The following is a 144,179-nucleotide window of genomic DNA, read 5'->3' as shown; positions in this document are numbered from 1 at the left end:
GGCCAAGCCACAAACCAAGTTTGGGAACCCCTTCCCTACACCTACCTCCAAGTTCAATTGGAGTTAGACACTGCCCCACACTGGCCTGTTAGGAGTTAAGAGAGCCCTAGGGAGGCTGCACAAAAAGCAGCCAATAGGAAAGCAGCTGTGAGGAGCAGCCAATCAGGGCCAGGCAGGCCCATATAGGAAGAGCAGCCTGGAGAGGAAGCCTGGTACTGCCTGGAGCTGGATGAGGGAAGATCAGGCTCCTGACCAGGCAGAAGGGAACTAGCACCCTGGACAGAGAAGTGCTGCTAGCACTGACTGAGGGTGCAGCAGAAAGCTAAAGATGGCTCCTGGTTGGCTGCGGGGATTTGCAGGCTGAGGTACTGAGGCCAGGGCAAAGAGGTTGCTGGGGGCCATGGGGAAGTGGCCCAGGGAAATGAACTGAGGAGTCAGAGGGGATGGAGCAAGTGGCAGCCACCTACAGGGTCCCTGGGCTGGGACCTGGAATAGTGGGTGTGCCTGGGTCCCACCCCCTTCACCACTGAGGAAGTGGCCAGACAGTTGGCTGCAGTTGCCACTGAGGGAAGTAGCTGGATAGCGGACTGCAGTTCTCCCAGAAGAGGGGAGAACAGAGCAGGATACAGCCAGAGGGCAGTGTCATGAAGAGGAAGCCGTGGTCATGGGAGTGATGGGGGTCCTGGAGCGGGAGTGACGATAGCGAGATACCACCAGAGCTAATCCCTGGGACAGCCTGAAGGAGGCACCGCAGTGATGAGTGAATCCCGTCAGACACCTAAAATACCTCGGAGGATCTGGGCCACTGCATCTAGAGTTGAGTGTAGTTTGTCTGCAAGCATCTCTGGTTGATATACTACTATGCGAGGTGCCATGCAAGTGTCTCTCTCATCCCTGAGTTACTTCTGAGCCTGAACCTGCTTAGCCTAATGAGTCATCTGAGAGCCAGAGAGAGTGATGAGTCAGAGGCAATTACCTGCTAGTCTTGTTATAGGGCCCCACACCATTCAACCAGGGTTCAGCCAATCCACAGGTCAGGACCCACCCAGGGGATCCCAAGGCAGGTATGTAGGCTCCTAAGGACAGCAGTCTCTTCAGGCTGCTTAATGTCACAACCTGGCTGGGAGCACGGACGTTGGCTTGTTGTTCTGATCACATCCGTGCTTCTTCCCCAGCTGGCGCCATGCTCCTGCTCCAGCCTCAGCCAGGCACCTGGTGCTCTTGCCACCCAGATTAAGCCTGGTATTGATTTTATACCAGTTTCCCACCCAGTGTAATTCACTGAAATCAATGAAATTACTTCTGACCTGTGCTAATGTAATTGAGGTTGGAACCCGCTCCTTATTATTCCTTATTTGCGTTGCCCATGCAATGCCAGTCTTTTCTCTTGAGCAGAGATTTCCCAGATGTCAGATTATATGATAATTCATTATCTAGTTTAAAATCCATGAGAATCTAGATTAACAGTGGGATACCAACTTTTATTTTACTTGAGACCTAAACCACATTTGATCCCAGGTCTAGAATCTGAAATTAATGGTTTATGCATGAAGTAATTGCACCATCCAGACTTCAAAGCACTTATGCCATTAATGAGAATGAGACCGTGGGATTTTTCAAAAGGGCCTAGGGGCCTCAATGGGGGAGTTAAGACCCAGGGGGCTTTTGACAGTGACTAGCTACCTATCTGCATCATTAGGCATCTAAATGTCTTTGTAAATCTGGCCTTAAGTGACTTGGGAACAATTCCCATTGATTTTTCCATGGGATTAATGGTGCTAAATTACTTATTGGCTTTTGAAAATCCCATTTGTATTTCTTAGAGATGTTCTGAAAGAAATTCTGTTTAAATACATATGTCTAGAAATTGTCAAACTATTGAATTAATTTATAGATTTTTGCTAACAGTTATTGATTACTGTGTCACACTCCTTTTCCTCGACTGAGCAGACACTAGACATATGAGAGAGAATTCACAAGTGTGAGTGTGTACCTAATGGGCCAGATTCTGAGTTAGTGCAAATCAGCCTTGTGCCATTGACTTGGCTGAGTTAGGCCAACACTGAACTCCTTTGAAAATACCACCCTACCTACACAAACCCCATGTACGCAAATGAGTCAGTCTTCCAAACGCAGGGGAAATCCAACAAGTTCCAGGCACCGATATCTGAGTTGTCATGGAACCAAGCTGCTACCATCCATTTTTACCTGCAGCTCTTAAGTCTACTGGTCTCATGCACAGTGATTACTCCATGGGAAAAGACTACACATGAGAGCATCAGAGATTCATCTCAGGGACTTTGACCCCTCCTTAACAAAAGATGCAGAAAAATGAAGTGATAACATTCAGCATGAGCTAGCCTCTCTGCTGGTGCAAACAGGAGGTCCATGCAATGAAAGGCTCCTTCTACAGTTAGGATCCCAAAAACCTGTACAGAGGTGCTAGCTTTAGGATGGGGAGCTCACCTGTTACTCCATTGTCAAGCTGTCCTGCAGTGGCTCAAGAGCATGAGTACCACTTCAGGGCTGACTGTTAGGAAACAGGACACAACCCCCAAATTGGCTGTCAGTTCTGTACTTAGATCCTGGTGTCCTGCAGCAATATCAGATGTTCTTCCATCTCAGTCTTGCCAAGAACGCATTGCATGCAAGTAGCCTTCCCAGCCTTCTTACAGAAAAAGGGGCATTGCATATCTTCCACATTGGGCTGCTTTAACTTCAGTGGTGCTCATTTCACCTCCTCACTGATGATGCTTCTTCTGGTGATGGTCTCTTCCCTCAATGGAGCCTGTCCAGGTCAATGGCATATCTCCTAAGCCATAAGGTCTCCTTACGGACGTAAATAGGTACTTTTGCTGCATAAAGAAACCACATCCCATTTGCATCCTATGAAAAATGTTGGCAAGGGGGCCTTACGTTAGTGCTGTACATATGTATTTCTCCTTACAGCATTTTTTAAAAAAACATAACATAATTACTAACTACATGGTGAGCAAATGTTTCTGGTTTGTGGCTGGGCTCTCGACACATCCCATAGGCTTGCGGGGGCTGACTGAGATGTCAAAGGGCATGTTTGGAGTGGAGCTTGAAGGTATAATTTCCTGCTGTCGGAGACAGACCCATGCTAGCACTGATCAAGCTAGTGCACTAAAAATAGAAGGGTAGCAGCTGCAGTGGGAAGGACCAGCTGCCTCATGTACAATCTCATCCAAACCCCTAGATACCATCTCAGGGTGGTTAGTCCCTCCCACAGCTAGCGACCCTTCTATTTTTAGCAGACAGGCTCAGTTAGAGCTAGCGGGGGTATGTCTACTTGGTCTGGAATTTACACCTTGCAGCTCCACTGCACACACACCCATAAACTCTTTTGACTAGACTGTGACTGTAGGCACAGCCTTTGGCAAGGAGTGAGGAATAAGCTGCCCCACCTGAAGTGGCCCAAGGAGGCCCTCTGACCACAGACAACCCTACGAGTCCCTCCCCTGCTTTCCCCTTGCTCCCGTACTGGCCTAGAACAGGAAGTTACAATACCCCTGCAGAGCTCAGTTGCCAGGCACCGGGGAAGTGGAGACACAGTTCTGCCTGTTCCTCTCTCATCCACTTGCTCCAGAAGCAGAGTAAATGGGTGAATAGCCCTGCTTATCTCTCCATGCCCAGCCCATTCAGGCAGTACCTCTAGGAAGTCTAAAAGCTACAGCCCTATATCAGGGCAGTGATAAGAATTCAGGACTGTATACCCTGGAAGGCAGTAGCACCTGACACCATATGCACATTCCACATGGCGCATACCGCCAGCAGGGGCAGAGCTAGGGAAGGCAGCTGCTTAGGGATTGGCGGTGGGTGATTCCGTTTAGTTTCCTTGCTCCGGGCGGGAGTTTTGTTACAGAAGAAAACTTGGGACTGGAACCCCTGAAGGCCCCGTGCATCCCATGTGAAACAATTCCGAGGGTGCCCCTGCATGCTGGCTTGTCAGAGAAGTCCTTTTATTTTCAGAGATTCTCACATTTTAAGGCCAGAACAGAAGATTATGATCATCTGGTCTGACCTGCTGCATAACACAGGGCACAAAATTTCACCCAGATGAAGTAACTTGTCCAAGGCCATCAGCGGGTCAGCCAGAATAACACGTGGGTCTACATTCCAGTGCCATAATCACAACCCATCCTTCTGTCTCATCAGTGTTTATCCAGCCCTCGGCAAATCACTCACACCTTGCCAGCATCTGATTTTATTAGTCAGAACAAGCAATGTCACCTCTTGTGAAAACATTCCACTAACGCCACTCATGCCCTGGTCTGTATTTCCATTCCAAAGCCCCTAATACTCAATTCTCCCGCTCGATTCAATTCCCTTTTCAGCATCTCTTCCTTCCTCCCTCTGTTGGCACCTCATTCCTTTTGGACTCTGAGCTCAAGATCCAAGTAACTATGGTTACTTTTAATTTTATATAGAATAATTATACTCAGTTTAAAGCCAAAGGCAAGGATTCTTCAATTAATCTATTTTATGACATTCTCTTAGATATTGTATCTAAACCTGAACCAAAGCATCTCCTTGACCATACACTGGCACTGGTATGATAAAGGAAATCAGTAGCGATCATTAACTCGGAATTCTTTTCTGCAGTTTTTATTTTTCCCAAAGAACGAACATGTGATGCTTTCAGACCTATCGGAGTTGTACATGTGAACAGGTCTAGATTTCCCTGTGTCTCTGATAGACCTGATTGTGGATGAAAATTTTCATCCATAACACTTTCCAACAAAAACCAGACACTAAAACGTCTGTTTCACCAAATTGTTTGCATTGTGGGGAGGGAGAAATCAGAAAAAGTTGAACCATTTCATTTTGACATTTCTAAAATGAAATGTTTTGATTTTTCATTTCAAAATTGTCATACATTTTTTAAAAAGCCCCAAACTGAAATAAAATATTTAGTTTTCCGTTGAACAAGAACATTAGTTCAACAAGACTTTTTTTTAACCTTTCCATTTGCCAAAACTTTCAGAAAATTGCATACAAGGGTCAATCTCAGATCAGTTTTTGTCAGACTTGACAGTAAACTGAAAGACTGGTTATTCACACAACTCTGCTCTCCGGTGACTGGGTGAGTAGTTTCCTAACCTATGACGGCACGGTCTGGAGCTTTGTGGGTATATATCTTATGGGAGCTTTCTGTAGTCTGTACAACTCATTGTGTGGTATGATTGAGTGAATCTGATATGACGAGTATGAAAGCGTCTTCCCCGCCCCGCTCCCTTTATGGCCATCTATGCTACAACACATTTTTGTCCGAGTTCCTTTCCCTGGGCCGGCAGGAGGGTCCCATGACCTCTGGAAGGAGGGTCCCAATTAATGGGGTCTTTTCCCTCCACTACAGCCTGATGTTCTCCTTCCCTGAGACTTTTATCCTCCTCAACAGCACAGAGGTTGCCAGACTGGGACCGCTCTACCATGTCCCTGAAAGTCTCATCTATGTACCTCTCTGTCCCCACCTTAGCTCCTCCGGTTCAGCCCCTCTGATCTCCAGAGCCCGTGCTGTGTCTCTGGAGGACATGAGTTGCTTGCACCAAATGCACACATACGCCACCTGCCCCCAAGGCAGATAATCCTACATGCTGCATTCAGTGCAATAAACTGGATAGTCCTCACTCTGCTGCTGGACTTCTGCCTGCATTCTTGCAAGGTTTTGGTTTTTTTGTGAGGAGGGTTGTTGGCTTAAGTTTAGAGGATGCTTGTTAGGTGTATCTGCCTCTCATGTGCCCTTTCTAAACTCCCTCGCAAAACTCCCCCTGGGTTGCTAGCTCCTCTGGTCGCTTAGAAGCTGTCTTTTTAATCCCCTGTTCTCCCTGAGTTAGCCTGCCCCCTTGTCAAGGGCTCTTAAAGGGGTCAGGGACCAAAGCATGGCAGGCTAGAGCCTCGTTAGGAAGCTCTCAGCCTGGCCTAGAGGGCTGCTAGGCTCAGCACACAGCCCCCTGAAACAGACCAAAGGATCATCTTTAATCCAGCAAGTACAGGGCAAGCAAGCAATGAACAAACTAGCAGACAGACTCACCCCAAGGGTCATGTAGTCACTCCTCCTCTACCTGGAGAGTTCCCTCACAAAACTCCTCTGGTGGCTGCTCCTTTTCACTAGCTTGTGGGTGGAATGTTTAAACTTCTGGATACAGCCCTGTTTGTTAAAGGATCAGAGTTGGCTGTCTGCATCAGGCATGCCATTACCTGCTTTGGAGTTCGACAATTCAGAAGCACAGGACCTGGAATGATTATGGATCAGTGTTGTGACAGTTAAATCACAAGATGGGTTACAGGTGGCATGTTATACTGACTCAGACAAGAGAGCAGGAAGAACTTCTCCTTAAGCGTCTATCTAGAATGTGTAGAAAGAAAAATTGTGTTATCATGGGAGATTTCAATCTGGGGGGCATGTTTGAGGATCCTCATGTTGCCACTAGTAAAACATCCTTGGAAGATTATAGATGATAATTTTCTAACACAAAAAAGTATTACACCCAACTCAGAGTAATTCTAAATTTAGACCTCTTTCTGAAAAGATGAATTGATCACTGAACTAAGTTTTAGTAGCTGCCATGGTACAAGTGATTGGGATCTAATTACTTTCATTATGTGCAAACAGAATGCAGTTCAGATCAGAATGTGTGTGTGTGTGCGCATGCGCGCACACACCCCGACCAATTTTCAGTAATTGTTTTCAGCTATAAGCAAAATTAGTTAGTTGGGTAGAAAATTTTAAACAAAAAACATCTGAATAATTGGAAGTTCTTAAAGAAAACTTTATTAGATGCCCAGAAAAAACCCTCAATTCCATAATCATGAAAGAAGACTTCTTCATTTAAAAATACCATCCTGACCAAGAATGGAAATGAAAGCTGCAATTAAAAAAAGTAAAAGAACAATATAAAACAAATGGAAGAAGGGTAAGTTAACAGCAATGACCATACATTAGGAGTGAAGAGCTGTAGACAATTGATAAGATTAGCTGAAGGTCTCAATGAAAAATCTCCAGCCAGTAAGGTTAAGAACAGTGTAATGGAGTCGGCACCCATCTCTTGCGAGTGCCCCCTTTCTTTGGCCGATGTACATGCAATCACAGTTCTTTTCAGGGGCTGCACCCACTTCTCACAGGCAGCCCCCTTTGATTGCTTCGGTGTAAGCTTGCTTTTCATTTTAGTTCTTATCTCAGGGTGGCACCCACCTCTCACGAGCACCTGATGGTTCTCTTGGTGGGTCTTCAGCGACTCAGCCCTCCGGCCAAGCTACATAAGCAGTCTCCCCTTCCAGGGTATACTGTCCTGAATTCTTATCACTGCCCTGATATAGGGCTGTAACTTTTAGACTTCCTAGAGGCACTGCCTTCTTCAACCACCCAGCCGGGGCCCATCTCAGTACCCACAACTAGTGTCCTTTTCAGCAGCCCTCCCTGGGCTCAGTCTACAACCAGACCAGCAGGACCCATCTCGGTACCCTCATCTGGTCTGGCCAGGTTCTGTGCTTAGTCCCCCCCAGCCTCAGCCTACCCACGCTGACCTTTTCATGGTCCTGCTGCTATTCTATCCAGCCAGCCAGGCACCTGGTCTTTGGTAGCCTTCACTGGGCTTTGTTCAGCCTGGTAAGTTCTGTGCAGTGAGCTGTCCATGGTCCTGCTGTTCATCTAGCCAGCCAAGCACCCAGTCCTCCCTCATCAAGCTCCACACAGCAACTGAAGGCCCTGCTCTGCTGCTTGCCTTTTATCTAGCCCTTTATTAGGCACTCCAGCAGTCCCTCTGATTGGCTGCTCCTCTGCAACCACTCTAGGTTGCCTGGAGGACTCCTCACTGCTCTATTCTGGGGCAGAGAGATGCAGGGCCACAAGGCCTCCAGCAGGGCATCTCCGGACCTAGTCCACCCTGTCATAGACAGTAAAAAGGAATCCTTACAATGGGATAGGTCAATTAGGTCAACTAGATATGGATGGTATAATCTTCAATAAAGAGGCAGAAAACAAGTAAAAGGCAGAAGTGCTTAATAAATATTTGTGTTGTGTATTTACAAAGATACTGAATAAGGTAGTCTACCTTGGGATGTACTTTTTATTCCATCAGTAAGCAGAGAGGATGTTAAAACAGCAACTATTAAACATTTTTAAATCATCAGGACCAGGTAACTTGCACCCAGAGGTGGCTAAGTTGCTCTCTAAACCATTGGTGTGGCCTTTTTAGTAAACCTTGAAACAGTGGGGAAGTTCCAGATTACTGAGAAACAATCCAAAGTTCTGCCAATATTTGAAAACTGTGAACAGAATGGCCTCAGTCTGACATCAGTTCTGGGAAAACCCATAGAAAGGCTGATGGGGATCCAATTAATAAAGAAATAAAAGATGATAGCATAATTAATGCCAATTAACATGGTTTTATGGGAAATAAGTCTTGTCAAACAAACTTGATGTTGTACAATGAGATTATAATTTGTTTAATAAAGGTAACAGTGTTGATATAATGTACTCAGACTTCTGTAAAGCATGGCATTCTGACTACGAAACTAGTACTATCCAAAATCCATGTAACCTATAGTACATGGATTAAAAATTGATCTCACCAAGTAATTGTAAATGGGCAGTCATCAGCCCATGGCTTGTTTCTAGAGGGGTTCCAGAGAGAGTTGTTCTTGGCCCAGTACTAAATGTCTTTATTGATGATGTGGAAGGAAACAAAGTCATTGCTGGTAATGCTTTGAGATGACACAAAAATTGGTCAAATGGTAAATAATTACAAGGACAGGTCAATTATACAGAGCTTGGTAAGGTGGGCTCATCTGAACATGTATTTTCATGAAGTCATATGCTAGATCTCTACTTCTAGTGATAAAGAATATAGGTCATGCTTGTAAGATGGGGGACTGCATCCTGGAAAGTGCTCTGAAAAGGACTTAGGTGAAATAGTGGATAACCAAGTGACCACGCTCTTCCAAGGTCTTGCAGTGGCTAAGAGGGCTAATGTGAGCCTGGGATGTATAACCAGGAATAAGGCAGTAATATTGCCTCTGTATACAGCAGTTGCGGGAATACTGGCTCTGGTGTTCACACTTCCCAGAAGATGATGTAAAAATTTACTTTAGTGGGTTTTGTATCAGGCCTTAAAAAAGCAGCAGATAGACCTCCCAGAGAAACTACCAGAAGAAAGCTACTGCCTCTTTATTAAAGCAAGAAAAGGGTAATTCTATTTGTGAATCTAAGAATGTTTTCCTGTTGGTGCAGAAAGACCTTTCTTTGGGTGGTATATGATTTACTAGAGCAAATGTGCAATCAATAAATACCTGCCTGCTGATAAGTACTTGATTTCTCCTTTTGATATGAGCTTGCAATACACACCCTGACTCATACATTAAATATCTGTGACCCAAAAGAGGAATGTATTTATGACAACATTTTTTTGTCTTTCATGAACAGGGTCATTAAGTAACACTTATAACTACTAAATCTGGGTTGTGTGTGAAAATGATTTCAGTGAGCACAGAAAACCCCAGGTTTCTTTTCAATCTACTGATGTCTCTTGAAAGCAATTCCTAAGCCTCCATTTCAAAGCCTCTTTCAATCTCTGCAAATTGTTGGTAACAGCTAAATCGAGGCAAACAGATCATAATACTGTAACTCAACAATAAGCACTATCGCTGATTATTTAGAAGAAACTATCGCTTTTCAGAGCACTGCCACAGGAAGAAATCATCATATATACTGAAATATTTTAAAAAGAATTCAGCCTTTATCCATATGTCAATTGCATCTTGCAAGGTCAGTAGCTTTACTGTAATAGACACAGGCAAAAATAGCAAGAGCAACCTATATATGTAAACCATAATCCACCATTGTGATCAGAAGGCCAAGCTGATGGGTGAAATAAATGTTGTCCTCCCAAACATATCTTTAATTCAAGGTGATCTTTCACATGACATGTGCAATACTTAAAGATTAAATGATAATTCAGAGAATTCAAATCGAATAGTTGACTTCTTGCTCCCCTGGTTGTTCCTATTCTCTGGAATCACATTCCACAGTTCAGTCCTTACAAACTTCAAAAGAAACAATCCATTTATGTGCATTTAATGTCATATAAAACCTTATCAATTCTGATTATGAGAATGATTTTCAGATTTTGTGAAATTTCTGCCACACTAGTCAAACGATTTTTTATTAGAGAAGGTCAAAATTTTCAGACAAAACATTTTTCCTCAGAAAATGTTGATTTGACTAAAAATTCAACTATTTCATGGGAATGTATTGATTTTGTCTAAATGGTTGATGAAAAATCAAAAATGTTCATTCTGATAAAATGAAGCCTTTCAATCTTAGCTTAACACATTGTGTTGACCTTATCAAAACTCAAAAAAGGCCAAAATGGAATATTTTTACAATATTTCCTTGATTTTTCATCTGAATTCTGGATTAAAGAAAATTTCAAGATCTTGGATTTTCCCCCTGGACAGAATTTCCATTTTTCACCAGCTCTAATTTTTATTCAGTTGTTTGGATTTATATTAATACCTACAAAAAGATGTGTAGTAGGATCCTCGGTGGGTTGGGTTGCCTAATGGTTAGCATCCACTCAGTCATGGGATAGTGGTAAAGGAAGCCGAGCTGCCCACTCCACCAGGCTCCGACCCAGGGCCCCTATGAGGGTCAACAGTTTTGACCCCTGGAGGGAGAAGGGGTCGGACCCTGTGAGTTACCCTCCGTGGGTCACTCCCTCCATTTCTGATCCCAGAAAAGGAAAAAGGAAACCAAATCATCAGCCACAGCTGACTCAGCATACAGTCCTGGTACTTCAGGGAGGCACCCTTCACCCCTTTTGGCAGGAGCCTGCGGGGGAGATCTGTCCTCTCCAGCCTTCTCCCTTCTGAGCTGGGTTCCTCCCTTTTCAACCCTGTCTCCAGCTGGAGCATGCTCTGCAGGGATGGAGGGGCAGGGCTAGCTGGGCCCAGTACTGCCCTTTAACCCCTTCCATCCCAGTGTGGGGTTTGTATCACACAGTGGGTATCTAAAACTCCAATTAACTTGAACACAAATGAAAAATGCACTTAGTCAAGCAAAAAACAGCAGCTAACCCACTTCTATAAAACTAAGGGCTTGTCTCCATGGTAAGTTCCTGTGAATCTACAGTGCACCCGCTTGCCACACAGTAACGTCCCGTGTGGCCACCTGTAACAGGGTCCCCGCAGGGGCCACCTGGCTCCTGCCCCCACTGGGCTGAGAAAGTCACACAGAGACCTTGGTGCAGTGCTCATCTGGTGCTTTTATTTACAGGTTGTGTTCCCACCAACTTTCCACAATACATATAGTCCCCTTCTTACAGTGCACCAGCAGGGGAGAGGGGGCAAGCTATCTCTCTCCGCTTCCCCTCACTGCCTTTCCTCTAGTGCAGCTTTCCTCTTTCCAGCTTCTTCCCGCCAGCTTCCTTCCCTTGGGGCTCTTATCCAGCCCCAGCCTGATAAGGTAGCAGCTGTTCCACCTTCCCCAATCAGGGCCAGATGATCCACCCAGCTCCAATTCACCTCCCTTAATTGGAGCTGGAGTGACAGAGGGTTGGCTAAGCAGTTTTCTGCTTAGCACCCTGTCACATCACCGCTATGGCACAGTAACAGTCCCAGAATGCAGCTTGGTGACAAGCACTTGGAAGCAGTAATATGCTAAGCTGTGCCCTGTGGTGTCCCTGTGGGACATTACAGTGCACCAGCTTGCCGTGCACGAGTTTCAGCCCCCAGCTTTCAGTACTGTAAGTTGCCAAGTAGACGAGTCTCACACCCCGAGCGGACCACCTCTCCCCCACAAACCTCTTCCCTCCCTGGCACCCAAGATCAACATTGTCAAAGCTGCATCCATCTTTCGGCATCTAAATTCAAGTGGCCTGCTTTATAAAGGTGCTTAGCACATGCCAGTCCCGTTAACTGTTATGGCCTTTTTATTTAGATGCCTAAACATGGTTGCAGGAGCCTAATGTTATGCCCCCAAGATCAAAAATGTGAGTCTAAGCACTTAGGCTTTGCAGCATGCCCTGAAGATTCAGCAAATGGCCAAGCAAGGAAGGGAATTCCAAAGCTCAGAGTCCCTCCCAGGTCTACTCTACTGCCAGCCACCCCTTTTTTTAAACTGGGGGGGCACCAGCTCTAGGATCCCCACTGATCCTCACAGCAGTGGTGTGGCCCAAGGAGAGAGGTATTCTCTCAAGTAGGCAGGTCCTAGGTCATTTGGGCTGGGATGTCCCAAAGGAGCTAGGCACCCATCTCCCATTGAAAGTGAAGGCATTTGGGCAGCTACCTCTGGCAGGATCCTTTTCCAAGTAAACAAAAAGACACCTTAACTTCCACCCAGATAAGCAGCCAGTGCAGATCCCAGAGCACTGGGATTATGTGCCCCGGCCTAGATATGCTACTTTATAAGGGGGTTGCTGAATTCTGGAGCAACTTAAGTTTTCCATGCTGCCTTGAGTGGCCCTGCAACCCCGTGTGCAAGGTGCCAACGCTACTCACTCCAATTTGGCCCGGTGGCCCTTCTGTCATGATGGAAGGGTGGCTGGGCCAAATCTGAGCAACATTCCGACCCCATGCATCTGCTTGGCACCCCACCACCTTGGCAGTCCTTCCAGTGCCCATGGGCACCGGCCACCCTCAGCTCCCTGGGAGAAGCGAAGCTGGAACCCCCAGTACCGAGGCAGTGGGCAGACTGGCTCTGCTTCCTGGGGATGCAGAGGAAGGATGGGGTCTGAGCCTCCCAGCACTGCCTGGCCCCTGCTGGGGATACTGCCTTTCAGCCTGACCACCTCTCCAAGGTAAGAGCTTGGGGCTGGGTAGGGGGCAGCAGGCAGACGGTGTATGTGGAGCTGGGCCAAGGGCGGGGAGGAGAAAAGAATGCAAGGCTGGGTGCAGAGTCAGCAGAGCGGGAGTACGAAGGGGAAAATGTGTGGGACTGGGGGCAGTGCAGGGGAGGCCCGGGTCTGGGCTCCCTCAGGGAAATTCGGATTGCCCCCCTGCTTCAGAGCAGGGCGTGTCTCTCTGTGTTAGCACCATGCTGAGCAGAACAGAGCTCCGATCTCGGGCGAGGGCTCTGGCAGTACTGTAATCCAAACAAATCATTAATACTCACATGGCAGCAACGGGATCCCTGGGGTAACGCCACTGACTCCAGCCGTGTTCTTCCACCGATGAACTTGACCCCGGCTGTTCAGAACTCGGTGGTCAGGGAGTGCACCCGCATGGGCCCTCTGAAACCGTCAGACAGTTCTTAGGCCTTGATACTTCCCAGCACAATACGCTGCCCAAAATAAACCATCTGCCCTGGCCTGCTTCCCAGCATGTGGCAAGGCCGTGTGAAGTGCTTGTTACCCTATAAGTAGGAGCAGCTTTCCTAAAGGAAAAATGGCACTGGGCCATTGCCTCGTCTCCTCTGGTGTAAAGCAGCACAACCCCACAGCCAGCCATGCAGTCGTGCTGATCAACACTAGTCCCATTGTGTATTTTTATAGTCATTACCTCACAAGTAGTTTTCAATGCCACACTTGTTCAAAGGCTTTGCAAATGCTTCTTTTCAATCAACCATTGAGGGCTTTCGCCTACGGAGTGTCACTCATTTATAACACAGTTAAACTGTGGTTTATGTGCAACTCTTCTCTCCATTCCATTCAAATGCTAGCACCTGGCTATATTGACCGTCTCATGTAGGCCCAGACCAGCAGTCTATGGACGCAATTCTCATTGAAAACTGCCATACCAAAGCACTTGCCATCCCTGGCCTGAGGTCTTGCCTTCTTCTGAGGATGTCACTACTAGGGGCTATTATTGTTTTTAAATTTTTATGTATAGGGTTTGCAACATGCTCAAATGCCATTCACCTTTGACTCCCTCGGGGAACTGATGGACAGGATCCCCTGAGAGAACAACATGAGGGGGAAAAGGAGTCCAGGAGAGCTGGCTGAATTTTAAAGAATCTTTATTGAGGTTACAGGGACAAACCATCCAGATGTGTAGAAAGAATAGTAAATATGGCAGGCGACCAGCTTGACTTAACAGTGAAATCCTTGCTGATCTTAAACACAAAAAAGAAGCTTACAGGAAGTGGAAGATTGGACAAATGACCAGGGAAGAGTATAAAAATATTGCTCAGGCATGCAGGAGTGAAATCAGGAAGGCCAAAGCACACTTGGAGTTGCAGCTAACAAGAGATTTAAGAGTAACAAGAAGGGTTTCTTCAGGTATGTTAGCAACAAGAAGGAAGTCAAGGAAAGTGTGGGCCCCTTACTGAATGAGGGAGGCAACCTAATGACAGAGGATGTGGAAAAAGCTAATGTACTCAATGCTTTTTTTGCCTCTGTCTTCACAAACAAGGTCAGCTCCCAGACTGCTGCACTGGGCGGCACAGCATGGGGAGGAGGTGACCAGCCTTCGTGGAGAAAGAAGTGGTTTGGGACTATTTAGAAAAGCTGGATGAGCACAAGTCCATGGGGCCAGATGCGCTGCATCCGAGAGTGCTAAAGCAGTTGGCGGATGTGATTGCAAGCCATTGGCCACTATCTTTGAAAACTCATGGCGATAAGGGGAGGTCCCGGATGACTGGAAAAAGGCTAATGTAGTGCCCATCTTTAAAAAAGGGAAGAAGGAGGGTCCGGGGAACTACAGGCCAGTCAGCCTCACCTCAGTCCCTGGAAAAATCATGGAGCAGGTCCTCAAGGAATCGATTCTGAAGCACTTAGAGGAGAGGAAAGTGATCAAGAACAGTCAGCATGGATTCACCAAGGGCAAGTCATGCCTGACTAATCTAATTGACTTCTATGACGAGATAACTGGCTCTGTAGATGAGGGGAAAGCAGTGGACGTGTTATTCCTTGATTTTAGCAAAGCTTTTGACACCATCTCCCACAGCATTCTTGCCAGCAAGTTAAAGAAGTATGGGCTAGATAAGGTGGATAGAAAGCTGGCTAGATTGTCAGGTAGTGATCAATGGCTCCATGTCTAGTTGGCAGCCAGTATCAAGTGGAGTGCCCCAAGGGTCGGTCCTGGGGCCGGTTTTGTTCAATAACTTCATTAATGATCTGGAGGATGGTGTGGATTGCACCCTCAGCAAGTCTGCAGATGACACTGAACTGGTAAGAGAGGTAGATATGCTGGAGGGTAGGGATGGGATACAGAGGGCCCTAGACAAATTAGAGGATTGGGCCAAAAGAAATCTGATGAGGTTCAACAAGGACAAGTGCAGAGTCCTGCGCTTAGGACGGAAGAATCCCATTCATCGCTACAGACTAGGGACCAAATGGCTAGGCAGCAGTTCTGCAGAAAAGGACCTAGGGGTTACAGTGGACAAGAAGCTGGATATGAGTCAACAGTGTGCCCTTGTTGCCAAGAAGGCCAATGGCATTTTGGGATGTATAAGTAGGGGCATTGCCAGCACATCGAGGGACGTGATCGTTTCCCTCTATTCAACATTGGTGAGGCCTCATCTGGAGTACTGTGTCCAGTTTTGGGCCCCACACTACAAGAAGGATGTGAAAAAAATTGGAAAACATCCAGCGGAGGGCAACAAAAATGATTAGGGGACTGGAACACATGACTTATGAGGAGAGGCTGAGGAAACTGGGATTGTTTCGTCTGCGGAAGAGAAGAATGAGGGGGAATTTGATAGCTGCTTTCAACTACCTGAAAGAGGGTTCCAAAGAGGATGGATCTAGACTGTTCTCAGTGGTGGCAGATGACAGAATGAGAAGTAATGGTCCCAAGTTGCAGTGGGGGAGGTTTAGGTTGGATATTAGGAAAAATTTTCACTGGGAGGGTGGTGAAGCACTGGAATGCATTACCTAGGGAGGTGGTGGGATCTCCTTCCTTAGAAGTTTTTAAGGTCAGGCTTGACAAAGCCCTGGCTGGGATGATTTAGTTGGGGATTGGCCCTGCTTTGAGCAGGGGGTTGGACTAGATGACCTCCTGAGATCTCTTCCAACCCTGATATTCTATGATAGTACCATACTACTTCGGAACCGCAGTCATGGGCCGGGACTTCACTGTATTAGGTGCTAAACATACACAGAACAAAAAGACAGTCCCTGCCCTCAGGGAATTACAGTCAAAATTTAAGAGACAATGGATAAACAGAAGAGGGAGTACAAGCACAGCCTTTGGAGATGACATCACAGGTAGTAGGGCTACAACAGAGACCACTGAGGCAATGGCCTGATTTTCATCTAGGTGATGAGCACCAATGTCAGTGGGAATCATGAGCACTCAAATGAGGCCATGCACTTTTTATGATGGGAATCTAACGAGACCAAATCAAAGCTGGGTTGTGATTCATGGGGATACAGCATCCCAAGATCACTGAAGTAAGAGAGTCTTTCCATTGACTTTGATGGGCTTTGGATCAGGCCCATAGTCTGACTAGCTTAGATATTCATTGCATATGTTAACATCTGAGGGTGTGTTTCTGTTTTGTGGTTTCCATGTTGCTAAATAGCTTTACTTCTCCTGTGCAATCGATCGTGCCTAAAAAGCACAAATTGCCAGCGAAGCATCACCAGTGAAAAGCCGACTGGCTAGGGTTGGGTGGAGATAAGAAAGTGGCCTAAAACATGTGTGTGTCCTCTGAAGGCTCTGTTGCCAGCTAGTGACAAGTACAAGTACAAGTACAAGACTGGTTTAAATCCAGAGCACAGAGAAAATACCTTAGCGACTTTATACAGTTTAATCCCCCCCGTCATAACTATAAAGGGAAAGGTAAACACCTTTAAATCCCTCCTGGCCAGAGGAAAAACCCTTGCACCTGTAAAGGGTTAAGAAGCTAAGATAACCTTGCAGGCACCTGACCAAAATGACCAATAAGGAGACAAGATACTTTCAAAGCTGGGAGGGGAGGGGGAGAAACAAAGGTTCTCTCTCTGTGTGTTGCTTTTGCCGGGACCAGAGCAGGAATGCAGGTCAGCACTCCTGTAAAGAGTTAATAAGCAATCTAGTTAGAGATGCGTTAGATTCTGTTTTGTTTAAATGGCTGATAAAATAAGTTGTGCTGAATGGGATGTATATTCCTGTTTTTGTGTCTTTTTGTAACTTAAGGTTTTGCCTAGAGGGATTCTCTATGTTTTGAATCTGATTACCCGTTAAAGTATTTTCCATTTGATTTTCAAAATCCATCTGATTTTACAGAGGTGATTCTTTTACCTTTTCTTTAATTAAAATTCTTCTTTTAAGAACCTGATTGATTTTTCATTGTTCTTAAGATCCAAGGGTTTGGGTCTGTGTTCACCTATGCAAATTGGTGAGGATTTTTATCAAGCCTTCCCCAGGAAAGGGGGTGTAGGGCGTGGGGGGAAAGACATTTCCAAGTGGGTTCTTTCCCTGTTATTTTTGTTAGATGCTTGGTGGTGGCAGCAATAAGGTCCAGGGACAAAAGGTAAAATAGTTTGTACCTTGGGGAAGTTTTAACCTAAGCTGGTAAAAATAAGCTTAGGGGGTTTTTCATGCAGGTCCCCACATCTGTACCCTAGAGTTTAGAGTGGGGAAGGAACCTTGGCACTCCCAAAAAATGTGATGAAATAAGACACCCTCTGACTGCAATGAGAGTTTGCTTGGGCCTCTTACGTAGCCTACAAACAACGTGAGAGACTAAATCTAGAACCGTCAGTCCGCAAGGCTGATGGCTTTAGAGGGTCTGAATATGGGTAGTCCTTCACCAAGGGCTCAGCCATGTGACCCTTACTCATAACCGGTACCTGACTACACATGCAGTTCTATTAGATACCATTCACTTTACAGCTAGCGGAACTGGACACCGAGTCTTTTGGGAGAAATATTGGACCATATCTTTGCTCTGCCAGTCCCTGCTGTGCATCCATATCACCTTCCAGGTGCCTGAGCTCTGGCAAATGTTTACAGCCAACGGGAAAGGAATTGTATCGTGCCCTTTCCACATGCTTTGCCACCTGTTGGTGATGGCGGTTTTAAAAATAGACTATCAGAGGGGGGAAAGGGATCTTTCAGGGGAAATTAACATTAAGGATTCTTCAGGGGCCAAGATGGATGCAAGCACAGGTTCTTAAACTTAAGATTTTGAAACATTACAATCAAATTTGTTTCTGGAAAAGTTCAACGCTTGCTAGTACCCCAATCCTGCTAAAATTTAAGCCCACCATTAACTTGAAGCATGTGAGCCTTCCCATTGAAGCCAGCAGGATCATTTGGGGTATTTAAAGTTATATATTTCCTTAAGTGCTTTGCTGCATTGAGGCTTAGAAGAGCAAAAAATACTTATTTTTAGATTTTAATCATACAAAAATAATTGTGTCATCATGGTCAAGATGACACGATCGCTGAGACTGAGGATGATTCTGAGTTGACAGGATTGTTAATTTGACACTTCCCCTTTCATCCTAAAACACTAACTGGTCTTTAAAGTGATCTACAACTGGAAACTTTTATATTCTGAAATATCTTTGGTAATAACGTACTGTAGAAATCACTGTGTAGCCGATCGAGCCCTCACTGCCGCGGCGCCTCCTGCAGGTCGTCCAGAAATTAGCACTTTCCAGCCTCAGAGCACCTCCTGCTGGCTGGTGTCTCATCTGCTTCAGGCCCCCCCCGTGTCCCTCCTGGACCCCGGCGCCCCTTTCCTTAGGGTGCCTGCCCACAGCAGTACCCCTACACTCTGGGTCTCCCCCTCCCAGGAGAACCCCCAACTCTCTAAGCCCACCTTGCCTCAGGGGCTACTGCCAGTCATCATCTAGCCCCCTTTCTCTGGGGTAGACTGCAGTCTGTAACAGCCACTCATCATTGCCAAGGGAGTAGGACCTGCTTCCTTTGCCTATCCCGGGGCTGCACCTCTGCAGTCCCATTACCTCCTTAGGCCTTTACCAATGCCCCAGCCTGGGGAGTTGCCAGGCTGGAGCTCCCTATCTCCTTTTGCCCTCCCCCAGCACTGTTCAGGTTCAGGTTCAGGTTCAGGTTCAGGTTCAGGTTCAGGTTCAGGTTCAGGTTCAGGTTCCCTTGCTCCTTCAGGCAGCTAAGACCTTCCCACTCCCAGGCTGGAGTGAGACACCATTTGCCTCCTGGCCTGGCAGCTCTTTTATAGGGCCCAGCCTGGCCCTGATTGGCTGCCTCCCAGCCTTTGCTTATTGCGTTGTATACGAGAGACTGAGGATTTTCTGGACCAAACTCAGGATAGGCTTCTAGGGGCACAAAGCTCTAAAGATATAGAGCAGGTTGCACAGAGGAGCCAAGAGGCCAGTGAAGAAGCTTGGCAACATGTGACCTCCAGAAGAGGTAAGCGGAATGTCCGGGTTCCAGTAACACAGACACAGGTAACTAACCGCTTTCATGTTCTCTCCACAGGTACCATTGCGGAGAGTGGACCAGATGATATGTCTGGGGGGAGAAAGCAGAAGGAGACTCCGCTGGTTGGGAGGCATGAGATGCGATGTCCTGAGGTTGGGGGTTCCACGACCACCACTCCCAAGAGGAGAAGGCGGGTGGTGGTGGTCGGGGACTCTCTCCTCCGGGGGACTGAGTCATCTATCTGCCGCCCTGACCGGGAAAACCGAGAAGTCTGCTGCTTGCCAGGGGCTAAGATTCGTGATGTGACGGAGAGACTGCCGAGACTCATCAAGCCCTCGGATCGCTACCCCTTCCTGCTTCTCCACGTGGGCACCAATGATACTGCCAAGAATGACCTTGAGCGGATCACTGCGGACTACGTGGCTCTGGGAAGAAGGATAAAGGAGTTGGAGGCGCAAGTGGTGTTCTCGTCCATCCTCCCCGTGGAAGGAAAAGGCCTGGGTAGGGACCGTCGAATCGTGGAGGTCAACGAATGGCTACGCAGGTGGTGTCGGAGAGAAGGCTTTGGATTCTTTGACCATGGGATGGTGTTCCATGAAGGAGGAGTGCTGGGCAGAGACGGGCTCCATCTTACGAAGAGAGGGAAGAACATCTTTGCCAGCAGGCTGGCTAACCTAGTGAGGAGGGCTTTAAACTAGGTTCACCGGGGGAAGGAGACCAAAGCCCTGAGGTAAGTGGGAAAGCGGGATACCGGGAGGAAGCACAGGCAGGAATGTCTGTGAGGGGAGGGCTCCTGCCTCATACTGGGAATGAGGGACGATCAACAGGTTATCTCAAGTGCTTATATACAAATGCACAAAGCCTTGGAAACAAGCAGGGAGAACTGGAGGTCCTGGTGATGTCAAGGAATTATGACGTGATTGGAATAACAGAGACTTGGTGGGATAACTCACATGACTGGAGTACAGTCATGGATGGTTATAAACTGTTCAGGAAGGACAGGCAGGGCAGAAAAGGTGGGGGAGTAGCACTGTATGTAAGGGAGCAGTATGACTGCTCAGAGCTCCGGTACGAAACTGTGGAAAAACCTGAGTGTCTCTGGATTAAGTTTAGAAGTGTGTGCAACAAGAGTGATGTCATGGTGGGAGTCTGCTATAGACCACCGGACCAGGGGGATGAGGTGGATGAGGCTTTCTTCCGGCAACTCACGGAAGCTACTAGATCGCATGCCCTGATTCTCATGGGTGACTTTAATTTTCCTGATATCTGCTGGGAGAGCAATACAGCGGTGCATAGACAATCCAGGAAGTTTTTGGAAAGCGTAGGGGACAATTTCCTGGTGCAAGTGCTAGGGGAGCCAACTAGGGGGAGCGCTTTTCTTGACCTGCTGCTCACAAACCGGGTAGAATTAGTGGGGGAAGCAAAAGTGGATGGGAATCTGGGAGGCAGTGACCATGAGTTGGTTGAGTTCAGGATCCTGACGCAGGGAAGAAAGGTAAGCAGCAGGATACGGACCCTGGACTTCAGGAAAGCAGACTTTGACTCCCTCAGGGAACAGATGGCCAGGATCCCCTGGGGGACTAACATGAAAGGGAAGGGAGTCCAGGAGAGCTGGCTGTATTTCAAGGAATCCCTGTTGAGGTTACAGGGACAAACCATCCCGATGAGTCGAAAGAATAGTAAATATGGCAGGCGACCAGCTTGGCTTAATGGTGAAATCCTAGCGGATCTTAAACATAAAAAAGAAGCTTACAAGAAGTGGAAGGTTGGACATATGACCAGGGAAGAGTATAAAAATATTGCTCGGGCATGTAGGAAAGATATCAGGAGGGCCAAATCGCACCTGGAGCTGCAGCTAGCAAGAGATGTCAAGAGTAACAAGAAGGGTTTCTTCAGGTATGTTGGCAACAAGAAGAAAGCCAAGGAAAGTGTGGGCCCCTTACTGAATGAGGGAGGCAAGCTAGTGACAGAGGATGTGGAAAAAGCTAATGTACTCAATGCTTTTTTTGCCTCTGTTTTCACTAACAAGGTCAGCTCCCAGACTGCTGTGCTGGGCATCACAAAACGGGGAAGAGATGGCCAGCCCTCTGTAGAGATAGAGGTGGTTAGGGACTATTTAGAAAAGCTGGACGTGCACAAGTCCATGGGGCCGGACGAATTGCATCCGAGAGTGCTGAGGGAACTGGCGGCTGTGATTGCAGAGCCCTTGGCCATTATCTTTGAAAACTCGTGGCGAACGGGGGAAGTCCCGGATGACTGGAAAAAGGCTAATGTAGTGCCCATCTTTAAAAAAGGGAAGAAGGAGGATCCTGGGAACTACAGGCCAGTCAGCCTCACCTCAGTCCCTGGAAAAATCATGGAGCAGGTCCTCAAAGAATCAATCCTGAAGCACTTAGAGGAGAGGAAAGTGATCAGGAACAGTCAGCATGGATTCACCAAGGGAAGGTCATGCCTGACTAATCTAATCGCCTTTTATGATGAGATTACTGGTTCTGTGGATGAAGGGAAAGCAGTGGATGTATTGTTTCTTGACTTTAGCAAAGCTTTTGACACGGTCTCCCACAGCATTCTTGTCAGCAAGTTAAGGAAGTATGGGCTGGATGAATGCACTATAAGGTGGGTAGAAAGCTGGCTAGATTGTCGGGCTCAACGGGTAGTGATCAATGGCTCCATGTCTAGTTGGCAGCCGGTGTCAAGTGGAGTGCCCCAGGGGTCGGTCCTGGGGCCCGTTTTGTTCAATATCTTCATAAATGATCTGGAGGATGGTGTGGATTGCACTCTCAGCAAATTTGCGGATGATACTAAACTGGGAGGAGTGGTAGATACGCTGGAGGGGAGGGATAGGATACAGAAGGACCTAGACAAATTGGAGGATTGGGCCAAAAGAAATCTAATGAGGTTCAATAAGGATAAGTGCAGGGTCCTGCACTTAGGATGGAAGAATCCAATGCACCGCTACAGACTAGGGACCGAATGGCTCGGCAGCAGTTCTGCGGAAAAGGACCTAGGGGTGACAGTGGACGAGAAGCTGGATATGAGTCAGCAGTGTGCCCTTGTTGCCAAGAAGGCCAATGGCATTTTGGGATGTATAAGTAGGGGCATAGCGAGCAGATCGAGGGACGTGATCGTTCCCCTTTATTCGACACTGGTGAGGCCTCATCTGGAGTACTGTGTCCAGTTTTGGGCCCCACACTACAAGAAGGATGTGGATAAATTGGAAAGAGTACAGCGAAGGGCAACAAAAATGATTGGGGGTCTAGAGCACATGACTTACGAGGAGAGGCTGAGGGAGCTGGGATTGTTTAGTCTGCAGAAGAGAAGAATGAGGGGGGATTTGATAGCTGCTTTCAACTACCTGAAAGGGGGTTTCAAAGAGGATGGCTCTAGACTGTTCTCAATGGTAGCAGATGACAGAACGAGGAGTAATGGTCTCAAGTTGCAATGGGGGAGGTTTAGATTGGATATTAGGAAAAACTTTTTCACTAAGAGGGTGGTGAAACACTGGAATGCGTTACCTAGGGAGGTGGTAGAATCTCCTTCCTTAGAGGTTTTTAAGGTCAGGCTTGACAAAGCCCTGGCTAGGATGATTTAACTGGGACTTGGTCCTGCTTTGAGCAGGGGGTTGGACTAGATGACCTTCTGGGGTCCCTTCCAACCCTGATATTCTATGATTCTATGATTGATTCTATTGGTTCTGCCCCAGCCCTCTCCAAGGGCTGGCCTTTTAACCCTTTCAGGGCCAGAGCTGGGTGACTGCCCTGCTACACATTGGTTCCATTTTTATTTTATGATAGTTATCTTTGTAGTTCTGTTATTAAAATGACCTGCTCTTCAAGACTGTATGTAGCATGTCACTCATGTAAATACATCAATATAATTTTGGTCTGTTTTGTTTTTAAAAAAAGGAACCTGCAACTTAAATCCACTCTGGTTTTGCTTGAGTAAAGCTTGAAAGCTCAGGCCCTCTGGAATTAATGTTCCAAGATGTATTTTTATACATAATATCTAGTTCCTCAAGCTTTTGCAGAGCCTGATCCAGAGTCTGTTACAAACAATGAGCATCTTTCTGTCGACTTCAAAGGGTTTTGGATCAAGCCCTTACAGTCTGCACTGGTACAAGCCTAGTATTAAATATTGTCAAAGATTTTCTTTGGTTGGTTTTGATTTTGATTTTTTTGTTTTTAGCGGATAATAAAAGGTTCCAAAGATGCTCCCATATCATATTGTTAACCTAGCCCTTCAGCTCTGATTCAGCAATTCAGGGCAATCCAAACTCTTCAACCAAACATGGTTGATGGCTTTTCCCTGTCTTCATGAAAACAGCTGCATCCCAAGTCAGTGTGGGCTAGCGGCTAGGGCACTAGCCTGGCTGTCAGAAAGCTAGATTCTAATCCCAGCTTTGCCGCCGACCTCTGCATGATCCCCGAGGTAAGTCTCCCTTTCTGCTTTTGTGTCTTTAGATTGTAGGCTCTTGGAGGCAGGACATCTGCTTGTGCTGTGTGTTTATGCAGTGCCTAGTGCAAAGGGGCCCTGAGCTTAGCAGAACACTGTAGATGCTAATATAATACATACAATAAAGAAATGCTACATGAACCCTATTACAGACATACCAATATTATCTGAGTGTGGGTTATTATCATTGTAAGCTCTTTGGGGCAGGGGTTGTCTTTTTTGCACAACACCTAGCACAATGGTTCCAGGTGCGTGACTAGGGCTACTAGGTGTGATGGTGACGATGATTAATAATATATTGTTCATGCTGTTACTCTAAATAAACGCAAAATCACCAATCAGAATCTATCACCGAGATCTACAGGTGAAGTATTGTATCAGTTCATAAGATATAGCTTGATCCTGAAAGCCTTACTCTCAATCCAGTGTCCTGTCTTCTGACAGTGGACAGTACCAGGTGCCCCAGAGGGAATGAACAGAACAGGTCATCATCACGTGATCCATCCCCTGTCACCCATTCCCAGCTTCTGGCAAACAGAGGCTTGGGACACCATCCCAGCTAATAGCCATTCAAGGATCTATCCTCCATGAACATATCTAGTTCTTTTTAGCACTACCATGCTAATACAACTTGCAATGAACAAGATCTTATTTATTTATTTGGTGCATGCAATCTGACCAAGACAAGCCACAGCATTCTTATCAACTATTTCAAGACACCTCCAGGGTAATTTTGCAGTCCTCCACAATTCATGTCATAGTTTATGGCTGCCCACTTTGACATAAGTGGACTGTCTCTAAAACACCATAGAAATTCCACTGCAGCACGAATTCCATGTGTAACTGTGCTTCAGTGGGTCGCAACTGAGGATGCCAAATTCAGGACAAACTGCTGAAAAATATGGTACATACACCCCAAAACTGGTGGCTAATCCCCCATAGGATATATGAAACCAGCAATAAAAGTAAACTTCTGTTTCACCACACTGGCTAACAAGAAGTCATAAAAGCAGTTTCCTCCGGCATTATGGTCCTTGTATTACCACCGAAAACACTGGATTTAAAGGTGAGTGGTTCTTGACAACCAGTCTCATCAACTAAAAGGTTCTTGTGATCCCAAAGGACCAGCCACACACCCAGGTCAATATATAACTTAGATCTTACCCAAAAATCATGCTGATGCCAGTCCTTTAGTATCTAAAATCTAAAGGTTTATTCAAAGAAAGAAAGAAAGAAAGAAAGAAAGAAAGAAAGAAAGATGAGAGTTAAAATTAGTTAAAGGACTCAAATACATACAGTAATTGTGAAGTTCTTGGTCCAGGTTTATAGCAGTGATGGAATAAACTTCTGGCTTGAGTCAAGTCTCTGGCTGTTTCCAAATCATTGGAAGGCCTTCAGTCCATTGGTTAGAATGCTCCCATTAGTATAAATTCATAGTCCAGAGGCTTCAGCAGGATAGAGGCAAAATGGAGGGGTTTTCAGGGCCATTTATATCCTCTGCCATGTGGCGGGAACCCATTGTTTCAAACAAAAACCTCAGCCCAGCTAGTGAAGAATCACAGGTGACCAGATGGTGTTTGGAGTTACCTGGGCAAGTCACATGTTCATGCCCAATTTCGCTCAGTCATTGCAGGAAGCCATTACCCGCACCCCAAACAGCACGTTTACAGGACAGTCCACTCAGTGTAGATGGGCTTCTTAATTTGAATAGTCCTTCCAAGATGTGCTGGCTAACTACTTCGTGAGTGTTACCCCAGGAGCAAACATTTAAAATCCAGGTATAGAGCCAATATTCATAACTTCAAATACAAAAGTGATACATGCATACAGATAGCATAATCACACTCAGTGAATCACAAACTTTTCAGAGACATCTTACATGCCACATTGTATACAAGATTTGTTGCAACAAGGAGCCACATGGTCATATTTTAATCAGATAAGGTCACACCATGTAGGGTAGGAAACCAGTTCAGAAGGCTCCATTGCCTTAACGGTAAATCAAACTCGCGTTGACATTGAATAGGGTCCAAGACAAGTTAATTATTTGTCACTTTCTCTGCAAACCATAAAGCTCACCATGTGGCCTCTACCATCAATCCCTCACCCAGTAAACTTATCCACAAGGGGCGTGAGGGCAGATGACCATGTGCGTCCCCCGGACATACCCATGCTGTCTGGAGAAAGGGACTATCCAACTAGCTACCCAGCTGGCTAGGAGAGGGAAAACTCCACCTACCCCTGAACCTTTGATTCTACCCACGTTCACACAGGTGATGGGCTGCCACTGGGACACATGGTAGGGGCAGGATATTAAGGATAAAATTCTGGGATTATCACGAATCTTGGTCAACCTGTCAAACAGGTTCTGGGAGATGATTTTCTAGGCATAGGTCCGGCACTTAAGGTCCTCCAGCTGACCAAGGCCTTCTGCCTGCATAGCACCGCTGGCATGAGTCCAGAAGTCCAATAATGTAGCTGTGGTGAATTGTTTTAAAATCACTTTATAAGCTAACAGCATTCAAGAATGACTCTGTTTTACTCCACAGAGGTTCAAAGTAGCACGGCCCCTCCTGCAGGGAGTCGGAACAGTTAGGCAGGGTGCATGTGGGAATAAGAAGGGAGGAGGGTGGTTGTGAAAATACGGTCACACGCTGAGGGCCCTTAGGGGCCTGATCCTGCAAATCTGACTCGGTTCATCGGCCAGCGCCGGCACTGTTGGCTAATTGGTGCACACACAGGCGTGCGTGACTTTGAGCATGGCAGTCAGTGGGACTCCCCAGGAGAGTATTTGCCCGGATCCTGCACAAGGAACTTTACTCAAGGGAGTAGCCCCGTTAAGATCAATGAGAGAATCCACCTAACGCGGCGCGTGTGTTTGCAGCTCAGCCCTGCAGCGTGCTCGCCAGCTGTTCCCGGGAAGCCAGCTGAGTGCTCAGAGGCTGTGCTGGGAGGGGGGGGCGGAGGGGTGTGACTAAACTGGGGGCTTTCTTAGTAGGTTTAAGGGGCAACCTGCTGAGGCGGGTTTGCGGGAGGGCCGCTGAAGACGGACAAGGCTCTGGAAGCGCTCCCCAGCTCTAGCCAGGGCTTGATGAGAAACGCTCTTCTGGGTTGGGGATCCCTGCTGCTTCTGCCCTAAAACCGGGCATTGTAAGTCCTTTGGTGCCATCAGGTCCCATTGGACTATGACAGTCTGTCTCCAACCACCGCCCATCACCCGGCCTGCCCAGCTGGCTAGGAGAGGGAATGTTCCCACCCACTCCTGAACCTTTGATTCTACCCGCGTCCACACGGGTGATGGGCTGCCACTGGGACACGTGGCTCCAGCAGGATATTAAGGGAAACATCCCCGAGCTCTGCTTAAAACTTGAAATTGGTTTTATCTCCAGATTTCAGTGGCACTCATCTCTTCACTCCCCGCCCCCCCCCCGCCCCAATCTCCCTGCCCCAGTTGTTCAGGCTATTAGTATCACTCAGGAAATTGTGTTATCAGATTGCTTGGGTGTGTCCTGGCTGGGAAGCCCACCGTGTGGACTTCAGGTTCTTCTGCTGCAAAGTCAAACTCTGGCTGTCAGATCGGTTCCCTTTCCTGCTTTCCAGCAGCAGTTAGGAGGCCCCGGTTTCCTAGTTAACTGGAATCCCTCCTCGAATGGTGCAGCTCATTAAAAAAGGAGGAAACCGAGGAGCGTTTTTAAGTGGGAAAATAAATACCGATCTGTAGAGGGGAAAGACATTTAGAACAGCAGGAGACTGGGGACGCACTGGAGGCAAGACATCAGGTGTGGAGAACAACCAGCTCCAGCTTGTGAGCCCGATCCTGCAGATTTTACTCAGTGGGAGTTGTTCCTGGAGGATCCAGCCCATTCCCAGTGTCTCTGTCTCTTGCATTTTTCTATTCCGTTGCTGATTTGTACCTAAGTGGCATTAAATGCCAAATTGGGCCCGACCGGATGTCCCACATCCACAGCCCACACGCACCGATTTCTCTGCAGCTTCTCTCTGCGGCTCCCCTCAAAGAAAGGCTTTCTCTGAACCCAGCTCCTGCTTCCCTTTCGCACACGAAGTCCCCACTTGGAGACGGCGGGAGTTTGAGGTGGGGGAGGACTGCAGGATCGGGCCCTGCGAGCTTTGCCAAGGCAGTGATTTGTTTGCAAGAGGAAACCCGACCAGGATCCGCTCAGGGGAAAGGAGCGGCGGGCTCACCAAATGGGACAGGAGAGGAACCCGGACGAACCCTGCTCTAGCCGGGGGATAAGGGCTCCCATAGGTGGGACGTAGGTTTGGGGAAGGCGGCCTGCCTGCAGCCAGCAAACCTACTGCAGATTGCTCTTGCAAAATATGGCTCGTGCATGGGCACCCTGGGAAACGTCTTGTGTCACCTTAATGACCAGAGGTGGCAGGCGAAAAGCTCCTGGGGGGATGAATACATCACACCTGGGGCGCCTTGCTCCCTCCCTCTGCCTGCAGCCGCGCTGAGCACAGCCTGGCGGGGGGATCCGGACCAACTGCGACCTTGTGTCGCCCGCAACCGCTTCTGCACTGAGCCGGTGCAGTGTGTGAGCTCGGTGGGCGTGAACGGGGGGGGGGGGGGGGAACGGTATCAAATAATCGATCTGCTTCAAAAACCCCGGTGCAGGTCGGTAGCGCTGATATGTGCCTTATAGAAAGTGTCTACATTGAATAGAGACCACACACACAGTCTCTATTAAATGCATGCTTATTCTATAAATATATACTATGCAGACTTGTGCGCAATATACAGACTATTACATCCACTTTCTGTACATCACATAGCAATATTCTCTATGTGCATATACAGGTAAATACCATTTGATAAGTCTCATGTAAATACCATTTGATAATTACTATATATACACAGAAAACAGACTGTTCATCGGGCCAGACACAGAATAGAGCGTTGCTGTGGGATGCATGTACTCTGTTGGATTTGTCTATGTCCACACCGAAATGACAGAAAGTCTCTGTTGGCCTGAGAGGGTTACAAAAGCTGCCCTAGCTAGGGTTGCAATTTAGGCAATTTGTTAAGAACCATTTGGGGATTGTTTTAGCCGCAGTCAGTCCTGATCCCTAGAGTTTTTGGAGGCTTGTCTGGCTCTCCTAGATGCATTGGGCAGCCTTCCCACCCGGAGAATTATGTAATTAACCAAGTTTCGGAGTAGCAGCCGTGTTGGTCTGTATTCGCAAAAAGAAAAGGAGGACTTGTGGCACCTTAGAGACTAACATATTTATTTGAGCATAAGCTTTCGTGAGCTACAGCCCGATGAAGTGAATTCCAGGGCCTTGGGTGACAGGGCTTTTCAGACGCATTCATTGACAAGGTTCATTGACAGGGTAACTACGCATTGACGGCCAAGCTGAAGTTGACCCGCTGTTCAAGCGCCAGTCCTGCAGTGCTGAGCGGACCCCAAGCAAGAACCGCTCGTTGCTGAGTGGGGGGGGAGGATCCTGATCCAGGGGCGAACAGTCTGGGCTAGGGGGGTTGTTTTATTTCCTAGCCAGGGGTTAGACTTCCTACAGGTGGCGTTAGGACGAGGGGCAACCCCACGCCCGTCAAGCCAGGCAAGTGGGCTGAGCTGACAGCTCCCGTCCGAAAGTTCATTTCGTCCGCAACGCAAAACTTTTCCGGCTACCTGTCGCTGTTCGCGTTAAATGGGGGGGGGGTATTGCTTCGCCTGCAGAAAACCAGCCCCTCACCCCCCACCCCTCCCAGGAGTTTTCAACTCCCAGAGATGAAAGTCGCTCGCTCCTCAAAGAATCAGCCCGGGGTGGCACCGAATTAGCCCGCACCGCACATTTGCCTCGCAGCATCTGCGGACTGAAAGTGGGGGCGTTCTTGTCCGTTTCCACAGGGGCTAATCAGTGTTCGGGTTCTGGAAAGTGACCCCGGGTCACTGTTTTCACCACCGGCCAGGCAGATTTCGTTATAACACACGCTGGGAGGGTTACGGCCTGGGGATCTCAAGTTGGGACACGAGGAAGTATCAGAGGCCGGGGGATATGGGGGGAAGCCCTATCTTCAGACGGGATACTGCGGGTAGGAGGCTACCCTTGTTGGCCTCTCTTTTGCTGAATAAAACCAAAGCGTACGTGAAGGTAACACAGACGCGGAAGAAACACTAAGAAATAGCTGAGCCCGGAGAGAAACGAACCATGTTGGTCTTTATACAGCGCCTGGCGATCTGTCCCCCTGGGACCTGCGGGCGCCCTGGGTAAAGCGTTGTAATCTTTCAAGTGTTTATGATCAAGTCGGTTCGAGGGATTTTCTCTTTTGAAGACCAATATGCACCCAGACAGACATCTGGCTCAAGCCAGAGGGAAATCCCGCTGGGTGAACCTATGGAGAGCTGCTGGTTTAATATCACTCCTGAGAGCTGACATTTGGATGGGCAGAGGAGTATCTGATACCTTCTTGGTCCTACACTTACATCGCGGCTTGTCCCTTGGAGTGAGGGCTCTGGTCTCTATTTTCCTCCGCCGTCTTGCTCCGACGCGGCATGGTTACTCATCTCTCAGAGCGCGCTCCTCCTAGAAAAACAATATTGGCTTCAAATCTAATCTCTGCGGTTTTTCTGAGAGTTATTTCTAAGCCAGGAGCGTTTGGGGCTTGTTGTGGTGGTGGCTGGCCATATTCTTGCTCTTAAATCCTAACTCTATAGATTTGGCTTGATTTCCCAAATCGGATGCTTATTATCCATCGCCTGGAGGCCTCTCGGTGACTTTTGGGGTGTTTCTTTTCTTACGGCTTCAACAAAACTAAAATGCTTTAGTCACTTTGGTGAGAGAAGGTGATCGGGAAAGCCAGGGGAGATCTGGTTTAGTCAGAGAGAGGAGGGGGTGGGGTTTACACGCCTCAGGGAAGGCCGGCTCTCCGTTATAACGCCTAGCGGAGTAGAAGCGAAACGGAGCCTTTCCCACAACGCGCCCTGGCACCCGCAGATCGTGGGCTCCGAGAAAGGAGGAAACCGGGGGGGCCCTAGGCAGAAATGCGCCTCCCTCTCCCCAGTAAAAGCAGGATACTTACAGGAGAAGGTCTCGGGGTGGGGTTTAGTCTCGATCGTCTCTGGATTTTGATACTTTGAGCTAATTTGGAAGTGCCCCGCTGCTGCCACCAAACGATGCTTAAGAGCCCCAAGGACGCATAAATTAGGTATCTCTACAATGGCAGAGGACGGTCCTTGTAACCTCGTCTCCTAAGCTCCTTTTGGTGCTTGTGGAAGGGAGACTGGGGGGGTGGGACCAACCAACGGGATCTTTCCCGGGGCGGGGGAAGGCAGCGGGCTGGGGGTTCCCACTCGCCCTCGGCCCGCCCCGCCGGAGCCCAGTGCGGCGCTGGGACCTGTCCGGGCGCGCAGGGGCTAGAGCGGGGCGCAAGGTGAGGGGCGCAGTGGGGAGCGAACTGGATTTCCGCCCCTGGGCACGGCCGGTTGTTGGCTCCTTGGGGCTGTCGCTCCGCCCCCCGGTGTCTGTCGTAAACCTGGCGCCGGACTAAAATAAACCCGAGATAAGAGAGCTCAGGGCTCGCCTCCCTCCTCCTGCCTCCTGCGCGGCGAGCGCTCGGCTCCCCGGCGCGCTCCGGAGTCCCCCTCTCTTGGCGCAGCCAGCCGGCCGGAGGGGAGCCGGCAGCCGCCCCGGGCTGAGCCCCCGCCAGCTCCCCCGCTGCCCGGCGGCCGAGCCATGTCGGTGAGCCCCAAGCACACGACGCCCTTCTCCGTCACCGACATCCTGAGCCCCATGGAGGAGAGCTACAAGAAGTTCGGGGCGCTGGAGGGCGCCGGGCACCTGGGCTCCCCGCTGGGGGCTTATCGCCAGGCGCAGGGCGCGCAGGCGGCCCCGGCCATGCAGCAACACGCCATGGGCGGCCACAACGGGGCGGCGGCCGGCGCCTACCACATGCCGCACGGCGTCTCCCAGTTCCCCCACAGCGCCGTGGGGAGCTACTGCAACGGGGGGCTCAGCAACATGGGCGAGCTGCCCGCCTACCCCGACAGCATGCGGAACAGCGCGGCGGCCGCCGCCAGCGGCTGGTACGGGGCCAACCCGGACCCCAGGTACTCCACAAGTAAGTGGGGCGCAGGCGGGGAGCCGGGGACACTGGGCTGGGGGAGGGGGCCTTTGCCGGGAGGGAGGAAGGGCAGAAGGTTGGAGGATCTGGATACTCCACAGCCCCCAGGCTGAGACTTTCTTGGCTTGGGGAAGGCACAGGTCCTTACCCCAGATCACGCGAGGTAGGCATTGACTAGAGAAGCGGGACATAGATAGATAGATTGTGTGGAGATAGATAGATATGGAGATGGATGGATGGAGTGTGTGTGGGGATAGATAGATAGATAGATAGATAGATAGATAGATAGATAGATAGATAGATAGATAGATAGATGTGTCTAGGGGTGGATAGATGGATGGATGGAGTGTGTGGAGATAGATGTTTTATGCGGATGGATAGATGGATGGATGAAGTGAGTGTGGGGATAGACAGATAGATAGATGGGGATAAGGATGGATAGATGGGGTGTATGGGGCTAGACATTTAGATCATTAGCGGTGTCTGGGGCTAGACAGACAGGGGTCTGTGGGACAGACAGACAGCGCCGGAAGGGATTAGATACAGCTATTTCCCTTGCCCTAATGCACCCCACGCCCTTGCGATCCAGCCGAGGTTTCAAACCCGGTGGCTGGGGGGCAGGTCCACCCCCCAACCATGCCCCAGGCCCAGCTGGCCCTGCGCCCGCCTTTGGCTGACCTGCCCGCCCTGCTCCCTGCGAAGCGCAGAGCCAGGGCTTGCTGCTCCCGTCGGGCCGGCCTAGCTCTCAGCCTCCCCTCTGCTCAGTCTCTAGGTTCATGGGCCCCTCGGCCGGGATGAACATGGCTGGCATGGGCACCCTGAGCGGGATCGCCGAGGCGGCCAAGACCATGGCCCCTCTCCACGCGGCGCCCCGGCGGAAGAGGAGGGTGCTGTTCTCCCAGGCTCAGGTCTACGAGCTGGAGAGGCGGTTTAAGCAGCAGAAGTACCTGTCGGCGCCGGAGCGGGAGCACCTGGCCAGCATGATCCACCTCACCCCGACGCAGGTCAAGATCTGGTTCCAGAACCACCGCTACAAGATGAAGCGGCAGGCGAAGGATAAGGCCACGCCGCAGCTCCAGCAGGAGACCAGCCTGTGCCAGCAGCAGCCCTCCCCGCGGCGGGTGGCCGTGCCGGTGCTGGTGAAGGACGGGAAACCCTGCCAGGGCAACCCCAGCAGCACCCCGGCGGCGCCCAACCAGCCGGCGCCCCAGGGCGCCTCCAGCGGGGGGCTCCCGGCGTCCAGCAGCGCCGCGCACCAGCATCAGAGCCAGCAGGTCAGCTCGCTGAGCCAGGCCCCGGAGCTGGAGGAGATGTCGCCCAGCCCCCCCTCCCTCCACAGCCAGGTCGGCGGCATGGCCCCGATGGACACAGCCAACCTCGATTACAGCAGCAGCCTGGTCAACCCCAACCTGCTCTACAGCAGGACGTGGTAACGCGGGGGGGCTGCCTGGGACAGCCTGGGGAGCGGGCTACAACCCCCCCCCCCGACCCCCCCCCGCCGCCACCCACCCCAACAGTGCTAGCGCCTGCGGCTTTCTTCCCCGTGAGTCCCTCCCTGGAGGGAAATATCTGAGCGCCTTCCTCCTCTCTCGTTGTCGTGGTTGATTTTATTTTATATGATTAATTATTTATTATTATTATTATTATTGCTTTTTAAAAGACGGGAATTGCAAGGAAGTACATCGCTCGGAGCTGCCGTAGACCGTGTGCGCGCCTGTGTGGACTTGGGCGGTGTAGCTGACAAGGCGGTTAAAAAGCCTTGCACATTTTGGGGGTGGGAGGAGGGGGAGGGAAAGGGAAGGGGAGAAAGAACAAACCAAACAGGCAACGAAACAAACAAACAAAAAACTCTCGTTGCTTTAGGATATCTGAGGCCACTGGCCGGGCACAGGTGAGGACTTCCCTAATGACCGTCTAACTTTAGAGTCTAGGCTGTTGCTCTAGTTTAATGTGCGATTAACCAAATTAAAAGGTGACGCCGCAGATTGACAAGAGTTAGTGTTTACCACCATCGAGTCTCCGGTTTTTATTTATTTTTTATTTTTTTTTTTTTTAGGCTAGTTAAAAACACAAAAAACCCAGTTGGTTGGTGTCTCTATCTTATAAACCAATTGAACGCGAACAATAAAGCTTTTGAAGTGCAACTTATCTGGCAGAATTAATTTTATAAGGGTGCCCCTTAAGTGCAATTTCATTATTATTTGATTGAAAGTAAATTGAATTGTAACTCAAGGTCGATGAGGCATATAGCAGTGCTAGCTGAGAACAGTTATTGCTATTTATGTGACAGGGAAAGTAACAATCAGATCGAGGGAAAAGACTTGTATTATACCAGTTGAAGATATTTTTACAGAAGAGCTTTTGAACTTAGATGCTCAGATTTAAAAAAAAGAAAAAAAGCATTGTTGTTGTTATTATTAATTATTATTATTTAGTAAGTACTTGGATGTATGTTGACAAACCAACCACCCCGCTCACTGCGTGTAAAATGTGACCCGTCCCAACGATGAAAGATTGCTGGTTAAATTAAATTAGACCTGATGAAATAAAGAAACTCAGAAAAAAGTCCCCCAAAGTGTGTTCCCTGCTCTTGGTATCCCAGTATAATTTCACCCGAAGCTAAATATTGTTAGTAGAAAGCATTTAATTATTGCCAGCAGCACAGCTACAGCTACGAACGAGGGGGAAATGAAAAAAGATCAAGAACCTGAAATGGACAGCGGCCAGCCCCTGAAATTGACATCCGTTAGGTAGAATGCTAAATATTAGGCTGAGTCTTTAAAAAATTAAAAATCAAGGAAATTAACAAGGAAAATAAATTACAGCAACGTGTTTTCTTCCTCATGCCTCTTCCCGAATACAAACAAATACAGAGAAACTAAATAAACCATAGACTTTTTCAGCAATTTTTCATAATATAAGAAATCGCGGTTGCTCACAAAAAAATTCTGTTTCCGTTTTACTTGTACAAAAGAGGTTTTTGCCTCTTCATACAGCAATTTTTGTTCCAAACTCCTCTTTACCTGTCACTTCAGAGAACCATAAATATTTTTTGTCTCTAAGAAGTGAAGGTGATTCTGTTACATTATATGATGTAGGTCTATTTAGGGGTTTTATTTTATTTTTTATTTATTTAGACACTAGTATGTTTTGGGTGTTCGATATGGAAACTCAAGTTACAGAATGATTTAATTAAATAAATCATGACTGGAGTTAAATACACTCAGAGCAATTTGTGTTATTTAATTAATGCAAATAAATGGAATATCAGGAACAAGGTGTGCTTTATAAATTATCAGAACAAATAACTGGAATCTATACTCCACTAAAGAGATATAACCTCATCATGAGAGATTTTGTAGTTTATGATGTTTTGGGTCTATTTTTAATCGAACTATTTCCATACCTCTTTGGATGTGTGGGGGGACGGAGGGGAGGTGGTGGTTTGGCTTACATATTTTTGATCTAATATTTTAACTGAATTTTTATCATCTGCTTTTTTTCCTTAAATATTTTTGGTCTACATTTATAGCCAAGAGATTTTATAATCTTCTTCGCGCTCCCTCCCCCTTTAAATAATTTGGGTATAACATCCTCAATGAGTGTTCGGCCAAAGGGATACTTTTAAACATTTAAAAAAAGTTATTTTGTGATTTAATCTTTTCTTATTTCAAAAAGAAGTAATTTTTGGGTTCCTCTGGAGGTACGCAAACAATCAAACTATCTGAGGTACTATCGACCCATAGGATGATCTCTGGGGGGAAAATATACATATAACTGGGTACCAACGAAGGATTTCCAAATAACACAAAGGTGTCTGCTTGTGAATGCAGTGAAAGGATATGGAAAATTCTTGTTATTTTGGTCAATGTGCGAATTCGTTTCCGGGACTGAAATTTAGTTTAAGAGTTTATTGTTTAATATCGGATGGTACTATTTTAATTTAAGATACTCATGATTTATTTGAGAAGGAAGATACATTTTTAAACAACATCTGGGGAAATAGTTTCGATAGATACAGATATATATAATCAGTACATTTTGCAAGCCTGATTTTTTTCTCTTGGAACAAAAAGCTTTGTTTACCTAAAGCAATGCTGTGGAGAAAGGGAGCAGATTGAAACGTGTAGGAGAATGTGACCTTTTTCACCATTTCCCGGTTAAAATAGAAATGTCAGAACTTTATTATAATGGAGAAAAGAGACGACAGAAAGAAACAATCCGTTGTCACCGTGCTATAGGGCTGACTACGCATAATGTTTCGCTTGCAGCTTCCAGTGAAATAAGAAGGAAATATAAAGCGATTACCTTTTCTCTACATGTAACAGAGGGGAAATAGGTTTATGTAAAAAAAAAAATCAATTATGGATTTGTGTGTGGGTGTATATATATATCCATACACCCATAGAGGATATTCTGATTCAGGGTGATTAGATAGATTGAGTAGACTACCTGTCTATCATCCCTGAAATGTATATGATTGAATCCGATTCTTGAGTGTGTATGGGGGGGGGAGGCGGCTTCCTAGCAGAGACAAAGGTGGGCGAGGTAATATTTTTTATTGGCCCAACTTCTGCTGGCGAAAGCGAGAAGCTTTCGAGCTCACACACAGGGCACTTCTGCAGAGCCTAGAGAAGTTGGTCCAACGAATTAGCTCCCCCACCTTGTACCATACGGGTAACACAGGTCTGCCTAAAAGGTAACAACCTCCTTGTGAGGAACAGATACGCTTCAGCCTTCCCCGCCCTTGACCTGCCTTTTCTGATCAGTCGCCACCGGGATTCCTTTGGCCACTGGGGCTTCCCAGGTCCGCGGTCCCAATCCCAACGCGCAGAGTAGGTGCAGCTCATTACCTGGAGAGGAGGAGAAGCCTCTTCACCGAGAGCCAAGCGGGAAAGGGTCTCAGCGGAACAAAGCCCCCCTGGAAGTTTAGGGGGGCCCAGCGGCGACTGAAAGGCTTGCTTGGGCTACCCCCGCAGGTCCGGCCGGCTCGGAGACGGGGTCACGGGAAGCGAACGTTGCCTCCAGCGGAGCCCTGGGAAAAGCCTTGAAGTGGAGGCGGCTAAGAAGGCGAGCGGGCAGGTACGCGTGAAACAAACCAAAAAAAAATAAAATAAATCAGGTTTTCAGAATAGCAGCCGTGTTAATCTGTATCCGCAAAAAGAACAGGAGGGCTTGTGGCACCTTAGAGACTAACACATTTATTTGAGCGTAAGCTTTCGCGAGCTACAGCTCACTTCATCGGATGCATCCAGATACAGTCCACACTGTATTTTCCACTGCATGCATCCGATGAAGTAGGCTGTAGCCTACTTATGCTCAAATAAATGTGTTAGTCTCTAAAGTGCCACAAGTCCTCCTGTTCTTTTTGAAAAAAAAAAAAACTGTGGTTCCACCCCACCCCCCTTCTTCTTTCCAGAGTGTGTTGTGCGGGTTTGGGGCCAGGGCAGAGCTACATACCTGGCTTTTTGCTTTGAGTCTCTCCTCGCACCGGATTAGGGTGTTTTAACCTTTTTTTTTGTTTGGCGGGGCAATCCCCAGCCACGCCGGCCAGAAATTCAGCTTGGTTTGGTAGCAAGCGAAGCCCCAGGGGGAACTTACTAGAGGGGAATTGGGAGTGAAAAGCCAAGCACCGGATTTGGAGTTCGGACGTTTTGCTCCATTGCTAATTACTTCCCCCGTCTCTGTTTTCCTTTCAGAAGGAGAGACGCAGCCGGCTCTTACACCCTGTGCTTGCTACCCCTCCTGTAAGGAAGTCACGGGGAGATTTGGGTCCATCCTGGCTCTGGCCTCACCCCCCAGGCGGTATAGTCTAGCGCGCGTGAGGTAACCGGAAACAATACGTAGGTTAGTTGGTACGTGCTGTGCCCAGGCAGACGAGGGGGACCTGGGCTTCTGCCAGGCCTGGCCAAGGGGTTATGAACGATCGCGAGCAGCCGGCTGCATTGAAAAGGAATGCAGCCCCCTCCCCCCACTCTCGGCCTCCAGGGACTGGTCCTGCCTAGTGTCCCCACTTTAAAGGACTTTTTTTTTTTAGCTACAAACGCGCCAGACCGTGGCATCAGGTAGAATCCAGAGGCCTGTGAGCTCAGTGGCAGGGCTCCCACTGGCCGCCATGGGGGCCTGCATTCGGGCTGGGCGAGGAGAGGATGCGATTTCAAGCCCGCCGCAGGCACCCGGAGTTTCCATCCTGCAAGGGCGATCGGCGCTGGCTCACCGAAGGGGGGTTCCCAGCGAGAATTTCCCGCAGGCTGCTCTCGCAGAGAGGTTCCCCCAGAACAGGTCGTTTGCGGAAATAATTAAATGGCAGCAAACGCTGTTTTTAGAGGAGGGAGGCAGGTACTGGGCGCCCTGCAGCGGAGCCTTTCCCCGCCCGGTGTGAACGATCAAGCTCCGTTTAAATCAAAACGCCGGTTTACACGAGCCCGATCCTGCCCCGCTGGCAGCGCCGCGGCACTTTCCCCGTTGATTTCAGTGGCTCTGGGGTCATTGTGTTTTATGAAGGCGGCTTTGCACAGGGCTGCTCCCCCCGCGCGTTTCTTGTGAGGATCCGACAGAAAGATCGGTGAAAAGGGTCATCGGCCTGTCAACCCACCAGCGCCCCAAGCCCCTGCAGCCGCTGGCCCAGGCCGACCGGCAGCCGGGTTGAGAACCAGTCCCAGATGGGCTGGGAAAGGCCAAGCCCTGGGGCACGGACCTGCTCCCTTTGTTTCAGTGAATCCATGGAAGGAGGGCGAGAAAAGGGCCTGAGGAGCATTGGGGGAGGGAAGTTGACCGGCAGCCCTTGGCCATACTGGGCCCTGCACCAGCGTCCCCCCTACAGCTCCAGGGGCTGTTCAAAGGAGGCAGCAAGAGCAGCCCTTTGTTTCTCCAAAGCCCAGCTCCCCTCCCTCCCGAGGCCCCTCCGCCTCTCATTTCCCCTCCCTGCTGCTGGCTCCCTCAAGATCAACCCCAGGGGCTCCAACAATGTCTTTCTCCCCCCGCCCCCCAGCCAGCAGGGCCCTGGCCCCAGGCTGGGAGCAGAAAGTTTAAAAACTAGACCAAGCTAACGAAATGTAGGGAGAAAGGTGCGGTTTTAGTGATGCCAGGACTGGCCCTGGGTTATGAGCGATTATAAGCAACCGCTTGCAGACAAAAGGAAAGTCTTTCCCCCGCCTTCAAAGGACTTTTTTTTTTTTTTTTTTAAAACCCACAGACCCGCCACAGCCTGGTTGGAGTCTGTGTAAACATGTTCCTATCTGTTCTAAACATTCCCTCAGGAGCAAGTAGATCCTGAAAGATGCCTGCCCTGAAATGGTGCTAAAAGCAGTTCTCTAAACCCCTCTTCCTTCACCAAAGTTGCTACTGCTAACCTGTTAGCCTATTTCTTCAAGCATTAGCAGGGTACCAGAGCAGAAGGGGCTATTTGAATTCTAGGACCTCATGGACTATAGAGCTAGTATATGGAATCTCACCCAGTAATTCCTGCAATGGAGGGAATTATTCTTCCCTAAGTGAAGCTAATTTTGGCAGGAATAAATCTGAGTTACATCCCTCTCCTGAAATCCTTATTAAAGAATGCACTCTTCCTTTGCCAAACCCAGCCTGTGTGCAATTGCATGTTTAAGTGCCCGCATAATCACCACCCTCACAATTGTGGTGCTTGCGGACAACTGACCATTTGCACTCACCCCACACACTAACCCTAGATGTTGATGCAATTGTAAGGACATGCCAAATAAATGACCTTCTCAAAGTCACACCAATATTCCAATTGCACTATCAAATTATATATTTGAATAATTATGCTTAGCAGGAAATAATGGCACTTTTCTGAAGGGGTTAGAGAGAAGCTGCAATACATAGAACAAACAAGTAATAGAAAGTAAGCGTACACACAACTGCAATAATTTGCTACAAACACCAGAAATTCCTGATGTACACTACATGTGAAAGATGCAAAGCCCAGGTACAAAGGTGAATTCAGTTTCCATTTACAGGATGTTTATTCTATAGCATTTGATTTTAGCCGTCAGTCACATTTGAAAAGGATAAACGAAAAACACATTTTGTTTAGATTTGATATTAAACACACCCATACACGAGGTGAGTGCTTTGAGAATGCCTGTACGTATGAAAATTGAGTTTCACTGCTGCTCCTGTTCCATTCAACAGCAAATTTTTATACCCACACGTTTTAATGTAATGCACTATAGGCCATTACAATCTGATGGCATACACCCGTTTCTAACAGTATGACTAGTTTTTGAATCACAATGAAGTATTCTGCTCCATCCCCAATCACCTGCAAATGAAATCGAGGTTTATGATTTCTTCCTCTTAAGGTTACGGTAGTCTGGTCTTTTTCCTTATATTTGAGTATTAACATTTGTGCCCTTGAAGGAGAACACAGCTAAACTGCCTATATCAGATGGTCCAGGCGAGTATTTCTTATAAACCTTGTGTAAGAGTTAAAAAATACTTACATAGCAAAAGGCTACAGTTATGCACACATAAATGTGCATATTAAAGAAAAATATAATTTGAGATACTTAGAGATACTGCATCCATTTTTAAATAGTTTACTTAACCTGATGCATGGTGTATGTTAGGAGCAGAGAACTGTTTACTTTTTTAAGGGCAAACTAAAAGGTTTAGAGTCTTTTACAAATACAGATGTTTATATAGGAGGATTTTCCAAGTAATTAATACCAAACAAACAAAGATGTGCATATGCATTTAGATAAAAACTACACAAATATTCCAGAAGAATAAGAGTCATAAGCCACTTAATACTAGTGCACATTTTCAAAAGCCACTTCATAGGGCAATCAAGTAAAAAGAAAATATTTCAATATTCAATACACTGAATACAAACCCCTTTGAAAATTACTAAGAAATACACCTATATACTAGCCAGCTAATGGTTGGTTAACCTTTGTATGAAAATGTGATTTTCTGTAAAATATCTGTTAATTTCGTATTCTACAAGGTAAAAGGCATAAAAGAGCAAGAACACACCAGACAAAAGTTGAAACATTTTTACTTACAAGTCCAGAAATCAAACTTGAGAGACAAATATATCAATGAAGTGTTATTAAAAAGAATACGGACAAAAGCGTGTCTTTAAACATTGTGTTTCTTAGATTACCTGCTGTGCCTACCTTCACAGCTAATAAAACCCTATTTCTAGGCATTCTTTAAAAATCAGTATCTATTTTTGGGCTCTTAGGTTGTGAACTAAAGGATGTTTTTATTTGCAATTGACAGGCATATGAAATTTATGCTTAGCTAGTAATAAAGATAGAACAGTACTCCTACTTCATGAAATGTCTCTCTCAAGCACATAAGTGCTTTATGTCTTCTCCAGTACACTGTTTCAAAGCAACATAACCCCCCCCCCCCCCAAAAAAAAAATCTCATCAGTAAGAAATATACACAGTTAAAACACATATTGCAGTTTAAAAACTACTAGTACATTTCTTAAAGATGCCTCATTTCCACAGTTATTGTAAAAACAGGTTTTGATGACTTCAGGAGTCTAATTCCAGTTGTATCTTCCAGACGGAGGTGGCAAAGGGTAGGGCCTCCCGGGGCCATATCCCTGCAAACAAAAGCAAAGGTTTATTTTCTGGATTACTGTCACAGTAAACAAGTTAGCCTAGCTTCAGACTCCATGCAAAACTGAAACAATACAGACTTTACACAGAAAGATACCAAAGAAAGAGCTAAACATCTCTTAATAGTGTTTACAAATGCTCTCCTGGATACACACACTTCAGCTTCTACACAAGGAGTGAGTGCTGTACAACACCAACCTCACACTTCTAGGTGTGTGGTGGAAAAGATTTAATAATCCTAAACTAGAAAGCAAAAAGTCAAAAGGCAGCACTGAGGGTGATTTGAGCTGCAGAAGGAACTGCTAACCTTGTGCTTTCAGTAATAGTGGAATTTAAAAGGTGCAAAATGAAAACAAGGACAGAATCTGAAAAGCAAACTTTGTAAATCCATGAAGTAAATGAGACTCTGCCATTATGATATATAGACACTCATGTGTGTGCACACATTTTACATGGACTAATAGTGGAAAGTAGAATACCTTCAGTATGCACAGTAAGGGTATGCTTTGACACCTATGATACTTCTATCCTAGTTAGGCTTCATCTTAACCTACCCATTATGGTTAACTTATACAGTGTTTTGTGTTTATTTCGATTTCATTTACATAAAAGTACAAGTCTGTATATTTTAGTTGTAGACAACTGATCTTCTGCCAAAGCAAAAACCAGATACATGAGACTTTTATTGTTAGATGCATTTCTGTTGTGCTGGCTTCTTGCAGGAATCAGTTCTGTTTTAAAGAGCATTTTAAATACTAGGTGACATGATAGCAATGCATGTCAACAGACTGAGTATTGGAAATATAAAAGACTTCAAGTAAGGTGGTTACCGCTTTAGATATAAATTTGTATTTAATTTAGTTGCCACACCCAATATATCAGATTCATGGTGATAAGCTTATCTGAGGGGAATTTAGAGAGACAGTCAACTTCAATCTCCCTCCAAACTGAAAATGTGGTGCCTACCATTGTTACCAATAATCCAAAACTTTACCATAAGAGGTCAAAGGAAAGTTACTTTCCTTTTTATTTTCAGTTTACTTTGGTGATTTGACAGACTGGGTATATACAGTCTTACTTTTTTGGGAGGGTGGTGACATCTCCTTCCCCAGGCTTTTCCATACGGTGATTAAGAGCAGCAGCTAAACTGACTCCAAAGGGCAGTAGGCAAACAAGTGCAAAAGGACTGGCTCATGCAAGCTTGGTGTTACTCTTAGGCAGCCCCCAAACCCTTTCTAAACAGACCCTCACCCCACCCATCCCTTCATTTAAAAAAGACTGACTACTGACTGTTTTAAAAACATGCTCTAATAAGAGGCTTTTTTAAAATCAAGTCAATCAATTTAAACAAAAATCACGCTGAGTGCATTCCTTTAGAAGTCTCTTAGAATAAAATGCATCCGATGAAGTGAGCTGTAGCTCACGAAAGCTTATGCTCAAATAAATTTGTTAGTCTCTAAGGTGCCACAAGTACTACTTTTGTTTTTGCGAATACAGACTAACACGGCTGCTACTCTGAAACCTAGAATAAAATGGTGCACTTAAGAGTATTTTTGCAAAAACACTGTATATAATCATACAATTAGACACTAATACAGAGTTGCACTGGAAAGAATTATTCCTAATGTTCAATTCCTATGTTATAGGCTAAAGATTAAAAGTTAAACATGTCCGCAATACAATGTATTTTATTTTTTACATTTCTGGTGTGTTTGTAAGGTATATCAACAAAACTCTGCTACAACAGCGCCCACATCAAAGACAGTTACATTAATTCTGTAAGCGCTCCACGGCAGCATATTTATTAACCCCTGCCGGCCATGCTATAGCAAAGGATTTAGGGGTGAAGGGAGCTGATAATTACTTATGCTACTATAAAAAGTGTGTCCACTTTCATTTTAAGCCGTTTTCAGGGCTTTAAAGCTTTGACATTTATAGGTAACATTAGTTTCAGATGCTGTTTTGCACTCCTAAAATTCTAATGTGGCTTATAATGTAACATCATATTTACTCGCCCCAAGACCATAATGTGAGCTAAAACCTCATTTAAAAAAAAAAATCAAAGGTGGCTTAATTACTAAAATTAGAGACAGAAAGTCTTAAAAAGGGGTTACACAGAAGGGCAGTTGATATATGGATACTACTTAAAAAGTAGGCTTACTTGGCTAGAAGTTTTCTGTGTCCTCCCCCCAATTATTATGACATATTAGAATATGACCAAGAACGCTGTCACTGCTTAGATTTAGCTTCACTGCAGGATCAAGCAGAAGGTAAGTCCTGCATTTATGACACCAGACTTGTGTCTTGGAAAATATATTAATATTAGAAATTCAGTAAGTCTATCTAATCATGCAGCAGGGGAACAATTTGCTAGAATTGTGAGGGGACAAGGAAAGATTTAAATAATTTATTGGCTTATAATAATTTGGTCTATGAGAGTGCACCATGCCAGACTTCACTGCTAGCTCCAGCAATCCTGCAAACCCAGTTTAAAAAAAAAAAATCCTATTTTGAGCTCTTAAGATCACATATGGAAGGTTTTCTTTGTGAATTGATGCAGGGCTCCCTTCTTGAGTCTACAATACAAACATTTTTCTGAGAAGCACCATCTCTACTCTTCCCAGTGGAATGTTAACCCTTATGCATAGTGACTACAATCTTAATGTCAACAATGAACTATTCCAGTGTTCACTGATCCATTTAGCAGAAATATCTGGTTATTCTAGGATTGTGGAACAGAGATTGGGATTGCAGAGGGAGTATCCAATTTTCCAGTCTGATTTCAATGCTCTCCCCTCCCCCAAGCCCTCATTCCTTTTTTATTTATCACCACAACTGCTCATATTGTGTACTGGTGCAATTATGCATATATTCTTTGCTTTCAAGCTTCTTAGTGAAGATGCATTTTAAGTAATTCCATTCAAGATTTCCAGAACTGACCCTGTCAATACACATCTTTTAGCAAAGTTCAGCCATTACACTTAAAAAGCGTGATATAGATTAAGAAGGTTCTGGTATGGTTAACAAACCAGTGTAGACAGAATCACACTATGTTAAAAGATGTGACAGCCCAGTCAGTGCCCCAGGCTAGAACCCCCACAATCTGATCTCCTCTACACAGGTCAAATAGGGTTAAAACATGGCTTGTCTACAGCAGAGTTTCACAGCCATACCTGAGCATTTTAAACTTTGCTAACAGGCCTATACCTGATCAGCCCACTTCTTCCCTACCATACTCCAAACCAGAGAAGCAGCTTGAGCTGAAGACATTACCAGACTGATCTTTAAAGCTTTGTCAGAAAGGTCCTTAGTTCAGAGAAAGATCCCACTGTTGCTAATACAGTTCAGCTGAACTAGTGTAGAGTTAGGAGCACTAAGGTAGATCACCTGCTGGCTGCAGGTGTTTCAGCATCATGTAATCCTGCAAAACTAAGAGACATGAGGATGGAAATGGTGTGGGCAGCTGGCAGGCTGCCTCCCTGGGGCTCCTATCACTGATTCAGCTGAATCAGCCTTGGCAACAGTAGGAAATTTATCAAGAATTTCCCTAGGGCAGAGATGGCCAAAGCAGCTTCATTGTTGTCACACACTTGGGTTGATGCCACATTTGAAGAGTTCATTACAAAAATTACATCTTCCTGAAATGGGGCTATTTAAATGAGCCATTTAAACACGCTTACCAGAGGCTCCCACAAATGTATATTATGCTGGTGTGTGTCTGTATATGTTATGAGTTGGTTTAAAGAATAGCCACAGTACAAGTCATCAACTCATTTAGAGCATTCAAGTAAAAATGATCCACTGTAATAGAGAAGGGAAACATGATGCAGCGAAAAAGCCATAGCAGGAAATTCACACTAGCAAGCACTAAGTGACAACTGTCTAATGCTCTTAATAGGCTTATTAGAGAGACAAGGTGGGTGAGAATATTTTTATTGGACCAACTTCTGTTGGTGAGAGAGACAAACTTCTGAGCTACAGAGCTCTTCTTCAGGTCTGGGGAAGGTACTTAGAAGTCATGGCTAAATACAGGATCAAACAGATGTTTAGCGTAAGTGGTTAGCACATACAAGTTGATCCAATGAAAGATATTACCTCACCCACCTTGTCTCTCTAATATCCTGGGATTGACACCACTACAACAATATTGCATATTGAATAGACTTGTAGGCTAATGAAATGGAATTTTCAGAATTAAGTGCATAATTTTAATCATTAGACACTGAAATGTAAGTCTGTATCCAAGCAATTATCCCAGCAAAGCAGATATGGATATTGACTCATTGTTGTATTACTCGCTTTACACTGGCATAACATTGAATCCAATGAAGTTACTTCAATTTTACTGTGGTGTAAGGCAGATTTAATGCAACTGATTCATCACCATCAGGTTCCCAATTAAATGGGTTTTATTTTATATTTACAAAATGGGAAGAACAAGAAGATTGGGTAGTTATCCAGCATGTGGGGTACAGGACAGAACTTCTTCTGATAACCACCATATCCTATAGCTGGGAGCAGGGGAGTATGAGAAACTATTTTAAAAATTAACAAAAATGAGGAAAGTATCTTCAAGTTTCATGGCTTTCAGCCACATGGGGGGGGCAGGAGGGGAAAGGGACCACACACAGCATTTTTAGTACATGGTGGGCAGCAGAAGACACCAAAAAGGGAAGAACTGCTCCCTTCCTTGGGAGCTAGCTGCTAGTAGTTTTTCTGGGCCAGGCCCTAAGAAATTAAGTCAAAGGTATACTTCCATTCTTATTAATGGCTCACACCTTTGCTTACACATCATGTTAGAAAACAGCACAGGGACCCAGCAGGTAAGAGGGAGATAATTTTTCCTTACTACTTCTCCAGCTGCTACTTGGTAGCCTGCCTGCCAGTTGAGCACTACAAGCTCTGGTTTTCAAAAAACAGCATCTGCCTCATACTCAAAGAGTGGCCTAAAGTCTAATCAGGACATTACTAGTGCATTTTACTACTGTGCTATGCCAAAGTTTCTGTACCCAAGGTTTCTAGTACAACTGTGCATCCTGATGTGTTACCCATTTACTGGGAAAATGGAGAACATGTGCAGGTGTGGGGAGAAGGGGTTCGATATGCTGTTTTTGGTTGTTTATTAAATTTATATTGTACTTTTTAAATGATGGCAAGACCACCTCAGGTTTGAGTATGAACTCTCTAATGTTTGCTAACTTAAATCTAAATAAAGTAATGTGTGTGTGTTTGTGAGAGAATGTGCGTGTGTAGGGGAGACATGCTTGGCAGAATTCAATTTGCTTTTTTATAATTTCCACAGATAACACTGATATTTAAGCTTTTTTCCCATTTTTATCAATTTAAATGTTCACAGTTGAAGGAAATTATGGGGCACTCATACAACTTAATGACAGATTTTATATTCAAAAACTTGAAGTGTTATAACTGTTAATATAAATCAGGGGTTCTCAAACTGGGGGTTGGGACCCCTCAGAGGGTCGCAAGGTTATTACATGGGGGGGGTCACGAGCTGTCAGCCTCCACCCCAAACCCCACTTTGCCTTCAGCATTTATAATGGGGTTAAATATATAAAAATGTGTTTTTAATTTATAAGGGGGGTCCGCACTCAGAGGCTTGCTATGTGAAAGGGGTCACCAGTACAAAAGTTTGAGAACCACAGATATAAACTGTCGTCACTACGTGTCAAAAATATACGAAGTAAATATCTTTTAAATCAAACTCCAGAAAGTTCTTCAGCAGCACTTTTTTCTTTGCCTAGCTGTAAGTTTTGATCATCACTGATGGACATATTTTATTCATCTGTTTGTGTGTCTACAGTGAAATGAACTGTTACTAACAGTTACCAATGAAAACTGAATCCTTCCAAGACTAGCTAGCTACACACATGCGTACACATGTGCACCTTTGGCTATTAGGGTCTAATAGCCTAATAGTTTCCAGTCCAAGTCAAATCAGTATCTTTCAGCAAAAAGAAAAAATTCTAACTATAGATATTCTAAATTTAGGGTTTTGATATGTCCTTCAATTCACCTATGAGGATGTGTTAAAGACAAACCCCTAAAACAGAACCATGTTAAGATTTAAAAAAAAAAAAAAAAACCCAGAAGATTTTACTTGGCAGAAACATTTGCGGTGAGTATTTTCCCTTTTCCCATAACACAGATACTGCACAAGTGACCCAGAAGAAAACAACGTACAATCACACAGTGCTTTATTACCTGTCTTCCTCTATCCATTCGATCATCAGGTCTGTGGGGGTAATTCATTGGTCCACCTAGTCCTTGGTAGTGATTTTGCTGGAATGCTGCACCCTGGGATTGCAGCATGCGGTTCCAAGATAGAAGAGGGGCAGCTCCAGAATTTCTGTGTAAAGAACATGTGTATTATAACATGTTATTAATGTATACAAGACTTCATATTACAAAACCTAACTTTTTATAGACATGTATAATAAATGGTTCGATTTGCTTAAGCACAGATCTATTGTGTTAATTGCATAGCCATATTACAATCTACGGGAGCTACAAGTGCCTCTAAATGATTTGGCCCACACTGTGTAAGGAAGAAGCCCTGCACAATTTTAATTATCAGACCATGTTTACACACTGCTTCACTCTTCACGAAGGTGAAGAAACAGATGCTTTTGAAAGAATGCAAATTTAATTTTGCAGAGTCAGGGATTTTTTGAACTCCCTAAAAGGATTTTGCTCATCCTGTATTTTAGAGACAGGTTTGCCAGTCTGTTTGCAGTGACTGCCAATGTAGTTCTGAAACAAAATGTCACTGAGTTAGCTAAATGTAACACACTATCCAAAGAGGAAACATGTGCAACACGGGAGAATGAAGCTTTATTTTCTAAAATGTCCAGACTTTCTGGGAATCCATTCTTTCTAGTTAATTGCAGGTTGCAAATGAATTCTTACTGCCGAGTATTTTGAATCTAGGGTAGGGGCCTTGGCTCTTTTTTCCCATCCATTATTCTGCTCAATATGTCAGAAGGTCTGATCGGGAAGAAACCTTTTCAAGTTCTATTGATGCAGTTTTCAATTGACCATGGTGACCTAGCAACATAAGCACTAATTGGCATGGCCTGACTGACATTTGGTGTACAGTTTATATGGGAACACAAATTCAACATCTATTTTAACCTAGTTTCTCATCCTAGATTACTAGCAGCAAGAAATATTTAATTGCCTTCAAGTAGCTAGTTTAAAATTACAAATATAAAACAGGCAGATCCAATCCTTGTTTTATTACAAATATTCATAAAAATGATATAGCCATATACTACTTAGGACATGATCTCTCCAATGCTAGAGAATTCAAAATCCATATTTTCTGCAGAGAACACATACCACAGTACGTTGAGGGGAAAGTAGTAATTAGAAAATTAGATATTTTTCACCACAATTCATATACAAATCCTGTAAATTTAAATCTGTTTTGGTTACTGTTCAACATGTGTACAGTGATATTCTATTATGATCTCTGAGCAAAGGAGGAAAGTAATTAGCCTAAAATACCAAAACGTTCGACAACTGGTGTATGGGGTAACCATTTAATTTTAAAATTGATTGTAATGACATTAACTTCAGTATTACTTCCCTTGTCTTTGAAAAACCTGGGGTTGGATCCATTTGGTTAAAGATACTAAAGTCATCTCTGCCAGAACTCTACCAAAGTCAATGAAGTGACACCGAGGCTGAATTTGGCCTACTCTATTCAAGCAAGCACTCAGGGTTTTAAATAAGGTGATCACATTCTCCTTCTTGAAGTTCATACAAGCATATTACACATAGCTGCCTGTACAACAGCTGAAAGATCAGTGTAGGGCTTACTGAGGGAAGGATTGGTGGGTGTGGGAAACATTTTAATGTGATTTAATGTGAACTTCACTGATCGGAATGGAGACCTAAGTTTACATTAAGCCCTGTTTCTGAGAACCCATAGCACAAAAAGGTAAACATAAGATGGGGGAAAGTACATATTTAAAGAGGGATTTCATGTTCAAATTCCTAACCCCATTCGTTTCAGTTTTACAGTGTAAAACCTGCATTGTTTGTTTACTTTGTCTGGTCAGATTTTAAGAACAGTGATGATGTCCAAAACCTAGAACTCTTACTATCCACAGAGATAAAAGGACAAGATTCCTAGTATGAAGTATGACTCTTTCATGCTGGATGCATAGTTGGCACTTATAAGCAATATGCAAAATGATATTTACTGAAACAGAACTAAACGTTGCACAGAAGCAAAACCTTAATTACTGCTGAATTATACACCCCTTTTACCTATTTTCTGTCTCAAACAGCAGACTATGCATTCATAAAACATTATCTGAAACATTTACTAGTCAGGCCAATACTGTAATTATTTAAAATCAATGGCAGGATGAATTAAGCACTCCAGATCACCTAACAGTAGTGCGGAGATATTCTTTTTGCTTAAATACATGTTCAGCAATATTTTTATTTTACATTTCAAGGAAATAATATTCTCTTCTTAAGGCAAAACACTGGATTCAAAATATGCCTTGATATTTTGTGAGATAAATCATAGTGGCAACAGCAGAAAATTCCATCAAAACACTATGAACATTAAGCAGCATGAGCTTTGGTTTTCATTAACTAACAATCCCTTGATTTCAGTAAATTTGTCAACATTTCCATTATGAAGTCACTTCGCCACAAAAGTCTATGTAGGCATAGGATTCTGTAAGGTCTCATAATAAAATTTTCAAAACTGATTCCATTTAAATGAATATGTTTAAATTCTTTACAAATGCCAAGGGACTGTGATTAAAATGCATTTGTGCTTTTGTAACTCAAGGTGATCTTAAATAACAAGTTAAATTATTCAGGCAGTCAGTGCATAACATGAATTTGGAGTATTTAACTCCCCCCAAAACCATCCCAAGCAGTGATTAAATAGTCAATATGTTGATTTTTAATAAGACAATATGCATGTGCAGCAACAATTATTCATAAAGGATTTTGGCAATTCACAGTTATTGCACACAGGGCAAAATTTACACAATACATTTTTGTATTAGGCAAAACGTACATTGACTTAAGCAGTGTAATTTTGTAAGTCTGCATATTAGGAGTGTTTACTAAGATGGACTGACAATGTACTATGAGTGTTCCTTAGATTTAAAAGCTTGTTAGACATTGCTATCGTTTTCAAGCCACTGTAAAAATGAAACAGCTATGTAGTATCACTGAAAGATTTTAGCTAAAACTGTTAAGTTACTGAATATTTATATAGCATCTAACATTTTCAAAATGCTGTGCAAGTATTAAAAGTAACCAAACCAGCATCCAGACTTCCATTCTGTCCTTCACTCACTAGGTTATGTACCTTATTTATATGCCAAAACAGTATTAATGCAAGATTATAGTTGACATTTTAATCTGACAAATCAGGAAATTAAAAGTTACAGTTCCCACAGGAATAAATTCTGTGCTATTGTGCATATGTATTACTATAGGATCTAGGCGCTGTCTTAATATACAGCTTGACCCCTTAATATACATGCAGTTATACAAAGTCACAGACAGAAGGGCAATGCCCTTTGTGCTGTATTTGAATTAGGACAAAAGATGATACATTACCCGGTATTGTATGATTGTGTAATGAAACCCTAACACACATGATAAGTGACAGTTATGGTTGCTTTAGGAAGGTGTTTCATAGTAAGAAAATGTTAATATGTTTCAAACTTCATTTTCATTGGAGATCTCATCCAAGCACAGACTAAAATGATCCTAGCTTAGTTTAGATTTTCCAGTTATGCCATTAATACCCATAGTGAAATGATTGTGTTCTCTTCCCTGAAATGCGAGGAAGCGAGGGCCAAACCCAGATCTCTCAAGCTTTCTAGTGTTATGATCAACAAAGCCCACAAACATTAAAAATATATAAAGCTTCTAAATTATAATTAAGTCTAGCCACTGCCATTGAAAAAAACAAGCCTAGAACACAAAGCATTCTCACACAGCACTACTGGAACAATTTTTATAGTGGGGGTGCTGAGAACCATTGAACCAAAACTGTCATCTCTGTATATAATGGAAACCACTTCAAGCCAGTGGGTGCAGCAGCACCCCCAGCATCTCTAGTTCCAGACCTATGTTCTCACATGCTTATTCAGTATTAATTAGGCCTTAAATGCTTAGATTTTAGATGGACTGTATCAGAACTTCTCAGATCAGTAAGACTGTTTGCAAGTATGCAGCAGCTGCTCTGTTCAACAGTAACTTCCTGCGGTTTTAATCATTTATTTCCCCTATATATACTTTGAGACTGTTACACCACTGGTTCTAAAAACGTAAACACACTTGTACAGACAACATGCTCACTTTGATTCTGAGAGAAGCATTTTATAAGTACCAAGTTTCCCTCCAGCAAGCCAAAAATCTGACCACTTTCAACCCAGCCTTCCAGACATCTTTGAACCTGATTCACTGACCCCTCAAGAGTCATTGTCAGGGATGGGACTATATCCACATTCCCTGCTGGCTGTTGTAAGTGGAGGAGGTTCCATTCTCCCAGTTCTGCCTCCTTTAGGTGAAGAGTTTCTTCCTGATTGTGTTGCTCCCCCCCTCTGTTATGATTTCAATACCCACTTGCTTCCCGATTTGCCCCAACCCAGGCAGAACAAGAGGAGGAACCATCAGCAGGAGCAGACAGTGGCAAAACAGCACATGGACAGCAGCCTCACAATGTCACAAAAACTTGGTGGCCACTTCCCTCCTGCTGGGTAACTATCAACAAGTTGAAAACCACTACTCTATAGGGCATTAGAACCAATAAAATAAACCCAGGTCTAAAGTAGTATGTCTGTTACAACCAACTCTCCCCCAATCTCAAGTCCTTTAGAAGCACTGGCAGAGAGTCTGTTCAATTATGCAAATTTTCACGCCCATCACCTTTTAGAGGCATGCTTAAATCAGTAAGGCAAGTAATTTAATGTCAGTGCTCATTATATTTAAACATTTTAACTTTTTTTTTTGTCTTCCTAATCAAGTATCTTCAGGAACATAACATAGTGAGTGTATTTGTCCTCACTGGGGAGCTAAGTCAGGCAAGCTAGTGGTTTTATAAACCAAAGAGGTATTTACACAAAAAGTACCAGAAAAAAAAAAAATCTTGAATTGTGAAAAGCCACCTTATTGTCATTTCAAGCTGGAAGGATTTTCTGCAAACTTTCCAAAGAGATTCCCTTCTTGGATAAGCCATGACATGAACAACTTCAGTCCCATAAAGTAATTGGAGGAATATTGAAAATGGAAGTTAAAGAAATGAATGGTGATCTCCACATTGTAACATTACTAGCACACTGCACAACGTCCACACATCCCACCTCCTACAATACTGAAAGCACACTGGGTAAGGTTAAGGAGCCAGTGATGCCACCATATACTAGACTAGCGAGGCTGTACAGCCAGATGTCTGGACCCTAAGTACAGGCATCTTTCCAATGTTAAAAGGAAACAAAGTCCTGTGCCCCCATGCCAAGACCTCCCAACTATTAAAACTATAATACACATGCACGCACATCAGGATTGGTGAAAGAGGTGGAAGTGTGAAGTTGAATATCCAGAAGCCCAAACAGAAATTTTAGTTCAATTATTCTGAATCAGTGAAATTAGCAGACCAATAGAATGAAATTCCTAGCACTGTAAAAAACCATTACAAGTTACCAAAACACACAGTACTGTTTCATTAAAAAAACCAAAACTATAGCTACTTGTGAAGCTACTTTTACTTAAGATCAGGTATTTCAGTTTGTTACATTGCTGAATATAACCCTGAAAATAGCGTTTATAAGGCAAGATTCCACATTAAAGATGGCAAATTAAAGTGAAATTGAACGGATTTTGAGAGAGAGAAAAATGTTGCCATGGAAAGTATGCATATTTATTAACAGCCCAACAACTTTTCCCCAGTCTGATTCTTTTCAGCATTAACAGCTGTAAGTAAATGTAGCATATGTAAAAGTCAGGGTCTTTTTAAAATCTGTATTCTAAAATTGCACTATACACACATACACACACACTATATATATATATATATATATATATATATATATATATATATATATATATATATATATATATATATAAAAATAAATTATTCATAGCATTGAGATATCCTGGAGTTTGTAAAGTCCTTCTGACTTAAGGGCACACAACTTATCAATGAAGGAACACATGTAAAACATCCCTTATTATCAAACCATGTCACATTCTTTCTATTCCATGGTACTTATTGGACTGCAGATTCTATAATCCTCCTCTGAGTCCCTTCTGCATTTAATTCAGTTCAGTCTTAAGTAGTTAAAGAAACTGTTTTCAGTGGCAACTAATAACTACTGACCTACAGTGACACTACCCTACAATAGGCTTGTCAGGCCTGAAAAAGTTGTACCAAAGAAGCTGATTAGGACTTCAAGAGGTTTGTAGCAAGAATCAATGGCTAGTCTGTACTAATGCTGTGGTTCCAGCACAGAAATGATAAAAGTGGAACACCATTAGTTATGCCTCATTAAGCTCCACAACCCTCCTAAAAAGAAATTTGTTTAGCCTGTACAAAAATCTAATGCAGTTTTAAGCTCTCTGTGTTGAATTTCATGGTATCTCAAAAGCTTCAGTAAGATAAAGGCCAAAGGTCCAAGAATGGTAACGAAAGCATCAACAGTAAAGTTAATTCTGAAGTTTCTGGTTTTTAATAGAACGTGGTTTTCTCTTTCTTTTAGCCAGAAACTCAATCTTTTAAAAAAGAGAAATACTGAATTTCACACCCCCGAATAAAAATACATCATGGATTTAAGATCTTGTAACAATTTGTTTTTAAGAGTTAATAAATTTAAATAGAAAATTAAAAGCCTAGTTTTTAAGTCTACAAAATGTTATTTGTAAGTCTATGAGGGAGCTAAATATTTAAAAACTTTTTACAAAATATAAGTGGCCATACCTTTCATATCTCTGTGGTGGCTGTTGAAACAGAGGTGTGGGACCACGCCATGATTCTTGGGGCCGTAGATCTGTATAATGAAACAAAAAAAAGTCAAATATGCAAAAACCAGTCCCATACATTACTTATTGTCAAGTAGATGTTAAAAACAATTTTTTAAAAGTTTCAGAGCACTAACAACCCCCCCCAAATTGGACTTGCTGCCAAATACTTTTGGGCCAAACTTTTACTCTACAGTGGTGTAATTGTAAATTAATTCCACTGACTTCAGTGGAATAACTGACTTGAAACTGGTGAAAGAGTAAAATGTCTCCATTCGTATCTTATTGATATACACAATGGAAAGCTAAATTTCAGGTCATCAAGAGAAAAAAAATTACAATTACTGGGACCAATACACTGATTAATGTTTTAAACCTCTGAAGGTATATATTTTCTGGAATTTTTACAACAAAAGAAATTACGACTCCTACCACAACTTTTGAAAAGCCTCTTTCAGACAATGTTTAGCATTACCACCAAATACATCCACCAATATGCCAGTATGTGTGATCTTTGTAATTTGGGGGGATGGGGGGAAGAAGAGCAACACATTGATAATGAATTGCCATATTTTTATAAGCATCAACCAATAATTCTGCCCTCTATTAGGCTGAATTATTCACCATACAATCGGAAAGCTGATAGGGTGTAGACATGATTTAAGAATACTATATTTTCAACTTTGTCTGGTCATCAGAATATTGATTTACTCTGGGTCCTTTTGAATAGTTATTATACAGACGGGAAAAAATTGGTAAAATCTGGCTCAGGACACATGGCATTGTAGCAGTAAGAAACGGTAATGAAAGGGACCACCCACTTTTCAATTGTTTTCTTGTAGTCAAGCTCTAACTCTGTACAAAGATGTACCAGCAACAACTTTGCTTTAATAAGACATGCAATTAAATGGCTGCTGTTCTTCTAAATAAATTGACCAGTAAACAGGATGAAAGAAACATCTAATCAATAGCTCCCTCGTCAGTTCAAAACACTTAAATTGTGTATCAGTCAAAAGCTTCAGTTTAAGTGACACCTTTGATGATCTTCAATGGCGTTTAAGTGTGACCTAATTATAACAGCTGGTTCCAGAAGTTGTCTAATGGATATACTGTGATAGGATAGTAATACCCTGTTAAATTGTCAATATTCAAGGACACCAAAGCTTAGCAATAATTTGATAGAACTCTACATTTACTTTTTAAATTGAGCTTTTAAGAAAAGCTTGGATAGAAGGAAATCTGAGCCTCTCTTCTAGGAACTCGGACTGGATTGCTTGTGCATTTTAATGGTCTGACCTGAACAGAAATCTTTTATGGTAGCACTTGAGAGAACTCTGTATAGTGCGGGCAGGTCCTACTGAAGATAACAGCTTTGCTGGTGGAAATAAATTCTGATCTCCAACATTTCTGCTCTTCCTGCCTTGGGCCTTCTTTGATCAGAATGGGTCATGCTCACATAGGCCAGATTACAAAGTTGCTTGTAGTGTGGACAATATATTCATTAGAGACTAGACTGGGATTCCCCAAACTCATTTCACTTGCAACTAATTGCTAATTTGAAGATAATGCATTATATACAAAAATAATGTTTTAGAGTGTCCAGAGTGGCTGGGGAGTTTATGGGATCAAATTAGGATAAGGAAAAATTAGACGAATCAGAAGGTTTAAACAGTGAGGTCTAATAGAGAGGACAGGATACTTTAAGTAGATTCATCATTCAGATTAGGACAGTACCAAAGCACTTGAGTATGTACTGTAGACAGGGAATAGTACTGACTATACTCGCCATTTCAATCTTCTATGATCCATAGTTTCAAACCTCTCATTTTAAACAAACTCCATTTGAAAAGAGAAAATGAAAGATCTGCATTTCAGGATTAAACATTTAACCCAAAAGATATGCCCATAATTCTTTTAATTAGGCTGTCCACCTGGTGTCTCATACATAGTCCTGGTAAATGGCCCCACTTTTCTATCTATAGAGGTCAAGAAAACTGTCCCCATTCCTGGGCTTGACTCTGCCATGGTGATCCAGCCATATAAAACCTCTGGCTAGATTCCTTAGTTCTCAGTACCTAAGTAATACGGTCATCGGGTTCCTAAACTCACAGCTGTTCCATATGCTCAGAATCATCATCCCAGCACTCTGATCTCTTTCACTGGCTTCCTCTTGAATGCCTGGTCAACTTCATGGTTTTGGGTCTTGATTTAAGGGCTCCCCATGAGATCCTCCCCCAAGTTACTTCAGGGACCACCTCAAAATGTGCTAACATGATCTACCCACAACAGATACACACCATTGAAACAGAACTAAGAGCTTCACAAGTCAGAGCTGTGTTCAGGAGACAGCCTTCAGCAACTGACCCACAAACCTGGAACACACTGCTGGAGGAGGCTGGGATGATCATGAACCTTAGCACTTCCAAAGTGAAGTGCAAAACTCCCTTTGATGTAGCTGTCCCACAGCCACCCCGCAAAAAGAACCAAATAGTGAACAAAAATTAAGTCCAATCCCTGCTGACTATAGGGAAGAGGGTTTTTTTGTGTGTACGCTTTATAACTTTGGGAGCCACTCAGATACAGCTATAACTGTCCTATAAAAGAACTGACAGACTGACCAGATTCTTGTGTCACTGCTGGTGGACAGCAGCAGCAGTATGGGAGTCCCGGGGGTGGGGAAAAAGGAGGAGGCGAATCAAACTGCCCTTTCCTGTCTAGTACATAGACGATGGAGCGGGGAAGAAGGGAAGGCGAAGGGAGGGAAACTTCACACTTCCAGCAGCATGGAGATGGGGTGCTCCCTCTTTTCTTTGCAGCTAGAAAGTAGGGGAGCACTCCAAGCAGCCAGGAGGCCAAGCAGATGAAAGAAGCTGCCCTTGTTCCTGGCAGTTCAGGGCTACACATTTAATCCAACACTCACTTATAAAAACCCCACGTCTTCTGCTCCTCAGTAAAGTCCAAGGAAAGCCCTCCAGTGAGAGGAGGTTAGTCCCCACCAGGTGTAGGGTGCATCTTTCATTTTGACCCCCCAATCATGAGCGCCTGGTGTATGTGTGTTTCAAGCTCTGTAACCCTCCCCTCCAACTGAAAAGTTAGGACAAAGCCCCCTTCAGGAAGTAGCTCTGATCAAATCTCCTTGTATAGCACCGAGGAACACACAGATTAAGTATTCACAAGCAGGAATATCTTAATAATGAAGTAGAGTTTAAAACAAACTTATTCCCATTTCTTTGCATGGTTCTGACAGAAGATCACTTTAAGAAGGAAAAAAAAAGCCTGAAAGTGAATTGCACTTCAAAAAACGTACAAGCAGGAGAGGAAAAAATGACAGTTAATATTTTCTTTGGTCTTTACAAATTAGGCATTTCCTAGAGCTATAAGGCCATATAAACTGCCTTCCCCAGCAACTCCTCAAGTAACAATTTATCTAATCAGTGTAGCAATCAAAGATAAGATTTCATGTTTACTGATTGCACTAATCAAAATCATTTTTCAAATGCAGCTAATTGACAAGTTTACTGACTGAGATGAAAGTCATAAATCACATACTCTGGATTGTAGAAACCAAATATGCCATTCACACAGTACCACCAGACTGCACTTGACTCCCCCAAGTTATCAGCACACAGACAATTATTCATCAACTGAAAATTGGCACATCAAAGTCAAATCAGAGAACAACGGTAAGAAACACCCACAGCAGGCTCTTGAAAAAGAGGTGGTGGTTTGATTGACCACATTGCCCTTGTAGAGTCCATTTTACCTCATCATATATAAAATACAAATCTCCTAAAATAAAATTCCGCTTCTTCAATCTACAGTTTTAACTGCATTACCTCTACTTTTTCCAATACATTTTAAAACACAAAAATTGTGAGAGTTTTCCAGGAGCTCTTTAGTCAGATTACTATCTTGACATACAACTATTCCCACCCATCAAGGCTTATCTTCTGATGTCACCTGTGGTTGTTTTATAGTTATACAGAAAGAAGCTGCTTAGATTGGATTTTGATATAATTTACGTGTGCCTCATTTAGAAAATCTTTTCCATTTGGCAGTGTAGGACTTCCTAGCTGAAGACTTCCGACTTTCCTACATCATCTCCAAGAACTCCTGACAGAAGACGAGTTTGTCCTCAGGCTTCTTTGAGGCACCAGTGATATAGCCTTTGGATTTCAGTGAGACATCTGTTCTTGAGTTGAAAGAAAAGGTAAAAGAAAGCTGCCACAGCTAGATCCAGAAGCCCATAGTACTCAAAAACCCTGTTTAGCCAGAATTAGGGCTATCAGTAGGATTAAAGCTCACTCCTTTCTTTATTGCCTTGGGAACCATTTGTATTGGAGGAAACACATATGGAATGTTTGCTCCAGTTCAGTAGGATGGCTACTGTCTACCGAAGGAAGACTCAAATGCAAGCTAAATTGTTCTCAGCTTGAATATGTGCATGTGACCAGAGCTCCACAGAAAACCATCAATTGTGGGTCGTCAGCAGGCCCAGATGTGGGCTGCACTCTTAGAGACATCCTCCATCAGTAGGACCACAGGAAAAAAGTGATCTGAAGAGAGATTTCTTCCGAAATCAGGTTAGTCTGTATGGTATCTTGAGGTACCATTACTGGATTTGCAGAAGTCTTCATTCTCTATCTGGCAAATGGGAGCTGAGTTAAGATACATGATGCCATTAATTCCAGGAGCCTCAGGAACACAAACTAGGTATTGATTGGACACCACCAAGCATTTCCCGAGATCCTTCCTGAGGAAAGTCAACTTTTGCTACTGTTGACACTATCATACTCCAACTAGGGGTCATCTTTTGAGCAGAACCGAAAACGGATTTCTCTTGGTTTATCCTTACTCCCTGTAAGTCTTTGGCAAAACAGATTGTATACTCTACAGCATCTGCTCCCTCACTAACCAATCACTGAAGTATTGGAAGAGGTGGATACTAAGCCTCAAGTGAACTGCCACCAAATTTAGGGCAGTTTGTAAATAACTTGAGTGCAGCAGAAAGGCCAAACTAGATTTTCACGGCCTGAGCTAAAGATATCTCCTGGAAGGCCTCAGTACCATCAACAGAAGAGAAGGGAATAGGCAACACAGAAACTGGTGAAGAGTAAGGAAGCTTCTCAGGCTTCTGTCCCTCCTCTTCCTCTAATTCAGATTTTATCTTCTTAAATGGAGACAGTATCAAGAGCAGTCTGTCTCTCAACTCTGTTCAGGATACTTAGGAAATGGCAAACACAATGGCAACATTTTTACCCTCTTGCTTTTTGAAAGATTCCTTTAAGATGACTGAAGATGGCAATTCATGCCACATGCTAAAGGAAAGCTGAACTGTCCATAAGATTGTTGACTTGACATCCCTTTTCCCTACATGGGTGGGAAAGTCCAGGGGCATAAGAACCAATCATCATACAACAGAAGAGTAGGGAAACCAGCACTAGAGAAATAATGATGATAGAAATGGAAAATCTAACATTAGGAACAAACTGGATTTCAGATTTGCAGGACCCCACCAAAAGAAGGGGAGACTTCAACAGCACCAAAAAAAAGCTGAACTATTATCCTTGGAGATAGATGCTTAAATGAGAATACGAAATGCTCCTGTCTTGGCAAGTGTTGGATCTGAGAACCAATCAAATCCAAGGACCCATTCGAGGAATGATCCGCTCTTTTATTGAATCTTCCAATTGGTAGAATGGGGCTCCTTTGGGAAAACGTAGGGGAAACCCCAAGATCGTGCCTGAGGCAAACTGATGGACTGGAATTCCACAATGATCAGTGGATTCAAGCCTCCTCAATTTGAAGGAATGATGGCATTGGGACATATTTGTATCTGGAGTGTCTTCTATACAACAAGATGCACTCAGATGCTATGGTGATGCAAGCCACATAAGTACCTAAATGAATAGATCAGCTCCATGTGTCTAAGACTCAGAAGATTGCTTTGAAAGTTCTCCTTCAAAGTACCAAGACATGATCTTTAAAAATGCAGAAATCAGTACCAGACACTCATGGTACTCCAAATGGGTTATTCAATCTCAACATTTGTTTCCTTTTCTCCCTTCAGATGAGCACAAAGATTTGAAGTCTAAGTATTTCCTATGACCAAGGCAAAAGACAGTTATGCCTTCCATTCTGATTATCACACTCTTCTCTCCATACCATTACACGTTCTCTTCTATTTTTGATTACTATAAACACTTTTTTAAAAAAAATCTGTTAGTAGTTAGGGCTGGTGTCCCTAGTCTATTTGCCAGGAGCTGGGAATGGACAACAGGGGATGAATTGTTTGAGGATTACCTGTTCTGTTCATTCCCTCTGAAGCACCTGGCATTGGCCACTGTTGGAAGACAAGACTCTGGGCTAGATGGACCTTTGGTCTGACCCAGTATGGCTGTTCTTATTCTTAGTAGCCACAGCCACTCCACATTGGTTAATGTGGGAGCTGGGAAAGCAGCATGTGCAATCTGATATTTCATAAATTTAAATGTTTGATCCTGCAGTCCTTAAGTAAATCTAATTTACTTTGGGACTGGACAGTAAGTTTAATTTAAAATGGTTACCATTATTTTATCTCTACTGTTCACTTCCACTTCCTGTGGCTTGTTATTACTGAACTATAATAAAGTTTGACACTCCCATTCTGTGATTAATTCTCTCTCTCTCTCTCTCTCTCATGCATACGTGCAAGCTGGCTAAAAGTACAGAAAATTTATAACATTTTCCCATTAGCTTTTTGCCCTCTCTCGTCTGCTTGTCCCAACTCTTCAAAGTTAGCTTGGTCACTCATGTTTTTTCCAAAATGGGTTTTCCCCAGAATTCAATAAAGAAATGAAAGTCATCATTTTAGTACCTTTTCAGGCAGTTCACCTAACTTTCCTCCTGCCTCTCTGTGGCTCAGTTCTCTCCATATATCTGCTACCATTATTCCTCACTGTATACAGATTGAGCATGTAGCAGTGTCTGATTATGGGAGAAAGGAAGGTGGAAAGCTTAAGAATTTCAATGTATGAATGATCAATCATTTTAGGTTAAAAAAAGCCTACTTTAAAGAGTCTCTTGCCATCTGAAGCATGGTAACTGGGCCTGAACACAGGAAAAAGTCTTACTCCCCTTGCTCAGTCTCTTCTTTTGCTGTTCTGTTCTGTTGTTCAGGATACAAAATCCTCATCTGACACGTTTTCTGCTGGTGCTTCAGAGATCAGGATTCTGGCAAAGCCTGTAGTTTCGCTGTTGTTCATGAGAGGTTATCCACACAAAAGTCTAAACACACTACATGTTCTTAGACCCCATCAAGTCCCCCACCGCCACTCCTGTTTCTAACATTGGGATGTGTGCTCACAGTCAAAAACGCAATCCTGCTTGATGAAGTACAAATGCAGTTTTACAGAAAAGATCTTAGAACATTTTACTACACTATCACCATACAGAATAGCATCAAAACTGTGCAACAAAGAGCAACCACACAAGATCAATCATCTGGAATGAAACCCCTAAGTGACTTAGGCCTTTAAAACAGATGAATATCGAGCAATTGTGGGCACATCAAACATATTGGCATGTCAGGTTAATGAAGGGTTTGTAGGAGGAGACTAAACTCATTTCAAATCATGACTATTAATATTTAACCAGGTGTAAGGTGACAGTTAGTGAAATTTATCTATTATGCTACATAACTCAGACATTTTTCCCAATCATACAGTGAATAACCAATGATTAAAATACAGAGGACTTTTTAAAGATTACCTTTTGTAAGTTTTTCCAATATTTTCTAGGATTGTAAGTATCCATATTCCCTGTAATATGATTTTGACTATAGCAGAACCCCATTTACCTGAGTCTCCATTTTCCGTCTCTCCATATTAACTGAACCCCCAGCGTGCGCACAAAGGAATACAGAAAATTGATGCTTTAGCTCCGGCCCCCACCACCCATGGTGGAAGTACATAACTTAGCTTTGCAGGGGCCACTGTGGTGTGGGGCCCCAGGAAATTGCAATTAAAAGGTTGAGAAACACTGTTGTAGACAGTCCCTATAACGTTCAGGGTTAGAGTGTAAAAATTATCAGTACCTGTACAACTTGTTAAAAACTCATTGGTTTTCTTGTTAATAAATGAACAAAACATTATTTGCAAGAATTAAGGGTTCGTATATTGTGTTAAGCAGGTAAGTAGATGAGAAAGGAGGTATGTTTTAATGCTTTTCCAAGATGGGTCAGCTACTTTAAAAGCAACTCTGCATCTTAAAATAATGGAGAGAAAACTCTTTGCCCATTCTCCTGATTAGCTGAGTTTTTTATTATCCAGTCTGGCCCCGATCCCAATTAGATCGGATAAACAGGGTTCCACTGTATTTGGTGCTACTTTGAGCAGTTTTCCCTAGACAGTTCAATCAACGTCAGTGTAACTCTTATGTTAAACATCTTTGACGCAAAATGTCAATGTTGACATTCAAACGGCTACCTCAAAAAGTGCTGATGCTCATGTAGTGCTAAAGAGAGGCACAAAGGAAAAACAGGTTTTTTACTTCCCTTTTGAGTATAAGGAAATGGTCAAGTTTCCTGTGCAGGACAGGACAGAACAGTTTAAATATTGAGATTTGCAACATCTCAACTTAGTTTACATCAACACAAGTAGTTCAAGCCATTTCTTTCACACTTATTTTAATAGTGAAATGGGCTCAAAATTCAGAACACCTTGAGTAATGAGGGACTTAAACAACTGAAATCTTGGAACAGGAATAAAGTTTCAAATTCCCACAATACAACAGTTTAAACCCTTTCTTTCTGCCTCATACAGAAAAAAGTTTTCAAAGCACTAACACACAATACAAAGGTCACAATTTAAGGAGATTAAAAAAGTGAAGTCTGTTCAATATTCTAGTTCTTGGCAAAGAAAAAAGCAAGCAACTAATTTTTTTTAAAGGCTGTATATGATAGTAGTTGCCTTGAGACACGTCTTATGGTTTTTTGGATTGAAGCCATGCTTTACGGTGATAGACTCAAAGTGCTCAATTTAGCTTAACAAAGAAAAGGTTAAGGAGTGACTGAATCAGAGTCTGTAAGTGCCTACATGGGGAACAAATATTTGATAATTGTCTTTTCAATCTAGCAGACAAAGGTACAACAAGATACAATGGTTGGAAATTGAAGCTAGACAAATTCAGATTGGAAATAAGGCATGAATTTTTACCAGTTAACGTAAATAACCACTGGAACAATTTACGAAGCATTGTGGTGGATTCTCTATCACTGGCAATAAAATCAATTTTGAACATTCTTCAAAAATATATGCTCTAGTTCAAAGATAAATTGTTTTGGGGAAGTTCTATGTCCTGTGTTATATAGGAAGTCAGACTACATGATCACAGTGGTCCCTTTTGGCCTTGGAATCTATGGTAACTCTACACGCACAAATGCACCTACTCCAATACTAGAGTACAGTATTAATATTGCAGAGGTTGGCCAGTGGACCCCCTCAACTGTGCATAGTGACACAGGCATTTGTGCTACTATCTCCAGTCCCTCCTAGTTGAATCTCTTGGAGACACAATTTTAGGTAATGCTGCTGCTAGATTTTAGTAGTTGCACTTCTACATTCCAACAAAGCATGTTCAATTCATAGATTGAGAAAAGACTCTTTTCTTTTAAATTAAATTGATTACTTTTCTGTTTTATATTGGCAGGCAACTAGTTTTCTATTTTGTTGTTTTCTGCCAATATAATAGAAACACCATGAAGTGAATTTTTAAAAATGCTTTCCTCAGCAGTGATTTAACAGGCTGGCTCCTAATGTACGAATACAACCGAGCTAACATCCAACATCAGCACCTGTAACATTGGGGGTTGGGGAAGGAAGAGGGGAGGAGAGAGAATGACAAGAAACTGCAAAAAAGCATCTGTCTGCACCATGGTCACATACTGGGCACTGGTCCATGCTGTAATGCAGTTACAGCAGTAGTCACTTCTTGTTTTATAAAATGGTTCCCTTCTCCAAAGCAGGACAGCGGGGAATCTATATCAGAACCCATGAAGAAGCAGAAATATAATTCACTTCACTCAAGTCTTGTAACTCTTAACCATTTGAAATGCTTTTCCTATAGTCAGCAACCTATCAAGAAAAAGAACCCACGAACATGCTCTTAAACCAAATATCCCTTTAACTTTATCATGAAGAATACCATGTAGTTGTAGCAAAATAGTCAGACAGTTCAATTTTAAAATTCATTGAATTTTATAATGCAGGGGAAAAAACAAAACAAAACAAAAAAAACTTACTTGACAACAATTTAGGAATCTGTGGTTGGCCACCTAGAAGTGGTCTGTAGGGGTTCCCCTGATAAGCCCCAAGTGGTGCTGCATTACTGTAGACTCCACTTCCTGACTGTCCTCTTTCCCGTGACATTGCATGGCTGTAATGTAAAAGAAATGGAAAGTTATTTTCTCAATGTCATCTTACTAGAACAGCTGCTACCAAGTCAATCAAATACCACAGCTTCTCCAGTGTACTGATGGAGATGCTCATGAACAGTGCAGTAATTCACCACCTGTAAGGGCCCCATGCACATCATGAATGAAGCTCACATTTTATGAGCTGGTTGGTTACCGTGAAAATTCTCTTATACCACAGCTTACCGAAGAAAAGTAGGGTGGTTTTATTTTTTTTGTATTTGGGCGGGGGGGTTGCACAAACAGTGTAAAGTTTAGGTAACTAGCATACATATTCTGTAGAAAAATGAAAATGCGGATACATTTAAGAGCTGTTTCATTATTTTGTGTAGAAGTAACTTCACATTAAGGTTCTGAAGTTGATTTGTTCTGGAATTGTTTTGTATTTTTAAATAATGTTTTAATAAGACATGTTCTCAACATAGCTATCATTTTGTGACTGCAAAGCATGGCAAGAGAGAAGTTGATTCATATGCACTTGCAGTGAAACAATTCTATTTCCCAGGGTGTGAGTGGAAGGAAGAGTGTGGCTTGTAACTTGTCATTCCTCATCTTTCTTCCAGGCCATAGTTCAATGGACAGGGGCTCTCACTTTCCTAGCTTTCTACAAGCGCAGTCTCTCTCCTTTCCCCAAGCCTCTTATCTATCTCTAGTGCCTTTGTCTTTATCTTTAAGAGGTTGAAGCCCAGCTGTCCAAATGGTTGGGACAGTCTGAGCTGGCTGTTTGGTAATGTTAATCTCCTTTAAAACATTTTCTGTACTTCTATACTGATACTACTCCGTAGTGGCTTGTTAGATCGACTCATTCTCCCCAATGAGCAGATTCAAAATTATGCATGCCTGCCTGTGCATCTCAGCTTGTAGAAAAATACAAACCTAACTATTAGTTTCTGATGTATAATTTCAGATCATTCCTTTTGCTTTCAGCATTACTATACAGGAGTCCTAAATCTCAGAAAAATCATTTGGAATTTTGGAGCCGCATCACCAGTTAAACTTGGTGAACTGACTTCCATCTTTGTTCAAAGTACTACCAAAAATCAAATGAATTATGGCAGACCACATGAACTTTGAACAAACTAATTTAAGAAAACAAAAACATGGAAGACATCCCAGTTCTAGTTACACAATCTTAACTATTACTTCAGTGTAACGTTCTCCTTGTAATCTCCAGTACTTCAAAGGGGTACTGAAGAAGCAAAAGTTGAAGAAACAGCAGGAAAGCCCATTAGAAATACTTCACAGAAAAATATCAAACAGAAGAATGTAAGCCCACTATAAAATTCAAGTATTTGAGAACATTTTGAAAATGTAACTCATCAGTACCAATTTTCAATATATAATTGTTTAAGTGTCCTACATATAAATACCAACTTTAACCACAGATCATTGTATATTCCTTTATTATTAAAAAGGGAAGATAAAAGGCATCTCAGCAAAGCAGTTAAGGACAGCTACTTTCACTAAGTGTTTTCACAGCTACTCACCCTAACGTTCTGAATGCCGACTGGTCCAAATGAACTGGCCTTCTGTCTCGATTAAAACCAAGTTGGGGCCTCCAAGGCCTGCCATTATTGTTGGTTTTTTCCCAGTCACCCGGCTTCAGAACTGGTGCAGGTTTTCTGAATATTAAAAATAAGAGAACAATAGTTTGCTTCTCTACAAATCTTTATAAAAATGAAGGAAAAATATGACAATTACTTACTTTGCTCCAGGTAACACTACAGCTTTGAATACAAAGTCTTCTTGAAATTGTGGATCTTTGAAATTGATACTAAGAGAAAAAAATATTTGAGATAGTTATGCTGGATATACATTTGGCCTGATAAGTAAGATCAAACTATCCTAATGAAATAAGTTTGCTGCATTATTTACAGAACACTTAACTGAATTATTTTTTCCAATAGCCAAGTTATTAGTTTGCTGTTTATCCATCTATCCCAAAACTTCCGGCAAAAAGTGCAGGCAAGGGCATACGGGATATACTGGCTCAGACAGCCTCCAATATACTCCAGAGGGATCAAAGAATATCAGGGTTGGAAGGGACCTCAGGAGGTCATCTAGTCCAACCCCCTGCTCAAAGCAGGACCAATCCCCAACTAAATCATCCCAGCCAGGGCTTTGTCAAGCCTGACCTTAAAAACTTCCAAGGAAGGAGATTCCACCACCTCCCTAGGTAACGCATTCCAGTGTTTCACCACCCTCCAGTGAAAAAGTTTTTCCTAATATCCAACCTAAACCTCCCCCACTGCAACTTGAGACCATTACTTCTCATTCTGTCATCTGCTACCACTGAGAACAGTCTAGATCCATCCTCTTTGGAACCCTCTTTCAGGTAGTTGAAAGCAGCTATCAAATTCCCCCTCATTCTTCTCTTCCGCAGACGAAACAATCCCAGTTCCCTCAGCTTCTCCTCATAAGTCATGTGTTCCAGTCCCCTAATCATTTGTTGCCCTCCGCTGGACGTTTCCCAATTTTTCCACATCCTTCTTGTAGTGTGGGGCCCAAAACTGGACACAGTACTCCAGATGAGGCCGCACCAATGTCGAATAGAGGGGAATGATCACGTCCCTCGATGTGCTGGAAATGCCCCTACTTATACATCCCAAAATGCCATTGGCCTTCTTGGCAACAAGGGCACACTGTTGACTCATATCCAGCTTCTTGTCCACTGTAACCCCTAGGTCCTTTTCTGCAGAACTGCTGCCTAGCCATTCGGTCCTGGTCTGTAGCGGTGCCTGGGATTCTTCCTTCCTAAGTGCAGCACTCTGCACTTGTCCTTGTTGAACCTCATCAGATTCCTTTTGGCCCAATCCTCTAATTTGTCTAGGGCCCTCTATATCCTATTCCTACCCTCCAGCATATATACCTCTCCTCCCAGTTTAGTGTCATCTGCAAACTTGCTGAGAGTGCAATCCACACCATCCTCCAGATCATTAAGGAAGATATTGAACAAAACCCGCCCCAGGACCGACCCCTGGGGCACTCCACTTGATACTGGCTGCCAACTAGACATGGAGCCATTGATCACTACCCGTTGAGTCCGACAAGCTAGCCAGCTTTCTATCCACCTTATCGTCCATTCATCCAGCCCATACTACTTTAACTTGCTGGCAAGAATACTGTGGGAGACCATGTCAAAAGCTTTGCTAAAGTCAAGGAACAACACTTCCACTGCTTTTCCCTTATCCACAGAACCAGTTATCTCATCATAGAAGGCAATTTGATTAGTCAGGCATGACTTGCCCTTGGTGAATCCATGCTGACTGTTCCTGATCACTTTCCTCTCCTCTAAGAGCTTCAGAATTGATTCCTTGAGGACCTGCTCCATGATTTTTCCAGGGACTGAGGTGAGGCTGACTGGCCTGTAGTTCCCAGGATGCTCCTCCTTCTCTTTTAAAAAAAGATGGGCACTACATTAGCCTTTTTCCAGTTGTCTGGGACCTCCCCCGATCGCCATGAGTTTTCAAAGATAATGGCCAATGGCTCTGCAATCACATCCGCCAACTCCTTTAGCACTCTCGGATGCAGCGCAGCCGGCCCCATGGACTTGTGCTCATCCAGCTTTTCTAAATAGTCCTGAACCACTTCTTTCTTCACAGAGGGCTGGTCACCTCCTCCCCATGCTGTGCTGCCCAGTGCAGCAGTCTGGGAGCTGACCTTGTTCATGAAGGCAGAGGCAAAAAAGGCATTGAGTACATTAGCTTTTTCCACATCCTCTGTCACTAGGTTGCCTCCCTCATTCAGTAAGGGGCCCACACTTTCCTTGACTTTCTTCTCGTTGCTAACATACCTGAAGAAATCCTTCTCGTTACTCTTAACATCTCTTGCTAGCTGCACCTCCAGGTGTGATTTGGCCTTCCCGATTTCACTCCTGCATGCCCGAGCAATATTTTTATATTGCTTCCCTGGTCCTTTGTCCAATCTTCCACTTCCTGTAAGCTTCTTTTTTGTGTTTAAGATCAGCAAGGATTTCACTGTTAAGCCAAGCTGGTTGCCTGCCATATTTACTATTCTTTCTACACATCGGGATGGTTTGTCCCTGTAACCTCAATAAGGATTCTTTAAAATACAGCCAGCTCTCCTGGACTCCTTTCTCCCCTCATGTTATTCTCCCAGGGGATCTTGCCCATCAGTTCCCTGAGGGAGTCAAAGTCTGCTTTTCTGAAGTCCAGGGTCCGTATTCCGCTGTTCTCCTTTCTTCTCTGTGTCAGGATCCTCGACCATCTCATGGTCACTGCCTCCCAGGTTCCCATCCACTTTTGCTTCCCCTACTTATTCTTCCTGGTTTGTGAGCAGCAGGTCAAGAAGAGCTCTGCCCCTAGTTGGTTCCTCCAGCACTTGCACCAGGAAATTGTCCCCTACACTTTCCAAAAACTTCTTGGATTGTCTGTGCACCACTGTATTGCTCTCCCAGCAGGTATCAGGGTGATTGAAGTCTCCCATAAGAACCAGAGCCTGCGATCTAGTAACTTCTGTTAGTTGCTGGAAGAAAGCCTCGTCCACCTCATTCCCCTGATCCGGTGGTCTATAGTAGACTCCCACTATGACATCACCCTTGTTGCTCACACTTCTAAACTTAATCCAGAGACACTCAGGTTTTTCTGCAGTTTCACACTGGAGCTCTGAGCAGTCACACTGCTCTCTTATATACAATGCAACTCCCCCACCTTTTCTGCGCTGCCTGTCCTTCCTGAACCATTTATATCCATCCATGACAGTACTCCAGTCATGTGAGTTATCCCACCAAGTCTCTGTTCTTCCAATCACATCATAATTCCTTGACTGTGCCAGGACTTCCAGTTCTCCCTGCTTGTTTCCCAGGCTTCTTGCATTTGTGTATAGGCACTTGAGATAACCTGTTGTTTGTCCTGCTTTCTTAGTATGAGGCAGAAGCCCTCCCCTTTCGAGTTCTCCTGCTCGTGCTTCCTCCCAGTACCCCACGTCCCCACTTACCTCAGGGCTTTGGTCTCCTTCCCCCGGTGAACCTAGTTTAAAGCCCTCCTCACTAGGTTAGCCAGCCTGCTTCCGAAGATGCTCTTCCCTCTCTTCGTTAGGTGGAGCTCGTCTCTGCATAGTACTCCTCATTCTTGGAACACCATCCCATGGTCAAAGAATCCAAAGCCTTCTCTCCAACACCACTTGTGTAGCCGTTCGTTGATTTCCACGATTCGTTGGTCTCTACCCAGGCCTTTTCCTTCTCCGGGGAGGATGGACGAAACCACCACTTGCTCCTCAAACTCCTTTATCCTTTTTCCCAGAGTCACGAAGTCCACAGTGATCTGCCAAGAATGATCTTGAGCGGTATCATTGGTGCCCATGTGGAGAAGCAGGAAGGGGTAGTGATCCGAGAGCTTGATGAGTCTCGGCAGTCTCTCCGTCACATCATCAATCCTAGCTCCTGGCAAGCAGCAGACTTCTCGGTTTTTCCGATCGCGGCAGCAGATAGATGACTCAGTCCCCCTGAGGAGAGAGTCCCCGACCTCTCTCCCTGCACTAGAAGCCAGCCCAGGAACAGATGTGGAGTTGTTACTCCGATATGCAATAGGGAAAGGCCATCTGGCAAGCCCTTAAACGTGGTTGGCCCAAACGAAGGCTCTAACTAAGAAGATCATTCATTTTAGAGTGAAAGCAATCCTGTGGCGCAGCATCACATCCGCAGGAGCCCGAGGAAAAGAAAGGGACTGAAGATCCCACACACGGTATTTCACTTTCTAGCAGAAGTTGGCAATGCACAGAAGGTGGCAATGCTTGTTTGGTGGGCAGACTGAGAGGTAAAGAGAATTAGATTATAAGCTCCTTGGATCAGGGACAGTCTTTGTTCTATGCTAGTACAGCATCTAATATAAAGGGCTGTTAGTCCCTGACTAGGACTCCTAGGTGCTACGTGAATACAAATAATAAACAAGGAAAGCAAGAAGAAAAAAAAAAGAGTAAATAAAGGAAAGTCTTTTTATTAATCAGTATTTAATATTCTTGTATCTGCATATTTTCCCTCTGGAAAGGGGAGAGGAAGGGAAAGGGCCAACTGTGCACTCGAGGAAGAATCTTCTGGCCAGTTAGCAAAAGGGTTGGTGGGACTCTCTTCCATGGAATAGTACCGTTTTCCCCTGCATTTGATGAAGGAAGCCCCAATTCCCAACTGAGCTGTCTGTCATTCTAATACATGGATATGTAAGTTGGCTTCAGTGGCATTCTGTACTCAAGGTGACAGGAGCACACTATTCTGGCTACCCTGGGCCAGCAGAACAGCCCCTGGAACTGGGGAGGGTGGAGTGGAAAGGTATACCCCTTCCCTCAAAGTGTGCTGGGCACAGCTGTGCCAGAGCTGAGGATAAGGCATTCTGGCTTGGCCTTAACCAAAAAAGGTCTGGTGCCAACTGATGCAAGTCATTCTGAATCACTCTGAAGAGCTTTTGCATGAGAAGTGACTAGAGCCTAGATTCCCATCTCTTCTAGCCCTTGGTGACATACAAAATACCTGCTGAGAAGCTTAGCCTCACCCAGGCATCAGAGGCAATGTATGTTTGGGTCCAGCATAGACAGTGTTGAATCACATGGAGAGCATCATTTGAAACCTGTTATTTCACTGGCTACCCTATGACAATGCAGAGTACCCACCGCACTGAGAGGAATAATGAAAAAGGAGAACTAAGAGGGAAACCATGCAATAGCAATAAAGCGACTCTAACGATAACAAATGTGTGTCTTCAACAAGGAAAACATGTCAGAAGGAAAAACAGCTGGAGGCTACAGGGAGTCTGACTACATGCTCCGGTGGCTGGAAAGAACTGCAGGGTGCTGCCATGGGTCTTGATACAAACCAGAGTCAAAGCCTTTGGTATCTCCTAGGAGCACCGCAACAGGAAATAAAGGCTTTATAGCAGAAAAAATGTGATTATTACAATCTGGCAGGGGGGCTCACAGGTAGGTGTAGTACCTGAAACTACTTTTAACTTGTTACTAGAAAGCAACCAAACTCCAATTTGACCATGTTGTCCTTTTAATAATATCCTGAACAGGCATATCCTGAATATTTCAATCTTGAACAGCCTGCAAGCAGATAGTCCTATCTAACTGAGCCATGCTATGCCCCATTAGAGACTAGGGAATACACAGACCATGACTGATTTTCACTGTCTCAAGTATTTGATAGATCTCCAGAAGTGAAAGATTACAGGTGCAGCATTAGACACCCACCATTGCAATGTACCAACTTAAAGTAAATCAGAATGACCTACAACATAGTGGTTCTAAATCAATTTACTGTCAAGTGCATGAGTAATTCAATCTTTCGTAACTAAAGATTTACCTTTGGAAGATTTATATGGTTCTGGGAGGACAACAGTATACTTCATGATGAATAAAGAACATCAAGGTTAAGGCAAAGTCAACATTTATTCCTAAATATGCTGCAACAAAAAATAAGCCAAATCAAAAGAAATGTGGCTACAGGTGAAGATTTCACAATGAGTGGGATGCTTGTTTTTAATGTCACTTGGTCTTCTCTGAGAAGACATATGTCAATCTGTGCCAACATTACTGGTCGGGCCCCGCCCACATAGATGCAGGCCTATGCATTCAAAGTAGGTCCATAAAAACACTACCAGGTGCCACCAGCCTCAAAGAGAAAGCTGGAATGACATTCAACAGAATACAGGAGGACTGCCATGCATTAGAAGGTGGATTCTCTGTGAAGACTCCAATTTACAGATGAAAAGTGGTCCCATTCTCATAGGAGAATCCATTTGTCAGTCTATGGCTCTATTACATGGACAGAAAGCAATAGCACAAAAGGCATAGAAGACTAAGGAGAGGAGACAGAATCCCTTTAATCAAATGAAGGCATTAAGTCAGAACAGCAGAAAAGATACCGGAAAGAGAATGAGCTCCCAGCCATGATGGTATTTATTTTTATTTTTAAAGGGGAAATGGCCTTCAGGATCCAGTGACCAAAGGAGTTTTCAGAAGATGCCTGTACTCTGGTATAACAGCCCTTCAAAGGCTTGTCAGGGCAGCATGTGGGTCTGGCAGTGCCTTATTCCAGCATTTTCTGACAAGAATAGAGTTATAGGACTGGGAATTTGCGTGTTCAGGGAGAGGAAGTGCTCTAGGGAGGGCAGTAATCCAAGACTGCTGCCTCTATTTAGGACCTGAGACCAGTGTACCCAGTGCAGGGTGGGTGGTAAATCCCCTCACCACTTTGGAACTGCTAGGATACAATTGCTGGGAAGGGTGCAGAATATCATGTAGTCAAGGAGCCAGGATGGCTGGAGGCCTTTCCCCAAGACAGGAAAATGAATTTGGTCTTCTGGGTTTTGGTCTCTTGGAGGGTCTTCTTATAAAAAAGCAATAAAACTTTGCCACCAGACCCCATGGTGTAGACAAAGAAACCCAAGTGGAGAAAGTCTGCTATACCATAACTCCATAGATGTAAGCCCTTTTGTTTGCTTAAGCCCTCAACAATGTCTAAAGTGAACGAGTAGAAGGAAATCAATCCCAGACAGAGGACAACATTTTAGACCACATCAGACCAACACTGGGTTTGACTCACTGAGAAATGTTAACTTCATATGACCTTTGCATACACATGGTGCTAAAGAAAGGGTCAAGCAGCAAGTGGCTTTCTAAAAAGCTACCTTATTAAGGTAAAACTTAAGAGCCCTAGAGTCACGGAGGAAGAAAATTGCCTGGTTACGGTAAAGAGGAGAACAAACCCTTAGAACTGCGTGTCAGTTTAACCCTAAGGACAACCTTATTGGGGAAAGCTATAGGAAGGGATTCTTAAAGATAAGGGACAGACCAAAGAATGGAGACTCCAACCTATTACACTGCAGTTTAACTTTAAAAAGGGATACTGTCAATTTGACTTTATTGATCTTTACCCTTACAAAAATAAATTCCGTTTGATAGAGCGCCAAATAAGCAGTATGTCATGAGTATTTCCCGCAATATTTTTAAAATGCAAAGGAAGATTTTAACTTGACATGTTGGATGTATTTTTACTTGTCTATACAGTCTGAAGGACAACTCAGGTTCAGAAACCTACCATGACAAAGTTCATGCTTCATGTCAGAACACAAGATAAAGTTAATATTGTGTAGCTCTGGTTAACCTTAATGTTTTCTTCACTTGCATAAGAGATTAGATTCTGAAGCAATCTATGACAAGGAGCTGATTCTGTAGCAAGTTCAACAGCTACAGAACCCCAGATTACACTGGACCCCAGACTGATACATTTCAATAAGCAAAAAACAAACACCCCACAACCACCAGTACATTCACACATTAACTCACCTGATGGAAGAATTCGGTGTCAGATCACGCAACAATGGAACAGGAGACTCTACTGTCCTAATGAAGGAAAAAAAATTACCAACTTCATTTTCCTTAATTTGAGACTGTTACCATAATTGACACGTTCCTATCTGAACAAAGCAGTCTGTAACCCACACAAACTGAAGTTCTGAAGAATTGTATTGCTTTACAATTAAAACAATGGCTAGCTGTTCTTACATCTTTTTAACAGCAGTTTCCAAAAGATGCAAGGGTTTCCTTTCTAATTAAAGTATAATTCATTGGGTGCACAGTTCTATCATACCTCTCCCCGATTAGCTAGCTAAACTGTGCCCCTTTAATCCAAGCAGTCAACAACTTGACACACAGAAGGAAACTGCCTTTGTTATTAATCAGAAGTACTCTCCTTCTCTGAAGATAACAGCAATAAAAGCCCCACTCCCTGGTTCATACTCCTACCAGTAACCGATTTAAGAACACTACATAGCTTACTGGATCAACCTTTAGGTCATCAGCAAGTGCTATGTACCCCCTGGTTGGGCACGGTGATCACCATCTACTTATTAGTTCCTTTTGACCAAAAACTGCAACTTCAGTAAACCAAGGCATAGGCAAGTGTGTATTACTACCCTCAGAAAACATGAATTCAACAATAGTATGAAGACAAATGATATAAATGATATTGATGGGCATGATATAGATGGCCATGATCCAATAAAGCACACAGTGCTGAAACCTCAACATCAGACTGAAACAAGATTCCCCTGATCTGCTGAAAGATGATCAGAGACCCAAACAACATGACATCATTGAAGACAGTAGGCCCACTTATGAACTTCCCCCACCCCCACTAGCTCTTCACCTGTTAAAGTTTATCATATAGTACGTGGTGCACAGTATTCTCTTAATATCAAATACATAAGACCAGTCTCTCACGGAAGGCAAATAGGATGACCTCTGTTGATTTCATAAGTAATGAAGACACATTCTCAAGCATGTTAAGCCCTTTACCTTCCAGAGCTCTTAAGCCAAACCCTTCCGAAGCAGAGCAATGCAATGGGACCGGAAAACCATAAACACTAGCTGAAGTTTTATATGGATAATAGCAAGCAACCTTCTTTGAACTCTAATGGAAACAGTACTTAATTCCAAAGCCAAGTATTTAGAGACGTCTGATTTTTCTGGGTTTTTGTTGGGAGTGGGGGAGTTTTGTTTTGTTTTAGTTTAGACACAGCTAAAGAAAGTATCCTTCAGCGGCAATCAACTCAGACTGAAAGCTGTACTCACTGATCTGGAAGAACTGCATTTTCATTCAGAGTAAGTTTTCCCTGGATTCCATGGCACAGTTCAGGGGGTATATCCACTGGCTATAGAAAAAATGTTTTTTCAGCTGAAGCAGACAACCAACCAGACTGCTCCCTCCCACAAATACAATAACCTTAGAACAAATGTAACATACCTCCGTGCTACTGGATTTGTACAGTTCTAATACAAAGTCACAAAGCAAGTGATGTTTCCCAACAAACATAACATCACCACCAAGACTATTTCTTCGGTCTAGAATAGGAGAAAGGAAAAATTGTGTGATAATTCAGCATGAAGGAGATTTAAAGCAGCAAAATATGCCAAGATAGCACCGTTTTGTTGACAGGTGTCTGCAGTAGTTCACTAATTTTCTACTGAAAGTTTCATTTGTTAAGAAGAGACTGTAATGCACACTCCATTGATACAAGTCCAAATTCTTCTCTATGGCTTGCACTTTTGAGGGGGATATGGGTCTCTTTTCAAGGAAATATTTCTCATCTGCTAATTGTTTACAATGGTGTGACCACACTTGTGCAAACAAATCAATGTGGCCCTATCCTCTGTTCATCAGGAAGGAGGTATCCAATCACAATTAGGAGCTCATTATTAGCTCTGACTATCTGCTTTGTGTAGGCAATCTCCTTGGTTAATTTTCTCCTTGGACTTCCAAAGCTGCAAAATATAGATAGGTCCCTACAGGATAAGGGCAGACTAGTATGTAGTATGCCCTAACTTTCCACCCAATAGGCCGAAATGCAGAGCAATATGAAAGCAGGGAGGGGTCCTAAAAAAGGATCTTTACCCTGACTAGCCCATAAAAGTCATTTCTTCACCATGACGAGGATCTGAATGCAGGTTCCTAGGTTCTTCTCCCCTGGCATCCAGAAGGCTCCCAGGAGGAAATGCTGGAAGGTCTGAGAATGGAATTATGTCTATGTAGGATCAAACAGATGTGTTGAGGCTCCCCTGGGCCTCTGATGACTGACCCAAGTTTCAGGATTTTTTCCAAGGATGGAAACACCTTTTCCCCTCTGTGGTATTGTTTGCACCCAGGTGCTTTTATCTCTGTTCAAAAAGAGAGCCAGAGAAGGAAGAGGCTTGGAGTGAGATGCACTACCAAATCCACCTTCAGGTGCAGAACCAGGCAGGCATGAAAAGTTTACTTATGACTGTAATTCTTTTGAAAATGTAAGAATGGCAGCTGCTGTGTTCAGGACAGAGCAGTCTTTCACTACTATCTGGCTGATAGTGAGATGCATGGACAGGATTCTGAATTAGTTTTCTTCATGGATCCTTTGCTTAATAGGAGAGATTTTGAGTCAATGCCATGAGACACTGGATAGGTCCGCGCATCTAGTGATACCACCCGTAAATTCTAAAAAGGGGGTAAGGTCTGGGAAAGGGAAGAGGAAGAGCCTTTCCATTCTTTGGCTGATTCATCCATCCCCCGGAGGGGAGGGAGGAGATAAACACAGGTTATAACAGCCACCTATGGCAGAGGAGTCCCAGGATAGGATGGAAGAGGGACAGAAGAGAAAGCAAGCTGAGAGGAGGCTGTATGGAGAAGATTTTTAGACTGGGGAAGATAAAGCTCCCACCTACCCCCACTTTGGAGCATCCGGAGGGAAACTGCATAAGCTTGGCTGAGTCAGAATAAGGCCCTTGGATTTAGTCTCTCTAGCAGGTTAGGGCGGGAAGGTAATCTTGACATCTTCCTCTAAACTACTTTCCCCCTCCTCCTGTACTCGGGCATGGTGGCCAACTGAGAGATGTCACACCCTATGGAGGTATGCTTCCTGAACTGCTGTGAGAGCGCCAGCATCAGCCCCATTCCCAGTCATATTGAAGCCACCAGGGAAGCTTGTAGCAATGTGGACCTGACTAACTCTGTTCATAAATGGGTTCACCATAAGAAGCTGAAGGGTGGTACTGACACCAGGGCAGAGTCTATAGTTCCTGACTGGCTTTTTTCCTCCTCCCAGCTTCTTATCCTGGCTTTCCACCCTGAAGACAGAAAGAGGCTGAAAAAGCCACCTTGAGCTGGCACCTCACCTGGAAGAATCCGCCTACAGGGAGCTTAGAAGCTGGTCATGAAAATTTCTGTATCCTGATTGGACACAAACTGCCCAGTGGACAGAGGACAAGTGTATCCCCATTCCGTTTTACCAGTCTCACCACAGAGAATAATTGAGTGCATTCTTTTGATTAAAATGTGTTCATCTAGCAATTATGCATTCACATAGGGCTTTCCAGCTGAATCATTTCATACAATAACCTGAAAATTAGATTGTGTTAAAATTCTGCTATGGATCTGCTTAATTTAAATAAGTACAAGTGAAGTCTGATAATTCTGCTTTTACAGCAAAGATCACTCCATTTACTAGCCACTGAATTATTTGTGGAGCAAAGGTTGCAGTTTGACATAAGGAAATCAATAGCAGCCATCTATTATACCCTGTTCATTTGAGTTTTAATACTGCATGAACGATAAGTACACTAACAATGAAAGCCTTAACGATCACAGTCATCATAATGAAATATCATAATTCTTACTTTCATTGGGAGTGAGGTCAGGGTAAACCTCTTCCAGAGCAGCTCTCAGACGGCGCTCATCAACGAATGGCAGCAGAGCAACACCTAATTAAAACAAGCTACAAGTTACAGATGCAAAACTTTCACAATCATTAAGCTAAGCCACCAAGTTACCCTGCTTATCTAACAACGAAAGATTAAATGGGTTTTTTTCTCCCTTTCAGTGTAAAAATTCAAAGCAATAGTCAAAAGGATTCAGTCAACATTGAAAAAAAATGTAATTCATTTGTTCCAGAATTTTCCAAATATTTTAGAAAAAAAAGGGGTTTAAAAAAATAAAATAAAATAAAAAGACCCACCACCACAAAAAGCTTTGACAAATACAGCAATTTTCTACAGTACCTTACTGAATTAAGTTTGTATCATTGTGGGCCAAGGACCGCATGTGATTCAATGGGAGAGCCCCTCCAGGAATTAAGAACAGTAGCGGGGGTGGGGTGATTAGGCAAATTCACTCAGGTTGTAACACCTCCAGACAGATACCACCCTCCTAGGGAGACTTGCCGATACAAGTTTAAAATGGATTCTCCAAAGGACAAAGACAACAAACAAAGATAACTAGCCTGAGTTTAAAATGACTCGGACTTCCTTCTGATCCAGCAAATGGACAGGACCTTCTATCCAAAGGGAAGGGTTGGAAAGACCGACACTGATCAGAGCACTTGTGGAAATGGGAGTGGGAGGGGTGATCTCTGATAAGCTTATTAACATTTGTGCAGGTTGTTTTATTGTTTTAATGTTTTCTCTGTAATCCTTTCACCTTCAAAGTAAGCGTGCTTGCTTAGGAAAAGCTGTGTGGTAACTTAAAACGATGGCTAATCACACTGTTTAAAGCCTCTGAGAAGGCAAAGCAGGACTGCTTTGGCAGTCTGATTTTCTAGAGAAATCCCTGTAGGAAGGAGACTGGCAGCCTGGAAAAACCCCAATGAGAAGGCAGAGATGCAGTCTCTGCCCGAGAGAGGTGATGGCTCAGGAGCCTAAAAGCTGGTGGTGCCCATGGTGGACTGCAGAGGGGGAATGCAGGTGCAGCGTCCCTGAATTGTGAGAGCAGCAATCCTAGAGTCATTTTTATATTGCATCTATTTTTACATGTTATCATTGTATGTTATATACAATAGCTTGATTTTTCATATTTCATGCTGTGTTTGCAATGTTGACATTTAATTTTATTTTAATAAAGTAGTATACAGAAGTCAGAAAATATATATGGAATCCCAATTTTAGTCACTTCTGACTATAACCATACTCCACGAAAGAGAAATGAAATGCTATATACTTAATACAGGAATCTTAACTTTTTAAAGTAAAGTAATTATTTCATTTAAAAACTTTAATCTTTAGTATTTACTTTGCTAAACTGAATTAGTTTTTTAAAATCTGGACAATTTTGGAAATAAGACTTAAAACTCTGATTCATAGTAACACATGGCATTGCACGGTTACAGGTACCCATTACCACAGAAGCATCCTTTACATAGTTCAGTTCAAGGTTAAGGCATCATGCCCCTCCAAAGCAAGCAAGTCCACTTCCCTGAATGGATCAGAACCAGGGGGAAGGTGCATGTGTGCAAAGAGTAACAACTAGGAGAACAAAGTGCAAGAGACTAATTGTTAAGGGAATTTATACACCTATAGTTAGTAGAATGGCTGAACAAGGATCCACTGTTTTTCACCGCACTGTGAAAAGTGACTAGAATGAGCCGAGCAGGAGCAAACGCCAAGCTGCTTGACTCATACCCTGAAAGCAAATTCTCAGCCAGAACAGGACTCGTAGCACAATATACATATGCTCCAAGTCAATGAGGATTATTTAAAAAAAAGACAGGCAACTTGCCCTTCTGTACTAACTGAAGTTTCCAAGAACTGCCTGATGTATACCATGTTGCAGCAGTCTAGCCCTGAGGCTATGGTAGTACAGCCCCTGAAGCAAGAAAAGCATGAAAATAAAGGATAACTAGTGAGGTCTGAAACCAGGAGGAAAAGCAGCAACCTTATACCAGGCACAGCAGAAGAGGCTTAAATAAAATCACCAACACATATGAATCCAGGAATAAAGAGCAAATTGGTAAGACTCTGATTGCATTACATAAACCTCCACTGCAGATAGCCACCACTTCTGGCATATACTCAAAATGATTTCCCTCTGCCAAAAAGTATCAATTCTACCTTATCCAAATTGATCTAGACACTGGAAGACAGCTGTGAAAGGAGATCATTCAGGTTCAGCGAAAAAGGTGATACAACAAAGTATCATTAGAAACATTAAAGACCACCATAGTATCCATCATATGTATTCCAAGAGAAAATGGAGGCCCTAGTCAAGATCAGGATCCCATTTTGCTGAGCAATGTACTTAGTGGCTCCTGTGGTTATTTCCTGTACCACCCCTTGGCATTCCATCAAACTAAGTTGAGAACAGCCTTTTATGTGATCTAGAATTGGCTTTTCTGAGAAGCAATTAGAGGTGGCAAGAAACTTCTTTTTGAAATTTTGCCTCAATGTGACATTTGACCAATTTATATTTGAGTAGCTGAAGTCACTCTATTAGTTTGGTTAGATGTGGTTGCCTTTGATCTCCGCCAACACTGTACACTCAAGCGCTTCCCAACCAGGATGCTGTGGTCGCCTAAAAGTACATCGATTTTCTCATGACTTGGTATTTTTATCATTACCATTTCTACTGTATGGTTCTCCACAGATATTCCTACTTCATTAGATTCTAAAGACCTACAAGTTAGAGAAACTTTAGGTTGTAGATGTGGGGGAATCAGTCTGGAGAAATCTAATCTGACATTGTTTTCCTTCCTGAATGACATCTTTAGTTCGCTTTATTATTTAAATATATATTTATCGTACAACCATTATGTTCAAGTTTAATCAAACAAAAATTTACTCAAATCTCATAACAAAAAACACATCCAAAAAGATAGGAGCAGGCCATGAAACAAATAAAAGCAGGTATTTCCAAGTTAAAACCCCACTGAAATGCAGCCACTTCTGAGGTGAAACAATGGTAATGCCTTATTGCAAGACAAATTTAAAATATTTCAATTAATCTTTGAGGATAAAAGCAATCCAGCAAAACTGAAGGATGAATCTTCACTTTTAAAAATATAGGTACATCTTTAAGGGGAATATCAAAAAGCATAAGTTAAAAATACAGGATTGCTAGATGCATTTTTGATCAAGAAGATCAATCTATTCCTAGTCTTAAAAATACTTCCTGTATACAATTCCCTCTTAAATATGAGAATGCCAGATGCTAATCCAGAACAAACAATTTATAATGCAACTTGGCTTTTTAAAAAGTTACAAAGCAAGGATTACAGAACATTGAAAACTCTAGCAAGCTACATGAAATATCTTCCATTGTTTTAGGTTGTCAACTTAACCCAGAATCAATAGCTTCAAGTAAAAAGCTGGAGGAGCTAAGGGAGACAGAGAGGTACAATGATAAGACTTTCCAGGACACAGTAGAATGGTCCCACCACCTGGGTCTAACAGCCTCTGCGCTGTTGAAGAGGATGAAAACCTCAGGGAAGGAGAACATCCAACTGGAGCAGAGGGAAACAATCCCAAAGTTGGGATCCTCCTTCCAGATGATGTTGTGGTATCCTCTCGCACCGAGTATACCTCTCCAGGGGAGAGAACTCCAGTTATTAGAAAGAGACAGGTATTAGTAATGGGCGATTTGATCATTAGAAACATAGATAGCTGAGTATGCAATGACCAGGAGAACTGAATGGTGACTTGCCTGCCTGGTGCAAAGGTTACAGATCTCTCGAAACATCTAGATAGGCTTATGTGTAGTGCTGGGGAGAAGCCAGTGGTCATGGTACATGTAGGTACCAATGACATAGGGAAGGATAGGAGAGAGGTCCTGCAGGCCAAATTTAGGCTGCTAGGTAAGAGACTGAAGGTCAGGACCTCCATGGTAGCATTCTCTGAAATGCTTCCAGATCCACACGCAGGGCCAGTTAGTCAGGCAGAACCGCAGGGTCTCAATGCGTGGATGAGACAATGGTGTAGGGAGGAGGGGTTTAGATTTCAATCCTATTCAATTACATCATGTAATGGAAGACAGCTAAAAAGTGACAAGTTTTTAAAGTGCTTATATACCAATGCTAGAAGTCTAAATAATAAGATGGGTGAACTAGAGTGCTTCATATTAAATGAGGATATTGATACAATTGGTATCACTGAAATTTGGTGGAATGAGGATAATCAATAGGACACTAATACCAGGGTACAAATATATACTGGAAGGACAGAACAGGTTGTGATCATGGGGGAGTGGCACTATATGTGAAAGAAAACAGAATCAAATGAAGAAAAAATCTTAAATGAACCGAACTGTACCATAGAATCTCTATGAATAGTAATTCCATGCTTGAATAATAATATAGCAGTAGAGATATATTACAGACCACCTGACCAGGATGGTGATATTGACTGTGAAATGCTCAGAGAGGTTAGAGAGGCTATTAAAGCAAAAAAAACCAACAACAATGGGGGATTTCAACTATCCCCATACTGACTGGATACATTTCACCTCAGGAAGGGATGTAGAGATAAAGTTTCTTGACACCTTAAATGACTGCTTCTTGGAGCAGCTAGTCCTGGAACCCACAAGAGGAGAGTAAATTCTTGATTTAGTCCTAAGTGGAGCACAGGATCAGGACCAAGAGGTGAATATAGCTGGACCGCTTGGCAATAGTGATGATAATGTAATTAAATTTAACATCCCTGTGGTGGGGAAAACACCCCAGCAACCCAACGTTGTAGCACTTAATTTCAGAAAGGGGAACGACAGAAAAATGGAGGTTAGTTAAACAAAAATTAAAAGGTTCACCACCAAAAGTAAAATCCCTGCAAACTGCATGGAAACTTCTTAAAGACACAATAATAGAGGCTCAACTTAAATGTATACCCCAAATTAAAAAACACAGTAAGAGAACCAAAAAAGAGCCATCGTGGCTAAACAAAGTAAAAGAAGCAGTGAGAGGCAAAAAAAGGCATCCTTTAAAAAGTGGAAGTTAAATTCTAATGAGGGAAATAGAAAGGAGTATAAACTCTGGAAAATGAAGTGTACAAATATAATTAGGACGGCCAAAAAAGAATTTGAAGAACAGCTAGCCAAAGACTCAAAAAGTAATAGCAACAAAAATTAAAATACATTAGAAGCAGGAAACCTGCTAAACAACCAGTGGGGCCACTGGACGATCGAGATGCTAAAAGGAGCACTCGAGGATGATAAGGCCATTATGGAGAAACTAAATGAATTATTCGCATTGGTCTTCACGGTTGAGGAGGTGAGGGAGACTCCCAAACCTGAGCCTTTCTTTTTAGGTGACAAATCTAAGGAACTGTCCCAGATTAAACTGTCATTAGAGGAGGTTTTGGAACAAATTGATAAACTAAACAGTAATAAGTCACCAGGACCAGATGTTATCACCCAAGAGTTCTGAAGGAACTCAAATGTGAAATTGCAGGACTACTCTCGTCTGTAACCCATCATTTAAATCAGCTTCTATACCAAATAACTGGAGGATAGCTAATGTGACACCAATTTTTAAAAAGGGCTCCAGAGGCAAGCCTGACTTCAGTACCAGGCAAACTGGTTGAAATTATAGTAAAGAACAAAACTGTCAGACACACAGGTGAACATAATTTGTCGGGGAATAGTCAACATGGTTTTTGTAAAGCCTCACCAATCTTCTAGAATTCTTTGAGGGGGTCAACAAGCATGTGGATAATGGGGATCCAGTAGGTATAGCGTATTTGGATTTTCAGAAAGCCTTTGGCAAGGTCCCTCACCAAAGACTCTTAAGTCATGGGATAAGAGGAAAGATTCTCTCACGGATTGGTAACTGGTTAAAAGATAGGGTAAACAAAGGGTAGGAATAAATGATCAGTTTTCAGAATGGAGAGAGGTAAATAGTGGTGTCCCCCAGGGGTCTGTACAGGGCCCAGTCCTATTCAACATATTCATAAATGATCTGGAAAAAGGGGTAAACAGTGAGGTGGCAAAATTTGCAGATGATACAAAACTACTCAAGATAGTTAAGGCAGGCTGCGAAGAGCTAGAAACAGATCTCTCAAAATTGGGTGACTGGGCAACAAAGTGGCAGATGAAATTCACTGTTAACAAATGCAAAGTAAAGCACAATGGAAAACAATCCCAACTATACAAATAAAATGATGGGGTCTAAATTAGCTGTGATCACTCAAGAAAGATCTTGGAGTCATTGTGGATAGTTTTCTGAAATCATCCACTCAATGTGCAGCGGCCGTCAAAAAAGCGACCAGAATGTTGGGAATCATTAAGAAAGGGATAGATAATAAGACAGAAAATATCATAATGCCTCTATATAAATCCACGGTATGCCCACATCTTGAATACTGCATACAGATGTGGTCGCCCCATCTCAAAAAAACCCCCAAAAAACAAAAACATATATTGGACTTGGAAAAGGTTCAGAAAAGGGCAACAAAAATTATTAGGGATATGGAATGGCTGCCATATGAGGAGAGATTAAGACGGCTGCGACTTTTCAGCTTGGAAAAGAGACGACTAAGGGGGGGATCTGATAGTGGTCTATAAAGTCATGACTGGTGTGGAGAAAGTAAATAAGGACGTGTTATTTACTCCTTCACATAACATAAGAACTAAGGATCACCAAATGAAATTAATATGCAGCAGGTTTAAAACAAACAAAAGGAAGTATTTTTTCACACAACGCACAGTCAACCTGTGGAACTCTTTGCTAGAGGATGCTGTGAAGGCCAAGACTATAATAGGGGTCAAAAACTAGATAAGTTCATGGAGGATAGGTCCATCAATGGCCATTAGCCAGGATGGGCAGGGATGATGTCCCTAGCCTCTGTTTGCCAGAAGCTGGGAGTGGGCAACAGGGAATGGATCACTTGATTACCTGCTCTGTTCATTCCCTCTGGGGCCGGGCATTGGCCACTGTCGGAAGACAGGATACTGGGGTAGATGGACCTTTGGTCTTAAGAAGTAACTAGAGTTACCGCACACGGAAGGGGAGACATTGGGAGAAAAGGGTTCCTTCTTAATACTGCTGCACATTACCTCCTAAGAAAAGCAGTTAACAAGGATTCCCTATAATTTATCAACATTATGTCATATACTTTGATTTAATCTTACCAAAATATTTGACATCTCATTCTTCTAGCTATGGATATTTTACAGTGTCAGTCTACATAATAAAGTTAAAGTTACTTTTCCAAAATAGAATCAAAGTTACCAAAAAGAGTTCAAATCTATCTAACCACCAAAAATCACAAGTGATTTATGAAACTAGTGATTTCAAAGATATTTGCAACTCTCTGCTTAGATCCAAGTTCTCCAAAAATCAAATCCTCAACTGCAACAGCACTGCCAATCCTTCACGATGAATTAACAAGATCATGTACAATCAGAAGTCAATTTAAACAGAGGATTTAAAACTCTTCAAGATTGACGCTAACTTGCCAATAGTCCTTGAAAATCCTTTTGATTGACAAGCGTCTAAAATACTTGTCTTGTAGTAAATTTCCATCCTTAGATTTTTTTTTATTTTAAGTAATTTATTTTTTTTTGTGGTGAAGATTTGCAGGACTATGCCTAAAAAATGTGTAGTCGAAGATGCAATAAATAGAGTCAACCAAAAAACAGAACATGGCCTGAAGATATTTTTGGCACAATTCCATAGTAAGAAATAACTAGATGCTTACATGTAGCATTTAACTTAGCTGCCCTATTAAGATGTTTCTAATATTAAAAAGGATCAGTTTTCTTACTAATACCAACAGATGATGCAAAAATAAAGTATTATCCCTTCTCTCTTTTCAGAGTCTCTTCTGAGCCTCCCACTTTCATCAGGTTCCTTCCCCTCCAATAAGCAGCTTGTTTTGGCCTCTGTTATAAGAGAATGCACACTTGACTCCCACAACTCATCTTCGAGCTGCTGTCCAAACAGGCACTGTCTTCACCCCTTCATCTGCAAACTCCTTGAAATCATCTACCACCACTCTCTCACTTTTCTTTCTAGAGGCTCACAAATAGAGCCTCAATTCCTATCCACTCCTGTGAAACTCACTAAAATCAGTAAGAGCCTCTTTCTGAGCAAATCCTAGTCCTTGTATATCATCCTCATCCTACTAGATCCATCAGGCGTCTACAAGGATATCCCTCTTCTTGAAATCGTGTCTGCATTTGGCTTTCATGATGTCCTCTCCTTGTTCTCTGCTCACCTCTCCAACACCACTTTCAGTGTTTCATTTGGAAGGTTCTTTTTATCTCCCTTCAATTTTTGTTAACTATCCAACAGGTTATCTTCCATGCCTTCTCTTCTTTCTCTCTCTGTGCTCCCTCACTGGCAATCTTATTCACTTGCATGACTTTGACTATTAACTTTGTGCAGATAACTCTCAAACCTACCTCTCCACTCTCCATTCAAACGCATGTCCCTGCCTGTCTTTTTGACATCTCCTCATGATTGCCCAACTCTTCACCCAAAACTGTGCTCTTGGTGTCCTGCCCCATCTCTTGATGATCTCTGTCACCATGGACAACATGATCATCTTTCCAGTCTCTCAGACCTGTAATCTGGGCATCATCTTTGAATAAGTCCAGTCTAGCTCTAGATCCAGCATATTCAAGCAGCATCTAGAACATTGCTACTACCTGTCCAAGTCACCCGAATTTTCATCACAAAGACCATTCCAATCTCCGTTGCAAATCTGAGCACCTCTCTCCATTACACAGCAACCAGATCTCACCTCCTCCAGGCCTTATCATGCCCACATAAGCTTGGAGGAGGCTACAGATGGGAAAGTGAGTCAGAGAAAGTGCATGAACCCACTGGAGGTGATAAGGGAGAGGACAGTGGAGATCTAGATCTGGGGGTTCACCCTCCAGAGCTTGGGGAAAGGTCTCTGCATACCTGTTTTCACCACGGGGACTTGTATTTTTTCCTCACTATTGTCTAATGTCAGCAATATGCATAGGAATCATTTCTAGCCATACTAGTGATCACCATTTCTTATAGAACAAAATCATTAGCAGCATCCAGAATTAGTAGACCAACTAAACCAACTGAGTTATTCTATATGAATTAGATTAACTAGGAAAGAAAAGGATGTTTTGTTATTTCTATTTTTGGACACTTGGGAGGACACTATATGAAGGAGGGCACGTAATTGACTAGAGTATAATGGGAGGGCAATGCTGTATTAAACTGGCAAAACACCTAATTTAAATATTAATAGAATAATACAACTGATACTTTAAAGAAAAAGAGAGTACATTAAGTACTATATATTATTATTTCTTCATTCTTAGTTTGTATGTACCTAAAACGTTTCTCTATTGCCTACAGCATTGTTCACAAGGAACTAACTACTGATTGAACAGAATACGATCCGTTAATTTAATGCAAAGGAGACAAAAGACATAATTATATAGTAAGGCTGATAAAGAATAGAAAAATGATTAATCTATTTCTGGCCAAAATTAACTGGTTCAGAATGCCTGCCAAAATTACTATTAATCATTGCTAATCCTGGATCAGTTACTGAATCATAATTTGCTCTTCACATGAATTTATTTTTTTTAAATCTGCTGTAAAATGCTCTTTCCTTCCTTAAATAATTTATTCAAATATGACAGTAAACGTCATTAATCATTATCTAACTAAAATCCTTTCCTATTTTGTTCACTTTTTTCAGACATCCCCCAAAATGAAGATTAAGGTTTCAAGTTCAAATAGAGAAATCTTAAATTTCACCTTGCCAAGCAAATTTCTTCCCATTCAAATCAATAGCAAAATCTTCAGGGTAGAAGTCAATTATACTTGATTCCTGCATTTGAGAAAAATCAAAAGACCATTAAAACAAGTCTGCATATAGCTGGATGAACCTTCTCTGTTTCTTATCCTGCTTAACACAAAACTGTTTAATATGGCTAATGAAAAGGAACACACTGTATTATAAAATACCATCCAAGCTAGAAGGCTGCAGGAGAACCCCACAAACCCAACAGAGAGTCAAGGATTGACAAAACAAGACAAGCAGGATAGGATTTTGGGGGAATTCAGGAGCTTGGAGCTAGGCCTCCACTTCTGGAATAATTCGCAGGGTTTCTTGGAAGCAGAGGAGATTTTGGATTTGCTCTATGGAAATGAGGTCAGGAAAAGTCATTCAATGTATTCAAACATTTGAAACAAAAAGTTTCACGTTTCACAAAGCTGTATGACCAGACAAGTAAAATTGTTACTTTCCCCGGTCAGTATTATTCCTTTAAAACAAACCAGTAGCAGAAAGAGAGGATTCTTACTGGATCAGTCATGAGCTTCCGCCATGTTGGTGGTAGAAAGTTACCACTAGCAGCAGGAAATACTCCCATGAGTTGTTCAAGTGGTCTGAACTGACAAAACAAAAAAGGGAAAAATGTGAGTGACTTCCAATAACCTATTAAAAGACAGAATAATAAATTAATCTCTCTTACCGGTTTTGTACCCTTCTCAAAGTCTGAGGGTAGGTCTGCAATACCTTCAAAGTCAGAGGCAAATGGCGCATAATGGAAAGGATAGTACCACTTCCAGGAAGCACAACCCTAGTTTTGCAAGACAAGAGACTAATAAATGATACAGCTCAGAAGAGCTAAATAGTCACATATACTATTAGTGGCTATCGAAAGATGACTAAACTTAACCCAGTGTGAGCACCAGTGTTATAGCCATGTCATGGATAATGTTAAGATCTGTCAAGGGTATTTTTAGTAAAAGTCAGGGACTGGTTGCGGCAACAAACAAAAATTCATGGAAGCCCGTGATCTGTCCCTGACTTTTATTAAAAATACTGGGGTGGGGAAAACAGACAAAACAGAGCACTGCCAGAGGCTTGCAGCTGCCCCAGCCCTGCTGATGCTCCTGTGGGAGGGGCTGATCGCTGCTGCTCCAGCCCCAGGGTTGCTGATCCAACCCCAGCCACTGTTCCAACCTTGAGGCTGCTACTCCTGCCCCAGAAGTCAGAGGTCCTGGAAAGTCACTGAATCCATGACCTGCATGACAGATTCATATCCTTGGTCACAGAACTAGAAAAGTTACCTCCCAGGTTCACTGAGGAAAGAGTTGCTAGTTCTAAATATCTTTTGAAATTGGGCTACTCCACCAGAGTTCAGGTCAAGGATGAACAGATGTGTCCCAAGAATTCAGTAGAAGGCTATGTGATTAAACTCAATGGGCAGTGAAGGAGACTGTAGGGACTTCCTGAAGAACTTTTGAGACAAAGTCTTAAGTCAACACATCCCTTTGTGCCTGTTACCAGGGATAGAACTGCTTCATCCACAAACACATCTAGAAGAGGTTCTCTGAACAGTATTCCAACAGCCACCCTTGCCAAAGCAGTGACCTTACTCATGGAAGTATGACTTTTCCTACATTACTGGCATTCTCCCCCTCTCCTCACAATGCACAGAAGCACATATGTAGTTCTAGTCCTAGTTCTTAATGCTTGGTTGTGTGTACTTTGTGTGCAGTTTGTGTGTTAGAATGAACAGAGGTCACTTAACCAGAAGTAGTTACTATTGCGTGTAGTTTCTGCATATTCCCTAGAGCGATGTGCGTCTGGAACAACAGTTTCAGAACCTTCTAAAAAGCCATGCCACAAGGCTTTCTTGCAACACTGAATGTTTGGTAGCCACAGTTGTAGGAGGGGAATGGAGCCCCAACTGCCAAAGTATCTAAGAGGATAAGGCAGGAGGGAAGTATGAATGTGTGTAGGCAACTATCTTAGAACTAGTTAAAAGTAACCTCTTCTCAATCATATGTGAGGTGGCATCTAGATATCCAATACCTTCCCCAAGATGGTAGGCTGAGGTGTTCTAGATAAATGATTGCTAAGCTGCCCTCTTATGGTATCCGCTTGAGAGGTCATAAAACAACATAGTGTTTATAAAGATGTGAACAGAACTCCATGTTGCATCCTGCAAATATCAAGTATGGAAACGTTACTTAGGTAGACAGATGCTTCTTGGTATTAGTTAAGTGAGCCATAAGAGAGACAGGTATTCAGATATTATATAATAAGTAGCAGATTTCACTACATAACATCTTTATAAGTGGATAAAATTAAGTGGAAACGGTATTCCCTCAACACTGATCTTCTGTATATCTGGGTATCTGAGTGACTTCAAAGTCTTGGTCCCATTTAAGCAAAAAAGTTTAAAATTCCATATAACCTTTCAGTATGAAATCATGTCTCCCCAGGATGCATGTGATACTTTGGGAAGAAGCTAAAAGCATAATTGACAACTTTGGAGAGGAAATTAGTACGTGGTCATTGGACAACTTTGTCAATCAAAGCTCACAACTCACTCTCCTCTCAAGTGTAAATGTGATGAAGAATGCTCTCAAGGCAAAAGATGGAAGAACCATCAAGTAAGTTTCCTACTTAAAACTTTGATCAGAGCATTCTACATCATTCTACTTTGCTTGTACGTACACCTGTGCTTCTTTAGGTATAAAACTCAAAATAAGATTGCAGTCAACCTGAACAAGTGTCACAATGAACAGTTTGGAACAGTTAAATCTTGACATTTCTTGATCATTTCAGCACACAGAATATTATTTTTGAACAGGTCTTAGCAAGTTGGATACAGAAGAGATTAATTCAGTGAAGCTGTCCATTAAAAAGCTTGAAGATTCAAGCAAAAAAAAAAAGTCTTTGCTCCCTTTTTAAATCTAAGCTTTGTAAGTTTCTGAAAAAGATACTTGTCAGCTGTTGATAATCAAAGGAAAACTCAGAGTGAAATCCTATGGAAAGTGATAAATCTTAAAGAACAGAAGTGGTCTCTCAAATTCCTGAAGAAGGTGGTAAGCCTTGCAGAGTTAGCTGCAGAAAAAGCCATTCTGACTGCTTGGCTAGCTGCTGAATCTTAAAACTGTTCAGTCTTTCTAGGAAGCACAGGTTCTCTTTCCTACTGCTCCTTCAGACACAGGACACATGTCAGTGTGCTGCTTCTTCAGACATAGGACACATGCAGAGGCACTAGGCTGCACGCCACAGTCCTGATGGGTTTAAATGCAACTAACTTCAGCTTCATGGTCTTCCATAGGTTGAGTGAGACCATCTCTGATTTGATGGAATTTTAACAGGAAAGAAGGACAAGAGCACGTTAAGTGAATGAGATTTGATCTGCTGGATTGGTTACTCTGTTCACTTTTCAGAATGGCCTGCCTTCATGAATTTGCAAATTATGTTGTGGAAACAGTGGTACTACTTTTGACTTCCTTTACGGTGGAGGCGAATGGACACAGGAAGTTTTTGTATTGCTGTCAGTTAGATTGTTTTACACCTCCATTTTTTCTAGTCTTCTACTTTTATTCTTCCTCTGATGCAGTTTATGGGTAAGCCAGTGAATTTCGTGACATTTAAACTATTGTCACCCTGAGCATTATTTCTTCAAGTGTAAAGTGATCCTTTTCATATCCTAAAGGAGGGCTCTTTGCCTGAAACTATTCTCATAACACAAGAACTAGGGGTCACCAAATGAAATTAATAGGCAGCAGGTTTGAAACAAACAAAAAGTATTTTTTCACACAATGCACAGTCAACCTGTGGAACTCCTTGCCAGAGGATGTTGTGAAGGCCAAGACTATAACAGTTAAAAAAAACACTAGATAAGTTCATGGAGGATAGGTCCATCAGTGGCCATTAGCTAGGATGGGCAGGGATAGTGCCCCTAGCCTGTTTGCTAGAAACTGGGAATAGGGGAAATCACTTGATAATTACCTGTTCTGTTCATTCCCTCATGGGCATTTGGCATTGACCATTGTCGGAAGACAGGATACTGAGCTAGATGGACCTTTGGTCTGAGCCAGTACGGCCGTTCTTATGAAAGACAAATTCATCTACACAGCTTAAGTTTTTAGAAGCTACGCTTTAAAAATAAAGCGGATAGAGTTAACAATTAGCCTACTCAAGTCCACTTCAGATTAAAAAAAAAAGATTGTAGTTATTAAAATGAGCAATGTGTGTTTGCACAAGAAATAGCATCTTTATGGGAATAGGAATTTCTGCCCAACAACTTGCAAACATGTTTTCTACCCTTCATATTTAGCTGTCATGCAATCTCAAAATTTAAAGAATGGCAAACACCCTTCCTCGTTACCTACATGAAAGTAAAAATGGTACACCAGATGCCAGGCTTTTTCAAGATTCACTGAAACCTAAAACACTGTTCACCCTATCTTCCACCTCTAAATGGAGTATTTCATTTTAAAATACAAATTAAAATCAGTGACCTAGCAGACTGATCTAAATCGCAAGAAACACTAGCAATAAATTTTGTATTTAGTTAATATAACCCCACTTACATATCATATTTTCATACTGAAATAGCACTAAAAAACTAAACAGAGAACACACCCTACAAACAAAAAAACACCACTGCATACTATCTTTGCTACTTGATATTATTTAAACTATCTATTCCCACTTCATACAAACTTCAGCTTGTTTTGTTCTCAGAGCACGAAACTAGTTATTAACAATCATTGCTACAATCCCCAATATGTCTAACTAATCTCTTGCCAATCTGACATCTCAATTATCAAAAGGTTTAAATCAGATATAGATTACTTCAATTATAATGCACTTCATGTAACATCACTACAGTCCACAGAGAAGACTGACAATTCTGTACCTCTCAAATTCTTACAAGCAGTTTGCATTCTTTCCCCTTTGTTCACTCATTTGCAATTAGTTTTACCAGCCCTTACATTGCTATATTCCTCAATTCAAAGAAAAAGCTTGGTAGCTTCAAATATTTACAGTGCCAGACATTTAATTGAGTATTTATTCAAACAGCTTTTATTCCCTTAGAAACAATCCTCTGCTGTTCAACTACCGTTGGTAAGAAAATATGAAAAATGACTTACTGATGTTGTGATTAAGCGTGAATTTTCTATAATATTTTATGAATCCTACACGTGCCTCAGTTCCGTATGTATTTTGCATGGCTTGCCAGTGGGGAAAAAGGATTAAGTTTGCCCTTAGCACAAGCTAAATAGACATAGGCATGTGTGTTGCCCAGCTGTGAGAGCCTGAATGGGCCATTAAAAAGGACTGGCCGAGGCAAACCGCTTATCAACAGAAAACCCGAGAAGACAATGGATAACCCAATCATCAGGACACTGACATACCAAGGACCCAGGGGGAGATGGATTTCCCTGCCTCTCAGTAGGGAAGCAGAGCAAAGACCCCAGCTCAAGAATAAAAGAACTGGAAGGTGTGATGGACAAGAGCTGGCTTCTGGAGGAAGCTGGGGGGCCCTTGCATCTGGGAACTGACTAAGAACATCCGACAGAGCCTGAAAATGGAGTTTCATTACAGGTTGGCTCAGGCTCTGTGTTAACCAGAATGGACTATGCTTTAACCATTATTTCTCTATGCTAACCTAAGGACTTCCTATGCTGTGTCCAGTTGCCTGATAAACCCTGCTGTTTTGAAAAGCTGTTAAGAGTGTCACTGTAAATACTAGGTAGAAGCACATTAATCCCTGAAGAGAATACATGTCTCTACCTGAAGTTTCCCTCAGCTGGACTCACTGAACAGAGCTCAGTGTGAAGAAGGCCTGCAGCCCAGAGGTCCAGTCTCAGGAGGAGGTGAGGCCTACCCTGAAGGAAGAGTGAGACCCCTTGAGAGTCTGGCTCATTGAAGCGGTTCCTCCAAGGGTCTGTTCCAAAGCTGGGGGTGTAGCACCAATCCTATGGATCCGTGACAGATTACAACCATGATCTACTGAAAGATAGATGGGCTGCAGACAGGGAAGAAAATTAAATTTAATAGAATAAAAATTTAAGTACCTGATAATAGTATCTGAGAACCCAGCAAAGCCCTTCAACATAAGACTGTACAACTTTACGACGGAATTTCTCATCAGACACATCAACATCAAATTTGTTCTTATAGTAGCGCTGTTTCCAACCAGATTCCCATAACCTACACAAGAAGCACAATTAGATTTTAGTTTATAATCCTTTTCATATTATATATTTAAATGTCACAGATTTTGCAATGAAAGCTAAGCAAATGCTGTATTAACATGAGGGTAATGGTATGACAAGCATCTCATCTCAAGAGATGGACCAATTTAAAGTCACTTACATCTTAAATTACCATTTGATTTTTGACAATGTCTTCTACTAATTTCAACCTGGGCTTGGAGAGGGTAGACAGGGACGGACGGAGACCCAAGAGCCAGAGGAGTAGACACACTGGCCAGGGACTGAGATGAAAGTTATGATTGGGGAAGCCAAACTTGAAAGTTCAGGAGTAACACCCTGAGGAGCAATTTAGTCCTTATTCTCTACTGCTTAGACAGCATTGTGATTTCTACAAAAGATGCTGTGCCTGCTTGCTTGAGTGGATAAGGATAGTTTTCAAAAAATAAAAAAATTGAAATCATTTTTATTTTTAAAAATAAACAAACCTATTTAAAACGTGAAGCTAAGACAACCTATGTTAAGACCTAAACTTACTATAATCTATTAAAAGCACTTAAAGATATGCTGCATCAGAGAGCTCTCCTCAAGTTTTAAGGACTTAAAAAGGGAGTTCCTTTTTCAATTAGATACAGAATCAGGGGACAACCATCTAACTCAGGAGTGGGCAAACTTTTTGGCTCGAGGGCCACATTGGGGTTGCAAAACTGTATGGAGGGCCAGGTAGGGAAGGCTATGCCTCCCCAAACAGACTGCCTCCGCCCCCTCCCACTTCCTGCCCCCATCAGAACCTCCGACCCACCCAACCCCCCCATCCTTGTCCCTAACCGCCCCCTCCTGAAACCCCCCACCCCTAACAGCCCCCTGGTACGGCACCCCCTACCAAAGCTCCCATTCCCAGTCCCCCGACTGCCCCAACCCCTATCCACACCCCCACCCCAACAGGTCCCCCAGAAGCCCAAGCCTATCCAAACCCCCCCGTTTCCCATCCCCTGACCGCTATCTACACCCCTGCCCCGACAGGGGCCCAAGGACCCCATGCTTATCCAACCCACTCCATTCCCCATCCCGATTGCCCCCCCCAGAAGCTCTGCCCCATCCAACCACCCCCTGTTCCCTGACTGCCCCCCAGAACCCCCTGCCCCTTATCCAACCCCCTTAGCATGCTGCTCAGAGCAGCATGTCTGGCAACCGTGCCATCTGGCCAGAGCCAGACATGCTGCCACGCTGCTCAGCAGCCCCTCCGCACAGAGCGCTGCCCACGCAGCGGCATAGCTGCAGGGGAGGAGGGAAAGCGGGGGAGGGGCCGGGGGCTAGACTCCCCAGCCAGGAGCTCAGGGCCAGGCAGGACGGTCCCACAGGCCAGATGTGGCCATGGGCCATAGTTTGCCCACCTCTGATCTAACTTCTGAGGTCAACTCAAGCTCACATACTGCATTATCTATCTATACCAGTGGTCCCCTTGCAACCCAATCAACACACAGCAGCAGCCTGTGTGACATTCTCAGGACCATACGGGTAGTATACATATTGTGTGGATGCAGCCCACATAACAGAGAGCTGCATATGTGGCCCACAATGGTAAATAGGTTGAGAACCATTGATCTATACTATTTTCAGTCTTTACAATGGAAGAAGTGCTGCTATTTTTCCAAATGTAAGTGCTTCCAGTTTGTTGTGCAGCAAAGCTTTTGCCTTAATTACTTTTGGTTTTGTATTTTCATTTGGACAAGTTCAAAGCTGAAAAAACAACTGGTAACTGATAAAAAGCAGGCAAGCTTGTTTCCCTCTTCAAAGCTATGAATCAAAGTCAGGGGAGAGGACGAGATCTGCTAATTCTAAAAACCTGAATGATGTGGGGGCAATTTTCAAAGTTATTTAGGCATCTAAATATGTAGATAGGTGCTACTGAAAAACCAGTTAGGAGCCTACTTTGCACTGGATTTCAATGAGAATTAAGCATATAAACTTCTTAGGAACTTTTGAAAAACCTAGTAGGCACCTATCTGCATCTTTAGACACCTAAGTATCTTTGAAAGTCTGACCCACAGTCTGTTCACTAACTATAGTTAATACTTCATTCATTAAATCAGTTTTAAATGCAAAACATGTTTTGATAAACCATCTTTGTTTCTTTATGTATCCAGTGTATTTAAAGATATTGTTTTAGTTAACCAAAACAATCCTAAAATGTTAAGTTGTTTGCATTTTTAATTGAATTCTGATTCCCATCCAAATGTGGCTTGCACAAATCACAAGTAAAATGACAGTCTAGTAGATAATAAAAATGTAAAAGTTAAGAATGTGAATAAATGTATGCTGAGCTATACAATAAATGTATGTTATTGCTTAAATAAATATGTCTAGACAGTGCATCCTAGTTAGCAAAAAGTAACAACCAATTTAGTGTGATGGCTATATTTGGTTGATATATTAAAACATGTTTATTTGCAACAAATGACAATAAAACCTGTCTTTAGGAAAAATTAATAAGTATAAATGCAAAAATATCAAATATTTAAACCAAGGTTTCCTGCTTGCCAATTTATACTTCTGTGTGAATGCACAGGAAAGAAAAGAAAGAATATAGTTTGGCATAAGATCAAAGGACATTGATCAAATATGGAATGCAGGATGCAGTGATGTATTTGTTACCCAAACGTTGCACTCTACTAAGATTTTAATGTGCTACACTTAAATAAAAAGTTTTCTTCCTCTCTGTACCTAGGTCCCTGCCCCCTCTCCCAAAAAACCACCCTCCCCACCACCACCAATTGGTACATTTCTCATGAAGCTATTCTAATTAGGGAATGAAGTGACAGTGGATTTCTCTAGCCCTTCATCTTTTGAGATCTTGGTTCAAACCTTATTTGAGTTATGAGTGAGTTGGCTAAACTTGTTTTCACCTTATTCCTACCCCTTCATTTATTGAATCAAAGGTTATCTTGCTCATAGCTAACACACACAGCCAGTATAAAATCAATATTAAAAGATGTATTTCAGTAATCAACATAAATAAAGCTACACACCTAGTATAACTGAACTTTATGGGTTAAATAGCTCAAAAATTCACTTGCAAAATAGTGGCGTTCAGCTCACATAAAGCTAAACACTGAACGTCTAGCCAATTTAGCGCTTGGTCTCAAAGGGAGAAGTGGTTTGGAGGACAAAAACCTGTATGCATACTAATCTAGATACTTAGATTTAACAGCTATAGTTTACACATCTCACTGGAATTTACTGAATATTCTAACCCTCCACATTAATTACTCATGGATAAAAAGATTATAGGAAAGCATCTGAAGTCACTGCTGCTCTAAGCTAAATGGCATTAATTAGGCTGTATCTACTTCAGCAATTTGCTAACAAAGTGCTACAAAAAATGGCTTCACCTGATATTATCCTCTGGCTCAGGTTCACTGTCACTGTCTTCTGCTTTTCGCTTAATTCCTCCTGCTGGGGAAGGGGTGCCATCAGAAGTGAAACTAGTATTAGGAGATGTTGAAGGAGTCTAGGGATATAATCATATATAAACTCAGGAAAGAAGGGTTTTATTACGCATTTCATATTCAAATTAATGGTTTTGTGTGAAGAATTAAGAACATTTGTTATTTTTTACTTAAAAAAACTACATGCTACACAATCCTAAAATATTAGGAAATCCACTAGCATAAAATAGAGCTTTATAATAGGAATCAAACATTGGAATGTAAAAACAAAACAGAACATGAAATTTTTGTGACAAAGCAAAAAACTTTTGGTATAGCCCAGTCTAACAGTAGGAATAAAAAACAATTAGATACAAGGCTTATTTTATTACTTCTGTTTATGATGGAAGCAAAACAGGTCACATATGCAGACTATTATATAAAGATGATTTAGAATTCAGAACTGGCAGCCAAATTTAGAATATTTCTAAAAATTGCAAGTGACCCCTCTATTCAAATAGAAGTATTTTAACATGGAAGAAAATTTTAGGAAGCAGAGTTTTAGGAAGTCTCTTATTTTTGCAGATGACAGAAGATATTTACGGTAAATAAAACTTAAACACTGAAGGTTGTGGCAAACTGACAAGAGCTAGGAAGTTAAAATTCTGATGAAAGTCTCAAACAATTTGCTTTAATGCACAAAATTTCAGGATCAAAGCAAGTAGTAAATTAAAATGGCAAACTTTTATTTACCCAGGCTTACCGGACAAAATACTTATTAGGAATGGAGAAATTTTTACTGAAATGTACATTTACTGTTTGGATGGACAAATAGAGCAAAAGGGGAATCCTTACTATACATTGCGTACTAGTGACTGTTCTATAGTCAACTCTGGTTAAATGTTTCCAAAACAACCACCTCTAGTTTTCAATCACTCAACTTTCCTAAAGTTTGCCTGTACGCAAGTATAGGAAATTTTTAATGAAAGTATAAATAGTTAGCAGTTCAGTCTTTATTTTTATATATTAGGGGCAGCAGGGAAGATATTCCTCTGCATTATAGAAAATTGATTTTTGAACAGCACTATAGCTGAAACAGAATCTAGAAAATTAAAACCCAGCAACTGTGAAGCTAGCCATTGCAAAAACTGGTTGGAACTTGGCTAAGTTACAAGGCCCTAGGCAGGGGAGAACAATTTGCACATACACAATAGATATTTCTTACCACCAGTGCTCAAAAGGGAGAAACCCGTACACAACGTAGACTGCCTGACTTAGCTGCGTATTAAGTGTGGACATCTTCTAAGGTCCACTGAACGAACCAGAGCTAAATATCTTATGTATGTGCAAAGAGTCATTCAGTATGTAACACCGACAAACACTAAAAAATACAATTGGATGAGTATTTTTTTAATACACTGTTTCAGAGTAGCAGTCACGTTAGTCTGTACGCGCAAAAAGAACAGGAGTACTTGTGGCACCTTAGAGACTAAAATTTATTAGAGCATAAGCTTTCGTGGGCTACAGCCCACTTCATCGGATGCACAGAATGGAACATACAGTAAGATGATATCTATCTATATTACACACATACAGAGAAAATGAAAAGGTGGAGTAAGAGGCTAATTAATTAAGATGAGTTATTATTAGCAGGAGAAAAAATACTTTTGTAGTGATAATCAAGATGGCCCATTTAGACAGCTGACAAGAAGGTGTGAGGATACTTAAGACAGGGAAATTGTATCTTCTTGTCAACTGTCTAAATGGGCCATCTTGATTATCACTACAAGTTTTTTTTTTCTCCTGCTGATAATAGCTCATCTTAATTAATTAGCCTCTTACTCCACCTTTTCATGTGCTCTGTATCTATATATATATCTTCTTACTATATGTTCCATTCTATGCATCTGATGAAGTGGGCTGTAGCTCACGAAAGCTTATGCTCAAATAAATTTGTTAGTCTCTAAAGGTGCCACAAGTACTCCTATTTTTTAATACACTGTACTGCAGTGGTCCTCAAACTTCTGAACTAGTGACCCCTTTCAGACAGCAAGCCTTTGAGTGCAACCCCCCTTATAAATTAAAAACACTTAAATATATTTAACACAATTATAAATGCTGGAGGCAAAGTGGGGTTTGGAATGGAGGTTGACAGCTCACGACCCCCCACGTACTAATCTCGCAACCCCCTGAGGGGTCCTGACCCCCACTTTGAGAACCCCTGCTCTATTGCACTGAGATTAAATATCAAATGGTGCACCTTTCAACTTATTTTCAAACTGCTATTTTTCCTACAACTTCACGGGTGTATTCACTCAGAGCACAAGGGAAAATAAACTAAAATACTCTACTGGAGAGCATTCCCCTCTAAACCAAATAATCCTACAAAAAGAACCGTCTACAGACTTGTTCCCAGAGACAGTAACTACCTATTTTTCAGCCAGCCTGAATGCTATCTCCATCTGTTGGAGACAAGAAAAGAACTGAGCACATTCAGCTGAGACAGACATTTCACAGGGGTGGGACTGTAAGAGGTTTCTTGTTTCCTGCCTGCACTGTAGTGCAAGTTGGATGTTATACCCATTCCTGGGTTAGAATAGAAACTGCATGGACCAGCACAGCGTGGGGTTTTTTTTGGGGGGGGGGTTTTTTGGCAATCACTAAAGGATAGAGAAAATTAAAGCTAATGTAACCAGCTCTGGCATCAGAAAGTATCATACAAAATATGAGCATAGTACAAGAACCTATACAGAATAGATTATACATTGACCCAAATGCAATGAACTCCAATGAAAAATATTTTCGTTTAAAATTAGGAAAAAAACTACTACTACGTAAAACTGGGGTTTCACTGGTCTTGGAAGATAGATTTAAAAAAAAAAAAAAAGCTCAAAATTTCTAATCTGGAATGGATTTTAACTCTATACCTGCATGCTGCTCAGGTTCAGTGGCCGGAACATTTCCTTGGAGTTACCAAGATCCTGTTTGAGCTCAGGTACCTTGCAACATTCTTGAACTCCCTCACTGCACATGCGTAGCGTAATCCATGAGGCACCTGAACCTTCAAATGCTTGCTGGAATACCTAACTGGAGAAGCATACTTTTTCTAATAGCATTGTAATTTGATTTCCCCAGAAGGCAAATGAGTGGCATGTACTCTGTTGGGACTAACCCTCAAGCACTGGAGACCATGGTGCAATGATCTGTGCCCTGGTTTGATCGCTATCTGTCCTCTAAATATACGGCCAGAATAGGTCCACTTTAAGACACAGATATCAAACCAAGGCTCAGATCACTGCACCAGTGTCTCAAATACTTGTGGGTTACCCCAAAAGAGTGCAGGGAACCCACCAGCCCTTTGGGGGGCAAAAATCAAGTTTAAATGTTATTTGAAAAACAATCTGCTTCTCCAGGTAGGTAGGCTGAGGCTCATCTACCTATTTCACAAGAGTAATGGATCACAGGGCTGTCTCTCATGAATCCCTTGTTCAAATAGCCCCAAATCTGGATCACAAACCATTCCTGCCCTACAACTCATTCCATTTATCCCCTTGCCCTAGATGCAATCCCCTCTCACTCAGATTCACCCCCACCTCCTCTATTGCTAGAAAGCATTCACCTGTTCAACACACACAACCCTGACAGATTTTAGAAATATGCCTTTCAACCTTTTTCAAATTCCTGCCCAAGGGAGGACTCAGAATGACACTAGGTGGGATGGGTCAGGTTCAAAAGGACTACTGCTTACCACCTTCAGCTATCCAGCTGGGGTGAAACATTGAAAACTAAAAATCCCGTTAACCCCTGTCTGCACATTCTCACAGTAATCCATCAGGCTCCTGAATACACATGTTAGGCTTAGCATGGAACTGTATTAGAGATCACCCTTAAGCTTTTGAGACCCTAGTGCAATGACCTGAGCTCTGGTTTGATTGCTATCTGTGGGGAGCAGGGGGGAGTTGCCATAAAGTGTCAACTTTAAGAAGAGCTGCTTTCCAGGGGCTCAGGAATCCCTTGGCCAAAGGGCCACAAATTTGGACCACTGACATACCCTGTGCCTCTATGAGGTGCAACAAATCTCCTGGCAATCTGATTAACCATACAGATTTTAAAGCACTTAGAGTGACGGTTCTAGATCCTCAAAAACAACCGAAAAAACCTTGTTGTGAACATATTCCATCAACCCCATATTGCTAATTAGAGATTGTAACGCCCTGTGGACCGGGTATTCATCTGGTCACGCACTGTGACAGAAGTAAAAATGAAAAGTTTAGAAAAATGAATAAACTTTTTAAAAAATACTAACCCCAATTCAGTTGCTTAGTTCGATTTTATTTTTCCTATATACACAAAAAGTGTTTATTTTTGATTGGAAGGGCATTCTTTGCCTTTTCAGAAATATTTAATAAAGGGTATTTGAAATATTAAAATGAACAAAACTTATCTTAAGTAGCCTTGGAAAACTTATTAAAAACTTGACTAGTTAAGTTGTTCTTCAAGAAAGAAAGTGAAAATGGAGTGATTAAGAGCTTAGAAGTAAATTGTAACTCTAGTATAGTCATTATTTTTTTCCTTCTTACATTTATAACAAAAAATCTAAACATCAACTCACCGAGTTCTGTTTGTCTTGCATTCTCATTTCATAGGCTGTCTGCCTGGGGTTACTGATTGCCTGAGGACTAGATCTATTTCCTCTCCCCAAAGCTTGAGGGGAAAACTGGCCACCAGGAATAAAAGAAGGCTGATCCCTCTACAAAAGCAAGCAAATATACACATGGTGATATAAATCTAATATTGGAGATTACAAGAATAAAAATTAGCACACATAGCTGATATTCCTTTAGAGTTCTCAGATTATCAGTTGCTAGAATATAAAATGAGCACAGTAGGATCACAATTATTTATTCAGTTCATCTTAGAACAAGTATGTTTAAGCAAGATCTTGTATATGTAAAATATACCCTTAGAGAAGATGGCACTTACAATTTCAGGCCTTCCTATTTTCAAGGGTTTTATTAAATGCGCTCTCAAAAAGTTACATTTTTGTACTGAAGTTCCAGAAACGTCAGAAGAAAATATGATTTTTTCTTTAACTGAACAAACTCCATCTAACTATTACAGTATGAAAAACAAGATTTACATTTCAAGGAAGATGATAAATCATTTTCTTGCACTCTGATAGCAATACTCAGCTGATCCTTATTTTAAAGCTTAGACTTGATATGCACATAACATTCAATGAAAAGGGGCTCTATAAAGTTTGAAAAACTTTGGTTAAATGAAGTGACGATGATCCTGTGACACTCCTCCACTGTATATCTAGGGTCCTTGTGCCTCAAGGAAATACAAAGAGACATCAAGCTCTGGGAAATGGCTGGGGGCATCTGACATATTAGAAGCACTGGACAGAGATACTGTCTTGAAGCTAAGGGTCCCAGTGTACTGAGGCCCTTCTGGGTTTCTTGGATCATTAGGTCACATTGTAAAGAAGCTACACCTATTTGAATGAGCTATCAAGTAACATGTTTATTATACGAACACTAGATTCAAATGAACATACCAGAATCTATTCTAAAAAGTTAGGAAGGACATTTAGTACAAAAACAAATTAAATTCAATTTTAAGGATTTAACATACACAAGTACATGTTAAGGCTGTCACAACAATCAACACTTTGCCATTGTGAATAAGTGGTATTTTGTATTACTGTGAATAAATCTGCACATATATTTTAGTCACAATATGACCAAGTTACACTTGCAGAGGAAACCTTGTTGTGGAATTTTGACTTGCCTGTTTAAAGAATCGAGCTTGATTTAGCATTAATCATTTAATTTTCTGTAGTCAGTTTACTAAACTCCTAATCAGGCTCTCAATTAAGAGGCACATCTTCTGTCCTCTCTGCTGATTGCTGACCTGTAACCCAATGGCACAATCCCTCTGAGCAACTGTTACTGTAAAGTATTTGATACTGTAGTCACATTATGCAGATATTGTTATCCTTGAGCACCTTAATCTTTTCCCCCCTTTTAAATAGGTTTAGATTTAATTATGTGATTTTTTCATTCAATGCTGCAAGTTTTATATAACTCTCTTTAAGACAGTTCAGAGTAAGGCAAAAACTATGCAATTGTTACTGCAATTTTATTTAATTTACTGAAATGAGACTAAACTTGTTTGTCACAATATAAAAATGCCTGCAAAAATGCTCTCTTAAATTTACCTTCATTCTTTTTCTTTTTTCTTTTTGTCGTCTTCTGAAGTTCTCCTAAAACACAAAAAAAGACAATTGAAGTAACCCAGTCTTACAGGTCTTTCCTGAGTCCCTCCATTAATCACCACACAAAGAAAGATTAAGTAGTAAGTCTGAGTAGGCATTGTGGCTACATACCTCTGAGGCTTGCAGAACTGAACTCTTCCGTGGCCCCATCTAGGATTACTGGTCTATGGCTTTTCTAAGCCACACTAGCATCCTATGGAAAACACCCCGCAAAACTGAAGGGCTTTCAACATGGCTCACAATACCCAGAAAATTACATTGGAACAACAAGGCCTTTAAAGCACATGTATGAAGATGCTGAAACAGAGTTTTGCCCATCTGTCCACCTGGGTGAAGATACTACAGAAGTCCAGGTGCTACAGGTAACTCAGCATAGATACACATTTCTTGTCACAGTTGTTAGTGGCTCAAAAAATTCCTGACCTTTTTTATTTTAAGATCCTGGATCTTGCTCCAAAGCCTGTTCTTCTACAAGTGCCAGGTTTGCTACTGTAGTTTGGCATATCATATTGAGAGAATTGTAGATTATGGTTATGATATACAGTATATCCTGCCAACAATGAAACAATGTTTTTCTGACGGGATACTCAGGGCAGTTCTGTTCTCTTGACTGAGGGGTTTTATTACTCTCCTTTTTTTGAATAAACTATTTAGGATTGTTTGCTTAGTACTTTCTAGCAATACAGGTATAACCCAGGTGCTAGGAAAACGCTGCAGTGTAGTGAGTTATTGTTGACCATTTTAAGTCGAATTTGTTTGAAACAGCTAAAGGATCTCTTCTGAAAAAAAGCAGCACTGTAATATTTACTGATTACAACACAAACATAATATATTTCTCTAGAACTTAACTAAATTTAATACAACGCACAAAGCTGTCACCAACCCATTTGTCAAAAATCTACCTGCTGGAAGAAAATATAACTGAAAATCCATAAAAGTCATACAGCCAAAAAGACTGAACAAGTGCATTTATTTTGGTATTCTAAAAGCATTAATAGTTAATGCTTTTAGAATATGAAAATAGTCATTGGTACATTAAATTCTGAAGAACCCTTCAGTGTAGCTAACAGGTTTGACACAAAGCAGAAAAGTGAACACATGGTCACTTTTAGCCAGCTTTTACACAGAAGTGCTCTGAGTCAAGGACCGTCTTTACAGTAGTGTTATGTACTGTGCCAGCCTCATTCCCTGCACTAAAGTAATGAATTAATTATGGAGGGCTTGAAAAATCCACTCATCTACTGGCCACTGGCAAGAAAAAAAAGCTTGTTTTTTAAAAGAAGAATTTTCAAATCATTATGGTTGAGAAGAACTAAATATGAACTGAAAAATACATAATGGAGTGAAATCTTATCTTTTAGATCATTCCAGTGCCTGTTAAGAGTTCACAACTTTCCCATGTTGCTGCAAAGTGAAAACTACGCAGGTTTGTCTATTTTCACTATTCACTACACTGTGGGCAGCAGTGAAACTAACAAAAAAATCACGTCAGTTTCACTACAGTGTTGCTTGAAACAAAGGCCATCAAATTATTCACTCGAAAGGATCATCCAAACTGGAAACTGGGGAGATAGGAAAGGGAATTGTGTGTGTGAAGAGACTAGCCTTATTTCATTATCAGTATTTCCTATATCATTGTACAATACAATGAACATCTTCAAAGTAGTAACTGTGACACTGGCAAAAGCAGATGCCAGCTCATGCAAAGTACTCCTGGGCCACACTAAACACTGACAGATGCACAGCTAGTAACCTGTCTGGTTTGCCTGTGTTAGTGTTATTAAAACTGATCAAGTTATAAGAAAGTGTTTAACGTTTAGACTTTATGAAATGCTTGGCTGATGCTGCATCCTTACGTAGGATGCTTATAATGTGTCCCATATTTTAAGGTAATATTTAAGTGTTTTCTCTGCAACTATGAAAGTATTTACTAAAACTGTAAAACTCTAGTCAAGAGAGAAGCATTACCAAGTGTGAAATATTAAATTTACCACAAGAGGTGTCATCACCTCCCCCACAAAAGGTGGCTTAGACACCAGACAAGCCATTGTGGAACATCAGCCATCAAAATACTTGTCTGACTGCTTCCCCAACACTCATGAAGAAGGTACATGCCCAGGCTCTCGTAACACCACAGTTTGAACGTGGGGGGACGGTCATAAAAATCCTAGCCAAGAAGGAATTGTTATCACTATAGTGCTTGAAATTCAGACAGGGCAAACATTTCTAAGCATAAGCAAGGGATCCCCAAGCTGGTTGGCTTGGGTCAGCCCTAAAGGACATATAAAGCTAGCATATTATAGCAACTATTACTTTTTAGAACCTAAGACTCTCATTTATGTATGTTGATCTGCTTTAACCTTGTCAATAACTCATTTCTTTTTCTTAGTAAATAAAGAGCTTTAGTTAGTATTATAGAATTGGCTACAAGCATAGTCTTTGGTTTGAGATCTGAGGTACAACTGATGTGGGGTAATTGACTGGTCCTTTGGGACTTGGAGTAACCTGAATATGGTCGTGACGCTTGGTGCAAGGGACCATCTATCACAAAGGTAAGCTTACCCGGCTGGTAAGACAGATTGGAGTACCAAGGGAGTTATCTGTGACTTCATATTATTGTGCTTTAGGAGTTCACACTTGTTACTTGGTTAGTGAAATCTAGTTCTACAACATACAACCAGTTTGGGGACACTCTGCCCGGAGGTTGGCACTCACGCTTGCGAGCCTCTCCGGACAGTTTGACAGCAACGTGTCAATGAAAACTGTTTCTAAATTCTACTAAACACTGCAAAAAAACAGAGGTTCCCAAACTGAGGGCACCACAAGGCTATTAGGGTGCGCACACACCTGACAGGGCTGCACTCCAGGGCCCAAAACGGGCTCTGTCCAGCAGAGGAAGCATATGGGGTTCTGCAAGGACAGTCTCGGCCGCCAGGACCAGGTTCCATGGCCATCTCGCTCCCGTACTGCCACAGCTACCAACTGACAGTTTCACTCCTCTGCTCAGGAGGTTGGTGGGGACTTTGAGCAGGGAGCCACAGACTGCACCCAGGGGAGGTACTGATCCCCTCCCCAGTGCCAGACAGATTGGCCCCAGCCCTTCAGTGTGGCCCCGTGGGCACAAAGGTCGCACCAGGGAAGTGGATGGAACTGTACTAAACGGACAGAGTCAGGAAGGCCAGTCCTCATGGGGTACAACCTCCTGCTCCCCTCCTAACCCCAGGGCCAGCCCTTCAGTGCACCCCCTCTTGCACTCCACTTACCTAGGAGGACAAGATCAGGAGCTGGCTCCCAGCAACTGAGACAGGTGGGACTACTGCAAGAAGCAGGAGGCTTCCTTGATGGCTACATGGTGAATACCCCTGCGCCTCCCATGGGTTACTAGGCACCCTACTCCCTCCCTCCCCTGTGAGAATTGGGTACAGGGCACTCTAGGGTGCTGGGCACCTTGTTCTCCAACCCCCTTGGGGGGGGAGAGAGTACTCAGCACCCGTTATCGTGAGTACTGGTTACCCATTTCCCAGCCCCAAAGATATGGCAGGCACACATGGGACATGAATCTCTGAAGGAGGGCGCAGCAAGAAGTTTGGGAACCTGTAATATAAGCCATCTAAGATAATCATGGAGTTCAGAAATGCTTTACCTCATCATCTTTCCTCTTTTTAAAAATGTTATCTTCAACTTCTCCAACAGCCAACATGATCATCTGTACTCTTTGTAGGTTGACGTAACCACTCTCTGTGAGGTACCCCTGCAAAAGAAGAAAGTTAATGCATGTGGTGGAGGGGGTTCCTCCCAAAATTTTGGATTTTTTTTTAATAGCTACACAAAAAGTTTAAATGTACCCCAGTTTTGTGCACCACATTTTTATATATGCCAACCAGACGATCAATTGCTCCCTCCCTGTGAATAAAGAATAAAAATAGTTAATTCTAGTCTCTATGCCACTCTCGTTTATAGCTATGCTAGATATATTCACAGAAAGAAATGTCAATAAATCTATTCTTGTATATACAGTGGCTTTACATACCTGATCTCCAAAGATGGCAAATGAGGAAGAAAGTCATTTCCCACAAAGAAACACATGAAGACCCAGTCATCTATACTTCTCTCAATATCAAAAGTAAAAGGCAAACTGGCCATAGTTAGTTCTTTTTCCAAATACTGCAACAGAAAAACCAGACGTTGGGAAGCTTGTTGGATGCTACTACAAATAGACTTTACATAAAGCAGCTTTACAAAACAATTTTGCATACCTCTCGCAGCACACTTAATCGGATAAAGATAAACTCTTGTTCAGAACCAGGAGGACAATCTGCAAACTGATCATGCTGCAGTACAAAAGAATATGGGAAAGTATTACTCATATGCTGGTCCACCTTAAAACTTTTTGGCTTAATATTAAAGGTTTAATCCAAAAGGAATTAAGTATAGAGATACAAGTCCAATTCCTGAAGTCTTTATACTATTTTTTCCTTCCGTTTTTACTTTGACAAATTGCCTATCAACTTTAATAGTAGTTTTGCCCAACTAACTAGTAATGAAAGAGTGAGTAAATTTCAAATTAGCACTGTACTAACACTTTATTGTAAAAAAAAAAAAAAAAAGAGAGACTCAGGTCATTCCATTAATATTACTACTGTTGTACTTCAACCCCCCCCCCAAAAAAAAACAAACAAAAACAAAAACCACCCACCTTCTGTGGACACTAAACCTTACTACAATTGAATTAAAAATCAAAGAACTACCGCAAACTGTTAAAACTCTTACCTCTCCTTGTTTCTCTCTTGGCAAGCCTTGACAATCCTTAACCTCATGGCCAAACTGACTACAAAGACCACAAGGTTTGGGTTTATTTGGTTTAAACTCTTCTCTGATTATAGTGAAGTTTGGTTCATGTGTAGCTAGTCCAAGCATGATCAGATCAGCTATCAACCACAGCAAGAAAGAAAAGTAATGAAAAATAGACATTAAGGCTTGTATATGAGTTAAAGAATCAAGTGTATTCCATTTTAAACAACTGCGAGCAGGGCATGTGGGTGCGTTCAGTACATTTTGAAATACTGTCCTGTAAAAATCAGTGTTGTTTGATACTACAGGTATATATTAATTCTTCAGTTATGGATAATACTGGATCTTGCCCCAGAAGTAAAGTAGAGCTTCCAAAAATACATTAACCAATCCATGGGATACTTCGAATGTATGCATCACCCTAAGCATCTAGCTTATTCATCATCTGGAAACTGCCAGTGTTAAAAGCTTAATCAACAAACTTATTGCTAGCAAAGGAAGAGGACTTACCATCAGCCCCACACAAACAATGATGAGTGTTTGGGTCATGGTTTGGTTGAGCTAAACAAAAGAAAAACAAGTGTGTTCAAATCAAGCTATTACATGCAATTTCATTGATTCTTCTGAACACGTCTGACAAGTATACAACAGAAGTATGCACATTTTAGTTGACTTACCTCTCTGTCTTCTAATGTAATCCATGATTTTGTGTTCCCCTTCACCAGGAGCACTTGCATCAGATAAAATAACCTGTAAAACGTTTAGAGCTATGTAAACATTTTTTTTTAAACTGTGCTGTTGACATTAAGGAGTAAACATTTAAGATTTGTGCCTTGACCATATGAATGCCAAACACTTGAAATGTTTAGTAATTGCACCTAAATTGCCTTTACTTCAATATGAATTATACACTCATTGCACCCAATTTAAGAGTCACTTGTTATTTACACTCTTTGAATTACTTTATTCAAACAGATTTTCTACCAATTCTCTTAAAATAATATGTTAACTTCATCAGAGTACTGACTAAAGTTAGTAGGACTGACAGTTAGCTAATGTATCCCAAGTTTTTTAAGCAAGTTTAAAAGTCAGTTAAAACATGCATGAGACCTCCATAGACCTCCTTTAGAACTCTGGAATCCCAGACTCTCAGATACCACTGTGATGGGGACTATACAAGTACCCAGACAGACCAACAGTGAAGTTCACAAACTCAGTTGCTTATGAAAGGAACTGCCCCCCCAGTTAGAACACATTTTAACAGCCCATATAGGGTAAAAGAAATGGTGAGTGAGCAGTCTCTGAAGAGGCTGAATATTCTCCCTCCCAACACAGGGTAAATGCAATGTTATCAGTCAGCAGGAAGACCTGATGGGAAAAAACAGGAAAGCCAAAAAGACAAGATAATAGAAGTGATAGGAATCATTTTGGTTGCCTAGTATTGTGTTGTCCTCCAATCAGTTGCAATAAATGAGATCAAGAACTCGGGCCTGAGACCTACAAGAGGCAGAACGCAAGTTAAAAATCCAATACAGAAAAAGGAAAAAAAAAAATTCTGTAAGAATGTGGGGGAAAACATAAGAGTAGAGTCTTAACTCATACAGTCTTTAGAGACAATATACCTTGGCTTCCAATATCAAATCCTATATTTGTGCTCCTTAAACCCCATTTTTATATAAAATCATAACAAAATGGCTCTACTGGACAGTGTTATTAGGATGAAATTTATCTCTTAGATGAAAAAACTTGATGTGCAACTTACCCCCATCTCCAATAACACCGTAGTGCCAGAAGACACGGCTAATCTACTGTTTACATTTACACTGTTCAATCATACTATAGCTCAGACTAAAACAGCCACTCTAATTTTTTTTTGAAGTAGGAAAATGTGAAACTTACTGTCAAATTTTTCCACCCTGGGTCATTGTTTAAACGATCAGCAATGTAATAGCGAAGGCATTTAGCAAGATTGTCCATAAACTCGGTTCCCTAAAAGGTGATAGAAGAAAATAAATTAACCCATAATTTAGGTGTTAGCAGTAGCTGGTTAAAGTACAAGACTACTTACTGGTGTAATACAATTGCTGTCAAATCTCTCTTTCACTTCTTCTGGAGGAAGAAAGCCACCTAGAGAAAGAAGTTTAACAAAAACACATCAAAAATAAATAAGAAATTAATGCGACTTTTGCAGGATTATCTGGAAACAAATTGTTTATCTGAAACAGTGAACAAAAAACAGGAGCCCTTCTAATAAAAGCTATTTTTGATCCCTTTAACCCAAGAGCAAGCTGTTGTTACCACTGCATTATCTTCAATCAAAATAAGCAGAGAATTAACAAGGAACAAGACTTCATGATAGTCATGAAGTACTTCAGACAAGGTCGTTGAGAATAAAAAAAATGTGTAAGCTCAAAAGCTTGTCTCTTTTGAGAACAAAAGGTGGGCGAATAAAAGAAAATCACCTCACTCATCTCTCTCTCTACTACTCTGGGACCAACACTGCTATACTGTCACTGCAAACATGAAAGAGTTCATGCAGGTGGCTGCAAAGATAACTTTTTCTCCCTGCTACAAGATACTGGACAGAATTTGCCAGGAAGAGACTTCCTCTAACTAAAGCTGTTCTTGGCTTCCAAGAGCTTTCCTCCTATACCTTCTCCACTTAGGGTGGCCAGATGTCCCGATTTTATAGGGACAGTCCCAATATTTGGGAATTTTTCTTATATAGGCACCTATTACCCCACACCTCCATCCCGATTTTCCACACTTTCCATCTGGTCACCCTATCTCCTCATGTCTCCTTTCCTTACCTGCACCGTTGTGCCTTATACCGCTGCCTCTCATTTAATGCCACAAGCATCTTCACTCTTCCTCCACGGCACTTTTGATTAGCTCTCCATTACAACAACCACCCCTCCTCTCCCAACCTAACTTTAAAAAAATTAAAACAAATCAAGAGGTGCATGGGAGAAAGAAGGGACATTTTCCTTTTGCACAACTTACTTTAGATTGTAAACTCATTGGAGTAAGGATGTATCTTCATAAGTTATTATACTATGCATGCCTGTGGCAGTCACCGAGCCCTACATTTGTCTGTAGCATCTAGCCTCTGCTATAGTAAAAAACTGTCTATTTCAAAACAAGATGCCACTCTCACACTTAAAGAGATCAGTTACTGAGTAGCATCAGATATGATGCAAACATCTGTACCTTTTGCCAAAATTTCTTGTCTTATTCTTTGCTTCTCTTCTGCACCTTCTACTCCTTCCTTTGATGCTCTGAATCGCCTGGATCTCTGCTGATTCATTTTTGCACGGGGAGCCTAAAACATGTGTTATAGTATTTTACTCAACATTGTATTTGATGTTTTTTCCCTTATATGCTTAGTTATTTTCTGTGACTTGGTAACACCCAACACAGCCTTACGGGGTTATTTAGACAATAAATCAGGGTGGAGACAATCACGTAAAAAGTTTTGCATCTTCCAATTGGCTCCTCCCTTCTTTTACATTTCTTTTTTCCTCCCCCAAATGAGTTCCCATAGCTGTAAGACCACAGAAAGCTAGTACTAGTATCACTGCGTGTTCTTCTGCTGAGCCAATTTCTGGGCAAGTTGTCTGATTTTCAAAAGGGAAGGGGGGAAAGAATGTTGATATTTGGTCTTCATCACTGGCTGATAAAAGTCAGGTGAAAACTAAATATGCTCTTCAGGAAGCTTCTGAAGTGTCACAATGGTCTGTCAGGTCCACTGCAATTGCAGTGACCCCAAACTAGTAGTAGTGACTCAGGATTTCCTGGCTCTCTCATGTGGTCGAAGATTAAGTTATGGACTTTGAAAATAAAGTCCTCGTATCTCCAGTCTTATAATATTAAAGGAGACTAAGGGGTTGTCTTCACTACCCCACTACATTGGCGTAGCATTTCTGGTGAAGAAGCACTATTTCGATGGGAGAGCACTTTGCCATCGCATCAACGTAATTACTCCACCTCGAAATGAGGCAGAAGCGGTGCAGACTTACACGGTAGTCTAGACAAGCCCTTAGGCTTCTGACCACTCAGACTTCAACCATCCTTTTAGTCACCCATCTGTATCAATAGCCTTGTTCAGGTATCAGCCCTAGAAACCTTAAAAACATCCATCTCAGGACATGAAGCATCCGGGAAACCAGTAAAGCCAACATCCTCCCATAACTCTTAAGTAGTCACCAGCTCCTAAACAGTACTTAATCAGGGAACTCTGCTCCCAATTTTCTCTTTACATCCAGAGTTCCACTCCCATTTTTTCGGGGATTGCCCTTCCTTTTCTCCTTTTGGACTGGGAGGCCGTATTAGCAGAAAGTTGCAGATCCACCCAAAATACCTTTCTCTCCTGTTCTGAAGCCATATTTTGTATCTTTCAACTTCCTCATCCCTTTCCAGGGATTCTCTCATAAGTTAACAAAAAGAAAGTCTCTCCCCTGTTACAGACAGGAGCAGTAGGCTGGATGCTACGGGCTTATATTGCTATCAAATTTTTATAGCCATTACTTTCTCATTCCCAAGAAAAGTAGTATTGGGAGGTGCATAGCTCAAATTTCTAAAGATGATTTTGCATAATATCCACTGAAGAATTACAGTCCTACAATCTAGATATTTCATTTTTCAAGGTATTTGTGGAATGACTAAGCAAAATAGAGGATGGATAATTATGTACTGATTGTTCTATTACTAGTAAAAATAAGTTTTTGCATGTTAACTTTACGATAAATTTCCTCCCTTCTGGGTTTGAGTTGTTGATCTGATGCCTTACAGAGACATGGAAAATGTGCACAAGCATAAGGGAAATTCCTGAAGTTCAGGTTCTGAACTCCCAGTATAAGGTTCTCTCGTTATAGTTACGATTTCAGACCTAGAGATGATCCCAGAACAATGGATTCCCTTGACTCAAGAAGCAGACACCCATTTCCTCCATCCTTGCCTCAGCTTCTATGAAACTTCCAGCTGCTTAGCAGGGTGCCTGACCATGAGTTTCCTCTTCAGCTTTAGCCTATTTATGCCTATATTTCTAGTTTTATGGACTCAGTCTCCACATTCTCTCATTATTCGCAGTAATGGGAAAAGATGCAGCTCACACTGATCACAGGAGTCCTGCCCAGAAAGGAACAGCAGTCTGCTACAATGCAACCCTTTATTTTCCTTATCTATCCCCATTTACTGCTCAATAATGCACTGTAGTTAGCCACTAAATGATTGCCAAAGTTAATTTGATACATAACATCTGCTAGTGAGGTAGGATGCAACTTAAGAGACATGACTGAAGGTAGAAAGGCCTTTTATAATGCTGCCAGGTGCCTGTCTCAGTGAGAAAACTCAGCAGTGGGTGCTAGTAGCATCCAAGTCTCAGCCACTCACCATGTGTAAGCTTTAAAATTTCCCTGGCAACATACATGAAACTTACAAGTGCTGTATAACTGAGAAACGTTATTTAGTATGAACTTTCTCTTACCACAATGTAACACCACAGGTAATAGGTTTATAATGACTTTTTTTGCATCATAATACCATAAACTGTAACACGGGACACGGTATCCTAAAATCTCTAGCAGAGAACATTTTATTTAAGTTTGTTTTTGTTTGTTTGTAAGGACACAACAACATAATTGAGTGCATATACAAACGTTTATAAGACTGCCACAAATGATATTAAAGTTCTACAAATGGGGCGGGGGGGGGGGGGGAAGAAATCTTTCAAATAGTTACACACAAGCAGAATCTTGAGAAAAATTTATCTGGAGTCTGTGAAACAAATTTTAGTATAACTGATAGGGTTATATAATCAGAAATGGAATACTTAGAATAATGCTTTTTTGTTGGGTTGTTCTTTCAACCAAAACACCTGTATTAACTTGTTTCCCAAGGCACTGTATACAAGTCAGCCAAGGCAAGCAGGGGAAGAAGTCAAGCAACAAACATAGCTGAGTTCTTAAAATCTTTCAAAATACAATTAAATTAGTTGCTAAATGTTGTGTGTCCATTTGTATGCTTTTCTGATCTTTCACAGCCTGCTTGCTGCACAAACTACCACCGATGTTATAGATTCATAGGATTTAAGGCCAGAAGGGACCATTAGACCGGCCCTTATTTACAATGGACTTGTGCTCTGAGGAAGCAAAGCAGAAGCTACCCCACATAACCCTTTACCCCAATATAATACACTAGACAAGAAAGCTTTCTTTGCCAACAGTTCTTCAACATATGTCAAGGTGAAGAGTTAGTCAAACATGGGGTGTAGTAATTGAAACAAAACACATTAAATGAAAAGCTAAAACTATTGCCTAATGAAGTTTATGAAAGCAGACAGCATCAACCTTCGCATTACATGGAAACAAGACAAATATTTCAGTACTTACTACTCCATCTATTGCCATGTAGAGAAGTCGTCTTGGCCTGACAATGTTGAAAAGTCTGTCAATGTACTCAAAAATGGCAACCATCATTTCATCTTCGTTTTTGGGAGCTGGTCTATAATTTAACAAGACATCCTGTTAATGTTTCAGATAATATATAATACAAACTATTTATGAAGTGACAAAAGTGTCACTTACTTGTCCTCAGGATGTGTACATGGATGGATAATACCATTCATATCCAAATACAGGTTATCAAACTCCACCTCATTGGGATTAGGCTTGCTGGTATCAACTGGAATTTTGATGCCATTGCATTCTTTAGGCTGTGAACACAGTAATAACAAGCCTTTCAGTATTTGCCATATTTGCAACAATTTTATCAGACAGGCTTTAAATACGTCAGACCCAAATGAGATTTAAAAAGAAAAAAGGTGAAGGAGCAAAGAGTTGAACATCAACCCATAAAATGATTACACATAGACCATGTCTACACATTAAAATAGGCTTTGTTTAAAACTGGGCAAACATTATACGTTGTTATATGGCCACACAGACAAGAAATAAAACACTCCCACTACAATTAGATAACATAACCAAGTCTTAGCCAGAGTTAAAACATTGTTCTTTAACATGCCTATTTTTCCCCTCTGTACACAAAAGCAAGAATAATGGTGCAAAAGAGAATGTTGTAGGGCCAGCAGGATCTTGCATGGCTTCTGTAAATTTGATTGACAAAGGGACCTGTCTATAGTTATAATCAGTATGAGGTTTTACAATATCAGTCCTACAATACCCACCTGCTGAAGTGAAGAAACAGATTGACAGAGCCAGAAGAGTACCCAGAAGTCACCTACTACAGGACAGGCCCAACAAAGAAAAGAACAGAACGCCACTAGCCATCACCTTCAGCCCCCAACTAAAACCTCTCCAACGCATCATCAAGGATCTACAACCTATCCTGAAGGACGACCCATCACTCTCACAGATCTTGGGAGACAGGCCAGTCCTTGCTTACAGACAGCCCCCCAATCTGAAGCAAATACTCACCAGCAACCACACACCACACAACAGAACCACTAACCCAGGAACCTATCCTTGCAACAAAGCCCGTTGCCAACTCTGTCCACATATCTATTCAGGGGACACCATCATAGGGCCTAATCACATCAGCCACACTATCAGAGGCTCGTTCACCTGTGCATCTACCAATGTGATATATGCCATCATGTGCCAGCAATGCCCCTCTGCCATGTACATTGGCCAAACTGGACAGTCTCTACGTAAAAGAATGAATGGACACAAATCAGACGTCAAGAATTATAACATTCAAAAACCAGTTGGAGAACACTTCAATCTCTCTGGTCACTCGATCACAGACCTAAGAGTGGCTATCCTTCAACAAAAAAGCTTCAAAAACAGACTCCAACGAGAGACTGCTGAATTGGAATTAATTTGCAAACGGGATACAATTAACTTAGGCTTGAATAGAGACTGGGAATGGATGAGTCATTACACAAAGTAAAACTATTTCCCCATGGTATTTCTCCCCCCCACCTCACCCCCCACTGTTCCTCTGATATTCTTGTTAACTGCTGGAATTAGCCTACCATGCTTGTCACCATGAAAGATTTTCCTCCTTTCCCCCCCTGCTGCTGGTGATGGCTTATCTTAAGTGATCACTGAGCTGTAGCTCACGAAAGCTTATGCTCTAATAAATTTGTTAGTCTCTAAGGTGCCACAAGTACTCCTTTTCTTTTTGCGAATACAGACTAACACGGCTGCTACTCTGATACCAGTCCTACTTCAGTCTTTAAACTTTATTCAAGAGATGGACTGGCACGTTTAGATAAACCAGGGACATTATTTCTCCAATATTAAATACTTAGCTTTACAGCACAGATAAAACAAAAGGACACCACTACTTTTTGGTTCTCCTTCTCTTTTCAGAAGAGTCAAAATCATGGTGAACAGATGACCGATCTTTATTTTATTAGATTTTGAGACACAGCAGAAGCACTCATGCCTATTATGCTAAGCATCACTGTTAACAGTGATAGGGATAGGAAAGAAGCACCTGCTTTCCCTTTAACTTTGGGAAACATTAGTTAAGAACGGCCATACTGGGTCAGACAAAAGGTCCATCTAGCCCAGTAACCTGTCTTCTGACCATGGCCAATTGCAGGTGCTTCAGAGGGAGTGAACAGAACAGGCAATCATCAAGTAATCCATCCTCTGTCATCCACTACCAGCTTCTGGCAAACAGAGGCTAGGGACACTCAGAGCAGGTGTTGCATCCTTGCCATCCTGGTTAATAGCCATTGATGGATCTATCCTCCATGAATTTAAAAAAAAAAAAAAGAGCTAGGTATTTTTTTTTTTTAAAACACTGTTATAGTCTCGGCCTTCACAAGATCCCCTGGCAAAGAGTTCCACATGTTGACGGTGCACTGTATGAAGTACTTCCTTTTGTTTGTTTTAACCTGCTGCCTATTAATATCATTGGATAACCCCTAGGTCTGATGTTATGTGAAGGAATAAATAACACTTCTTTATTTACTGTCTCCGCACTACTCAAGATTTTATAGATCTGTATTGTATCCCGCACTTATTCGTGTTTTGTACAAGCTGAAAAGTCCTGGTCTTTTTAATTTTTCCTCATATGGAAGCTGTTCCATACTCCTACCCATTTGTGTTGCCCTTCTCTGTACCTTTTCCAATTCTAATAGATTTTTTTTTTTAAGATGGGGTGACCACAGCTGCATGCAGTACTTAAGATGGACGTACCATGCGTTTATATAGAAGCATGATATTTTCTGTCTTATCTTTTTCTTTACTAATGTTCCTAACATTGTTAGCTTTTTTTGACTGCTGCTGCTGCACATTGCGTGGATCTTGTCAGAGAACTATCCACGATGACTCCAAGATCTCTTTCTTGAGTGTTTACAGCTAATTTAGACCCCATCATATTGTATGTATAGCTGGGATTATATTTCCCAATGTGCATTACGTTGCATTTATTAACACTGATTTTCACCTGCCATTTTGTTGCCCAGCCATCCAGGTCTGAGAGATCCCTTTGTAACTCTTTGCAGATTGCTTTGGAGTTAACTATCTTCTCTACTTTTGTTTATAGTTCAAGGTGTGAGAAGAGTTTAAGACTGGCCTCAAAAGACTAGCTTCCTCCTGCTCCCTGTACACAGACAGATATGATCCTGCCAACGCTCTTGCCCCCCAGTAGTCAGCTTTCCCATTTGTGGGGAGGGAGGGAGGGAATACATCTCATTCTGCCCATTGACTACCACATGTTTTGGGATGCTCAGACTCCACTCATTACCTTCCAGTTTGAGGAATTTGTCTCCGAAGCCTATATTTTTGTGACAAATAACCAGACCAAAAAAAAAAAAAAAAAATCTATTACTCAACTTTCCCTTAGCCAAATCAGTAGTTTCCAACTTTCATGCCCCAAGCTCTTCTTTCCACTCTGGCACATTGTAAAATGCCCTTACCTAATGAACAGACCCAAACAAACAGTTGAACAGATTGCACTGACCACCAAACAGATTACATGCTGCAAACCCTGAATTTCCAAACTTCTGGAGATGGTCATTCTGCTATCTCACAATCACATGTGCTTTGGTCCTGCCTCTTTAATAAAAGGACTGCTACTGTTCCCCTTATAAATAGCAAAGACACCTAATGCTCTTCATTATTAAAATTCGCAAATCATTTTTGAAAAGCTCTAGCATCTCCGTGGTATACTATAGTGTCTTGAAACTTAGCAGGAAGATACTCCTGAGGGTCTGATCTCTGAAGCACCCAAAATTAGTGGAGACTGTTGCAAGTTCTAACCTTCATCTTCCCGTGCAACCATCCCTGCAACTCACAAAGGTGTTCCAAAGACAAATTGATTGCTCTTTGTGAGACTCCGGTATTATGGAAGCAAGCACCACAGAAAATCTCTTGAGGAAATTAATAATTCTGTATTCAGTGTAGAGAGAACTAAATAATGCAGTAAGGCAGGCATGGGGCCACACAGTGAATAAGGACAAAAATACCAAAAAGCTGCCTTATTCCCTCAGCACCATCCTGTGCACTGAATGAGATGGAGATTCTATTGAGAGGAAAAAAAAAAATGTATGGGATCATGTAATTAGAGACTCAATGCACAGGCACAAGGGGGCCAAATTACAGTTCCATAATCAAATACAATTTGTCATTAGTTATTTAGATTGTGGTAGCGCCCGACACATATTAAGTGCTTGCCACCCAGAAGACGACAGTCTGTACACCAAGAGCGCACAGCTCCACAAACACATGTATGCTATGCTCAGCCTAGAAGTACTAGACCACCCAATCAACTTTTCTATTAAGATCTGCTTCCTCAGCCTTGATAAGGACAATGCAATATCATCCTACTTTAAAAAAAACAAACCACAAACCCATACACATTTGAGCAGCTCTTATACAAAAGAGGCATTCAGTCACAGAGTCCAAGCTGGAATCAGCCTCTATACTCCTCATGCAAAGAACTCATTCCCTCTTGGGCAGCTGACATGTACCATTTCTCTCAGTCCTGGTAAATGATGCAAGCCATTTCCACTCTGCAAAAGCTATTGATAATTACATTTTAAGTGATCCCTGCACAGCTGTGTCTTAAGGCTTGATCCAAAGCCCATCAATGAGACTCTTTCCCTAGGAATACATACCTTCTAGAACTTCCTTTACCAAAATACCCCCACACAACACATCTAGCCACTTCAACTATCTTTAACTATTACTGCTGGGAGAGGGAAGTGTAGAGAAGGAGCATGTACAAGAAAGAAGGCTGTGGGGGCAGTGATAACCTGGTGTATAATAGCTATGTTAATAGTAAAGGTGTTTGCACGTGGGTGAGAGAGCGGAGTGTATGTTTTGTCACGTGACTTAATTTTCTAACTTTTTGTAGCTGTGCATCAGGTACGTTACAGACATAGCAACTAGGTACGCTTCAAAATGAAGTTTTTGTAGTAACATATTGAAGATCAGGCTAAAGATTTTGCTTAAACACTGATTCTCAAGAATGAAGTTAACTCAACAGGACAAGTTTCAGTACTGGAAACTTTTCAGTTCATGCTTCTGAATGTTTCTGTTTTTACTCAATAATGATGCTTGTCACTCAGCTGGCGTGTATATATTAGGATTCCCATAGCATCATCTTAAGCAAGTGAAATTATAGTTTGACTGTAATAATGGAGCATTAAACCCTAACATTTTATCCTTGAAGCGACTTTAGGGCATCACCTTTGTTTACCTGCTGAGAAAAACACTTTCAGCAAAAAAAAAAAAAAAAAAAAAAAAAGTTAGTGAGAAAGGAATCTAAAGTCTTTTCAGTTATAAGATATAGTATACACTACATCTCAAGGTAGAAGTTGAGACTTAAACAGCCTGATACAATCCCTAGGGCTGTCAAGTGATTGCAAAAGTAGAAAACATCAAAAATATTTAAATAAATGGTATTCTATTATTGTTTAATAGTGCGATTAATCACAATTAATTTTTTAATATATTGATTTCAATTACAACATAGAACACAAAGTGTTCAGTGCTCACTTTATATTTTTTATTACAAATATTTGTGCTGTAAAAAACAAAAGAAATAGCATTTTTCAATTCACCTCATAAAAGTATCATAATGCAATCTCTTTATCATGAACACTGAACTTACGAATGTAGATTTTCTTTTGTTACATAACTGCACTCGAAAACAAAACAATGTAGAACTTTAGAGCCTACGAGAACACTCAGTCCTACTTCTTATTCAGCCAATCGCTAAGACAAACAAGTTTACATATATGGGAGATAATGCTGCCAGCTTCTTATTTACAATGTCACCTGAAAGTGAGAACAGACATTTGCATGGTACTTTTGTAGCCAGCATTGCAAGGTATTTACATGCCAAATATGCTAAACATTCATATGCCCCTTCATGCTTTGGCTATCATTCCAGAGGACATGCTTCCATGCTGATGACACTCGTTAAAAAAAAAAAAAATGCGTTCATTACATTTGTGACTGAACTCTTTAGGGGAGAATAGTATGTCTCCTGCTCTGTTTTACCAGCATTCTGACATATATTTCATATTATAAAAGTCTTGGATGATGATCCAGCACATGTTGTTCGTTTTAAGAACACTGATTGCAGATCTGACAAAACACAAAGAAGGTACCAATGTGAGATTTCTAAAGATAGCTATAGCACTCAACCCAAGGTTTAAGAATCTGAAGCGCCTTCCAAAATCTGAGAGGGACAAGGTGTGGAACACGTTTTCAGAAATCTTAATAGAGCAACACTCTGATGCGGAAACTGCAGAACCCAAACCATCAAAAAAGAAAGTCAACCTTCTGCTGGTGACATCTGACTCAGATGATAAAAGTGAACATGCACTCGTCTGCATTGCTTTGGATCATTATTGAGCACAACACGTCGTCAGCATGGATGCATGTCCTCTGGAATGGTGGTTGAAGATGAAGGGACATATGAATCTTTAGTGCATTTGGCATATAAATATCTTGAAACATCAGCTACAACAGTGCCATGCGAATGTCTGCTCTCACTTTCAGGTGACATCGTAAACAAGAAGCAGGCAGTACTATCTCCTGCAAAAAACCAAACTTTTTTATCCTAGTGACTGGCTGAACAAGAAATAGGACTGAGTGCACTTGTAGGCTCTAAAGTTTTACATTGTTTTATTTTTGAATGCAGTTATTTTTTGTACATAATTCTACATTTCTAAGTTCAATTTTCATGATAAAGAGACTTCATTACTTGTATGAGGTAAATTGAAAAATACTTTTTATTTTGGTTTTTACAGCACAAATATTTGGGATAAAAATAAATATAAAATGAGTACTGTATACTTTGTATTCTGTGTTTTAATTTAAATCAATATATGTAGAAAACATCCAAAAATTGTTAATAAATTTCAATTGGTATTCTATTGTTTAAAAGTGCGATTAATCGTGATTTTTTTTGAGTTAATGCATTAGCGAACTGCGACTAATCGACAGCCCTAATAATTACAAATATAGTTCAAACTTCACTTTATTATGCTCAGATTATGAACATAGGAATAAAAGAGGGCAGTTGTTAGTGATGTCATCCTATGGATTTTCGAACTTATGTGGCATCATTCAGTAGTCTAAAAGAACCTTTATCAAATCTTTTCTGAGTTACTGTTATGCACTATCATCACTGACTACATCCTTAAAATGAAATCATCAGTTTCCCAGATCTTGACGTTTTCGGATAAGACTTTACATTCCATGTATTACCAGATTCAAATAGAGAACTGAAAGCAGAAAATATCACAGATCATGCACCAGGTCCAGAAGAACTAGTACTCCAGTATTAAAAGCCATAAAATAATGTCTTGCTTCACATCTCTTACAGATAGTCCATATTCATGAATACAAGGAATCCTGCCAGTATTTTCTCTTGAAGCAAGGATCAATGTTTAAAAAATACTGAAGATAAAATAAATCAGATGGTAAGATTTATAATTAGGATAACTACAGCCTTTTTTAAAGCTAATTTTCTTTCTCTGATTCTCCCTTCTATTATGCATCCAGATCAGTCAAGGTACATCTCAGACTAATAATGAAATAAGATTATGTAATTATGTAATATGGAGAATTAAGCAAAAATTTGTATCAGATGCATTGATACATGCATCTGATACAAATGTATCTGTGGATCTGTTATCCAAAGTTATTTTCTACGCTAACTTTGAACAAAAATTTAATATTATAAAGCTTTTTAAGTCAACTGAGAGCATCACTTTTAAAAAAACAAAACAGTATTCATTCTAACTGATTATATAAATGGGACAAGACAGCCATCTTCTCTTCACTTCTATTTGTATTTTCAATCAAACATCTCACTATAGCTAACTGATTCAGGTATAAAAGGCTTACAACTATATGATATAGAACATAAAATTGCCCTCTGGTGATATTTCACTTCACCTTCAAGATTATATTTTGCTTATATTCAGGCTCTTTTTAAAGATTTTGTAAAGCATCTTGCTTTAACTTTACCCTTATATGCTCATATAACCAATATGCCGCCATTAAATTTTCAATGAAAAATAGTCTTGTAATGGATTGAAGTATCTGGGAATGATGTCTCGTGACATAACTGAATTGTTAAAACAACTGAAAATAGATCTCCAGATATGACACACTAGCTGTAACTTTATTAGGTCATGTGAATTTGATTAATATTCTCCCCAGGATTTTGTAGTATCTTCAATCTCTTTCTCTTATTCTTCCTGCTTGATTTAAGATTAACCAATTTATTTCTCTCTGTAAAATAAAAGAGCAAGGATTGACTTAATATTTCAAAGAGAGACAAGCTTCCATGAGATCCAACTTAACTTTTAAATTTATGGCCAGATTTTGATACCAACAATCACAAATATACTTTATTCCATGTAGCGTCCCATGGAAAAAGGGATTTACTCATGGAGTAAGTCACTATTCAATGCAAGAACATCAGGATCTGACACAAATTAAATCTGCCATAAACTGTTTCCACAAGAGGTTTAAAATTCAAAACGATCTGGACAAACTGGAGAAATGGTCTGAAGTAAATCAGATGAAATTCAATAAGGACAAATGTAAAGTACTCCACTTAGGAATGAACAATCAGTTGCACACACACAAAATGGGAAATGCCTGTCGAGGAAGGAGTACTGCAGAAAGGGATCTGGGGTCATAGTAGTTCACAAGCTAAATGAGAGTCACTGTAACACTGTTGGCGAAGAGAAGAGAAAAAACATTCTAGGATGTATTAGCAGGAATGTTGTGAGCAAAACAAGAGGAAGTTCTTCCGCTCTACTACACACTAATTAGCCCTCAACTGGAGTACTGTGTCCAGCTCTGGGCAACACATTTCAGGAAATGTGGACAAACAAGAAAATCCAGAGAGGAGCAACGAAAATGATTCAAGGTCTAGAAAACACGACCAATGAGGAAAGATTGAAAAAAACTGGATTTAGTCTGGAGAAGAGAAGACCGGCGGGGGGAGAAAGATGGACATAAATGACATAACAGTTTTCAAGTACATAAAAGGTGGTTACAAGGAGGAGAGAGAAAACTTGTTATCCTTACCGTCTGACGATAGGCCAAGAAGCAATGGTCTTAAATTGCAGGAAGGGAGGTTTAGGTTGGACATTAGGAAAAACTTCCTAACTGTCATGATGGTTAAGCACTGAAATAAACTGCCTAAGGAGTTTGTGGAATCTCCATCACTGGAGGTTTTTTTTTTTTTTTGTTTGTTTTTAAGAGCAGGTTAGACAAACACCTGTCAGGGATGGTCTAGATAATAATCACTCCGGACACGAGTGCAGAGGACTGGACTAGATAACCTCTTAAGGTCCCTTCTAGTCCCACAATTCTATGTAATCTCATTAAATGTGGTCCCAAACATTAGTCACTCTCACCATTTTACTTTAAACTCTTCAGAGAGCTGTCCGATTTAATTCCAGATGTGAAAATTTTAGTTACAAAAGATGGGAAAATGATCACAATCTTAATAAGATGAAGATTTTATGTATTGTTATTTTACCCTTACTCAGATGTCTGATCAAATGAAAACAGCTTTTCAATGATTTATACACAAACAAAAGCTGCTCTCATCAATAAGATAAAAACCATACAGAATTAGGAAATACAAAATGAAGGATTAAATTTAAGGATTAAAAAGATAGCAAAATCAAGTAATTTCACATTAGGAAATACCAGAATGAACATTGCCCACGCAACCTTAAGTTAGCTGACTTGTGTGTATGCATTACGATACAGCCTTTCATTAGATGCAGAAGTGACTACCTGTGAAAAATCTGGGGGTAAGTGACTTACCCAGCACCACAAAGAACTTCTGTGATAGAGGCAGGGATAGAACCCCAGTCTCTAGGGTAGCAGTCAACTGCCCTAACCACAAGGCCATCCCTTCTTCCTACACTCCCCTGCCTCATTCATCACAAATCTTCAACTTCTGCAATAAAAAAAAAGGCAGGGACCCTATAGAAAACAGATTCCGTCACTACACTGATTCATTCCCACAGCACATCCATCTTACTCCACTCCATCCTACATCCATCCACACTCAATGAACTTGGGTCCTATTTGGTTTAAAAGAGAGCTCATGTAAGACTACCATAATGCATATGCACAAGGGGGCCAAATTAAGGTTGCACAGGAAACATTCACTTTGGCATTTCCTAATTTGAGTGCTTGACTTTACAGCCTTTTACTCCTTTTTAATCCTTAAATCCCTAATTTTTTATGGTTTAGTGTATTTATGAGAGCAACCTTAACACTAAGTCAAAGTTTTTGCTTGTGAATTGCCTTAATTTAATAAAATTCTCTATGTAAGTGCTATTTAACTAGTAAAGTACTTACAAATGTCATCTTCAATGTGAACTTTATTGTCATTGTTATCTTTGTGAAGCTCATTCAAAAAGAGAAGAGAAACAATTTTGAAAACTACCAATCTGCGTGTTTGTCCTTTTCCCCTTATCATATATGGAGAGCATGAAAGCATTTGGCTTCTATTCCAACCCAAGAAAGGTGAAAGAGTTGCTTGATTTTTCACACTGAAGCAAGAAAAGCTGCAGTTTCTAGACCTTCATCTAGAACAGGGATGGGCAAACTTTTTGGCCTGAGGGCCACATCTGGGTATGGAAATTGTACGGCGGGCCACAAATGCTCACAAAATTGGGGGTTGGGATGCAGGAGGGAATCAGGGCTTTGGCTGGGGGGTGCGGGTTCTGGGGTGGGGCTAGGGATGAGAGGTTGGGGGTGCAGGAGGGTGCTCCGGCCTGGGACCAAGGGGTTGAGAGGGTGGGAGGGGGATCAGGGATAGAGCAGGGGCACAGGAGGGGGTCAGGGATGCAGGCTCCGGGCAGCGCTTACCTCTAGCAGCTCCCGGAAGCAGCGGCATGCCTCGCTCTGGCTCCTACACAGAGGTGCGGCCAGGTGGCTCTGCACGCTGCTCTGTCCACAGGCACTGCCCCTGCAGCTCCCATTGGCTGCGGCTGCTGGCCAATGGGAACCGCAGGGGCAGTGTGCGGCGCCCACTGGCTACCCCTACATAGTGGGGATAATCCACTGCTTCCTCGAGCCCCAGCTTGCATGGAGCAGGGCAAGCTCCTAACCCCACTCCCTGGCTGGATCTCAAGGGCTGGAGCAGTCTGAAGGGTCTAAAATGTCTGAAGGGCCGGATGCAGCCCCCGGGCCATAGTTTGCCCACCCCTGATCTAGAAACTAGTACGTAAACTCAACTCAAGCAACTGCTGTAAGAGAAAGTTAATCCTCACCCACCCCACCGTTGACAGAAAAAAAACCCCAAACTGTTAGACAATATTCCTTATCAAGCTATTGAATCATCCATTTAAATATCAGAAGAATGGAATGGATATGTGAGAGATCATAGATACTAAGGTCAGAAGGGACCATTCTGATCATCTAGTCTGACCTCCTGCACAGTGCAGGCCACAGAATCTCACCCACCCACTCCTATGAAAAACCTTACCCATGTCTGAGCTATTGAAGTCCTTAAATCATGGTTTAAAGACTTCAAGGAGCAGAGAAGCCTCCCTCAAGTCAACCAGGCCCCATGCTACAGAGGAAGGCGAAAAACCTCCAGGGCCTCTCCAATCTGCCCTGGAGGAAAATTCCTTCCCGACCCCAAATATGGCAAGCAGCTAAACCCTGAGCATATGGGCAAGATTCATCAGCCACACACTACAGAAAATTCTTTTCTGGGTAACTCAGATCCCATCCATCTAATATCCCATCTCAGGGGATTTGGCCTATTTACCCTGAATATTTAAAGATCAATTACTTACCAAAATCCCATTATCCCATCATACCATCTCCTCCATAAACTTATCAAGTAGAACCTTAAAACCAGATAGATCTTTTGCCCCCACTGCTTCCCTTGGAAGGCTATTCCAAAACTTCACTCCTCTGATGGTTAGAAACCTTCATCTAATTTCAAGTCTAAACTTCCTGGTGGCCAGTTTATACCTATTTGTTCTTGTGTCCACATTGGTGCTGAGCTGAAATAATTCCTCTCCCTCTCCTGTATTTATCCCTCTGATATATTTATAGAGAGCAATCATATCTCCACTCAACCTTCTTTTAGTTAGGCTAAACAAGCCAAGCTCCTTAAGTCTCCTTTCATAAGACAAGTTTTCCATTCCTCGGACCATCCTAGTAGTCCTTCTCTGTACCTGCTCCAGCTTGAATTTATCCTTTTTAAACATGGGAGACCAGAACTGCACACAGTATTCTAGGTGAGGTCTCACCAGTGCCTTGTATAACGGTACTAAAACCTCCTTATCCCTACTGGAAATGCCTCTCCTGATGCATCCCAAAACCGCATTAGCTTTTTTCACAGCCATATCACATTGGCAGCTCATAGTCATCCTATGATCAACCAATACTCCAAGGTCCTTCTCCTCTTCCGTTACTTCTAATTGATGCGTCCCCAATTTATAACTAAAATTCTTGTTATTAATCCCTAAATGCATAACCTTACACTTCTCACTATTAAATTTCATCCTATTACTATTACTCCAGTTTACAAGGTCATCCAGATCCTCCTGTATAATATCCCGATCCTTCTCCGAATTGGCAATACCTCCCAGCTTTGTATCGTCTGCAAACTTTATTAGCACACTCCCACTTTTTGTGCCAAGGTCAGTAATAAAAAGATTAAATAAGACTGGTCCCAAAACCGATCCCTGAGGAACTCCACTGGTAACCTCCCTCCAACCTGACAGTTCGCCTTTCAGTAGGACCCGTTGCAGTCTCCCCTTTAACCAATTCCTTATCCACCTTTTGATGTTCATATTGATCCCCATCTTCTCCAATTTAACTAATAATTCCCCATGTGGCACGGTATCAAATGCCTTACTGACATCTAGGTAAATTAGATCCACTGCATTTCCTTCATCTAAAAAAATCTGTTACCTTTTCAAAAAAGGAGATTAGGTTGGTTTGGCACGATCTACCTTTTGTAAAACCATGTTGTCTTTTGTCCCATTTACCATTGACTTCAATGGCCTTAACTAATTTCTCCTTCAAAATTTTTTCCAGGACCTTGCATACTACAGATGTCAAACTAACTGGCTTGTAGTTACCCAGATCACTTTTTTTCCCCTTTCTTAAAAATAGGAACTATATTAGCAATTCTCCAATCATTCAGTACTACTCCTGAGTTTACAGATTCATTAAAAATTCTTGCTAATGGGCTTGCAATTTCAGGTGCCAATTCCTTTAATATTCTTGGATGAAGATTATCTGGGCCCCCCCGATTTAGTCCCATTAAACTGTTTCAGTTTCGCTTCTACCTCAGATATGGTAATATCTACCTCCATATCCTCATTCCCATTTGTCATGCTACCATTATCCCTAAGATCCTCTTTAGCCTTATTAAAGACTGAGGCAAAGTATTTGTTTAGATATTGGGCCATGCCTAGATTATCTTTAACCTCCACTCACTCCATCCTCTGTGTTTAGCGGCCCCACTTCTTCTTTCTTAGTTTTCTTCTTATTTATATGGCTATAGAACCTTTTACTATTGGTTTTAATTCCCTTTGCAAGGTCCAACTCTACTCGACTTTTAGCTTGTCTCACTTTATCCCTACATGTTCTGACCTCAATTAGGTAGCTTTCCTTGCTGATCCCTCCCATCTTCCACTCCCTGTATGCTTTCTGCTTCTTCTTAATCGCCTCTCTAAGATGCTTGCTCATCCAGCTTGGTCTACAACTCCTTCCTATGAATTTTTTCCCCTTTCTTGGGATACAGGCTTCCGATAGCTTCTGCAGCTTTGATTTAAAGTAATCCCAGGCCTCCTCTACCTTTAGATCCATAAATTCTTCAGTCCAATCCACTTCCCTAATTGCCTTAATTTTTGAAAGTCAGCCCTTTTGAAATCAAAAACCCTAGTTGCAGATTTATTTTTGTTAATCCTTCCATTTAGTTTGAACTGAATTAGCTCATGATCACTTGAGCCAAGATTGTCCCCTACAACCATTTCTTCTATGAGGTCCTCGCTACTCACCAAAATTAAATCTAAAATGGCATCCCCTCTAGTCAGTTCAGCAATTACTTGATGAAGGAATCCATCAGCTATCGCATCTAGGAAAATCTGAGCCCTATTATTACTACTAGCACTGGTCCTCCAGTCTATATCTGGGAAGTTAAAGTCTCCCATGATCACGCAGTTTCCATTAGTATTTACACTTGACAATGTTCCAAGAGGTCAGAGCACAAGTATACCCCTCAATTCCAAAAATATTATGAAGAAATTGAAGGAAATTCAGAGAGAACGTACAAGCATGATTAAGTGGTTTGAGGACTATATAGGAGAAAAGAAAGTGAACAAAATGTGTTCCATCATTCTTCCCCCCAAATTTCCCATTACATCATTTTCCACCCCTAAAGTATGACATCTATAACTGTTACTTTTATATCATAGCATACACAAGTTTACTTGTAATTGGTTATGATGATGCACTGACATTTTTGTATCAGTATTGTAAAACTACATTTAAGTTTGTTGCTTTAAAACATAAAACTCTGCAGCTGAAAAGTGGTCTTAATTACTGGTTTTGTACATGCTAAAAAAAACCCTTCTGATCTCTCCACATCTCTGCAGTTTGCTAACTATTATAAATCTGATAGAATATTTTCTATTGGTTACTTATTGTACAGGCCTAACAGCCCGAAAGAAATTAGCACTGTAAACAGAACACCATCTCCACAGCATCAGGCCATTCAACTTTTCAACAGTATTTTTTCCCTTTACATTTTTCACATTTTGCCAAAGTTCAATAGCAGCAACAGTGACCTCCAGGTCAGACATTTCACGGCAATTAATGACCAGACGTGCTAAAGACCTTCAGATTTACTTTCGGCTATCAATTCATCCAGTCATTAAGCAATAATGATTTCCTGGTAGCTAAAGTTGAATTGTCATTAATGACAGTGCCAATAAAAGATGATGGCATAAATAGAACTAAAAGCTCTTAAATATAATAAGTGCTAGCTTCTGTGCCACGCAAAATGACCATGGGGGGGAAGTCGAAAAGTCAGCAAGCAAGGATTTACAATTCCAGGAGGGCATGGGAGAGGGAAACACAAAAACCATTACTTGATACTAACTGTAGCTTAGGAGCAAACAAGTTTAGTTCTCTTGAGTTTTGCAGAAAATACAATAAGAAATGCTACATAAAAGGTCCAGTTTTCAGAACATTTGGAAACAGCAGAAGCCACGTGATAAGAAAACTTTTAGTTTCCATTCAAAGAACTAATAAGCAAATGCTGGACAATGTCATGGCACCACTATTCAGCTTCTTCCCTATTATTTATTATCTGCACAGTGTCACAGGATTAATTAGCACTAAATAGGACACACCAGCATTTGCTAGATATAAATCAATCCACCAAAATGTATCAAAAGACAACTGACCGTGCACCTTAACGTAGCAAGTAAGGTCACAAATCTGCAGTGTACTAAAAGAGTTTTTCAGTCCTTTGGGTTTGTTCATAAGTGGGGAGAGGTGGTGTCTTTGTTACATGCTTGTACAGTGCCTAGCCTAATGGGGGGGTGGGAAGAGACATCCAAAGCACACACACAGTGCAATACAGTCAAGGGAAACCCAGCTCTCCATGCAGAAAGATTTTGTGGCTGCCCAGGCTGGAGGACTACTAGCTGTATCCCCACACTCCGCCTGGGCTGAGGAGACTCAGCCAGGGAGAGCTGAAGATCAACCAGAGCTCCAGGCCCAGAGGGAAGGGGGCTCCCAGCTCAGCCAAGGGGTGGGAATGGCTACAGAGTCAGCCCCGTGTGCAGCTCCCGGAGTCCACGCGGACCGAGCGGGAGCTGGGCCTGGGGTGGCGGGGGAGGGGGTGTTTGTGGCTCATGGGGGGCCGGGCCCCAGAATGCAGGGGGGAGGTTGCTGGGGGCCGGGGGGAGGGAGCAAGTGGCGGCTGGGGCCGAGCCCTGGGCTGGAGGGAGAGTTGCTGGGGGATGGAGGCCGAGCCCCGGGACGGGAGATGCGGGGGGGGGGGACAAGGAGCCCCGGGGCAGAGGGGATGGGGGGCGGCGCCGGCCTCACCTTCTCCTCCACGCTGTTGACGATGATGGAGGGGTACTTGCGGCTGAGCCAGCGGAAGAAGGCCGGGACTCCCATGGCCCCGCGTAAGGATACAGCCGCGGCCGCGTAGCTGGAATTGGAATCCAGGCGGCGGCGGCAACCGGACTTCCGGAGCAAAAGGCAGCGCGAGGCATGATGGGGGAAAAAGTGCTAGAGAGCGGGGACGGCGGTGGCGGCGGCGAACGGGGTCAGTCACGTGATTTCGGGCGGCCATATTTGAGCATGCGCAGTGCGGGCTCTCTTCCTTCCCCCCCCTCCCCCGTCAGAGGGGCTAGAGGCGGGGCCAGCCCTGTTCCCTGCTGAGGGCGGAGCCTCACTGTTGGCCGCGGGGCCGGGAAGGGCCCCTCCCCACGCGCGGCTCCCGCGGCCGCACGCGGGCCTGAGGCTGCAGGCGGCGCCAAGGGCCGCGTGGGCTGTTGGGGGCCCGGTCGCCACGGCCTGAGCGTGCGCAGGGGCATCTGCTGAAGCCGCTGCCCTCAGGGGGGCGTGAGCGAGCTGCACCGGGCGAAGGGGCGGGGCGGAGCTGGCGGCTCGGAGAGCGGGAGAAGCCGCGGGGTCGAGGCGCTACTCGACAGAGCCCCAGCGAGGGGCAGAGGGGCTACAAGTTGCCCCTGCTGCCCCCCCCCGCCACGGACGCAGTTGCCCTCTGTTTTTCCACCCAATGCATCCGATGAAGTGGGCTGTAGCTCACGGAAGCGGATGCTCTTAATAAACGTGTTGGTCGCTCCGGGGCCACGCGTCCTCCTGTTCTTTTGGCCAATACAGACGAAGAGGGCTGCTACCCTGAGATGGGCGGCAGGACACCGTTGCCGCGGCGGAAGGGTCCCCGCCGTGGCATGAATTTCACACGCGCACTGTCACACATGCGGCCCATGCAGCGAGCGGTGGCCCCCGCCGGCCGATGCTCAAATCAGTTGGTTAGGCTGGGAGGGGCCGCACGTCCTCCTGGTCTTTTTACACACACCTTGGGCCGCCTCGGTTCGGGGCGCGGACCGGGCCCGAAGTTGGCTAAAAGCGCCCCCCCCCTTTCCAGGGGAGTTAAAAGCCCAACACACACAAAAGCAAACCCCCCCCCCATTACCGCCTCACCTTTCCCCACTCTACAGCAGACCAAGACTGCAAACACGCCCACCTCTCTTGGACGCATGCCAACCTAAGGCATGCATTGGCAACCGCCAAGATGGTTGTCCTAGGCCTACCCTCCCTCAGGAAGATGCGGCGAGACAGCGCTCTTCTTCAGCTCCTGACCCCAGCCGCCCCCCAGCCCCCGAAACGGCGCTCTTTGCTTTTGGCTCCTCTCGTGGAGCCTGACACCGACTCCTGGGTGTCATGGGGCGGGGCGGATTAGGCCCCCCGCCGGCCATTAACGCTCTTCTGACGCGCAGGGAGTTTGTACATCTCATGGCAGACCCCCGGTGGAATAGATGGTTTAGCAGAAGGAGTCAGCACCTATTCTGAGGCTGCGTCTACACTATGCAGCTTTAGTGACACAGCTGTGTTGCTACAGCCGGGCCACAAGAAGGTGCACAATGTAGGCACCGTTTGCCAGCTCTCCTGACGACAAAAAACTTCCATCCCCACATAAGCGGTGTTAGCTTTGTCAGCAGGAGAGCGCTCCTGCCAACAAAGTACTGTTCACACTGCCGCTTGTTGTCTGCACCTCTGAAAGACAAAAGTTTTGTTGTTCAGTTGCCAGTATAGACATAAGGTACAATTCAAGGTAGAGTGGCCCATTAGCATCCCTACAGTGACAGGACAAAAATGAGGATTAGTCAGTCACTGTTCCATTTTGACAGGTTTCAGAGTAGTAGCTGTGTTAGTCTGCATCCCCAAAAAGAAAAGGAGGACTTGTGACACCTTAGAGGCTAACAAATTTATTTGAGCATAAGCTTTCGTAAGCTACAGCCCACTTCATCGGATGCATTCAGTGGAAAATACAGTGCAGAGATTTATATACACAGAGAACATGAAACTGGGTGTTACCATACACACTGTAAGGAGAGTGATCTCTTAAGATGAGCTATACTAGCACGAGACGGGGGGGGCAGAAAACCTTTTGTAGTGATAATCAAGGTGGGCCATTTCCAGCAGTTGACAAGAACGTCTGAGGAACAGTGGGGGGTTGGGGCAGGGGGGAAAATAAACATGGGGAAATAGTTTTATTTTGTGTAATGACCCATCCACTCCCAGTCTCTATTCAAGCCCAAGTTAATTGTATCCAGTTTGCAAATTAATTCCAATTCAGCAGTCTCTCGTTGGAGTCTGTTTTTGAAGGTTTTTTTGTTGAAGAATTGCCACTCATAGGTCTGTAATCAAGTGACCAGGGAGATTGAAGTGTTCTCCGACTGGTTTTTGAATGTTATAATTCTTGACGTCTTGCTTTTAGCTGAGATGCTGAGAATACCTTTCCCAGACCCTGAAGAAGAGCTCTGTGTGACTCAAAAGCTTGTTTCTCTCAACAACAGAAGTTGATCTGATAAAAGATACCACCACACCGACCTTGTCTGTTTTACAATCTATCCATAACCAGTTGACTAACTTTCAGGAGGAATTGCTTTATTGGTTATGGTGAATTTTAATTTTTGTGAAAGTGCCCAGATCTTGGGATTTATGATTGGAATTATGATTTCCTATTAGTAATAATTATAAGTATTGGCATCATTTTATAAATTTAACTAAAGAAATAAATTGTGTAAAATCAATCAGAAGGATTTTTAGAACAAGCTTGTTTAGAGGATGTGAGTTTACAAAGAAAGAAAGAACACTTCTTGAAAACTGAAAAGAACATTATTCTTTAAGGTCAGGCTTGTTGCTTACTCCGCATACTGGTGCAGGGGAGTAAAGGAGCGTAAGGTACTGCTTTTTTTCTCCATGCAGAACACCTTCATTGCAAGTAGCAATTATGGTTGCTTCAGAGGGTAAGTTTCAGAGTAGCAGCCGTGTTAGTCTGTATTAGCAAAAAGAAAAGGAGGACTTGTGGCACCTTAGAGACTAACAAATTTATTTGAGCATAAGCTTTCGTGAGCTACAGCTCACTTCATCGGACTCATTCGGTGGAAAGCTTATGCTCAAATAAATTTGTTAGTCTCTAAGGTGCCACAAGTCCTCCTTTTCTTTTTGCGAATACAGACTAACACGGCTGCTACTCTGAAACTTACCCTCTGAAGCAACCATAATACTTTCACCCTCTTCTATTTCTAAACCATCACCATCTAAACCTACACCATCACCAACCATCTAAACCTACACCATCACCCCAAGCAAACAGAAAATAAAAAACCTTACCCCAAGCAGAATTTTTACCCTGAAAAAGAAGTTCAGAGACTCCATGAAGTCCATTAGGTTGCCATTACCCTAATATCTGAGTATATCTTAATCTTTAATGTATTTTTTTCTCACGACCCCCCTGTGAAGTAGGGAAGTAATATTACCCTATTTTACAGATGGGAACTGAGGCCAAGCCAACACTACAAGCTTACATCGGTATAACTATGTCACTCGGGGTAGGGTGGGGGGTGTATGAAAAATCCAACGCCCCCGCCCAAGCGATGGAGTTACACTGACCTAGCCCCCGGTGTAGACAGTGCTATGTTCATGGGAGGGTTTCTCCTGTTGCCATAGCTACCTCCTCTCACGGAGGTGGATTAACTACACCGACGGGAGCATAGTAGTAGCTGCGTTGCAGCAGCTTTTTAAGTGTAGACTTGTCCTGAGACACAGTGAGGCTAAGGCCAAGATCCTTAGAGATCTTCAGGAGACTAACTCCCATTGAAAGACCGTTGAGGATCTGGGCTTGAGTGACTTGCCCCAGGTCACGTCGGAAGTCTGTAGCAGAGCAAACATTTGAACCAAAGACTTTAGTCCTCTAACTACTGGCTCATACTTCCTCCCTACATTGATTTTACACTGTCCTTAAGCTGTAGTTATCATGCGACCCAAAGATTTTGCTGCTAAATAATTTCCAGGGAATGTCAGACCAAAACTCATCTGGCGACAGTCTCATTAGCATTCCGCAGTGGAGATCTGACAACATGGTTTGGCGGGCTTTTGTAGTTTTTAGCACTTTCACCATCACCTTGAAATCACTGATTCCGGGACGTAACTCCATTTTAAATATCTCTGAATGAGGCAGTGCATTCACCACCACACTTAGGTGTTTTCCATTCTCTCAGTCCAGGTCAGTCATTGACAAAAAGAATAATATTTGATGACAGATGGCTCTGTGAGATCCTGATAAGGCAATATCTCACTTTTGGAATTCAAGTGAGCCGAGTTCCTCTAGAGAATTATTTATGATACTATTATTGTGCCCAAACTCATTAGATTTAAAACATTCTGCCAGTCAACTTTATTCTGCATTTTCACAGCTGTCATACTGGCAGCTCAAAGATTATGACAGATGATGCTGAAGGACAGTAGGATTGCAATCTTTACAGCCATAACAGATTTAAAGTTGCATGCCACTCATCTAAGGGAAAGTACTATACAAAAAAGTATAATAGATTGCTGCAGTTTATACACAATGACACATGGCTAAATTATTTTTGGAGAAATGACTATGCCACTACAGAAATATCTTGTCCAGACATTTAATCACTGTCTAGGTTTTAATGGTTTAAGACCAAATTTTAAAGGCACCCATAACAGGTGTGTTTGCAAAAAAGGATGTATACCCGGCCTGCTCACAAAAAGCTGCATTAGAGCATCAGACTTTCAGTGCAATACTGAATTTATGTGTTTAACTCCTTTGATTGTGCAATTACTGGATTTTTGTGCTGGTTTGCATAGGTAAAATTAGCCCATGGACACTTCTGTAGGACAGTGCCTACCTGTGTTTGGAAAATTTGGTCAAAAGGTTACTTCTATCCATTTAGGAAAAAGTTGCCTATATACAGTCTGTCGTCCAGAAGTTGACTTTAACCCCATTGACTACCCTAGCAGAGGACTCTGTATTTGTATGGGGCACAGTGGTTCTGCTGGGATGGTGTCAGAAAGGACTTCCACACACACACAAAGGTGTGGGGTGGCTGGATCCTCTCTCCTGCAGAGCATACCCCAGCCTACTTGAAGGCAGGAAGCGAGGGCTGTGAGAGAAAGGAGGTCCAGTGTGCCCAGTTGTGATGGGCCTCACAACCAGCCCAGGAGCTGCCTCTTGTATTGATGGCCCCTGCCACTCCTATCCCAAGAAGGGGTACAGTTGTGGCATGGGGCAGAGACCAGGGAGACCTGTGACCCAAGATCCTATTGATGCCAGTTGGGAGAGGGCACATGGGTGCATCAGGGCTACAGAGGTCCTGAGGTCTGGTATTTGCATTCTAGTTCACCAAACGGTGTCATGTAAAGGTTCTACTGAACCCAGGCTGGAAGGGGAAAACAGGGGTGTTGTTTTTACTGGTAATATAACAGCTGGGTGACGTGGTATGGAGATTCTGAGCATGAGAGCAGGTCTGCCTTTAAAACGGGGCATCGGCGCAGCTGCTCTGATGCAGCTGTGCCGCTGTAGCCCTGAAGTGAAGACGCTCCGATGTAGAGACGTACTTCCGCGAGAGGCGGGAGCCGCTCTCCTGCTGACATAGTGCTGCCTGGGGGGGGGGGGGAAGATAAGGTCAGCAGCCCCCAGTGTAATTTAGACAGCTCTGGGGGGGCTTGTCTATAGTACAAAGCCTGTCTATGGGCCAAAGCACTGCCTGCATTCTCTGCAGTGCTAGATGTTCTGGCCCCAGCATACATGCCCCCTACACCAGGACTGTAAGCAGAGCTGACCCATACCTGCTGATTCGTGGGGGCATGGCGGGGCAGAGTGAGGGCAGTGGCTTCAGTAGGATGACCATATTTCCCAAAAGGGTAAACCAGACACCACCTGGGGCTAGCCCAAGGATCATCAGCTGGCAAGAGCAAACGGGACAAATGCCTAGTTTGGCCAAAAAAAGCCAGGAGAGGGCTTAAAAAAGGGACTGTCACGGCCCAAACAGGACATGTGGTTACCCTAGGCTTCAGCAGATGTTACTCAGTACAAGCCAAGCAGCAAATCTGGGCAGGCATGTGACCTTGCATCCCCTCCCTGATGCGTCCGTGGAAGGCGGCTGTCCCCAGTGCCCACCCTGGGGAAATTCTGCCCTCACTGGATTTACAGTTTCCTTTTCTGTTACTCGGGGCCTTTTGCTCAGTGTAAAAGGGTCAGAGCCACAGTGATGATCTCATCATTCACCTCCTATTGTGAGATCCTCCGCCACCTCCACTCTGCGTCATCTGGAATTAGCATAAACCTCTTGCACCTTCTTCCCCCCCCCCCCGCCCCTTCATCCTGCCTGACATTTCAAACGTATTACATTATGCTCCCGGACTAGTAGCCAATCTCATTTCGTGTGCAAGGTGTTGATCTAAAGGTGTCCTTTGATCCATAAAAATCGACACACTCATCATTTCAATGGTGTCACCCACTGCTGTGTAGCCGGGGGGGGACTCACTCCCCCCCCGGCTCCCTCCTCCAGGTCCTCCGGTTGGTGGAGATTTTGACAACATAGCAGCGTCAGAAATGGGTCGAGTTGGGTTTCATTCAAAAGGCCTTTTTCCCCCCGGACACTGTGGTGCCAAGCATGACAAACCCAGAACAACGATGTAGATCTATACAGTCAAGAAAAGGTTTTTTAAAAAATCAACATTTTTTAAAATTTTACTTTAGCACAGTGATGCATTGCTTACCTCAAAAAGACATTGATCTTGGTTGACCCTAGGGAAGTTGTCCTTGATGTGTAGGACTGATACATTTATTCATCAAATTCATCATCAGGGTTTTCTCTGTCTTGGGTCACTGTTAGACGCATTGTCACATTGATCCTCATCTATGCTGCATCTGCACATCTCCATACTAGGCAGGCTGCTGGCCAAACATCTGTGAGCTGGTGAGCATCTGGTCTTTGCACACAACCATTTGATTAGATGGAGGTTGATTCAGAAGTGCATGGTGTTTCACACAACTGGTGTGATCAGTCCATCCTCCAAGACCCATCCATGCCTGATAGGATAGAATGCGCTCCGTCATCCCAAAGCCAATCCATTGTTTGACAATTTGCCCCCTTGATAACCGGTATAAATGCACCCCTTGACAGTGGCTGGTTTTCTCCATTTGTCTGCTTCTTGGAAAACATCCACTGATGTTGCTCCGCAAGTGTCATAATGTTGGTCTTCAAATGGTAAACTCGGCATATGAACGCTTCCAGTGCATTTATGACCTCATCAGTGATGGTCTGAGCCATTGTGAGCACCTTCAGAGTGCAGAGAGAGTCTTCAGAGACTGCCTCAAGTGTCTGCCAGTAAGACAATCTGGTCTTTCCAGTAGCGTCACATCCTTGAAAAGGCATGGAACCCTGGCAGTGCCATGTCTTTTAATGTCCCGGGTGATAGGGACACATCTCGAAGGAATAGACAGTGATTCTGTTCGTTCCCCAGCAGCAGGAAAACAAACTAACAATCTGGTGGAAGCCTTGGGTAGCATCTCACAGCAAGCACTAGAACGTCTGTGTCTTGGGCCAAATCCAGAGCTTAGTAGCACCTCTCCCTGTGACACTGATGGCATGGAAGATAATTTTAGTGTCAGCCTCCTCATGGGAACGATGAAGAAATTCCACTGAACAGTGTAAGGCAGCAGCTTCATTGTGCTATGCAATTCTTTGAGCGATTCTTTACACACTGGAGCATTTTTCCTGTAAAGTGTGCAGTGAAGTCATTCTGTGCGCAAGTATGAGACAGCATCTTCTCCACTGCAGCACTGGAGATGTTCATGGAGTCAACTCTTTTGTACTGGACAGATGCAATATCATGGAGTTTCTTCTTTCTAGTAATATTTTTGAATTGATTCCACTGCATAGGTATGAAACTCGAGGTAGACTTCATCATAGGTCCATTATTTTTTCAGTAGCCTCAAAATGAAATGTTCATCCAAATCTTGGCAGGTGTTAACTGTTCCTGGTTTGTCAAGAGCATGTGCTTTGGCCATTTCCCCACCCACTTCATATACCTTCTTGTCTTCTTAGACAAGCTCTTCAGCTGGTGGGGGAAGGAGCAGGATTGCCAAGCTGGAGACTGCTGAAGTGTCTCCTGGAGCCACAGGAGAAACTCCCATCCAGGAGATCTTCACCCTGACCCTATGGGGAGTGCAGTGAACTCCCCAAGACAGACTTAAGAAGGCCTCCAAGGGGTAAGGACCCTGTGCAAGAAGTAAGGAACTAGGGCCTGTGCAGAAGCCTCCCAGAGCAAGTGACTGGGCATGGTCAGATTTTCCCACCATCTGGGAGACAAACTTCAGGAGACTCCTTTACATTACTACAGTCGGTATTCTTATCTGGGTCCTGAGCCAAAGCCCACTGCAGCCAATGGGCTGATACGTAGCGCTCAGCTCAGGAAATACTAATAAAAAGTGTTGTCTGTTCCCTACCCTGAGAAGCAGCGAGAGTGAGAATTACAGGACCTCTGGATGTAGACTTCTTGCTGGTGGAAGATGGTAGCAAGCTTTGATACATACACGATCATCCTCAATATCCGGACGGGGCAGAGCAGGGGTTTCCCTTTGTATTATCACCACCCGCTGTGTTAGGATCTTTCATCCTTGAAACTTCTGATCAGAGACTTTTGCATAGTTCTCAAGTTGTTTGATCCACTGATTTTTCCACAGTCCATGGGCTGTTTTTAAAATAATTCTCTGAGTCTCCATCACCACCCTTTCCCTTGTTTTTCCCCCTGCATGCTGCAGACAAGCGCACAGATTTTCCAGTCTCATGTCCACGATAGATGGTTTAAGTGGCAGAGCTTTGAATCTGCTTTCCAGCCTGGCATTTTAGGGTTGCTGGTTTAAAGCCTCCAGCAGTTCTTTAATGAGAGCCCTCCAGCTGCTGAAAAATAGAGGCAACTTCTGCAGGGACTGGGCCAGACTCAACCAATCTGGTGCAAGGAGGTGGAAACTACATATCCTTGTCCTTATTGATCTCCAGCCTAAGCCGCAGTGCGGGGAATTCACCAGGGAAGGCAACTTTAAGTGTTGGAGATTCCAAAGAACCACCAGTTGTGGAGGCTGGTGAGAGGATTGAGTCTTGAGTACACCTCCGCCCCAACCAGCACTGCTCACTGCATTGCCAGTTCACGCTTGGGTTTCTAGCACATTCTTTATTTATCTCCTCAGACAGCTCAAGCAGCTCACAAAACTGTTTTCAGTGGCCTGGTATAAAGAGGGTTCAAATAAGAATGCAAGAACGGCCATACTGGGTCAGACCAAAGGTCCATCTTGCCCAGTATCCTGTCTTCCGACAGTGGCCAATGCCAGGTGCCCCAGAGGGAATGAACAGAACAGGTAATCAAGTGATCCACCCTCTGTTTATAAATTGATTATAAACTAGGGAAGAATTTGTATCGAGACATTGTGTCCTGGCCAGCTATAGGCCTTCAATCATCATGCATCAGGCCCTAAAAACATCATGAGATTTAAAAAAAAAAAAAAAGTCATAGTTTGTAAGCCAAATAATAAACGTAGGGTTCTTTTTTGCCTTCTAGTTTCTGAGCCTTTCGGCTGCATTCGTGTCCTCTTTTCCAGCTTTTCTCTGCCACCCTGCGGACTAGAAACTTTTTGTTTTTTTAAATGGAGATTCTTCTGATTTTATTATTGTTTGTATTAGCGTAATCATGGACAAAGACCCCGTGTGCTAGGTGCTGTACAAACCTAGAAGAACAAGGACATTCCCTGCCCTAAAGAGATTACAAGCTTAAGTAGCTGTGAATCTTGATTTCAGGAGCTGGGGCTTTAAAAAAAAACCCCACCAAATATTGCAAGACTTGTGATAAAATGCCAAGAGCTGGCAAACTCTCATTGCGCTAACCTCACTGCACTGCTGCCAGTTCAGACTCACACCCTAAGAATTTGGCTGGAGTAGGATTTAAAGATGTGATGTTAGCACATTGTAACACTCTTGAAAAGCCTACTGTAGGTGAGGTACACTGTGGCAGATCCTAAACTGGTGTAAACCAACCTAGCTCCAGCAATGGAACTATGATTATTTAAACCAGTTGAAGATTGGCCCCAGGGCTATTAATACATGCTAAACTGGTCAAATCAAACTCAAACCCTGGGTGTGGGCATGGAGGGGGTGACACAACCCGTTTAGTGCATTTTAAAGGCAGCGTCCTTTGTCTATGTTAGACTTTTCAAACATGTTGGCTAACACTGGGAAACTAACATGTGCTAACATCACACTTAAAACCATACTTTATATAAGGTCTGAGTTTCTTTTCAAAAGTCAACCTGCTTGTTTAAGAACATTGTAAATATTTTTCACTCTTTGCCCAAGACCTTTTATGGCAGATTTCCAACCAAAGCTGTTTTGTACTATTCAAGTCAAAGCACTAGGAATTTTTTCTTTGATTGTTTTTAAGTGGACTGACCCTAAACAACAACTGGGCTACTGGAAGCTATTAAGTTCAAATATGCAGAACTGCTTTTCAGCAGAGTTTAACTGGAGGGGTGCTTCTTCTTTCTGAACCTATGATATTTATGTACAGATTCTTTAATACGAGTTTGAGTTTCTTTCTTAGAAAAATCCTATGTTTAATTAACATAGTTTCAGATAAAAGGAATTCAAGAAGAAAATTAAAAATGCATGAAGCTTCTGGAGTCATCCAATTACTGGGATGGCCACATAACTACGGCAGCCTGAATTTTACAAAGCAAGTGGAAACAGAAATTCAAAGGTTTGCCACAACAAAATGCCATTCTATTTAGAAATTTGGTATTTTAGAAATGTACATATGCATTTCTTCTTCTTGAACTGTCTCAGAATAAGGTAAAGATCAAACAGACAGACTGCCCTGCAAAGCGTACGCATGCCCGTTGAGAATGCTTTTTAAGCACATTTTGCTCTTCACTCTTTTAATGTTAAAATCATCAAAAAAAATGTTCTTTTTGCATTCAGGACTGCAACAAGAATTTGCAAAAGCAAGTTCTAGGTAATATAGTCCCAGAAACATGCTGTATGGATTCTACCTTTCCCAAATAAGAGAGGCTTGATTCAGTCACTAGGATACCGTTTTCTTGGCAAATACAGAACAAGGATCAAATCTTCCCCCTCCCCCCCCATCCTTTTTAGCATATACACAAAGCAACTGGGGAAATGATGAAAGGCCAAGGTCTGAGACAGCAGTGATGGGCAGATTGCGCCCAGCTCTCCATCTTTGATGGAAATCGCACCATCTCCCAACTCTCTCTCTGGCTGAGATCAGCTTTTGGAAGAAAGGCAGCTGCTGCAGCTGAACCTGGGCAGGAGCAGGGTATCCGGATTCTGGATCTGCTCCAAGGGCTGACTAGTTTTTTCCACTCAGCACACTGCCTCACATCTCCAGGGACACTTGAGATTTCAGGGAGCTCTGCCCTCAGCTTCTTCCCCACAGACTCTCTTCTCACAAGGAGAGGCAGGACATGACAGCCTGCATCCACTAACTACAGGGTCCCATTCTCCACCATTGGGTGATTTTACTGCTGTATTGAACATGTTTCTTAACGAGATCATACGTTACCTCTTACCTCACCACGCTGCCCCCAGTCTTCAAACTAATCTTTATCTTCACCCTTCCCTCCCCCTCCTCTTTCCAGTCCCTGTCCCAGCGCACCACTCTACCCTTTCGCTCCACCCTCTTTCCTACCTATTCATCCTCTGCCACCTCCTTTCCTCTTCCCTCCCCTCCATCTGACGTCTCCAGCAATCTCTACTTGCCTTTTTTTAAAAAAAAGTAGCTTATAAACAGGTTTTAAAAATCCACGACCAGTACAGAATCCGCTACATTTTGTAATTAGTGGGAGTAACCTCACATTCGTTCTTATTTTACCGTGCCCATTGTCTTCCCACCCTCCTAATGTGTGTCAAACTCTCTTGTGAATATTGTTTTTAACAAGGGGCTCATATCTTACTCTATGTATTTGCACAGTGCCATGCACTGTGGGCCAGCAGGGAGGTCATGGATGTGGGCTGGGAGAGATGCTGATGGTGAACTGGCTCTGACCCATAGTCGGAGGAAGAGATGTGACAGAACATGGACTGATCCAACTCCCAACCCCCACAAAAAATGTTACCTCAAAAAAGTTCAAAACATCCAGAATAATAATAGGAACTAGAACTGAGTCTGATAATAGCACATAGATAGTTAAGGAGATACCATCATCTTCCTTCCATCCGTGGGGAACAGCCAACCACTGACACACACATTTTCATCAGCTGATTTTTGTTGAAAAAGTATGGACAACTTTAAAGAAATCTGTCTGAATTCAAAGTATTTCTTAAAATATATGTTTAATAAAAACACATGTATGCAAGCAAAGAGACATTGAACATTATTTGTTCAACATTTATACAGCCAAACAAGATATTAGATACATTGCAGAAATATGGACCCAAACACACAGAATAAAACTGCAGTTTCTGCAAGAGAATACAGCTTACATTTTCCCACCTAAGCACGTGTTAAATACGTTAGTCATAGAAGTCATCAAATTCATCTGCATATGTATCATGGGTTTGTGGACGCAGAGCGGCTTCAATTTCTGAGTTGCTGTCATCAGACTCACCCCAGAAAGCTTGGAGAAAAAAAATTAAAGCAAATAATAAATCAAAATGTTTTTATGCAACCATATATTCACACACACACTACAGAAAGCTTTCCTGCAGCAGATCAGAATTAGGATAGACAACAGCTTTTCGGAAATGCTATGCAACTCATAAGAACATAAGAGCTGTCACCCTGGATCAGACTACAGTATCTTGCCCCCAGTATCCGGTCTGTGACATTGGCCTGTACCAGCGCATGAGGGAGAGTGCACAGAACAGGGCAATTTTGGAGTGATCCACTCCCAGCTTCTCGGTCTAGGATCACCCCGAGCAGGGGATGCCATTGATGGATTCATCTTCCAGGAACTTATCTAGTTCTTGTTTGAACCCA

At 42.6% G+C, this 144,179-nt stretch overlaps 3 protein-coding genes across 9 annotated transcripts in view; 1 reads left to right on the top strand and 2 right to left on the bottom strand.

The window, feature by feature from the left end:
* The first annotated feature begins 31,187 nt into the window (after positions 1–31,187).
* On the top strand, positions 31,188–33,946 carry NKX2-4 (NK2 homeobox 4). Its single transcript, XM_038396605.2, has 2 exons — positions 31,188–31,825; positions 32,594–33,946. Exons 1-2 carry the CDS (start codon positions 31,441–31,443, stop codon positions 33,259–33,261), a joined length of 1,053 nt encoding a protein of 350 aa, XP_038252533.1. The 5' UTR covers positions 31,188–31,440; the 3' UTR covers positions 33,262–33,946.
* A 6,888-nt stretch (positions 33,947–40,834) lies between these two features.
* XRN2 (5'-3' exoribonuclease 2) lies at positions 40,835–131,466 on the bottom strand. Of its 2 annotated transcripts, XM_038394694.2 has the most exons (30): positions 131,169–131,466; positions 115,191–115,318; positions 114,996–115,107; positions 111,817–111,928; positions 110,675–110,733; positions 110,506–110,595; positions 109,284–109,356; positions 109,117–109,167; positions 108,586–108,743; positions 108,072–108,146; positions 107,846–107,979; positions 107,661–107,718; positions 107,459–107,566; positions 103,759–103,803; positions 102,148–102,285; positions 97,500–97,618; positions 93,970–94,105; positions 88,608–88,715; positions 88,437–88,526; positions 87,889–87,961; positions 78,056–78,139; positions 75,657–75,754; positions 75,485–75,564; positions 74,198–74,254; positions 66,606–66,674; positions 66,388–66,522; positions 64,730–64,863; positions 54,410–54,479; positions 47,650–47,794; positions 40,835–41,411 (listed from the first exon to the last, which is right to left on the bottom strand). In XM_038394694.2, the coding sequence occupies exons 1-30, from the start codon at positions 131,241–131,243 to the stop codon at positions 41,349–41,351; spliced, it is 2,877 nt and encodes a 958-aa protein (XP_038250622.1). In that variant the 5' UTR covers positions 131,244–131,466; the 3' UTR covers positions 40,835–41,348. The 2 variants fall into 2 exon arrangements, with proteins under 2 accessions (XP_038250622.1, XP_043368104.1); XM_043512169.1 differs by lacking the exons at positions 40,835–41,411; positions 47,650–47,794; positions 54,410–54,479; positions 64,730–64,863 and having other exon boundaries at positions 66,489–66,522; positions 66,602–66,674.
* Positions 131,467–143,514: 12,048 nt separating this feature from the next.
* Positions 143,515–144,179, bottom strand: part of KIZ (kizuna centrosomal protein) — a 108,862-nt gene continuing 108,197 nt past the window's right edge. For all 6 annotated transcript variants that reach the window (XM_043512166.1, XM_038396414.2, XM_043512165.1 and 3 more), the window contains one exon: positions 143,515–143,817. In XM_043512166.1, the coding sequence (XP_043368101.1) occupies positions 143,714–143,817 (104 nt within the window). In that variant the 3' untranslated portion in view covers positions 143,515–143,713. The remainder of the gene's footprint in view (positions 143,818–144,179) is intronic.

The sequence above is a fragment of the Dermochelys coriacea genome, chromosome 3 (assembly GCF_009764565.3).
Source record: "Dermochelys coriacea isolate rDerCor1 chromosome 3, rDerCor1.pri.v4, whole genome shotgun sequence".
Lineage (NCBI taxonomy): Eukaryota > Metazoa > Chordata > Testudines > Dermochelyidae > Dermochelys > Dermochelys coriacea.
The sequence above is the reverse complement of the archived record's forward strand: the minus strand, read 5'-3'. Positions and strand labels throughout refer to the sequence as shown.

Coding starts and splice junctions, on each gene's coding strand:
- NKX2-4 (XM_038396605.2), top strand. CDS start 31,441: ATGTCGGTGAGCCCCAAGCACACGACGCCCTTCTCCGTCACCGACATC. Junction 31,826..32,593: donor GGACCCCAGGTACTCCACAA/GTAAGTGGGGCG, acceptor CCCTCTGCTCAG/TCTCTAGGTTCATGGGCCCC.
- XRN2 (XM_038394694.2), bottom strand. CDS start 131,243: ATGGGAGTCCCGGCCTTCTTCCGCTGGCTCAGCCGCAAGTACCCCTCC. Junction 109,168..109,283: donor TTACATTAGAAGACAGAGAG/GTAAGTCAACTA, acceptor TCTTTTGTTTAG/CTCAACCAAACCATGACCCA. Junction 108,147..108,585: donor CAAGAGAGAAACAAGGAGAG/GTAAGAGTTTTA, acceptor TTTGTACTGCAG/CATGATCAGTTTGCAGATTG.